The 122,684-nt window shown below is 39.1% G+C and overlaps 2 protein-coding genes and 2 pseudogenes across 5 annotated transcripts; 3 read left to right on the top strand and 1 right to left on the bottom strand.

Moving 5' to 3' along the window:
• Positions 1-5,781: 5,781 nt before the first annotated feature.
• On the bottom strand, positions 5,782-107,347 carry EYA3 (EYA transcriptional coactivator and phosphatase 3). Of its 4 annotated transcripts, XM_053575792.1 has the most exons (18): positions 107,017-107,347; positions 78,257-78,357; positions 73,706-73,749; positions 66,220-66,299; positions 59,742-59,808; positions 56,710-56,846; positions 49,799-49,936; positions 40,648-40,733; positions 37,214-37,397; positions 34,265-34,404; positions 28,677-28,760; positions 26,834-26,923; positions 24,680-24,738; positions 22,053-22,213; positions 19,868-19,982; positions 18,724-18,845; positions 9,614-9,714; positions 6,625-6,762 (listed from the first exon to the last, which is right to left on the bottom strand). In XM_053575792.1, the coding sequence occupies exons 2-18, from the start codon at positions 78,287-78,289 to the stop codon at positions 6,682-6,684; spliced, it is 1,722 nt and encodes a 573-aa protein (XP_053431767.1). In that variant the 5' UTR covers positions 78,290-78,357; positions 107,017-107,347; the 3' UTR covers positions 6,625-6,681. The 4 variants fall into 4 exon arrangements, with proteins under 4 accessions (XP_053431768.1, XP_053431767.1, XP_053431769.1 ...); XM_053575793.1 differs by lacking the exon at positions 49,799-49,936 and having other exon boundaries at positions 5,782-6,762; positions 107,017-107,345; XM_053575794.1 differs by lacking the exons at positions 73,706-73,749; positions 107,017-107,347.
• LOC128575432 (protein S100-A10-like) lies at positions 31,668-32,016 on the top strand (annotated as a pseudogene).
• LOC128574868 (small integral membrane protein 11) lies at positions 96,007-96,553 on the top strand. The gene has a single exon (XM_053575825.1). The coding sequence runs from the start codon at positions 96,175-96,177 to the stop codon at positions 96,349-96,351; it is 177 nt and encodes a 58-aa protein (XP_053431800.1). The 5' UTR covers positions 96,007-96,174; the 3' UTR covers positions 96,352-96,553.
• LOC128574674 (rhomboid domain-containing protein 2-like) lies at positions 107,196-110,652 on the top strand (annotated as a pseudogene).
• The last annotated feature ends 12,032 nt before the right edge of the window (positions 110,653-122,684 follow it).

Raw genomic sequence — 122,684 nt, forward strand, 5'->3', positions numbered from 1 at the left:
GGCTAAGAGGAGGCTCATTTGAGCCCAGGAGTTTGAGGGTGTTGTGAGCTATGATGAAGCCAATGTATTCTAGCCCAGACAACAGAGTGAGACCCTGTCTCAATCGATCAATAAAATCCCAAACAAACGAAAAACCAAAACTACCACCATCTTTATCTCATAAAAGAGAGGATGTGACAATCTCAGAACAAAGGACCAATTATTTAATGGAATACATTTAAATATATATATATATATATACACACACACTAGAAATCATTTCTTCTCAATTCACAGGGAATATCAAAGATTGAGACCCGGAGAGGGCAGGCCTGGCCTTATTGCTCAACCTTGCCTTGGACATTGGTCTTAAGGATGTCACTTCCCCTTCCCACCACAGTTCTTCTTGTCATACGTGTAGATGATTAGGCTCAGGGACTGTTGCCATATAGGCACAAACAGAAGACCCAGTGTTTCAGGCAATTTCCTGTTTTTCCTCTGATAAAATCTTTTTATTTTTTTAGAGACAGAGTCTCACTCTGTCACCCTGGGTAGAGTGCCGTGATGTCAAAGCTCATAGCAACCTCCAGGTCTTGGACTTAGGTGATTCTCTTGCCTCAGCCTCCCAAGTAGCACTGCCATAAAGCCCGGCTAAATAAAATCTTTTTTAAAAGATGTATTTTTTCTTTTGGATTAATATCAGGGTACATACGATTGGGTTACATTGTTTGCATTTGTAAGGTAAAGTCCAAGTGGCAGTTGAGCTCTTCACCCAGAGGTGTGTCATGTACACCTAAAAGGTACCCATTAGGTGGGAACTTACCCAACCCTTACCCTCCGCATTCCCCCCTTTTGAACTTGTTTTTTTTTTTTTTTTGTAGAGACAAGAGTCTCACTTTATGGCCCTCGGTAGAGTGCCGTGGTGTCACACAGCTCACAGCAACCTCCACCTCCTAGGCTTAGGCGATTCTCTTGCCTCAGCCTCCTAACTGGGACTACAGGTGCCCGCCACAATGCCCGGCTATTTTTTTTTTGTTGTTGCAGTTCGGCTGGGGCAGGGTTTGAACCCGCCACCCTTGGTATATGGGGCTGGCGCCCTACCCATTGAGCCATAGGCGCCGCCCTGGACTTGTCGTTCTCTCATGATGGCCTGTAGTTGCTCATCTGCAAGTCTCAACACAGTATTGAATACAAAAAGACATTTTTCTTATTTTATTTTTGGCTAAGATTTCATCTAATACTCTCTGGGTGAAATTGTCAAATGATGGTAACATGTATGCAGTTAAATCCAAACAATAGTGTTGTCACTTGAAAAGCTGCAGAATTTAGCAGTCAAGTAATTCATTGGCGTATGCAACTAGAAATTCCCAGTTAACATTCCTGCCAAAATTTTTTTTTTAATTGTAAGAAACTTGCTTTTGAAAAACAAAAACCTTCCGGGCGGCGCCTGTGGCTCAGTGAGTAGGGTGCCGACCCCATATACCGAGGGTGGCGGGTTCAAACCCAGCCCCCGCCAAACTGCAACAACAAAAAATAGCCAGGCGTTGTGGCGGGCGGCTGTAGTCCCAGCTGCTCAGGTTGAGGCAGGAGAATCGCGTAAGCTCAAGAGCTGGAGGTTGCTGTGAGTCCTGTGACATCATGGCACTCTACAGAGGGTAGTTAAGTGAGACTCTGTCTCTACAAAAAAATAAATAAATGAAAATAAAAATCTTCCTAAATGCTAATTTTTACCTACCACCAAAAGGTTTGTAGGAGAAATGTGCATGTTATATTAAGTGTAGAGGGAGATGGAGGTTTATTCCTTGGGCTTGGAAATCAATGCCTCTAGTAGCTTGCTTACAACTGAGGCTATAGCAACTAACAGGTTTGCTTTAATAGTGTCATTCAAAATCTGCACCTAATGAGGAACAGATTTAATAACTAAGATAGAAGGCACATGCTCCTGAGGAATTTGGGGAAAAATATATGATAGTCTGACATGTATCATACTTGAAGCTAGAACTGAATTCTAATTTTCTTCACTGGACTAAATGGCAGAAAAGGCTTCTTAACTGTTGTCCAGGCTAGTGTGGGACAGCCAGACCCAAACTAAAAGAAATGAAACGAGAAGCTTGATACAACATAGAATCAGGCCAAATCAAACAACATTTGATACTAGTTTGTCCGTTTTATTGCTTCTGCAGTGTAAGCTCAGCACAGCAAGGTATTGAGATTTTTCTCTTTGGTAATTAAATTCCAGCATATTTGACAACAAATGAGATCATTCCAGTTCTAATAAAAAGCAATATATATTTGAAACAATTAAGAAATGCTTCCTTGCAAAAATATTTATTTTCCCATGTGTATTTATACCAAATTGTTTTTTTATTTTTTTGGTGAAATAAATGACCTAGTTGTTAAAACAGTGACAAAGTCTTTCCAAAATCTTTATGAAGCCCTTATTAAGAGCCTACGTAGACAGCAACTGGGCTTATCCTATTCAGAAAACACACAGGATCAAACTGTATAGAAAATAAAAACTTTATTTTTTTCAAGTTTATAAGACAGTTCCCATTACATATAACATTATGGTCAAGGATTCTACAGCCATGAATGCCCGCAGTCACATAAATATATCTAATCCAATCAATGCCTTTTCTTGCTAAAAGAGGCATCTCAAGTCCATAGGGAGTTGTGTTTTGAGAAGTCGTCCATAAAGGGATGGCTCCCGTCAGTGCATCAGAACAGCCAAGGAGCCTTGCTTTCTGGAGCTGACTTAGTGAGGAAGGGGCAGACGGCCTGCTGACTGGGGCTGGAACAGACTAGATTTTCTCTTTTGTGGTTTAAGATATTTTAGAATCTCAGAATTCAGATTTGGCTTCTGTAGTATCTGGGGAGTTCTAACTTTTGGATGAAAAAGGAAACCAATATAGTGGTAAGAAACAGAAGCTTGCTTAAGATGGGACCTGACTGCCCCCTTGAGGAGCGAGCAGTGAGAAGACAGACTCACGCTCACCACTCCTTGGCTGGGACCATCACTCTCCCAAGAAAGAGGGAGATGTTGCTCTGCCCCTGTACCCTTCTCTCTGCTGGCTCAGTGGCACTGACACCCATTCAAGGTAGTGGACATCCAGAAGTTCCATATGCTACAGCTGGAGTTTGCCAATCAGGTCTATCAGAGCTTTAAAGCTGAGTTTATGTAAACTGCAACCAAGCTGTGGCATGAGTCTCTTGGGACACTAGTTTTGCACCCCTCGCCCCCCACACCTGCAAAGCAGAAGACAGGAACACTCCAATCAAACATAAGCCCAAATAGGCATCTAACTATGGACAGGTGTCCATCCTCCTGGATACCATCAGCTGCCCGGGGAGGTGGAAAGGGTGATGCTAAGGCACAGTCAGTTTTACATTCGAAAGTCAAGCCTCCTCTTGAACCCAGGGCATACCTGATACTCCAGATCCACTGGTGGGAATAGACCCCCCCACCTTGAAATGTGCAGACCCATCTTAGAGAACCTAGGTGCCCAGCTGGGGAAGGACTCATCACTGGCTAATTAAGAGCACAAGGACCACAGTATCCTTTGGCCCTTGACTTCCAACAGCTCTTGATGCTACTCACTTACTTCCTTTCCAGATTTTTGTAATGGAGAGGAGGAAAAACAGGGTAAGAAGAACACTGTGTCCTGGACAATTCCCTTTGGCAAAGATGAGCCAAGAAGCTCCTATTTTCTGTCTGCCCTCTAAATGAGGGCAGTAGCAACCGGAAAACAGCAGACCACTCTGCTCAGAGAGCCTCCTTACCTCTCTTGGCCAAGTTCCAAGTTCCTTTTTTTTTTTTTTTTTAGAGAAAGAGTCTCACTTTATGGCCCTCGGTAGAGTGCCGTGGCCTCACACAGCTCACAGCAACCTCCAACTCCTGGGCTTAAGCGATTCTCTTGCCTCAGCCTCCCGAGTAGCTGGGACTACAGGCGCCCACCACAACGCCTGGCTATTTTTTGGTTGCAGTTTGGCCGGGGCCGGGTTTGAACCCGCCACCCTCGGTATATGGGGCCGGTGCCCTACCGACTGAGCCACAGGCACCGCCCCCCAAGTTCCTTTTGAAATGAGCTAAACTGGGAAGTCAGGGAAAGAGGAAATAGCCCACTGGTAAGAGTCCAGGTCCTACTCTAAGAGGAAGGAGCTGCCCCAGGGTAGGGTGAGGGAAGTGTCTGTGTACTGACGTGTAGTTATCACTCCATAGCCTCATAAACCTGAAGCACAGCACCAACAGGGTGGCCTCTGCCCAGGACAAGAAACCAACAACTATATTGGCAATAAGGGGAAGGAGGATTTGAGGCCTGAAAGCAAAACCTAGAGATGTCTGAGATCAGCCATCAAGCGAAGCAAAGCAGCATCTGGACAACTATGCTGAATATAGACCAAGGGAAGGTCTGTCTCAGACTCTACCTACTCCCCTCACCCCACAGGAAGCAGGCCGAAGAGGCAGCCAAGTAATGGAGCACTGACTTCAGCTACTCTCCAAAACTGTACTCCCTAACATTGTGAGTCCTGAAGCAGTTTTCAATGAGTTCTGAAGGAATGTGTATACCAGCCTCTCTGTTGCCATCTGGGTAACCTGGTATTGGAAGTCCTGCTTCTTTGTGCTGCAACATCTCTGGAAATGGGCAGGCAGAATCTTTGAGCACAAATGATTATGGCTGGACTTGCTCAAGGATGCCTCCTTCTGAGGACCAAGCTGGCATCATTCTCTGTGCAGCCTAGGAGGTGGAACTTCCTCAGCTCTAGGGAAGTTTATCCTGCCCGAGCAGATGCCCAGCTTTGAGGGATAGGGCACCCCACAAACACTGGGCTGGAAGGCTGTGACTAGTGCTTGGGCACCCATCAATCTGCCCATAGGCCCAGTTGAGATGCTCTTGCACTTGGCCCAGGATTAGGTCTTCAGACATGAAGCAAGAGATCCAGCACTCTCATTTAAATTAGGAAAGTCTAGCCTTCTGGTTTCCCACTTTAGAATGGGATTCGAGAAGTGAGGTGTTCCATGGGAAATTGGGTTTTAATTACAGCAATCTTCTGTTTAGTTTCAGGTAGAGATCTGCGTGAATATATACCTAGGACACCCTTCATATGGCTTAAGGGCTCCCTTAAAGAAAGTCAAACACATTGGTAATTTTGGCCAAAATGTAGTTAGAAGCCTGTTTTCAGACTTGATTTGACTTCTTGGATACAATACCCAGGGACTGGCCAGAGGTGTCTGCAGGAGAATGAGAGCCTGACTAAGAAGCAAGAGGCTGTGGCGCCGAGCCATCTGGTGGGCAAAGGGTGCTGTAAGTGGAACCTTCTTGTCTCAAGAGCTATAAAGGTGGTGAAATTCTTTTTTTTTTTTTTTTGTAGAGACAGAGTCTCACTTTATGGCCCTCAGTAGAGTGCCGTGGACTCACACAGCTCACAGCAACCTCCAACTCCTAGGCTTAAGCGATTCTCTTGCCTCAGCCTCCCGAGTAGCTGGGACTACAGGCGCCCGCCACAACACCCGGCTATTTTTTGGTTGCAGTTCGGCCGGGGCCAGGTTTGAACCTGCCACCCTCGGTATATGGGGCCGGCGCCTCACCGACTGAGCCACAGGTGCTGCCCCCAAGGTGGTGAAATTCTTTTTTTTTTTTTTTAAATATTTTCTTCTATCCCGTGGGCTTTTTTTTTTTAACATTTATTTATTTTATTTATTTATTTTTATTTTTTTGGCCGGGGCTGGGTTTGAACCCGCCACCTCTGGCATATGGGACCGGCGCCCTACCCGCTGAGCCACAGGCGCCACCAAGGTGGTGAAATTCTTAAGAAGCCTTAGTCCCTTCTCTCCAGTTTGAAGGACATAGTCTTTTTAAATAAGAGTTAAGCTGAAGGCTTAGAATTTACTGTTTTAGAGAAGGAGTTTCTAGCATTGTACCATTTGGCTAAAGGGGAAGAAGGATCAGAAAGGAGACTAAGACTTCTAGGATGGGCAATGCCAAAGTTCAAGGTTACTCAGAATCTGGTGCCCCCATAGTTCGGCATACGAGGAGATGGAAGAACGGGAAAGGAGCCATCTTAGAGAGCAGACCACTGGAGCAGCTAAAGAGGTGCTACTGCCACAGCGAGGTATTTTAGATATTTCAATTACTATTTTCAAAAAAACTTTATACGTCCTCTTTTTTACTAGAAAAAGCAGGGGGAGTGGGAGTGGGACCTGCTTCGGAGGCCAGATCCTTAACCTATAAAAATAACACACACATTCACCTGGAAATACATTCTACAGCTATGGAGATTCTAGACTGCAAGAGATGTCATTATAAAATCTGCTGCATTTATCCTATCACCACAAGTCAATAGCAGTTCTCAATCTGGTCATGGACTAAGTAAGAGTACAACTCTGCCCCTCAAATTTCCTTTACTTTTTCTTCATTTTTTGAAATAAAACAAAACACATTAGAATTAAAAGCACTGTAGCTGCAGTGAGTCTACTGTTCTCTCTATCCAGCTGTCTCCTGCTCTGTATGAGGATAAACACGGGGGCTGCACTCACTCTTAGGAAAACTTGCAGCACTTGGTTCTGATTGTGTTCTCGCCGGCATTTGATGGAGACAGACAGACAGAGAGAGAGAGACAGAAAGAGAGGGATCCCAGTTGATTCCAGTATCTAGCTCCCTTTGGGAGTGAAAAGTTCACAGCGAAGGCTCCTTATTCCAGTTCTTAGAGAAAATCAAGCTCCAAAGCCTGGTGAAGGGACACTAGGTCTCCATGGTTTGTGATCCTCCAGAAAGGCATGTTGTGCTAGAAGAGAGAAGGAATAGCTGGTTAATCCAATTTCTTTTGGGAGCTTATATTTACCCCATACCCTTTGCTCCACAGACTTTTCCCCAAGGTATGTCGTAACCCTATCTACTCCAGCCACCTCATATGGATACTTTATAAATAGGAGAGATTTTTATTAGGTTTTGGTGGTAGCTTTGTGGTTTTATGAGAGATACACCTATTTAAGCTATTATCTAGGGTCTTCAGGATCAAATAAAATGGCCCAGGTGAAAAAATCAGTATTGTTATTATTATATTGTGTTATAGACAGTCAATTTATAAGTTTCATACCTACAAGGTCCAAATCTTTCCAATGTCCAAGATGTAGAACATATAGATCTGGGAAGTTATAATCCCATTATATTATTTGGTCAGAATCATATCTAGAATACTGTCTGCTGTTCTGAAAGCCACTTTTCATTTTTTTTTTTTTTTTTTTTGTAGAGACAGAGTCTCACTTTATGGCCCTCAGTAGAGTGCCGTGGCCTCACACAGCTCACAGCAACCTCCAACTCCTGGGCTTAAGCGATTCTCTTGCCTCAGCCTCCCGAGTAGCTGGGACTACAGGTGCCCGCCACAGCGCCCGGCTATTTTTTGGTTGCAGTTTGGCTGGGGCCGGGTTTGAACCCGCCACCCTCGGGTATATGGGGCCGGCGCCTTACCGACTGAGCCACAGGCGCCACCCAACTTTTCATTTTTTTAAAGAGACCGGGTCTCTGGGCCAGGTGCAGTGGTTCATGCCTGTAATCCCAGTGGCTCAAGTGATCCTTCTGCCTCAGCCTCCCAAGTAGCTGGGACTACATACAGGCCTGAGCCACCATACCTAGGCTAATTTAAAAAAGATTTTTAGACAGGTTTTGCTATATTGCCCACACTGATTTTTAGCTCCTGGCCTTAAGTCTTCTGCCCCAGCTTTTGGAATAGCTTGGTTTATAGGAATGAGCCATATTTTAAAAGAGGACTTTGATACACCAAAGTGTTAGAAACCATGTTCTATGTAGCTGAAGGAGAGTGGCTTTACTGACTGTCTTGTTTGAAGTGGTTCAAAGTTACTCAGAATATTGAGGTCTAACAACACAATATTTCTGGCTTGTAGCCTAAATTTTTTTCAGGCCAGCTGCTCACACATAATACTTAAAAGATCATTAACATACAGAAGAGGCAGCAGACTTGTAGGTTACGCCAGGAGGGCCAGGTGAGGACCAGTAAATCAAAGTTAAAGAGACATTTTTGTTCACTGGAAAGGGGAACACCCTAACAATTTGGTTGACCCCACAGGGGAAAGGGCTACTTTTTTGAGGATCAGCATCCTCATCCTTGAGTATTTTCTTTGCTTTTTTTTTTAAGAGATAGTCTTACTTTGTCGCCCTCGGTAGAGTGCCATGGTTTCACAGCTCACAGCAACCTCTAGCTCTTGGGCTTAGGTGATTCTCTTTCCTCAGCCTCCCAAGTAGCTAGGACCACAGGCGCCTGCCACAATGCCCGGCTATTTTTTTGTTACAATTTGGCCGGGGCTGGGTTTGAACCTGCCACCCTGGGTATATGGGGCCAGTGCCCTACTCACTGAGCCATAGGTGCTGCCCAGACTTGAGTATTTTCAAGCAAGGACTAGACAGTCTTCTGCAGAGAGGCAGAAGAAAAGATCCCTCACAGGGTGGAGGCTAAACTGGATTAAGTGCTAAGGCTTTTTCCTGTGGGTCTATTCTACTGTAGATGGTTACAGACATCAGCTTAGAGACACCAACTCTGCTAATGACTAAATTGTTCTTTCTCTTTCCTGTGGTGTCTACACCCACTAGTGTCTGTCCCCAAAGAGGGCAACAAGCACATGAATATCAAAGAAAGCTTCGGTGTTAACACATGTGAAAAAATAAAGTTCCTGAATTGCTACATAAAGCCACAAATGAAAACATAATGAGTAATAATACCAACTAATTACCAATCTCAATTTATTATAGTTACTGAGGTTTCTATGTTAAGTAGGTGAAGAAAACCAGGGCAGTTGGTCTTAGGTGGCAACCCAATGCCTTCAAATTTTAAGAAATTGAGTTGCTGAAAGAAAACAAAGTGAGGTAGGGAAAGAAAGAACTATAGATTTGTATAGTAGATAAGGAAACGCAAATAAAGATAAATTGTCCAAAGTCACACAGCTATTAAATGGATGGGATTTTAGGTTCTACAGCTAAGACTCTTTCACCTATTGTTTCCTTTCTTAAGAAGGAATGACTTGGACTGGGACCTGTATAAAGATGAGGTTAACATCATAATAATCTTCCCAAGGCTTAAAACCAGAAAGGACTTTCTCTATAGTAACAACTCAATTATGATGATTTTTGTTTGTTGTGAAAATCTGAAGCCCCCAAAAGTCGGGATGATTAGCCTTTTTGTAGTAAAGTCTGATGTTCTTGAGAAAGCACTGCTGTCTAAGATGAAGATGGTGCCCATCTCAGGTTTAATGCTTAGAGTCCCTGAGGTAGGACTCAAAGGTCTGAAGATCCTTGAGTGGCAGGGAGAAGGGGAAAGGGAAGGATTTAAATACTTACAGGGAAAACTCCATTTGGGTACAAAAATAACCCTCTCTTTCTTTAAAGAAAAACGAGAGAGAAGGCGGTGCCTGTGGCTCAAGGAGTAGGGTGCCGGTCCCATATGCCAGAGGTGGCGGGTTCAAACCCAGCCCTGGCCAAAAACCAAAAAAAAAAAAGAAAACGAGAGAGGAAGACAAGAAAGAGAAAATACTAAAAATACACAATAGATTGCTAAGGTTTGTAGTTTTTACCATTTTTCTAATTGCTTGATTGTATACGCACACAATTTTCTTTATAATGGTTACCTGTTTAGCTGCAATTTCTTCATCTCGTCCATCTCCAATCACTACATATGTGACTTTCTTTCCAAACCTTGACACAATTCTCTCAAAGCAGCTCTCCTTACCTGATGAGAAAAATGAAGTTCCTATTAGGATATCCTCTTTTATTTTTTTCAAAACCAAAGAAAAGGGCTGCTACTAGGGTTATCTGCCTGTGCTTAGGTGGACTAAGCGGCAGCCTATGTAGTGTGCTTGGTGATACAGAAGTCAGAGGCAGAGATCTAGCAGAACCTCTACCCAAAGAATATAAAATAGTATCATTGAAACAACTCATTGATGGTGAAGTCCCTAAGACCTTAGTGTAAGGGAATTTCTATAAATGGGGGACTAGGAGGCTTGTCTATGTTGAGAGCTGTAAATACCATCTTCCTCTTCTACCTCTCCTGAACTTAACCACTTACAAAGCGCTTACCAATTTGTTCCTTTATTTAATACTCAAAGTACTCTAGTGAGATAGATACTCTTCCTTATGTTACAAAGGACGATGGGACTCACAGCTTTAGTGACCTGTTCTGGATCACAAACAAAACTAGTAGCTAGAATTTGGATTTGGAGAACCAAATCCAAGCTCTTGCCGATGTCACAAAGAACAAATGATTTTTTGAGGGGAAATGTTTTAGGGTAGGAAGAGAAGTGGACATTGATTTTTTGTTAGAAATAACAAAAAGCCATTTCCATCCAATTCTCCATTTTCCAAAAACAGTCCTGGGCCTGGGCTTGTGTCTTTCAGAGGAGGAGCCCCAGAATAGAAGTGAGAAAAATGACCAATATGTCAACAATTTTTGTTATATCTAGAATTTCCTCACTTACTATACTTTGTAGTTATAACTGAGAAACTGTATCACTGAAATTGACTTTGGGAAAAGGCTGACTCTTAAATCCATTGCACACAGTACTGAGAAGCATACCAGCATATTGAAATTCACATTCCACATGCAACCAACACCTAAAGCCTGCACAGATGATACTGCTGTGGGACAGATGCTTTATTTGCATAAATAAAAGGAAATCATATCCCTTGCTCTTTCTTCACCATCTCTTATACTTTATCTCCCTGTTTCTGCCACCTTCTTCAGTTAAAAAAGGTCCTAACTCTGGCTTCCTTCTTCATCCTGCTCCATTATCCTGTTCCTTCTTTCTTCTTGCTAGATCCAGTCACTTAGTACCAGGGCTCCTGTATAAGATGAAGGTGTCTCTTCCTCAAGACACATGACTGCCATCTGCTGGAAAATTACAATAAATGTACAACTACACAAATCCAAAATGACTATAATGTAATTGAAGAGAACTTATACCTCCATACTCAGAAATCCTGCTTAGTACATTTGAGCAATTGCAAATCTTTGACATCCCTAGCCCAAGTGGCACCTCAAACACATGCACTAGAACCTGGACCTGGTGCTAGTGCACTCTGAGCTTCAGCTTCTCACTTACAATACAAGGCTAGGCTTAGGTGCCCTTAGGTCTCTTTAGTATTAAGTTTATAATAGCATTGTCATACTTTACATTCATATGAAACATTCAATCAATGTTTATTGAGTAAATGATTCTCTGGAGGACTACAGTCCATAGCTTAAGCCCCGGTTCAGTTCCAACATTAAATAATTCAACTAATAATGAATTCTTTTTTTTTTTTTGTAGAGACAGGGTCTCACTTTATGGCCCTCAGTAGAGTGCCATGGCCTCACACAGCTCACAGCAACCTCCAACTCCTGGGCTTAAGCGATTCTCTTGCCTCAGCCTCCCGAGTAGCTGGGACTACAGGCGCCCGCCACAACACTCGGCTATTTTTTGGTTGCAGTTTGGCCGGGGCCGGGCTTGAACCCGTCACCCTTGGTATATGGGGCCGGCGCCTTACCGACTGAGCCACAGGCGCCGCCCTAATAATGAATTCTTATGTTCAAGGTATTAAGGAGTTTTGAACAACTGAACAAATTGGTAAGTACTTTGTAATTCTAACCATTACAATCTTACAAACTAAGCCAACCTCCGCTAGACCCATAGTGGCTACTAGGATCTGTCTACAGAAAAAAACTCGTGAGTCAGATTTTAGACTTTCTTCTAAGACTAAGGGATCATCTCATATTTATCAGGAGGCTAGGACACAGAGGTATTTTTATTGTCCTGGCATGCAATGATCAAGGATGAAATATGATTTGGAATGTCTCTTCTAAAAGGATTAAGAGATGAAGAGAGGAGTTATTAACAGTTCAAAGTAAAGATTAGCTACATGAAAAAATGACTCCAATACAATTGATAAAATACTTCCATTTACATTCTCAGAACAATTCTGGACGTGCATATGCCCATTCAGGAGGATGAGACCAATGACTAGGCAGTTTACCAAATGTCAAGTAATTGAAAATGGTGAACTTTAAGACCAGCCAAGCCTTTAGAGAATACTGGTGACTGAGTTTCCTCTATCAAAAACACTTCTGATGTTTTCAGAAGTGCTTCTGAGAATTCTCTTTAATGTCCAAAATCAAAGTGTGGCCATTAAGAGAACCCCACTTTGAAATCATTTCAGAGGAACTGAAAAAATATTTCCTCTCCTTGCTCCCATTTCACAGTTCCTCACGCCCACTGTGGTTACCATGGCGCCAAATCCCACTGCAGATTCACAAATTAGCTTCGGATGAACTGAGACTGAGGAAAATCACCAAATAAGCACACTTACTGTCAGAGGGAATAAAATCACTTCCATGAGATTGACAAGCCTGTGGGTGCCAGAACTTGGTATAATGAGCACTACAGAAAATCTACCGCGCAGGTGTGGGAGACACAATGAGTTTTCTGGGTTTTTATGATGTGACACAGTAAAGCAGCAACAGCAGCAATATCTGAAGGGAAGGTTCATATATTGTCTACCCTGACTCAATCCCTTGTTAATGAAATAATCCAACCATATAAAAAAAAAACCCACAAATGCCTATATAACTATCTAAGAAAAAGATATTACAGATTTACTTGAAATTTCCTAAGTGCCCCTAAAAATGTGAATATTTTAAACCCTTACATAAATGTTACATACTGTACATAAATTGAACTATTATGTATTTTTGTGTTCAACATTGTTTTTCATGTTAATCCTTGAGTATATGTCATTTCAGTTCACTCACCTTTAACAGAAATACAGTAGTCTATTGTTCAAATATATTTATTCATTTTCTGTTTATGAACAGATTCATAGACCAGTTATTTCCCATTATTTTCTATTATGAACTAGGCTGCATCAAAAAATCCGTACACGTATTTCCTCCCTGTGCATGAGAATTACTGAAAGGCAAGGGGTCAGCAAACTTCCGGAAAGAGTCAGAGAGTAAATATTTCAGACTTTGCAGTTCATGTGGGTCTCTGTTGTAACTCTTCAGCTCTGCTACTGTAGTGTGAAAGCGGCTATATAAACGAATGGACACGACGTTTCAAATAGAAAACCTTACAGAAACAGGCAGGCGGCAGGACTTAGCCCATGAGCTATACTATGCAGACCCCTGCTCATATATATATGTAAATAAAATCCTAGCTCTTTTTATTTTTATTTTTAGAGACAGTCTCAAAGCTGTCACCCTGGGTAGAGTGCTGTGGCGTCACAGCTCACAGCAACCTCCAATTCTTGGGCTTAAGCAATTCTCTTGCCTTACACTCCCAAGTAGCTGGGATTATGGGTGCCCGCCACAATGCCTATTTTTAGTAGCTGGGATTACGGGCGCCCGCCACAATGCCTGGCTATTTTTTGGTTGTAGTTGTCATGTTTGGCAGGCCGGGGCTGGATTCAAACCTGCCAGCTCTGGTGTATGTGGCTGGTGCCTTAATCACCTGAGTTACAGGTGCCGAGCCAATCCTAGCTCCTTGAAAGGCTGAGGCCAGTGGATTGCTTGAACTCAGGAGTTTGACACCAGCCTGAGCAAGAGTAAGACCTTGTCTCTACTAAAAATAGAAAAAGTAGCTACTGGGGAGGCTGATACAAGAGGATTACTCAAGCCCAAGAGTTTGAGTTTGCTGTGAGCTATGATGACACCATGGCACTCCACCCAGGGTGACACAGTGAGACTCTGTGTCCACAAAAAAAAAAAAGTTAAAAGTGAATAACCTTCATGTCTATTTAAAAAATACCTTCAATTCCCAGGTCTCATTTGATCTATCAACAATGTCTGAGAGAGCAGATCACTCTTCTTTGTCTTTCAAGACACCATTCTCGTCACACCTCAAGGGCAATCCTTCTGACACTTTTGCTGAGTCTTCTGAGTGATCCAAACATTTAAATATTAGAGAACTCCAGGGATTAGTTCCTAGATCTCTATTTTTTCCTATCTGCATCCACTTCTGTAATTTCATCCATCTACTCATTCCATCCTTAAATAACTATGTGTACATGAGAACTTGCAAGTTTGTGTACCTAGTCAGCACCTCTCCCTTGACTTCCAGAATCAAATCTCTAACTGCCTATTTGACATCTCCATTTGGAAGTCTAATAATAATTGCAAATTCAACCTGTCCAAAACAAAACTCCTAATCATTCTTTCAGTCTTTTCCATCTCAGTTAATGACATCTTCATCCTTTCAGTTGCTTAGGCCCAACTCTTAGAATGCATCATCCTTAACTTCTTTTTCATTCAAAACCTACATACAAACTATCAGCAAATCCTATTAGTTCTGACTTCATACTGTGTAACCCAGTAACTAATAACTTCTCAACCTCCACTGCTATGACCTGGAAGCCACCTAACTTTTACATCCACTGTCCTCCTCAAGACTCCACATTATCAGTGAGACTAATCTATTTAAAGTGTTAAATCAAGCCTGTAATCTGAGCACTTTGAGAGGCTGAGGTGGGAAGATTGGTTGAGGCCAACAGGTTGAGACCAGCCCAAGCAACACAGTGAGACCCTTCTCTATCCCTCCACTTCCCCCACCCAAAAAGTGTAAATCGGATCATGTCACTCTTCTGCTCAAAATCTTAAGTGCCATTCATTCTTTAAGGCCCTATATATAGAATCTCCCCACACTCTCATACTCTTTCTAACCTCTCGGATCTTATTTCCTATTCTTTCTCCCTAGAACATAATAGGCCCAACTTTTTCCACTCTTTTCGTCTCCTTAGTTCCTCCGGAGATACATGCTAATGGCTCCCTCCCTTATCTCCTTTAGGTCTTTGCTCAAAAGATATGCTGTTCACTGAGGCCTTCTCTAACTCCTATTTAAAACACAACCCTACCTTTGCCCCTTGACTGATCTTTATCCGTAGTACTTTTTACCATCTAACATATTTTGTTTTACTTATTTATTGACTATCTTTTCCCACTAGGGGCAGTGATTTTTTCTTTTTTGTTAACTGTGACATCTCCAGTACCTAGAATAATGCCTGGAACATAAAGGGTGATCAATAAACATTTGTCAAATGAAGAAAAAAATCAAATGTTGATAGGACTTGGTGGGCTTATTTATGACCTCCACAGATCCTGAGATATAAAGAAAATTAGACCTTTTTTTTATAGAAAAAGCTGACCAACAGGCATGTAGAAGATTGGGAAATGAATGACCATGGCTCATTGTTAAACTCCAAGACCCTCCCCTTTGCAATGATAGGGAAGTAGAGACTATACACATAGACTAAAGGATATGGGACACAGGGATGGTTGTCATACACCTTCCCCAGAGCACATGCAAATCAGAGTGAGACATTCTGCTGTCTTCTCAGCTGCACACGTGGGGGGCTATATAAACCTGGTGCCAATTTATTAACTCAGCAAGTATTTATTGTATATCTATCACTTTATATACCTAGTATTAAGTATATTTTTAGAGGTTGAAACCTACCTTCACATTTGCAGTCTCATTTGATTTTCTTAACTCCCTTTAGAGATCCTCAATTATATGAGAAAACTGAGGCTCAGGAGATAAGATAATTTCCTAAGGTAAGAGCTAGTAAATGGGGTAGCCAGGACTTAAATCTCAGTCCATGATTTTTATTTTCTTTTTCCTTTTTAAAAAACTATGATAAAATAGGTGTAACATATACTTTGCTAATTTAAACTAGAAAAATTTTAAAGTTGTGATTAAAAAACACATTAACATAAAATTTGCCATCTTAACCATTTTTAAAGGTATTGTTCAGTAGTGTTAGGTTACTCTTATACTTGGTTACAATATTTGCATTTATTAGGTAGATTCCCTCTTGTAGTTGTGTCCCACACCCAAAAGGTGTGCCATATACTCTTACATTGTGCACCCCCTTTCCCTGTCTCCCCCTCCCCCCAACTTGAATTGAATTGAGTTTTTCTCTTATGTGGGAAGTATTCGATCATCTATTGACTTCATATTTGTATTGAAAACATTGGGTATTTGCTTTCCATTCTTGGGATAGTTTACTAAGAAGAATGTTAAACTCATTAAACACTAACTCTCTATTTCCTCCCTCCCTTGAGCCTCTGATAATCACCATTCTACTTTCTAATAATTTGACTACTCGGGGTACCTCTATAAACGGAATTATCTGATATGGTTGAACCTCCACAGTTAACTACCTCCCTACATTTACCACCTCCTTAAGTTGACCTAATTTTCACAGACCACACATGTGCCACATGTACTCAATGGAAGTTCCTTATGTTGACCACTTTGTTACAATCCTTTGGGTGGTGAACTTATAGAGGTTCTGCTATATTTGTCTTTTTTTTGAGATACAATCTATGTCACTGTCAGTAGAGTGCTGTGGCATCACAGCTCACAGCAACCTCAAACTCTTAGGCTTCAGCAATTCTCTTACCTCAGCCTCCCATGTAGTTGGGACTACAGGCACCTACCACAACGCCCTGCTATTTTTGTGTTGGAATTGCCATTGTTGTTTAGCAGGCCCGAGCTGGGCTTGAACCCACCAGCCTCCGTGTATGTGGCTGGCACCCTGCTAACTGAGTTATGGGGGCTAAGCCTGTATTTGTCTTTTTGTGACTGGCTTATTTCACTTAGCATAATGCCTTCAAGGTTCATACATGTTGTTTTAATAGCAGGTGTCAGAACTTTTTTTTTCCCCTTTTTTTTTTTTGCAGTTTTTGGCTGGGGCTGGGTTTGAACCCGCCACCTCTGGCATATGGCGCCGCCCCCCCCCACCCCTTTTTTAAGAGACAGTCTCACTTTGTTGCCCTCAGTAGAGTGCCATAGTGTCACAGCTCACAGCAACCTCCAGCTCTTGGGCTTAGGTGATTCTCTTGCCTCAGTCTCCTGAGTAGCTGGGACTACAGGCACCTGCCACAATGCCTGGCTATTTTTTTGTTGCAGTTTGGCTAGGGCCAGGTTTGAACCTGCCACCTAGGTATATGGGCCCGGCGCCCTACCCACTGAGCCGCAGGTGCTGCTCAGAAGTTTACTTTTTTATTTTACCTTTAGCTGGCCCAGGCTGGGTTCGAACCCACCACCTTCAGTATATGAGGCTGGCACACTAACCATTGTGCCGAGCCTTTTTTTCCAAGACTGGATAATATTCCATTATATGTCTATACCACATTTTGTTTATCCATTCACTCACTGATGGACATTGGGTTACATCTACTTTTTGGCTACTATGAATTATGCTCTTATAAATATGGGTATGCAAATACATGTATCTTTTTGAGAACCTGCTTTTGTATAGTTGGATATAACCCATGAATCTAAGGCTTAATTCTTTTAGATATTTACCCAGAAGTAGGATTGCTAGCTCATATGGCATTTCTTTTCTTTTCTTTTTTTGAGATAAGAGTCTCACTCTGTTTCCCATGCTAGAGTGCAGTGGCATCAGTTTAACTCACAGCAACCTCAAGCTCCTGGGCCCAAGTGATCTTCCTGCTTCAATCTTCCGAGTAGCTGGGCCCTGCAATGCCTGGCTATTTTTTCTGTTTTTAGCAGAGACGGGATCTTGTTCTTGCTCAGTCTGGTCTCCACCTCCTGAGCTCAAGGGATCCTCCTTACAGGTGTGAGTCACCGAGCCTGGCCTCATATGGTATTTCTACTTTAAATTTTTTTCTGAGGAACCACCATACAGTTTTTCGTAAGTTTTATCATTTTTTTTTTTTTTTTTAAAGAGATAGGATGTTATGTTTTTTTTTTTTTTAAAGAGATAGGATGTTACGTTATGTTATGTTGCCCAGGCTGAATTTGAATTCCCAGGCTCAAGCAATCCTCCTGCCTCAGCCACCCAAGTAGGTGGGACCACAGGTATGTGCCACTGTGCCTGATAACATCTGCATTATTTTAAAGTGCTGCCAACAGTGCACAAAGTTGCAATTTTTCCACAACCTCACCAACATGTCATTTTCTGTTTTTTGACAGTGGCCACCTTACTGGGTGAGAGGGATTTTAACCATTTCTAAGTATACAGTTTAGTTCTTTATTTTATTTTTTTGGCTGGACCTGGGTTTGAACCCACTACCTCTGGCATATGGGGCCAGCGCCCTACTCCTTTGAGCCACACGTACTAGGGCAGTGTGGCTGCCCTAGTTCTTGATTTTAAATCTAGTGCCTTTTCTTTCTTTCTTTTTTTTGAAGATAGAGTCTTGCTTTTTTACCCTTGGTAGAGTGCTGTGACATCATAGCTCACAGCAACCTCAAACTCTTGGGCTCAAGCAATTCTCTTGCATCAGCCTCCCAAGTAGCTGGGACTACAGGTGCCCACGACAACACCCAGCTATTTTTAGAGATGAGGTCTTGCTCTGGCTCAGGCTGGTCTTGAACCTGTGAGCCCAGGCAATCCACCTGCCTCGGCCTCCCAGAGTGCTACGATAACAGCGTGAGCCACCGTGCCCGGCCTCAAATCTAGTGCCTTTTCTATCATACTATATATTCTGTATGAAAAAGATTGAAAAACTTGAAATGAGCCAAACATAGATTTCTAAGTTAGATATGTTCTTTTAAATATTATTAAACAGTATGTTTATGTAACTAACTAGTTGTGAGGCATTCAGGAAGCAATATAGCTGCTAAACCTCAAATGCCTCATCCGAAATATTAGAAGACTACTATGAGGAAAACATTAATAGGTACATCATGAGTAGAAAGTTTCATTTTAAGGCTAGTGACAAGAAACAAAATAGAAACCATACCAATTTTGGTAGCACTGTAGATATTTTCAATAGGAAATATTTCTCCTAGTCCATATAGGAGAACCTTGGCCAGGGCTGGAACCAGCTGAGTGGTGGTGATCAGAACATTCACACAATTCTTTCTAGAAGGGAATAAGAAGAAAAAAATAAAATAAGCCAACCTGAAGCAAAAATTCAAATTGTCCAACTGTTTACGATCTAATTTTTAAAAACTCAACTCAAAGGGCCTGCTATGTTTAGTGTCCATATTCAGTTGTTGTTATTATTTTTATGCTCTTATTATTTTAGGTTATTTATTTTCTATATTAAAAGGCAAAGATTCTACTCTTTTTGTCTCTCAGTAGACACAGAGAAGCAACTTAATTCTTGCCTTATTTCCTTAAGGATCATTCTAGTTCACAAAGTTGCTAGCAAATAACTACCAACCCATATCACTGACACCGTATTTTACGGGAAAAAACAGCAAAAAACTTGCAGGTGCTGTACTATTTTACCAGAATGCAATTCAGTCCATAAATGAGATAAGATTTAAGTTCTGTTTATCACAACACAGATTCTAAAACACACATTAATTTTACGTGCCCTTTACCTTTATTAGCTCATCCACCCCTCAGTCTCAGTTTTACTGTTTACTCCACTAGGTTGTACACCTGGAATTCCTAGTGGTAGGAAGTGAGCAATAGGGTACTGGTGCAGACATGGCTGTATTTATTTTCTGGTCTAAGCTTCATGCTAAAATCTTAATCTACATAATGAACTCTTCTTCTGAATTTTGCCTTCTTAAGTGGGTCTAAGTATACTTCTTGGAGTTTCTTATACTTAGGATATTTGTAACATGCCTCCTGCATGTACTCTTTGATGTCATCAAGCTTTTCTGGACTATATATTATAGGTTACTGAGTTTTACTTTGGTGAACAAAAAGAGGAAAAAAAAAAAAGGATTTCACATATAAATATTCACTTAAAACTCTAAAGTATGCTGCTAATCTAAAATGACCTTGCCTCCCACCTAATTAAATTACTGCATCATTTCAACTTCTCTCACCTCTATTCCAAAACCTATTTTAGGGAATAGCCTAGCCTGGACTGGGGTAGTAAAGAGAGTATCTCTGCAAAGATGAGACTAAAAGAATCATTTGCATACCTGGACTGGATGAGAAGTAAGGACTTTAGTGCAGTTCCTAACCAGGAATCTGTTAAAACTTCAATTTCTGCTCTTAATCTTTGCAGTGCTTCCTTTCTTTGGGGACTGAGGAGGCCTTTGGGAATAAAAGCAGACATATTTATTATCTGACAACATATATTTGCTGATACTGAGGAAGCATCTCCTAAATTTAATTTAAACACAATGTAAATCATTGAAATATTTTCCTGAATTAATATATTTTTCTTCATAGAGAAATCTAAGCGTAACACGACTTAAAAAGCCATTTTGATTTTCTTCATCAGAAGCTTTAGTTATGGGCAATGACAACAATAAAATCAGATGACAGAAATATGATTGATTCTCGTGCAAACTCCCTCTTTCCTCACTAACCAGCAACATCACTTACAAAGCAGTGGACCACACTTTTTTGAGTAGCACTGCTTTAGAAGCAAAGTAAAAGTCCTTAGTAGTTCAAACCAAAGGCCAAGGGAGAAAGAGTACCAGCAAGTTTGTAATTTTTTATTTCAGGAATCTTTCCATTACCATACCCCACTCCCATGATAAGCACACTTAGCGTGTCTCAGAATATGTCAACCTGAGATTGCAAATTGAATGAGCAACTCTCTACTGTACTTACTTACTTTGTTATTTTTTTTTTTTTGAGACAGAGTCTCACTATGTTGTGCTTGGTAGAGTACTGTGGCGTCACAGCTCACAGCAACCTCAAACTCTTGGGTTTAAGCGATTCTCTTGCCTTAGCCTCCCAAGTAGCTAGGACTACAGGCACTCCACAACACCTGGCTATTTTTTTGTTGCAGTTGTCAATGTTGTTCAGCAGCCCTGGGCCAGGTTCAAACTTGCCTGCCTTGGTGTATGTGACCAGTGCCCTAACCACTGAGCTATGGGCGCTGAACCAGTACTTACTTTCAAAACACTACACCTGATAGACCAAAACATTGTGTAAGACTAGAAATTAAGCACAAAACAAAACAATTTGATGGGAGCTTGTCAGACACTTGAGTTAAAATATTCAAACAATAAATCTGGCTCTGTATTTTCCGTAAGTCTGGGAACACAGAGGGCCACCACTATGCCCAGCTAGTTTTCTATTTTTAGTAGAGATGAAGTCTTGCTCAGGCTGGTCTTTAATTCTTGAGCTCAAGGGATCCTCCCACCTCAGGCTCCAAGAGTGCTAGGATTATAGGTATGAGCTACCACACTCAGCCTTTTAACATTTTGGATAAAACAACAAAATCAGTACCTGTTACATACTTAACTAATATATGATGTGGTACTTTTCTTAATTCATATCATACAAAACATACATCTAGGCTCGGCTGAGGTGGGAGGATCCCTTGAGGTCAGGAGTTCAAGACCAGCCTGAGCAAGAGCATGACCTTATCTCTACTAAAAATAGAAAAATTGGCTGGGTGCCTGTAGCTCAGTCGTTAGGGCACTGGCCACATGCTCTGGGGCTGGTGAGTTCGAACCTAGCCTGGGCCTGCTAAAAAAAAAAAAAAAATAGCCGGGAGTTGTGGCCAGCGCCTATAGTCCCAGCTACTAGGGAGGCTGAGGCAAGAGAACAGATTGTGCCCAAGAGTTTGAGGTTGCTATGAGCTATGATGCCATAGTATTCTACCAAGGGTGACAAAGTGAAACTATGTCTCAATAAAAAAAATAAAATAAAATAAAAATAAAAATAGAAAAATTAGTTGGGCATTGTGGTAGGTGCCTATAGTCCCAGCTACAATGTGAGGCTGAGGCAGGAGAATCTTGAACCCAGGAATTTGAGGTTGCTGTGAGCTAGGCTGATGCCATAGCACTCTAGCCTGAGAGACAAAGTCATTTTCTGTCTCAAAAAAACAAAATCAAAAAATAAAACAGTAGTTGCCACTAAAGAATAAAACACATTATCAATCTATGGAACACATTTCCTTTAAAAAGGCATTTGTCTTAAGAGAACAAGAGAAGTTTGCAAAGTTATGCTAAGAGAAGTCCATCAGAAATGTATAGCCTCCTTCCCAACAGGTTTCAACCAAACCTCCATTTTTTTATACAGAGTTAACATGTTACTGTGGCATAATTCATGAACAGTTGCCAGGGGAATCTAAGGAATCCCTGGAAAGGAAAGCAGGAAGTCAGAAAGAAATAGAGAATTAGACGGGTTGTATGCCACACTTACCACCCACATTGCTTTTATGCTTATCATAGATTTCTCTCACTTTTCGGTAACGGAAAGCCAGTTTCCTCATCCAGTCCACACCTCCTTGGACACCCACAGAGGAACCATGGCTGCCACTGCCTCCTGAGCCACTGAAACCATCTGTTGAGAAACTGTAGTTGCTGCAAAGAGAGGATAATGAAAATTAAAATCTATATAGCATCAAGTTTTTGGGTGAGTGGCAATGGGAATTCTCTTGTCTTATTCCTGGTATCTCATAAACAAGGCTAATAGCTTTAAGAATCTTCTCCCTTAATCTTTGTATGTCAGAGTCTATCTTTCATTAGCCTTCCATCTTACCTCTATTAGTTCTATCAAAGAAAGGGTTGGGAAGGAGGGAAGGAGAGGTAGAAACAATTCAAGCACTAGCATTCTCCAGTGGCTGGCCTGGGATAAAGCATCTTTTTCATTAATAACAGAGAATATCATACAATGAAAAATGCAGAATATAAAATTTTGGGATATGGCTGGGTGCAGTGGCTCACACCTATAATCCCAGCACTTTGGAGGCTGAGGTGGGTGGATGGCCTGAGCTCATGAGTTCAAAACCAGTCTGAGCAAGAGCAAGACCCCCATCTCTAAAAACTAGCCAGGTGTTGTGGCAGGCACTTGTAGTTCCAGCTACTTGGAAGGTTGAGGCAAGAAAATGGCTTAAGCCCAGGAGTTTGAGGTTGCTGTGAGCGTGACACCACGGCACTACCAAGGGTGACAAAATGAGACTCTGTCTCAAAAAAAAAAAAAAAATTTTGTGATACATACACATACATAAAAAAAGATTGCAACTATGTAAAAAAGAGAAATGTAAAAAAAAAAAAAAAAAAAAAATGGAAGGAAATGACCCCAAAAGCCAATGAATGTGAGAAAATGGCAGATTTTCACACAAATTCTTTGATACTCTTCTCTAATTCTGTTCCCCTTAGGTATGGGCTATACTTAAAATATAAACAGAAAGTGGTGAAAATGACAGCAGCATTAGAATTTAGAGACTAAGTTCCTCTTGCTTGCTCTCTTGGTGTACTTGCTCTGGAATAAGCCAGCTGGCACATGAGAATATTCAAGCTTCCCCACGGAGCACATGTATGAGGAACTAAAGCCTCCTGTCATCACCCGCACGTGAGAGATTGGAAGCAGGTACTCCAGCACCAGTCAAGCCTTCAGATGATCACAGCTCCAGCCAAAACCTTGACTACCACCCCAGAGACCTTGATTAACAACTTCCTAGCCAAGCTCCTTTCAAGTTCCTCACCTACAGAAATTCTGAGATAATAAATGTTTGATTGTTTTAAGTGACTAAGCCTTGGGGTAACTGTTAGACAGCAACAGATAACTAATATAGTTATTCAAACAGGGAAGGATTAACATTTCATAAAGAAAGAGTTTAAAATGACTGACAGGATTAGAGACAACTTGGTTCAATAAAGTCAAAATAAATTTCAATATGCTAAGAGACCCTGTATTTAAGAAAATAAAGCTGCTAAGGCATAAGACAGCCCCATCTATAAGAGGAAAAACAACTGGGGTTCACAGTTCTCAATCATAAACTGCTTCAGATCAGGCTTTTTTTCCTAAAAAGAACAGTAACATCTTACAAGAATGGTGTCCTCCATGGCTGTGCACTCTCACAAAGTGCACAACTGGATGCTGCTCCTGCAATTGAAACTTTTCAATCTTTTCAGTTCTGACTAGGTTCTTCCTAAGGTGGTATGTCCAGTTCTACTCTGTATTAGCGAATTCGTGGATGGAATTCTGAATTTTAGGGTAGTCACATTTTAATTATGCAAAGTGATAAACATTAAAACAAAGTATTGATTGCATTAATGTACACATCTATGATTTAATACAAAAAAAATCTGGAAACAACAACAACAACTAAGTATTATGAAAAGGGAGACATCTTTCATAAAGACTTTTTACTAAAGGTCTTTAAATATAAGCTAGATAAATTTTGAATCATTCTTAACTAAGACTGCTGGGCCAGAAGACAACAGTCCTGAGAGGAATGAGGAGACTTGAGCAAGCATTTTGTCACCAAGACCTCCTTATTATAGCTTTCACTAAAATAAAATGTTCAAGACTGTCTTCCATAGGGTTATTCCTGACACCATCAGACTCCCACAGTTAGTTTCCTTGGTGAAATTCCAGATACTTATTTGCATCTAAAACTACCCAGTCTGGAAGCACATTTTCTCCTGACAGAAAATCTTGCCAAAAAGAAACTAGGTCATCCTTCACTTTGGAATGCTTCTCCTCATCCTGCTGTTGCTACCTATTCTTTAAGGTCCGGCTCAAATGCTACTCTACTGAGAAGGCCTCCGCATTGTTGGCACTACCTGCTCCCTATTCCCATCAGAATTTGTTTCTTCTCTGTGCTCTGTTGTATTCTCTATTGTCACCTCACACTGTACATCATGGTTTGCCCCTGACGTAATCATGTACCACAATTGAAACACAGTTTGTTTCTGTGTCCTTTAACAGATTGAGCATTTTTAGAATTGTATCTTATCCATCTTTATTTTCCTCTGCATCTGCACAGATCTTGCACATAATAAGTGTACTACGGATGTTCAAGACATCATTGTATTTATCACCTCAAGTCTTGTCCATTATCATCAGAAGCCACATCTTCCACATGCACCTGGTCACATTCCTGTTAAAAGACAAAACACACTATTTCAGTGCCAGGAGTAGAAGAGTTATTACCACCATGACATATTATAAAAAGATCATATACGATGGCAGGATGATGAAATGATTGATGGTCTCTCTTATGTGTGTGTGATCACTCTCACACCCCTTGCTAGCCAACTTCTTTTATGGCCTGATTCACATCCCACAGTCTTCATGACACCTTAACTATCCTATCCCTCAGTTGTGCATTCTCATCTCAGTAGTTCATTTCTCCAACAGCTCATGAAAATAAGCAAACGCTCCCTTACACTTGTGGTGTGTCTATGTCCTACACTAGACTGCAAGTCCTGTTACACTGTAGGCCTCTTGGGGCACAAACCACATCTTACATCTCCTCTGCATCCCGTTGGTCTAGTCCAATGCCCTTATGTAGTACATACCCAATAAATTTTTTTGTAAACAAAACAGATGCTAATAGAGTATGGTATCAAAAACTGAGACTGACTGAAATAGAAATTTGTAAATTCAAACTTAGGATTTAGAGAGGTCATCTGAGCCAACTGTATCATGTTCTAAAAGTGAGGTGAAATGATATTCTCAGGGTCATACAACTAGTGAGTGGTAAAAAAGAGAACAGAAAGAACCTAAGTTTTCTGCTTATAATCCAAGGTTCTTTCCACCAAGCCCATGTGATATAAAATGCCACCCACTGTCTAATTCTGATGGATGTGCTTCTCTAATTCCACCTAGGGTACCTGCATCAGAATCCTCTGGGGAAATTTTTTAAAAATGCATATTCTTGGGTCCATCCCAGAACTACTCGTATCAGATTTTCTGGGATTGAAATCCTAGAATCTCCATTTTTAAGAAGTTCCCCAGGTGATTCTTATGCCCCCTAAAGTTGAGAACCACTGACCTGGGGGCCAGGAACACATTCAGGTCAAATTCTTCACAGAAATTTCAGTCCTGAGTGAGGACTATGTCTAGAAAATCATTACAAATACAATTTGGCAATAATTATTGGCACATAGTAGGTTTTCAATAAATGTTTGCTGAATAAAAACTATGATGTCCTAATTTACCAATGATCTGAAGTTGAGGGAAGCTGAAAGTATTAAGGAGTACAGACAAAAGAACTTAAGTTTAGAACCCTGTTAATTTATTGGAGAATTATCTACCAAGAACTAAACTTCTTTAAAAAAAGATTACTTTGTGTTTCGAAAATGCTCTTATTTTACTTTAAAATTTTCAGTATTTTCAAAAACTAGGTAATACATGTAGTACACAGCTCAAAATTAAAAAGGACATGAAGTGTAGAGTCTGCTGCCTTCCACCTGTGTTCCAGCAATTCACTTCCCTCCCCAGATGCATAACTATTAGTAGTTTCCTGTGTAGGATAACAGTTTAACTAGGCCTAGAATAGTAACATAACCTTCCCAATCTGAGATTCACACTCTGGTATTACAACTCCCAATGCTGTGCTCTTCCTGCTGCACCACGTTTACCTCAAAAGTGAACTTCAGTGTCAAAGCCCAAAAATCTCACCATTAAGTTCAGTGTTTTTTAAATGCTTTCTGGCATCTGACTAAAAACTGATTCTGTACATCAAGGTTAACCTATATACGAATGATAAACATGTATAAAATACAATGGGTTAGAGTAACCATTCATAGACTTGACAAATCAAGAAACTATTTTAGAAGCTAAAATTGAAGTGTAGTCAAAATATGATTGACAGCAAAAATAATCGAACCCACTTCATATACATTATTTGGTATAGATTAACAAATTAGAATACTGGTTTATATGTCAGTGTTTTGCCTGTAGGTTAGCATTTCCCTTAGTGCTAGATTACTTCCAAATAAGCTAACAAAAATAAGATTTTTGAGCCAGTAAAATTGAGGGCTAGAACCAAACCTGTGGTGACATATCCAGTCACCACCACCATAAGAAATAGTCTTATTTCTCTAAGACTATTTATGCCTAAGTGTCCAGCTGGCCTCCATACCCACCCTGCCTAAACATGTAGCTTCTAAATATAATAAGCATAAGTTCTAAAATTGTTATTGAACAAAACTTCTCACTGAAGCACAAAGACAATTTTAAATGCTCACCTCTAAATCATTGAAAAATAGATGGGTATCAGCCACTTCAAAAATCATTTCTTCCATTGTTAAACCTGAGCCAATCACTACTGTTGGGTCCTAAAAGATAATTAAGAGAAAATTTTCCTTAATTTGGTAATTAAGGAAATGTTCAAATATTTCAAAATTATTAGGGTCAAAACCATAACCCACAATAGTGCTTCCAACTATCACTGATGCTATTTCATGCACAGTTACAAGAGTACAGGATTGTGCAATAGAGAAGATATGAACAGTTAAAAATGTTAAGACTTCAGTTTTTAGAAACTAGTGGTTTCATAAAAGTTAAATGGGTACAGAAGATACATTTTTAAAAATCAACTCATTGCTTTATAGTCAAAAATTATATCCATCATTCCCTTTTGTGCTCTTATCCCACTTAAAAAAAAATTCACTAAATTTCTGTGGAAATTCCCTGTTCCAGAGTAAATTCTTTTTTTTTTTTGTGGTTTTTGGCCGGGGCTGGGTTTGAACACGCCACCTCTGGCATATGGGACCGGCGCCTACTCACTGAGCCACAGGCGCCGCCCCCCAGAGTAAATTCTAACTATTGCTAAAATATTGCTATCATAATCCTCATTATCTTCCCTGCACGTACACATACATATATACACACACACAGAAAACATAATACTAGAAGCCAGTTATTATCTGATAGCAACCAGGAAGTAAAGAAAAGGTGAGCAGTGAAAATATCTGCAGGAAAACCAATGCAAGCTGCTTAAAAACGAACCATCAGTCTTTCAATTAAAGAATTTATGTTCTTAATTTATATATTTTTACAACCAGCTTAGTCAAATAGCTCATGAGCTTATGTCAGTGGGCCAGCCTAAATATTAAAAGCCTGTTAAAAATACTAACAGAATAGCAACAATGCAAAATAACTGGAAGAGTTAAGATGACAAAGGAGGTAGATACTTGATTTTTTTTTTTTTTTTTAGAGATGGTAGTCTCGCTATGTTGTCCAGGCTGGGCTCAAGTGATTGTCCTGCCTTAGAGTCCCAAACAGCCAGCTGGGACCATAGATCTATACCACTGAGCTTAACTGCTGGGAGATACTTTTTTAAAATTTATTCTTAGAAATATGAGCTTTGAGGTAGTGTAGACATACACAGCCTTAAAATTCATGTTTACAGTGAAGATAAAACAAGTTAAATTTGTTTAGTACGTTTAGTTTAAAAAGACATATAATCTATTTTACCTATGTATTTTACTTATACAATCTGGCATATACTTGTCTAAATAAAATGCTCAGTTTGGGCTATAAAAGTGTCTTAAGGTAAAAATAAATAAATAAATAAATAAATAAATCAGTCTTTAGAAATAATAATCCCAAGATTCTGCTCTGTTTTGAGCCTTGTTCCTGTTATTTGTTCCAGGATGGAGTACAGTGGTGCATTCATAGCTCACTGCAAACCTTGAACCTCTGGACTCAAGTGATCCTTCCACCTCAGTCTCCTGAGTAACTGGTAATAGAAGTGTATGTCACCACACCTGGGCAATTTTATTTTTGTAAAGACAGAGTCATGCTATGTTGCCTAGGCTTCTGGAAGTGGTAGGATTATACATGTGAGCCATGGTACTGTGACACATACTTTAATGTTTATGAAATGTTATTCTTAAGACTTCAGCATTAGTCCTAGCAATCTCTAGCTTTCCCATGTAGCCTGCTTGGTAAAAGTCATCTATTGAAGTTTTACATGGAAAGTGAAAAGGCAGTAGGGTAAGATGGAGAGAGCGGAGAAAATGATTATAGTTATGTGCCTATGTAGTCCAAAGAGGGACAATTATAAGAAAGGAAGACTTAAATTACCTTTCCATACTTCTGGGCATAGGATCCAGTAAGAAGAGAGTGGAAAATGATGATGGTTTCATCCAAGTCCCACAGAAATACCCGCTGAGAGAAGAAAATATAAAAAATAATGAGTATCTTCTCCAACCACAATGGAATAAAATAAGAAATAAATAACAAAAGGAAAGCTGGAAAATTGACAAAGATGTGGAAATTAAACAACAAAATCTCAAACAATCAACGTGTTAAGGAAAAAAGAAAGGTAAAATGAGAAAATACCTTGAAATAAATAAAAACACAACATATTAAACTTATGAGATATGGTGAAAGCAATGCTGACAGAAATTTATAGTTGTAATCACATACATTAAAAAAGACCTCAAATCTATAACTTAATCGTATACTTTAAGGAACTAAAAAAAAGAAGAGCAAAATAAACATACAACCAGCACAAGGAAGAAAATAATCAAGCTTAATGTGGATATAAATAATAAAATAGAGACTAGAAAAATAATAGAGAAAAATCAGTAAGACCAAAAAAGTTCGTTATTTGAAAATATCTATAAAATTGACATTTAGGTAGACAGATAAAGAAAATTTTAAATAAGACTCAAATTACTAAAATCAAAAGTGAAAGTGGGGATATTACTATAGGCTTCACAGAAATAAGGATTTTAAGAGAATATTATGAACAGTTACATGCCAGCAAATTGGGTAAATCAGACAAAATGATCAAATTCCTAGAAATATACAACACAAAGTACCAAACTGACCCAAGAAGAAATAGAAAAATCTCATAGCCCTATAACTAGTAAGATTGAAAAAAAATAATTAAAAACTTCCCACCCCCAAAAAAGAGACCCAGAATAGATGGTTTCACTGGTGAGTTCCACCAAATATTTAAAGAATTAACACTAATCTTTCTTAAACTCTTCGAAAAAATTGAAGAGGAGTGAACACTTCTTGGCTAACGCAATCAGGCCAGAATTATCCAGACTGGCACCAAAGTCAGACTAAGACAGTATAAGAAAACGATATACCAATATCCCTTATGAAAATTAATATAAAGTCCTCAATAAAATAGGAGCAAACCAAATTCAGTAGCACTGTTAAGAAAATGAAACAAGACCAAGTGAGATTAGTTCCCAGAATGCAAAGATGGTTCATTCAACATATAAAAATTAATCAAAGTAATATATCACATTAATAGAAGGAGGAAAACACATAATGATCTCAATTGATATAGAAAACACATTTGACAAACATGGTTTCATGACAGACAAAAACACTCAATATACTAAGAATAGAAGCAAATTTCCTCAATGTGATAAAAGCCACATATGAAAAATCTAAAGCTAATATCATACTCAGTGGTGAAAGACTGAAAGCTTTTTTTTTTTTTTTTTTTTTAAGAGACAGAATCTCACTTTATAGCCCTCGGTAGAGGGCCGTGGCATCACAGCTCACAGCAACCTCCAACTCCTTGGGCTTAGGCGATTCTCTTGCCTCAGCTTCCTTAGTAGCTGGGACTACAGGCACCCACCACAATGCCTGGCTATTTTTTGTTTGACTCGGGCCAGGTTCAAACCTGTCACCCTCGGTATATGGTGCCGGTGCCCTACCCACTGAGCCACAGGTGCCACCTGAAAAGACTGAAAGCTTTACCCCAAGATTCCAGGAGTAAGACAAGGATGCTATTTTTGCCACTTCTGTTCAACACAGTACTGGATGTTCTAGCCAGAGATATTCAGCAAGAAAGGGAAAAAAGATATCCAAATTAGAAAAGTTACATAAAAATCATCTCAGTTTGCAAAGGACATGATCTTATAGGTTGAAAACGCTAAAGAACCCACAAAAAATTGTTAGAGAAAATAAATGAATTAAAATATGAGCTATTTTTTTTCTACACGGGCCATGAATAATTTTAAAAGGAAAATTTAAAAAACAATTCCATTTACAATGGCATCAAAAATAAAAAACTTAGGAATAAATTTAACCAATGAGCCAAAAGACTTGTACATTGAAAACTATAAAACACTGCTGAATAAAACTAAAGACATACTTTAATAAATGGAAAGACATCTATTTTCATGGATTAGGCACCATATACATTTTTTTTTCCCAGTGGTAAGACAGGATTTATTAAATCTCATATACATTTTTTTTTTTAAGAAATAGAAAAACTCATCCTATAACCAAAACAATCTTGAAATAGAACAAAGTTGAAATTTTCACAATTCCTGACTTTTAAAATTAGAGCAAAGCTACAGTAATCAAAATAGTATAGTATTCAGATAAGGACAGACATATGGACCAGTGGAAAAGAGGTAGTAAGGGTCTAGAAATAAAGCCTCATAACTATAGAGTCAATTAATTTTTGACAGGAAACCAAAACCATTCAATGGGAAAGGAAAGTCTTTTCAACAAATGATACGGGAAAGAAGGATATCCATATGCAAAAAGAAAGAAGTTATACCCTTATACTATATACAAAATTAACTCATAATGGATCATAAACCTAAATTTAAGAGCTAACCAATGAAAATCCTAGGAAAAATAGAAGAAAAATTTCATAACTTTCAATTTTTAAGTATTACACACCAAAAGCACAAAAACAAAAGAAAAAATCAGAGTTAATAAAAATTGAAAAAAATCATCCTTCAAAGAACATTATCAAGTAAGTGAAAAGATAACCCACAAAACCTACAACCCAACAACAAAAATCAAACCACACAATTCAAAACTGGGCAAAAGATTTGAACAGACATTTCTTTTTTTTTTTTTTTGAATAGATATTTCTTCAAATAAAATATAAAAACAACCAATAAACACATGGGCAGACAGATACTCAACATCCTTAGGTGCTAGGGAGATGCAAATCAGTACCACTGATATGATACCACTTCACATCTGTTAGTATATCTATCATCAAAAATAGAAAATAGGCCCCACGCCCCAGGCAGCTAGTGTCTGCCGCGCCTCTCAGCCCAGACTTCAGTAGACCACACCAAAATGCCATCTCAGATGGAGCACGCCACGGAAACCATGATGTTCACATTTCACAAATTTGCCGGGGATAAAGGCTACTTAATAAAGGAGGACCTCAGAATGCTCATGGAGAAGGAGTTCCTGGGATTTTTGGAAAAATCAAAAAGACCCTCTGGCCTTAGACAAAATAATGAAGGACCTGGACCAGTGCCAAGAAGGCAAAGTGGGCTTCCAGAGCTTCTTTTCCCTAATTGCGGGCCTCACCATTGCGTGCAACGACTATTTTGTAGTACACATGAAGCAGAAGGGAAAGAAGCAGGCAGAACCAAGCAATTACTCTGCTCTGAAAAGTGTTCTCTCAAAGGATTGCTTCAAACATCTGCCCTATAGCTTCTCCCTATATAAGGATTTCATGAGCAGATCAGGATCCTTAGAAGATATACAAGTAAAACCCAACTCCCATTTGTCAAGCAGAGAAGAAAAAGTTAATTAAATGCCAGATGAGCTTTTATTTTTTACATTGTTTGCATCCTCTTGCCCTCAATAAACATAATCCTTTTTTTAGTTCCAAATTAAAAAAAAAAAAGAAAACTGGGGCGGTGCCTGTGGCTCAGTGGGTAGGGCGCAGGCCCCTTATACTGAGGGTGGAGGGTTTGAACCTGGCCCTGGCCAAACTGCAACAAAAAATAGCTGTGCGTTGTGGTGGGTGCCTGTAGTCCCAGCTACTTGGGAGGATGAGGCAAGAGAATCCCCTAAGCCCAAGAGCTGGAGGTTTCTGTGAGCTGTGTGTTGCCCTTGGTAGAGTGTTGTGATGCTACAGCACTCTACCAAGGGCAACAAAGGGAGACTCTGTCTCTAAAAAGAAAGAAAACAGAAAATAATAAGTGTTGGTGTGGATGTGGATAAATGGAAACCTTCGTACACTGCTGGTAAAAATATAAAATGGTGCAGCCACTATGGAAAACAGTTTGGTGGTTCCTCAAAAAAGTTAGACATAGAATTACCACACCATACAACAATTCCAACCTACTTATAGAAGCAAAAGAACTGATAAGAAGGTCTCAAACAGATAATTGTATACTGTGTTCAAAGTAGCACTATGTACAACAGGCCAACGGTGGAAAAGCCCAAGTGTTATAACAAAATGTGCTATATACACATAATGGAATATTCAAACATAAAAAGAAATGAAATTCTGATACATTATACAATATGGCTAAACCTTGAAAACAGTATGCTGCATGAAATAAGCCTACTACAAAAAGACAAATATTGCATAATTCCACTTGTATGAGATATCTACAATAGATAAATTCACAAAAAGAAAGCAGAACAGAGGTTACCAGAGATAAGGAAGAGGAGAGAACGGGGAATTGTTTCATGGGTACTTGTTTGGGATCATGAAAAAGTTCTGGCGATATATAGTGGTGATGATATGTATTCACGATATGTAGTGTGAATGTATTTAATGACAATTATACACTTAAAATGGCTAAAATGGTAAAATTTATTACGTACATTTTACTACAATTTTAAAATGTTAAGTTTTCAGTCTTTCTTAAACACATCAGAAATTTAGTTTTTCTTTATTTCTTTCTTCACTACCCACTTTCTAACAGAGGAAGAGAGGCCACCAAACATAGCTCCAATTTACCTAGGCCTTACGAACACCTACCAATGGACATTTTTTTTTTTTTTGTAAGCAACAAGGCCCCCCTCTATTGTCCAGGCTGGAGTTCAGTGGCAAACATATCTCACTGGAGACTTGAACTCTAGCTTGAGCTATCCTCCTACTTCAGCCTCCCAAGTACCTAGGACTATGTACAGGTGCCATGCCACCATACTCAGCTAAGTTTTAAAAAATTTTTTTGTAGAGATAGGGCCTTGCTACGTTGCCCAGGATGACCTTAAGTGATCTTCCTACCTCAGCTTCCCAAAGTGTTGGGATTACAACCATGAGCCATCATTGTTGGTTCTGTACTAATTTTAAAATATCTATTTCCCTCTTATTAAATATTCATATTACAGAAAACAAAAGGGTGATGTCAAAATTCCATTATTCTTAGCATTATGTGTGGCTTTCTGGTCTTTAATAATGGAGTTAAATGTATGTTGATAAGTTCCTTATAGTGCTTATACTACAGAATAAATCAGTGCCAATCTCACTAATAAATTACCAGATCTGTTTGTGTCTTATAGAAATTTGGCTTAAAGCACTTTAGTTCCCTTATTTTCCTTTTAGATTTCTAAATGGAGAACAGTATGATATCAGTGTGACTACCTCTGCTTTCTGAATATGATGCATTATTTGTTCTGTTCTCCTCTGGAATATAAAGAATAGTTTGTTCTTTCCATTAAAAAGTTACATGGCTACTTGATTTGGCAAAACTTTTTTAATGCTTTTGGTGAAAAGCATCTGACAGAGATAGGGAAAGTTATGGATATGGATAAATGTGTTTTTACATTTTTCTTTTCACTGGGCCAGTTCAGCTTCTTTTTCTTGGGAATTGAAGGGTACATAACATAATACCACATTATCTCCATGAGCTTCAACACATGCTTATAAACTCAAAAAATGAGAGAAAACAGTGTAGGGAACTCAAATGAGTTTCTTCCCATACTTCCAATTCACTGTCCTGGGAAGAACTGGCATCAGCTTTCCTCTTGCCCCGGTTCTTGCCAGTCATGTTTTTCCTGGACTGATCATCAGTATCTTTAATTGGTGTAGTCTGGGACACAGATGAGCCTGTAGAAGGGTCTCCTGGAAAGAAAAAAGGAGAACAGGAAGAGGGTTATCAGGTTCTCTGTACTTTTGAGTCATACTACAGGGATAAAGGTTGGAAAACTAAACTTTCTGAAAGTAATTAGGGAATATAGACCTAGACATTGAGCATCAACATTGGCTAACATCACAAGAAGAGTTGAAACTAGACTTTATATGCTCGCCTCCTGATGGAAAAACACATCTATAAAGTTGTATTGCCAAAAAAATTGAACCTGAATCTGGGTCAAGTTTCTAGATCAGAGTTTCTCAACTTGTCACAACATTTTGGGCCAGATTCCTTTTTGTTGTGGAGGGATGTCTTATGCATTGTAGGATGTTTTATTAAGCAGCATCCTTGGCCTCTACCCCCAAGGCCAGGAGTACCCACCACCTAGCATGACAACCAAAGATGTTCCCACGTATTGCCAACCTGGTGTACCAAACTGCCTCTGGTTGACAAACACTGCTCTAGATCCACTTACTAATTTACAATAAAATACAGAAGGCAGCAGGACTTGGTAGACGACCCTATGAGGGTATAATTGGCAAAATTCAGACTGGGAAACAGTTTGGGACAACCAATTCAGTTTCTTCAAGAAATAAATTAAAAAGGGGGTGGGAACGAGAGAGGGGAATTTGTAGGTTAAAAGAGACATAAAGCACAAAATACATAACCCCCCCAATCACAATATATGAATCTTATTTAGAACCTAATTTTTCCCCTTCAAATCTTCTATTTATTTGTAACAAATAAATATATATATACTTACCATGTGCAACATGTTATTTTGAAATAGGTATACACTATGTATTGACTTGGACCCTTATTTATTTATTTGGACCCTAATTTAAACAAAATGTGAAAAGAAAATCAACTCATCATATTCAATGAAAAAACTGAAAATGTGAATATCTTTTGATACTTAAGAAATTATTAGTACTAAATATGTAAGATGGGATGATGGCATTATTGTTATTTTTTTGTAGAGACAGAGTCTCACTTTATTGCCCTCGGTAGAGTGCCGTGGTGTCACACAGCTCACAGCAACCTCCAGCTCTTGGGCTCAGGCGATTCTCTGGCCTCAGCCTCCCGAGTAGCTGGGACTACAGGCACCCACCACAACGCCCGGCTATTTTTTTGTTGCAGTTTGGCTGGGGCCGGGTTTGAACCCTCCACCCTTGGTATATGGGGCCGGCGCCGTACCCACTGAGCCACAGGCACCGCCCCATTGTAGTTATTCTAATGAGTATTATACTTATCTTTTAGAGAACAATGCCTAGTATTTAGAAAAGGAACTGGATGAAATATAGTTGAAACAAAATTGACTATGAGTTATTAATTTGAAAGATCAATAATAGATATGTAAGGGTTTATTCGAGTACTCTCACAAGTTCTATGTTTGAAATTATTAATTATTAAAGTTAAAATTGTTATGAAGAATGAAGATAAGAGAAATTAATTAAAAACCTTACTTTTTAATCAACATTTATAATTATTTCTAATTTATGTAAATTTGAAGCACTGTCCACCTGTACGTCTGTCTAACTAGACTGGTATGGGTGAGATGTGTACAGCACTGGTTTTTGTTTTTTTTTGAGACAGAGTCTCACTTGGTCAACTTTGGTAGAGTGCTGTGGTGTCTTATCTCATAGCAACATCAAACTCTTTGGCTCAAGAGATCCTCTTGCCTCAGCCTCCCAAGTAGCTGGGACTATAGGTGCCTGCCATAATGCCTGGCTATTTTTTAGAGACATAAAGCACAAAATATATACCCACCCCCAAGCCCTGCCATGGCTCAGACTGGTGACAATCCACCTGCTTCGGCCTCCCAAGTGCTGGGATTATAGGCATTGAGCCACCATACCCGGCCCTACAGCACTGTTTTTAAACATGTTCCAGTGCCAATGATAAACAATGCTTTCCTCAAGCTATACATGATAGCCAACTGCCAAATTTTCATAAATACAGAGATAAAAAAGCATGCATATGTGATTCTTAAATGTGTTTTTATGAAAGTTTCTAAGTAACATGTTTTTAACCTGAACATCATAATTCATTGATATGTTTCAGAGCTGTGAACCTCCTGAAATTGCAGGTTCAACTTTATGTATTGCTTTGGGTAAAAAGGACAATTGCTTTCCTCAGAATCTTAAAAGGATTTAAGACACAAAATCAGGCTTTAAGACCTTAGTAGTAGTTCAAAATCTGCACAAACTAAAACTGGAGTCCTCCAATTTATAAAATATGCCAACATTCTGAGGTTCCCTGTGACAAGCATATTAAACCTACAGGGAGGGCAGAGCAGGAGTAAGAAATACAGTCTTCACATTTTTTTTTTTTTTGTAGAGACAGAGTCTCACTTTATGGCCCTCGGTAGAGTGCCGTGGCCTCACACAGCTCACAGCAACCTCCAACTCCTGGGCTCAAGCGATTCTCTTGCCTCAGCCTGCCGAGTAGCTGGGACTACAGGCGCCCGCCACAATGCCCGGCTATTTTTTGCTTGCAGTTTGGCCGGGGCCGGGTTTGAACCGGCCACCCTCGGTATATGGGGCCGGTGCCTTACCGACTGAGCCACAGGTGCCACCCTAGTCTTCACATTTTTGACACTCCTTTGTTCTCAGTATCAGGGTACATTCTGACTTATCATAGCCTGCTTCCAATATTTAAATGTTACTCACTTGAGAGGGAAAGCCAATAGCAAGGTAACAGTGCCTTAAACCAGAACAAAATCATCTTCATGATGGCCTAATAACACCTGGTGGATGAAGTGCCCTTATGCCAAGGTTTCAGAGCCACGGTGCTTACCAGAGGAAAGTCTCTGTGCTGCAGGTGCAGGTACCATGACATTAGGCTTCTCAGACTGATAGGTGGTTGCTGCTAATGTGGAGCTCTCGGCATCGCTGTTAGTCTGGCCTGTTACTCCAAAGCTGGAGCTGGGGTAGCAGGCCTGGTACTGATTCTGACCAAGAATAGTATAGGTGGGATAGTCCTGTAGGCCAAAGGAAAGAAGGGAGAAAAACAAGACTCTTATAATACACATTAATTTCAACACCAGAGGCTTTCTCCTCCCTCTAATAATTATTTTCCTAAAACATTAATTTGACTTTTCATTTATGTATCTAGTATTAATAGTATCCAAACTAAATTAATGATTTTCAGAATGCATTCTATAGAAACCTAAGAGTTAAGAGGAAATGCCTCAGAAGCTATCTTTGGGATAAGGGGAAGTCTGGGAAGGAAGGATCCCATGTACACTTACACAGGTACACAATGCCCCTTTTTCTACTCTAATAGCTCCATCTCCTAATTTTTTTTTTTGTTTGGCCGGGGCTGGGTTTGAACCCGCCGCCTCCGGCATGTGGGACCGGCGTCCTACTCCTTGAGCTACAGGCGCCACCCGCCATCTCCTAATTTTATGTACTGAATTTTAATATAAATTTCTGCATAGAACTTTTGAGGGAAAGACTCTACTCTTTAAGAAGTTTACAAACCACTATGCTAGATGGTAGTGATTCTAAGAACAGATGAACTTAAAGACATTTCCTAACGTTTCCTAATTTAAAAACTGATTACCTCTATATAAAACAAATAGGTTTTCTTTAAAATTAAAGTCTCCTTAGAATACTGGGAGAAACCTTTTGGTAGTTTCATGAACATATACAAGGCAAAACTTAGCAAACTGTACTATTAAAATTGTGTAGTTTACTATATGTCAATTACTCCTTAATAAAGCTGTAAAAAAAAAAGTTACACAGCCGGGCGTTACGACGGGCGCCTGTAATCCCAGCTACTCAGGAGGCTGAGACAAGAGAATCGCCTAAGCCCAAGAGCTGGAGGTTGCTGTGAGCTGTGATGCCACGACACTCTACCAAGGGCGACAAAGTGAGACTCTGTCTCTAAAAATAATAAATAAATAAAAAATAAAAATAAGTGACACAGATCAGACATGCACCTTTAAAAAACTCCATTGACACTGACACTGGTAACAAGAAGCAAACTGAACAGACCAATTACTTATAGTTACTGAGCATCTATAATAAACCAAATATAATTCAGAGTGTGAGTGTGAGTGTGTGTGTGTGTTGGCATGGGCAGGAAAAGGAAACACACACACACACACACACATATATATATATATATTTTGAGACAGAGTCTCACTGTGTCACCCTTGGTAGAGTGCCATGACATCACAGCTCATAGCAACCTTTAACTCTTGGGCTTAAGCGATTCTCTTGCCTCAGCCCCGCAAATAGCTGGGACTACAGGCGCTGCCACTATGCCCAACTATTTTTTGGTTTTAGTTGTCATTGTTGTTTGGCAGGCCTGGGATGATGCCCTAGCTGTTGAGCTGCAGGCACCAAGTCAGGAAAATGAAATATTAAAGAAAAGAGTAAGTCATACTAAAACAACTCAAGAGGGTTAAAAATCTAGGGCGGCGCCTGTGGCTCAGTGGGTAGGGCGCTGGCCCCATATACCGAGGGTGGCGGGTTCAAACCTGACCCCGGCCAAAGTGCAACAAAAAAATAGCCGGGCGTTGTGGCAGGTGCCTGTACTCCCAGCTACTTGGGAGGCTGAGGCAAGAGAATCACCTAAGCCCAAGAGATGGAGGTTGCTGTGAGCTTTGACACCACAGCACTCTACTGAAAGGCAACAAAGTGAGACTCTGTCTCTTAAAAAAAAAAAATCTTCATTTTGGTGGTAGCAAATGGACACTGTGAGTATGGTTAAACATTCCTGTGGATGAAGTAATTAACGTTGAAAAACTAAATAGAGACTGTCCATGTTAGAAGATAGGATCAAAAAGAAGGGCTATGAAAGGAAGAGCCCCTGGAAGAGTGTCAGGGACACAGATGAGAATTCAATAAATATTTTGCAGACTAACAGAATCAACAAATGCAAAAACAGTGAAATACAAAAACTGAATTACAACTAATGTAAACTGCAGCCTAAAAAAGATCCATGGAGGTAGTGGTGATACTATTAACTGTTACACAGAAAACAACAAATTTCAAAAAAACTCTAAAACACTGAGGATATTAAGCAGTGATCTTTTAACACGTTAACTGCCATGTGAGCTGTCTTTAACACATACTAGTTTTGAGCCCAGGGCCTTGTCACACCGTGAAACCTCTGCTCATTGTTTTCTCTGTCAATTGGCATATCTCCCCAATCTCTAGTAGTGCTGCTCCACCAGCCCAAATGTACCACACGCTGGACTCTGTTCTCTGTTACTGTAATTCTAATTGTATATTTCACCTTGAATGTTTGCCTGGAGGCTCTTTGAATGAAACTGACACAATACTATGTGGTGAAGTGACATTGTGGGGTGTGTGTATGATTCAGAAGCTGTCATCTAGGATCAACCTAGGTCCACTCCAGAATTGTGGAATGACAAAAGACCCAATTCTCAGAAACAAATTAAATATGCTGTGAGTCACATACAACTCATGCACAGAAAACAATAAAAAATAACAGGTCTCTTTGCCTCTTTGCCTACTTGCCCTGGTAATGGAGGCCTGTTCGCTGTCTATGGCAAACGTATCTTGCTCTGCAAGCCTGTATCTTGCTCTTGTTCTATAAACCTACCCTTCTCTTCCTCAATAAACTTTGTTCCATGCTTGCCTTAAGAAAAAAACAAAAAACAAAAAGTTTTCATTAAATCAGAAAGGATTGTTTTGTTTCAGAAGTTTTTATTCTGTTTTTGTAATAAAACAACATGGTCTCAAGGAAAAAAAAAATTTTCCAGTGTGGCAGTCAATGTGTTAAGCATAGTTAATGTAACAGACCAGAGTTCAAAAAATTCACAGAATAACAAATGGTTTAAAGTGGAGGTAATATTTATTAATTCCACAAATATTTATCAAGTGCCTTTAATGTGAGTGGCAGGCATTTTTCTATGCTCTGGGAATATATAAAGTGAACAAAATAGAAAAGTAGCTCTCTACCTTCATGGAGCTTCCTTCCCCCATTCTAGTGGGGGCAGAGCAGGAGGAAGAGACAAAGAGGACATAAAGCAGCAGGTACCAACATAGTTTAGAGAGGCGTAGCAGAGGAACAAGAGAAAGGGATGGTAGCTTGAGAAACCACTCAGGGTCCTACTTCTGAAGGCATCCAGAAAAAGGTATCCACTGTCCATACTACTCCTGGTTTTTTCTTACATGGGCAAACTGACCATGGAAATGAGAGGAAGAGCAAGCTAGATAAGCCACATAAACAGGATGAACAAAGTAGCACCATACCTGGTTTGAAATGCTGGCAACTGCTGCTGCTGGAATATTGGCAATTGTAGATGAAGTGGATATCAGGCTGGCATTTGTGCTTGAAGCTATAGGATTGAGAGTGTTAAAAGATACCAGTTAAAGATACTACGTAAAAGGCTAGAAAAAATTGAAAGTATATCTTAAGTGAACAGAACTACATTGGCAAACAAAATAAATACTTGTTTTTCTTTTTCACATGCCATACCTCAATTTAGACTTACTTAGAAACAACACACTTCAAATATGTTTCTGTTTCAACTTGAGTCTTCAACTCTTCCTACTGAAGTCCTGGAAGGATGCATATATTCACAGCTCATAATGATGATACCAGTGAAAAGAGACCTAACCCCAATCACTGTACTCCATCTTCTCCAGAGGCTGAAAAATACTCACCTGCAACGTGACTTACTATAAATCAGCAGAGCGCTGGTAAATCCTATACTGTGACATGTTTACTGTCAATTGCCCCAAATTATGCCTTTTCTGATACAACATCATTTCTTTGAGAAATAGAGCCGGTATCCCAAATTCCAAAATACTTGGAATTGCTTCTTGGGCTCTACTCAAATAATGGAATATTAACATGGATCAACAAACACCATGGTCTGGCATTTAGAGACTTTATCTACCAGGAAAAACTCAGAAAATATTTACTATTATTCTAGTCAGTTAAAAATGTACTTTCAAAGCTACTTGGGCTGCCTGTTTTAAGACAAGAAATGTGGATTAAGTTTTATGTCCTTCTATCACAGATTGCACCAGGATTTTAATTTAAAACACAGTGACCAGGCTTGGCACCAGTAGCACAGTGGTTATGGTGCCAGCCACATGCACCGAGGCTGGCGGGTTTGAACCCGGCCCAGGCCAGCTAAACAACAATGACAACTGCAACAAGAAAATATTTGGGTATTGTGGCGGGTGCCTATAGTCCCAGCTACTTGGGAGGCTGAGGCAAGAGAATCGCTTAAGCCCAAGAGTTTGAGGTTGCTGTGAACTGTGATGCCACAGCACTCTACCAAGGGTGACACAGTGAGACTCTGTCTCAAAAAAAACTCCAAAAAACCAAACACAGTGACTGCTATTTACCACAGTGATTTTTTTCAGGTGGACAATGTAATGGCCTATGATGAGGTACTGGTCTTGAGCTCCTCTCCTCACTTCCCATAAATACACTGATACATAGTTCCTACTGCAGTCACACCTCCCATAAGGGATCACCATCAGGTAGACCTAACTGATTGCCTGCCCCATTAAGCAATAGATTCCTCCAAAGAGAAAGTTAATAAGAAAACCTCCTTAAGAACAAGGTAGGAGAACAAATGCTACAGAAACTTAAGTGCACCAATCAAAATCAAAGAGAGAATTTTCATCTCTTTCTCCAAGGATACTCTCCTTAGAAGAATCTAGAAGAGATTAAAGGCCAGTTGCAGCAATTGCAGCAATCCAAGCTGTCAGATTAAGAACCTGGAACAAAGAATAGTTAAAGTAACTTTCCAGAAACATGGAGCTAGTAGTAGATAACTAGGATGACAACCTGGATTTTCCAACTCCTCATCCTGTGCTCTTTCAGCTGCTGAGCTAGGGTTCAAATTTTCTGACTATCCAGAGTAACTTACTTCTAACTCCTTGCCTCAGGAGAACTAGGGAACTCTTAAGGGCTTACTTTCTTAAACAACTAAATGAAATATATTTTCTAACTCTCAGATGGCATTTTCTTCTCATCAATATTTGCATTCTCTTCTACTGTGGCTTAACCCATTCTTTTTCCTAAGAGGAAGAACTAAAAAATGACAATTCACAAGGTAGATGACTCTGTAAGTAGTTTTAATCAATCCTGTGGGAAAAGAATTTTGACCAGTTTCCAGATTTTATTACCAGGAAATTATCCTAGGAAGGCCTGCAATAAAACAGACTAAACATAAGTGATTTAAGGTAGGAAAGAAAATAAAGAATTTATTTAACTTGTTGAGCTTATCTTCCCCCAGCAAAGTCCCTTTCTAGTTCAATTTTCCATTGGCCCTGATTCTGGCATATATTCTTCTTTCTCTCCTATTGATCTATAGCTCTGTTTTACTTTCTCAATAACTTATTAACGGTTGAAGGGACAACTCACTCATCTGTGATTTCTATATATACAAGGGACAATAAACTTTGACAATGTGGTTTCAGGAAAAAAAAAAAAAATCAGACAGTCTCTCTCTGTTTTGCCCCAGGTAGAATGCAGTGGTGTCATCACAGCTCACTGCAACCTCAAACTCCTGGGCTCAAGTGGTCCTCCTATCTCAGTCTCCCAAGTAGCTGGACGTGTAGGCACGTGCCACCATGCCAAGCTAATTTTTTCTTTCTTTCTTTTTTTATTTTATAGTTATTTTATTTTTTTTTGTAGAGACAGAGTCTCACTTTATGGCCCTTGGTAGAGTGCCATGGCATCACACAGCTCACAGCAACCTCCAACTCCTGGGCTTAAGCGATTCTCTTGCCTCAGCCTCCCGAGTAGCTGGGACTACAGGCGCCCGCCACAACACCCAGCTATTTTTTGGTTGCAGTTCAGCCGGGGCCAGGTTTGAACCCGCCGCCCTCGGTATATGGGGCCAGCGCCTTACCGACTGAGCCACAGGCGCCGCCCGCTAAGCTAATTTTTTCTATTTTTGGTAGAGATGGAGTCTAACTCTTGCCCAGGCTGTCTCAAACTCCTGGGGCTCAATCAATCCTCCAGCCTCAACCTTCCAGAGTGCTAGGACAAACGCGAGCTACCATGCCTGGCTGGTTTTAGAAATTAACCATTTTCAGACTCCTTTGGGCTGGAGGTAAAAAAGGTAGATGTTATAAATAATTGGCTATATATTCTATTATATCCCTGCTAGGAAGTTTAATGACTTCATTAACTAGCTGATAATTATCTGAGTTTTAAACAAGTACCATACTAAAAATCATGAATTTCTCTCAGCAATAGTAGCTTTTTTCTAGAAGAGCTTAGCCTGCTGACCTGGAAAGTTCATAGAGCTCAATAATACTTCTTTCTCTAACTCAACCAAATCATTTTTACCACATGTCAATCATTTATTCAGCAAACTAATAAGTATAGCAGGGTCTACCATGTGCCTAGAAACTACTTCAGCCCCTGCTCTTATGGAGTTTAAAGTTTAGTGAGGGAAATTAACCAATAATGAAATAAATAATACTTTTTAGGCTATTATAATCATTACCAAACACACGCTAAATTCACCTAAAAATGCACACAACCACTCATTGTATGCCTTACTCCTACACAGCTATGACTAAAAAGCCTGGTACTTCAAAAAAATTGTAGTGATCATTCTGCGTGTATGTGTGTGTGTGGTCTATATGTTTCAACAAAAACAATATTCAATTTCAGGTTTAAAAACAAAAGTAGGTTCAGCACCTGTAGCTCAGCAGCTAGAGCACCAGCCACATACACCAGAGCCGGCAGGTTGGAATCCAGCCTGGGTCTGCCAAACAACAATGACAACTACAACCAAAAAATAGCCGGGGGTTGTGGTGGGTGCCTGTAGTTCCAGCTACTTGGGAGGCTGAGGCAAGAGAATTGCTTAAGCCTAAGAATTTGAGGTTGCTGTGAGCTGTGACTGCATAGCACTCTACCAGGGTGACACTAAAGTAAGACTCTGTCTCAAAAAAACAAAATAAAAACAAACAAAAGTAGTAGCAATGAACAGTACAAATTTAAAGAATCAAATAAAATTCATTGTTATGTATATAAGCTAACAGTCTTAGTTCTCTAAATGCCAATGCCATAGTCAATTGTTTTAAGATATTCCTCACCCCCTTTTTGACAAGGGCGCTGCAAAGTCAATGAAAGACAAAGCTTCTGAGAACCATGCCCCATTTGTTGCTGACTCAATATAATCAACATACAGATAAAGCTTTGATCAGAATGGTTACAGAATGTGAGTCACACAGTTGAATTAAGTGACATTGCCCCAAAGTATTAATGGCACGTAAAATTTGTGCAAGATTTTCTACCCACCTAATTTTATGTTGTGTCACTTTACCTCTACTCTACCTCATGCCTTGAGTAACTCAAAGCCAGACAAGCTCTTTATCACCTGAGGACATCTACAATATTGTTCTCTCTGCCCCCTCACCCACCCAGTATAACTCCTCCTCAGCACAACCCATTTTCTCAGAAAGGCTTGCTCTGACCTCTTAATTAAACTAAGTCCTTTCTTGTTTTTCCAGTCATGGCAATCTATTTTTTTCCTTCAGGACACTTTTCAAACTCTGTTATTTATTTGATTACTTGCTTATTTTCTGTTTCTCCCACTAGTTGGTAAGCTCCATGAAGGCAGAATCTTAACTATCTTCTCATCTCTAGCATCTAGCTAAGTGCTTGGCATACAGTAGGTAGTGCTCAAGAAATACTTGCGGGATTCATACATAGCAGTTTTGTATGCATTAGGTGTAAAGGATAAAATCATTATTTTCTGCTTGAGGCTGACAGTTGGGCGAGTTCCTAAAACTTAACTTACAGTATATGACCAACACATAACTGACAAAAACTCATCCAATTCCTGATCATTTGGGATCTAGTAGAAACTGCATATTTTAGTGAAAACTGCTTAACTGGGCCTTCATTAATTAACTCATTTACTTATCAAATATTTATTGAGTGCCTACTATGTTCAAGTACTATTCCATGTATTGGGGTTGCATCAATATACAAAACAAACAAATAGAAAAAACTCCCCTCAAGGAGCTTATTAAGTCAAAGTAATAAAAGTCTCCTAATCACTGTTTCTCACGCTTGGCATGAAAATTTACAGACCAGCAAAGGACAGAGTTTAGAATGATCTATGTGGTAAAGGAATAAATCTGGACAAATCAGTAACAACTCATGTTTAACTTAACATAAAGTTTACTGCATATAGAAATAACCGTAGATATGTATTTTTAAGTGTTGTATGCATACAAGTATTTCTTTGCTCTGTCAGATGAGCCTAGAAGAAATGTCACCTGATATCCCAGTAGCAATGCGCATCCTGATCTTGGTTTCTAATACAGTCTCTCCAATAAAAGAAACTAGGATTTCTTGAAAATATGGCTGATAATAGGACTTTGACAGGTAATATACAACATAAGCCTGGAGCATCTTATAGTACCAGGAAGTAAGAAAGTGCTGGAAAAAAATCTAACAACACCCAAACAAACAAAAAAGGGGAGTATGTTCAAAGGCATAGGAGTCAATTAAAAGCTCCCAGTGGCCAAACTGGAATAACTGGAACAAGAAAATAAAGTAGTATGGGATTATGACCCGAAGAATAAATTAAAATACCTACAGGCACATAAACAAATGACTAAATGAATTAATAAATGGAGGAGAAGAGACAAATCTCTTGTGCAGAATTTCAAATAACTTACATAATTATTTCACCCTAAAAGAAGGGCAGCATAAATCCTTAAGTGTGGGCTACTTGTAGTGACTTCTATCCAAAGTGTACAGTATGAAAAAGGAGGAAAAAGAGTAATTTTACAGTGTAAGAAAGCTTTAACCAGGTGACTGAGGTCAGCATCAATAATCATAAATCACGTTGGTAGTAAGTACACCTGACATGATACAATGGGAAAGATATTTTACCTTCATAACCTTCCTCCTAAAAATCCATAACCCCAGTCTAATCATGAGGAAAAACATCAAATTCCAGTGAGGAGCATCTTAAAATACACCTTGACCAGTACTCCTCAAAACTGTTAGACCATCAAAAACAAGGAAAAGTCTAACAATTGCAAAGCCTAGAAAAAAACAAGGAAAAGTCTAACAATTGCAAAGCCTAGAAAAGCCTAAGGAGACATGACCACTAAATGTAATGTGGTATCCTGGATAGACTCCTGAAACTGAAAAAGGACATCAGATAAAAACAAAGGAAACCAGAGTAAACTATGGGCTTAGTTAATAATAATGTACTGTTCATTAATCGTAACAAGTGTGACATACTAATGTAAGATGTTAATAAAGGGAAAGTGTGTGCAGGTTCAGGGAACCTGAAGAGTACTATGAACTCCGTACTCTCTCTCCAAGTTTTCTACAAGTCTAAAACTATTCTAAAAAATAAAATCTATTAATAAAAACAAAACAAATCTCCTGGTCAAATATAAAGACTACTGTGCATTAACAATATTAGAACCCAAAGATGTTCATTAAAAGTTAACACTGCATTAAAATTACTAAGAACTTACTTTTTTTTTTTTTATTGTTGGGGATTCATTGAGGGTACAATAAGCCAGGTTACACTGATAGAACTTACTCTTTATTAGAAGACTGAGTTGAAATTAATTTTGAAACTTTTGAAATTAATTTTGCCACTTGAATTTTTTTTTGATAGGGTCTCACTCTATTGCCCTGGCTAGAGTATAGTGGCCTCATCATAGCTTATTGTAGCTTAGGACTGCTGAGCTCAAGTGATCCTCTTGCCTCAACCTCCCAAGTAGCTAGAACTGTAGGCACATGCCACCATGTCCAGATAATTTTTATTTTTGTAGAGATGAAGTCTTGCTCTTGCTCAGGTAGGTCTAGAACACCTGGTCTCAAGTAATCTCCCACCTCACCCTCCCAAAGTGGTAAGATTACCTGTGTGAGTCACCATACCAGGTCTTAAGTATTATTTAATCAATTAAGCCACCCCAACTGAAGAAAGTGACCAAAGATAGGGCCACACAGTCCCCTAACAATCTAGAAAATGACTAATACTATCAAGTCAGATCTACTCATTCAAAGGATTTTTATGAGCACACAAGGGCAGTCCTTTCTCATTATGGTATCACTGACATGTAAACTGAAGAAAGGGTTTTGATTAGCATTAATCAAGCCAGAAGTGGAAATTCTTTTTTTTTTTTGTGAGATAATTTCCCTAATTTCCCCAGGGAAGATGGGCTACTGCCCACTGCAGAATGCTTGAGTGAAATGAGTAGATATTGCTATTTTGGCCACTTAAAAAAAGATCAGTTAATTTTACAGGGTGAAAGGAGGAGCCCTGGATAGCTGCTTCATTATCCATGCTAAAGGAAAGTGTAAGTGAGGGGAGTGGGTCTGATAGTACTGAGCCCAGGTAATTAAAATCTTCCAATTATACCTGTATTTCACTTTAGCCAATTGTTTTTCTACAAACTTTTTCTTCAGAATAAATGGCAAAAATTGGCAACTTCATAGTTAACTTCCGATTTAATTTCTATCCTGTACCAAATCAACTTCTGATTTAATTTCTATCCTGAGGAAAGAAAATTAGGGGTACAACAAAAATTATTAAAATATCAGAATGATATTCTGGTCCACTTTACCCTAGGTCAGCTCCAGTCCTGCGTGTGGAGTCTGCAAGATGCCACATCTAATGAAGTTCTAATGAACAATAAAATGAGCCAAGAGAAAAAGGAAAATGAATTTAGATATTTGTTAATATCGACTCTCAAATATGAGAGAGGTGACACTGATACCATGATCTCAATACTGAAAATCATAAATACTGCACTCATGCTCTGGGGTCAGAATGCCTAGCTTAAATCCTACCTTAGTTATTTATTAACTTTGTGAGTTTGGTTAATTTACTTGCTTTTCTGTGCCTCAGGTTCCCACTCTGAAAATGGGGTTACTTCCCTCGTACGGTTGTTGTGAAGATTATGTAACATCTCCCTGTTACTTACAACAATGCTGAGAACACAGTAAGAATTTCATAAATACCAGCAACTATCATTGCAGCAAAACAGGGGAAACGAGTTGAAGCTATCCAAAGAAAAAAGTGTGCTAACAGATAACAAGGATAGTGGCTAGTGAAGTTTAAGGGATAAAAGAGGTGGTTCCTCTCTTTTTATAAGCATGAAGAAGTAAACAGCTATCAAGTTCTAAATGTAACTACAGAGGAGTGGTGGTTCTGTACCTTGGTAGACAATTATTCATACATATAAAAGAACCCTTGCTGTTCTTCACAATGTAGGTGATATATCTGTTTAGGAAGGACTTAGCTACTAAACTTGCCTGTGGTTGGACTCAACAGGCATGTCGACCTTGAGAAATACTTTATGAAAATGAAAGGGAGTGGTGGAGAAGGCAAAGTTTTTTCCCTCCTGGCTTGTTCTTGTTTTAGAAAGGAGGGAAAATAAGTAAAAACAGGGGAGACTCAGTAAACAGTAGGAGGTAAAGGTAGCTTAGGAACATAGTAACCAGTTCTTGTTCCTACTGGACTAAGCAGAATAATCATTTTTGAAAACAGTTAAAATTGAAGATTAAAATCTTTTTTTCAGTCTGATCTATGTAAAACATTTTTTTGATCACCAAAGTTCATACCTTAAGTGTACCTCAGATAGGTTTTTGCTGTCCCATTCTCATTTTTCTACCACCCATTTTATAAGGAATAAAATTTTAAACTGGGAGGTATCAGAAGGGAGGCAGATGAGAAGCCAGGTTCATGGATACAAACACCAGTCCAGAGCAGTGACAAAATTGCCTGCGCTGGATTTAGAGGCATAGGCAATTAATTCCACACTGTCTTTTGAGTTTTTTGTCTTCTTTCTTAATAGTCTTGCAACAAATCTAAACTTTTACAGAGGAAGAACTCTGAAGGCAAAGTTATGTAGTTTAAGCTCTAATGCTGTGACTTTTATATTGAAAATCTCTAATGCTATGCCTTTCATACTGAAATAGAATAAGAATGAACATTTTGAGCAACAGAAATGCTCTCACCAAGTAGTAAATGGGTGTAGGTGTGATAAAGCCACAGCAGAAAAGCATACATCTCACCTACCACTACAACAATTCACATAAAAAGAAATCAGCAAAACTCTAATGCATGGTGGCTTCTCCTCACTTATAGGATAAAATGCCACTAAAAAGAAAAGTACAACAAAGTCAAAGAGGTTTTTTCCGGATGCCAACATGCAAAGGGAAGGCTTCAATTCCATTAAGCAGCTCCCATTCAAAGGCTAAACTACTTATAAACCACACTCCTCAGTTCTGGTCTGCCTAACAAACAAAGCATGCATCACCCCTCTCTCTTTTAGAAGGCGGAACTCTTGTATTACCCAATGTGTTTGGAGATACAGATAGATTAAAAACAAGAAACAATAATAATAATTAAAACACACACACACAACCATGCCTATTTACCTTGAATGGGATAAGAATAATGTGCTGGGCTTGGCTGGCTTGTGGTTAACCCTGTTGTGCAGGTAAGAACACTGTGTTGACTTGGAGATGGAGTCTGAATTAAACCACTTTCAGGTTTCATACCTGGCCACAATGCACCTGAATCAGATAAATTGGACCAATTACAAACAATACACTGGGACTGAGGAGCATGGTTATGCTTTCAAGTATCAGCCAGTAGGTTTAAAATTTAAATCTTAAAAATAAATTTGCTTGTTAAGAGAAAATTACACAAGCAAATACACTTTCAATGTATTAGGGGATGGGACCAAAGAAATAAAAATTTGTCACAGACCCCAATAGAGATATGTATGTAAGTTCATTTTAATGGTTTCAGAAAACTGACCAGGATGCAGAAAAAAGTTATTGACACCCAACTGAAGTATTTGTCTCCAGTGCTTAAAAAGTGCCTGATGTTCATGTAGTTATTTGTACCGTCAAGGCAGGAGACATTCCACATAAGTTTAAAATTCACTTACCTATTTTTTTGTAGAGACAGAGTCTCACTGTACCGCCCTTGGGTAGAGTGCCATGGCGTCACACGGCTCACAGCAACCTCTAACTCTTGGGCTTACGCGATTCTCTTGCCTCAGCCTCCCGAGCAGCTGGGACTACAGGCGCACGCCACAACGCCGGGCTATTTTTTTTGTTGCCGTTTGGCCGGGGCTGGGTTTGAACCCGCCACCCTCGGCATATGGGGCCGGCGCCCTACTCACTGAGCTACAGGCGCCGCCCTCACTTACCCATTTTTAACGAGCCTGAAATTTTTCTAAAATACAGTAAATACCTCTCTGCCTTCTTAAGCTGGTTAGTTTGTTATTTTTGTTTCTTCTGTTTAGCAAACACATACCTTCTTATTTTTATAAATTAAAAACACTACAGAAATATGTAGAAAATATAATAAAGTCATATCTAATCCCATCCTCCAGACTTAACCAATATTAACAGAAAAGTTATCCAGATTTCTTCTAGGCATTCACTAATCTTCTTTCAAACAAAATGGGATCATGTTATATATACTATTCATTATTTTGTCATTTTTTGACTTCCTTATCTGTACTGGTTTTTTAGTTTGCAATAAACTAGGAAACCACAAACAAAGCTTTGCTTCTGTATAACAGTCTATGTATATCCTTTATGAGCAAAATACTCGAGTGTATAGTCGTGGTGATAATTCTGGTTATACAAAAGCCTATTTAAAAAAAAAATTGGGTGGCACCTATGGCTCAGTGAGCAGGGCGCTGACCCCATATACCGAGGGTGGTGGGTTCGAACCCAGCCCCAGCCAAATTGCAATAACAAAAAAATTAATTCCTAGCACTTCACTATGTCCTTAATAGCTACAGTTGCTGGGTCAGTGTTGTTGAAGCTGATAATTAGTTCTAATAAGGTTTATCAATCAAACACATTCCATGTATGACATCAATACTAAGATCAGCCCTGTCTTCAAATTCAATATGGACTCACTTCATGATCGGACAAAGAATTTATAGTCAATCAATAAGTATGTGCAATAAAAAATGCAATACTTTAAGAACAAGGAACTCTACCAGGGCACTGAGGTACCTCAAGTGCAACTCAGATTTGCCAAATTTGTTAATAAGTATATTTAAGAATAGTAAAGGAAGATACAGAAATCTTAAGATTGACATGGTTAAAATGGGACATGGTAACTGCTTTGCCCCAAACTCTTAATGCATAAAAATAGAAAATATCATACTTTTTTCTAAACGATTGACCATATAAAATAACTTACTTGAAATACTTATTTGAATACTGACTTCTAATTCTTCTAGCATGAATTAGAAGAGTTGCTCCTGTCCCCCTTAGTTCCTGATCATTTAAATATCTTACTGAGGTTAGCCACAGCTAAGGTCTCTTGTGCTGTTTAATTTTCAATAATAAAAATGTTTGAGAATGTTAATTTTTAAACATTTATGATATAAAATGTAAATAACAATGTCATCACTCTTGGTGGTTGTGTATCATGTTTTATGGTAAATTAATATTTCAATGTCACAATGACTTCTAGATCTATTATAATCAATGTGTTTTCTTTTTCCAAATAAGTTTTGACTCTAACGATTTGTGAACATGTTTATTATTACACTGTACTAAAATAAAGCCTTACAAATGACAACAGTATCAACTGAGAAATGTTTTGCTACTCTTACTATTTAGTGTGTGTGTGTATATATATATATATATAAAATATATATTTCAAACTATAAAATGTCTGTAAGTGGTCTCTCTTATAAGGTCAAAACTTGAGACATAAGGGTCTAAAATAAGTAGGAAATAGCTGGTTTTGAAAGTCTTTGCCCAGAAACACAAAGTAGACATTTAATATATAATTATTCCATGAAGAATGGAGGATAAAAGACAATATAAACACTGCCTCCAGCATCACTACAAGACCTGCTCTTTCTCTAGAAGCACCCCTCCCATTTCAGTTAATAGGCAGCAAAACCAAATGGCTTGAAGCTATAGCACTATTGCCCTCAGCCAACAAAGAAACTAAACCCTGTTTACCGGACTCCTAGCGCACTGCTCTATGCCTACACTATAAAGCTTCTCACATACTTTTAAGCACCAAGAACCTGCTGTGGGGAAACTGTTGGTCTCGATGGGCAAGAAAATCTGTTCTGGAGTGCTATCCTCCTGTCACCCCATAGTGGGATCTTATCACAAATTCTATCCAAGTTTCTCGGCACAAATACTCCATAATTGGTTAGTCACTAACCAAACTAATCTGATCAGTTCAGTTTACAGCAACAGAGATCAGAGTAGTGGGTCTTCAGAGATTAGCATGCCAATGCTAGAAAAAAACATGAAAGAATATTTTGATTTGTTGATTCAATTGTTCATGGGATGAGATATTATAAATACTAAGTAATTTAAAATTTTAGTACTTTTTCCAGATTATAAATGAAGCAGATGTATATTATACAGAATGAGGAAAATACAAGTGAAAGAAAAAAAATCACATAGCCTCATCACACAGTAAAAAAAATAAAGACAGTTTTCACTTTTCCAAAGGATGTTGTTAACTGAATCCTGCACATATTCAAACTGTGTCCCTCTCTGCACAGTTCTGTGTAAATGAGATAAAATCTGCTATGCATGTACTGTTAAAATCTCTATTTTTCTTCCAAATTATTCTCTATGCACATATATTTAAAAAAACTAAATTAGTATTACATTGTGTTTGTAGTCTTAAATACTGCTTTTTCCTTTTTTTTTTTTTTTTTTTTGAGACAGAGTCTCAGGCTGTCGCCCTGGGTAAAGTGCCGTGACATCATAGCTCACAGCAACCTTGAACTCCTGGGCTCAAGCGATTCTCTTGCCTCAGCTGCCCAAGTAGCTGGGACTACAGGCGCCCGCCACAACACCCAGCTGTTTTTTTGTTTTGTTTTGTTTTGGTTGCAGTTGTCATTGTTGTTTTAGATGGCCCAGGCTGGATTCGAATCCAGCAGCCTTGGTGTATGTGGCCGGTGCCCTACCCACTGAGCTACAGGCACCACCCACATACTATTTTTTTCAATTAATAATATACTGTTTTCTCAAGACCTTAAGTATTTTTTAAAAATATTATTTATAATAGCTAGCTTTCTATCCCACGGATACACTGGAATTTAATATATACCTTACTATTCAATATGTAAGTTGTTTTCAATTTTTTCCTATTACAAATAATGCTGCAATGAATATATTGGTCACCATATTTTTGTGTCTGTAATTAGTTTCACAGAATAAATTCCAAGAAGTGAAATGAGGAAATTTCACTAAGGAAAAGGGAATGAACTCCTTAAGGGTCTTAATAAATATCACCAACTCCTCCATCTCACATTAAAGTTCTTTTAAAATAAATTAGAACGGTGATAGCTAATAGCCTATTTTATGAATCCCACTAAAAATAAATGAGTACCCTTTTTCTCACATATACTCCTTTAGATCACTAAGAATTAAATCTCTTTTTGCCATCCTCACCCTATTTGTATATTACTCTAAAAGAATATGATCAGTAACCCTTTACTTTTAAGATTACTCATAACATGGTTTGCCTATATTTCTTCTAGTCTTTTCTTCTTTCTTCAAGAGGAGAAAGCTTTTTATTTTTTTATTTTTTTTTTGTAGAGACAGAGTCTCACTTTATGGCCCTCGGTAGAGTGCCGTGGCCTCACACAGCTCACAGCAACCTCCAACTCCTGGGCTTAAGCGATTCTCTTGCCTCAGCCTCCCGAGTAGCTGGGACTACAGGCGCCCCCACAACGCCCAGCTATTTTTTGGTTGCAGTTCAGCCGGGGCCGGGTTTGAACCCGCCACCCTTGGTATATGGGGCCGGTGCCTTACCGACTGAGCCACAGGTGCCACCGGGAGGAAGCTTTTTAATTTCAAACTCAACTCTGAAACCATCTTTTTTTTTTTTTTTTTTTGAAGTGACAATTTTTTTAAATTATTATTTTATTTATTTATTTATTTATTTTCAGTTTTTGACCGGGGCTGGGTTTGAACCCACCACCTCCAGTATATGGTGCTGGTGCCCTACTCCTTGAGCCACAGGCACCACCCTGAAACCATTTTTGATGTAGACCTAAAGTTATGAGCACTGCTGGAATTAGACAGACATGGGTTCAAATCTAACCCCAGTCTCTTCATTTCATGGCCCTGGGCTAGTGATTTAATTAAGTCTCAGTTTTTATCTGTAAGAAGGGATAATGCTACTACTTCCCTCTTAGGACTGTTCTGAGGATTATATGAGACAATAATATAAAGTGTGAAGTACTTATTCTTAGCATATTGCTTGGTATAGTAAGCACTTAATAAATATATTATTATTATGAGATTTTCTGAAGCCCTATTTACATGTGAAACCACAGACAAGCTAATCTGAAAATAGGTAGTGCTAAGATAATAAAATGTGCCCAAAAGATCTTGACTCCAAAATAAAGAAATAAAGTGTTTTCTCATATAAATGAACGATTACCCAAAAAGCCACATGCTAAAACACTAGAAAATATCTTTTAAAAATATAGTCACTTCAAAAAGTATTACAAACATCTCTTACACTATGTAATTTCCCTCCCTTGTAAATTCTGAGAATATGCCATAACTAACATTCACATTACCCCCAACATAAAATCTCTCTAGTAAGTTTCAAACATTATTTACAAGTCAATTTAAGCTAATGATTACCTCTCTCTGAAGTACTGATAATAGAAATTGTGAAATACAAGTCTCCCTTGTCCACAAATATTAAACAAAACCAGAATATTATGGGAGCCAGTAGTTCTTCATAATCTAAAACTGTACCCTTCAAGTTTTTAATAGAAATTTATTTACTTTACATAATTTTCTTTCTTTTTTTCTTCTTTAATACAAGGAAATGCAGTGATCATAAAAAATACCCATAACTTCTAGGGTATATATGCACATGGCATTATGTTAGGTACTTCTATAACTGAGCCCAGAGATATAATAGAAGTGCTATTTAATATTGATCAGCAGGAATGATTAACTGTTTAACAATGTTATAAAGGGAATTGGCTTGCTAAAATAAATTCAAGTCAAAAGAGAGGGTAAAAAAATATGTGAAAATAAGTATAATTGCTAACTCTTGTAAAATTTGCTTTAAATAATCAAAAAGAAATAAAGACAAATTCACCAAGGATTTTCCTTACAAAAGGCCAATTCACTATTCAGTCTTGGTTGGTTAAATATATCACAAATATAAGATTTGAGTATACTGGCTGATACTGACAGGCATGGAGGTATGGATATACAAATGGGGAAATAAGAAATTTCTGTTTCCCTTTTTTCATGAATTTATCAATTACCTCTATCATTAAACAAAAACCTTAATTTTTGTTTCTAGTTGTTACCAGGAGCCAAAAAATGCTAACAAATCTAAAAGTAAGAAAGCTGTCATTATAAAAAACTAGCTAAATGTACCAAAAGAAGTAGGAATGTAGAAAGCGAAAGTAGGTAACATTGATACATCCAAAATCTGGGTGGTGATCTGTCTAGAAAATGAGCTTGTTGAAACCAAGTCTACAGCAATACAATTTTATTAATATATTGAATATTTTTAAATAACACAGTATTCTCTCAATTTTCTGACACCAATTCTAGGATAGCAGGGAAGGATCAATGAAGCACAACATATATTATCTATCAACTCATACATACAGAAAAATCAGCACAAATATTAAGTGTCCCAAAAACCTCAAAGTGACTTCTGGTAAATCAACAAATTTACAGTTCATGTCCAAGATACTTAAAACCAATAAAAATAACTCTTATGCACATGATACGGTTAAAGAAAATTGGGATTTCTGAAATTCTAGGATGACTTTTTGGTGCAACAGAACAATATATATCAGTTAAGAAAGGGAGAAAGTGTCAAAAAACAAACAGAACACTACCACAAAGTAAACTATGAAGCATATTCTATCCGGATATATAGACTACCTGGTTTTAGCAAGAAATTAGCCACCTTAAAATATATTTATTATGCTTACCAAATTATTATATACTGTAATACTGTTACAAAGTAAGTCAAATCAATAGTAATTCCTCAAAGAGTTTCCAAACACTTAAAGATTCCAAGTTTCACAGTCAAGACTTAGTACTCTGACAATAGCTAAATTTTGTTCGATAAGAAATGAGTATTGAAAACTGTAATTTTTACATCACATGCATCAAACATACTGTTAGAACACTGCACATCCAATTTCCACCACACACATAAGTACCATGTAAAGAAAGATACCATCTTTCAACTTCCTGATCAGCCAAGCAAGTGTGGCTGACTGAAGATTCTGGGTAATAAAATCAGAAACTTAGAAACTATCTACAACAGCATGCCTTACCAAAAGGAGGTAGTCCATATGTTTGGGTTGCCTGAGGGTACACAGCATAGGGTTGAGACTGTTGCAATGTCTGGTATTGAGTCTGCCCAGGGTACGCAGTTTCAGAAACAGGAACCGAAAGGATATGTGCATAAGGTCTAGAAAAATTCAAGAAACACCAACAACAAAGAATTAGCAACAAAGAGACTAACCTTCCGCATAAAATGGCTCTTATGGATCAGAAAGAAAAACTCTTTTCCCTTTTTCAGGTCCCACTATTACTCACCCAAGGAACAATTTTATGAAAAATGTAGAAATTTCATACATCCTCCCAAGTTCCAATTATGATCCTATAAACATTCATGATGTTACATGCATGGCCTTATGTGAGATATAAGGATGAATTAAACTTGTCCACAAATAAACATAAGGATGTATTAAACTTATCTACATATAGACATAAGGATGGATTAAACTTGTCTATATATACATATAAGGATGATTAAACTTGTCCACACATGTGCATAGATATAAGGATGAATTAAACTTGGCTACATAAAGAATAAAATCCTAAAATAACACAAAACTGGATAGAACAGGATTGGCAAGTGTCTCCAGCCCCCTGGGTCAAATTAAAGGTCTGAGAGGGAAAGGGTGACCCTCTTGAAAAAGAGGGTGAGACTATGGTGAAAAGGTAAGTAATCAAATCAGGAAAAGGGGTAGGGATAGGCCCCAATATCCTCAAAATAAGCCTAAAAAACAGAAGCTAGGCAAATAATAAAATTTGGGAAGTCTTAGACAAGACTCAATCTCTTCTCTGATATTTAAGTTAGAACATAAAGGCCACTAGCTGGTGCCAACCACATCAGGATATATGGGGATTTGAGTTTAGCAGTGAAACCTCTGAGACTTTACACTGTCTGGGTAATAGTCATTTCATGCATGTTATTGCACTGAATTTTTAGATAGCAATTATTTTATTTGGTGAATTATGTTGTACTTATAATCAAGAAAGAAAGAGGGAATTGCACTTTTTGAGGAAGAGAATGAAGAAAAGCTACAAAGAAGTGGTATGTGAATTGAGCAGATAGGAAGTACAGAAATAGAGAGAGAAAGGATGTTCTGGGACCAAAAAAAAAAACCCACACAAAACAAACAAACAAACAAAACACCCTGCCAAGATACAGAGGAAGGAAAGCAAGGGTTATAGACTGCAAGGACCATAGATTTCATTAAGAGAAAGGTAGTAGCAAGCCAAAGATAGAAAAACAAATAGCAAAGACCTTGAACACCAGGCTAAAATTGTTCAGACAAATCTGAAATTGGGAGCCACTAAAATTGTTGAGCAAAGTATGGTAAGAATAGAGCTGTTCTTTAACAAAGATTAATTTGACATTGTTTTGTAAAATGGTTTAAAAGGGGGAAGATAAACTAGAAATGGAGGTCCAGATAAAAAATTATAATGTAATGATTCAGGTTAGTGGTAAGGGAGTCTAATCAAGATTTAAGGCATTAAAACTAATATCATGGGCGGCGCCTGTGGCTCAAAGGAGTAGGGCACCGGCCCCATTTACCCGAGGTGGCGGGTTCAAACCCAGCTTCAGCCAAAAAAAAAAAAAACCTAATATTAGGTGTCCTGAATGTAGCAGATATATATATTTTGAATAAATTAATGAATCTGAAATGTGTAACATATTCATATCACAGTAGATTCTAAGAAATTGAATTTTAAGGGGCGGCGCCTGTGGCTCAGTCGGTAAGGCGCCGGCCCCATATGCCAAGGGTGGCGGGTTCAAGCCTGGCCCTGGCTGAACTGCAACGAAAAAACAGCCGGTTGTTGTGGCGGGCGCCTGTAGTCCCAGCTACTCGGGAGGCTGAGGCAAGAGAATCGCTTAAGCCCAGGAGTTGGAGGTTGCTGTGAGCTGTGTGAGGCCACGGCACTCTACTGAGGGCCATAAAGTGAGACTCTGTCTCTACAAAAAAAAAAAAAAAAAGAAATTGAATTTTAAAATGTCTCCTTTTCTTAGCCAGATTTGCATCTAAGAAACAGCTCAGGTCATATAGTTGTTACTCAAGTCACACGGGAATATTTAAAATCTTAGTGACCTCAAATAGATCTCCAGATATGTTAAAGACTATAATTCCTTTTTCATGTAGTTTCTTTATAGGCCAAGGCTCAAATGTGTTTTTACATTTAGTATCTAATTCTTCATAATAATCCCAGAGAATAGGTTAAGTCATTTCACAGAAGAAAATCACAGGAAAATGACTAGCTCAAGGACACTGTTAATGTTAGCACAAGATTAGAACTTGGAAATCTCACTGAGTTAACTTTTTTTTTTAAGTAAGACAAAATTCAAAAGTTACAAATAACGAGGGTAGGGGAGCTAGGTTCCTTTTCATAATAGCCCCATAGACATCCGTTACTAATTTCCTTATGTATGTATCCTGCATTTGTAAGCACATAAGCATATATCCTGGCTTAATTAGGGCACTTTTACATGTCCACGCTTCACTGACACACAATTGTATATACAGTGTTCTGTACCTAGTCATCACCTAGTTGATGTTTTTAATTTTTTTTTCATCTAGTTGATCTTAAATGCTGATCTTATCCCATAAAAGACTAAAGCATTATCTCTTTGTAACTTCAACCCACCAAACCTATCTAACTTCAAACACATTTCTACTCTGAGGATATTTCTTCATCAAGAAACTGAACACATATTAGACCGAGAAATCCTAGTCTGGGGCCATCTTGAGCTGTTTTTATTGATATGTATATCAAGATAGAGAAAAAAGAGAATGATCAGAGGTCAATTATATGCTTTGATCACTGATACTACTTTGCATTTTCAGTGCCTACTCAAGTAGAGTGAGCTATCCATTCCAGGCAACCATTTCCTTTTAAAAGAATGCAACATACACCATATTTAGAAGAAACAGAAAACTGGAATAAGGACAGAGTGACCAAGAAAAGGAAAAACAAGCAAAATTTTGCAACGAACCTAGAGAAAAAGCATATAAATTTTGGGAATAATTATTCAACTTACTTTGCAGAATACATCTGTGAGGTATAATCATTAGATGAGCGAGGGACGTAATCGGTACATGTCATAACTGAAAGACAATATCACCAGGTAAAAAAGTTAGAATATTTCAGAAATAGAACAGGAAAATTGCATATCTCACTATACAGTCTTTCAAATTAATTAACAGAATAGAACTAGGATATCAAAGAGTTTGAAAGACAATATAGTAGAAAATACCATACTTAAAACAAACAAAAAAAAGAAAATACAATACTTTTTAGCCGGGAGTTGTGGCGGGCACCTATAGTCCCAGCTACTTGGGAGGCTGAGCAAGAGAATTGCCTAAGCCCAGGAGTTGGAGGTTGCTGTGAGCTGTGTGATGCCACAGCACTCTACCCAGGGCAACAGCTTGTGATCTGTCTCAAAAAAAAAAAAAAGAAAGAAAATACCATGTTTTTGTCTTTATAGACCTGTTTAGAGACTTTCAGAGACAGTAAAAAAGGCAAGAACATGGTGGGGCATGGCAAAGAGCTGAAGGTTGGTACTGAGTGATTTCTACCTTCGCCCATCAGTGATCTAAAAACCATAGATGACAGATGAAGAAACCCCCTAAGCTCTCAGCTGTACTCACAGGCAAACTTAAAAAGTAAGATCCATATCTAGGAAATCACATTATGCTTCTTCAGCTTATTCGTTCTTTGGGTACTTACTCTATTCTGAGTAAAAGTCCCTAAGAATGACTCGCAGAAAAACAGATTTAGAGGAAGTACCCAATCTTACTAGAACACCATTGCTACTGCTATATAAAATCAACAGATCCAAGTATGCTTTAATACTACTATTTTTTCTGCTTTGTAGTGAAGGCCCTGTTTTAGTTTGGCAATGCAGAGACAGAGCTGAGGAACTGATGTGATGCTCTGAAGAACTATCAAGATACTAGTTTTCTAGCTCATTTCTTCTTGAGTCCTATGACTTCATCTGGAATAGCTGCTGTGAAGGCTTGCTCTTACAATTACATGTGGGATAAATGTAAATATGTGACTCAAGTTTGACAGGTAGCAGAACCCTACTTGTTAGGCATTATTTCAATCCATATTGTAGAGAGAATTAAACATAAAGAGCTTTCACCAGACTTTTGAACTGATTAACACTATCCTTCAACATCTATAAAGACGTTGCTCTACTGTGAATAGGGACTGAAAATGAACCAATTAACTGTATGTCTAAATAGGTGCCCTGAAAGGGACCCCTGGTCAAGAGCAGATGAGGGCTAGAGGAGGAGCCAATTCATGTCAATCCATACCCAAGAGTAAGACACATCAACACCTGTGACTTTATCATAGAGGATCCTATTTGAGTTCTTTAAAAATTATCATTAGAAACTTAAAGATCACAGTCAACTATAATCATCTGACAAAAATGAAGGAGATCTCAGGTGGTGCCCATAGCTCAGTGGGTAGGGCACCAGCCACATGCACTGAGGGTGGCGGGTTCGAATCCAGCCTGGGCCAGCTAAAAACAACAATGACAATTGCAACAACAACATACTAGCCAGCATTGTGGCAGGCGCCTGTAGTCCCAGCTACTTGGGAGGCTCAGGCTAGAGAATCGCTTAAGCCTAAGAGTTTGAGGTTGTTGTGAGCTATGATGCCACAGCATTCTACCCAGGGCAACAGCTTGAGATTCTGTCTCAGAAAAAAAAGGAGATCACAAGTAGATCACAAGTACCATACATCACCTAGAACATAAGTTCAAATTCGGCATGACACAGTTCTTTCTCTGCTGATAAGTACTTTAAAAAATCCAAAACCAGCCCAGTGAGAATGGCCCACATCACAAAATCTCAAAACTGCAGATGCTGGCATGGATATGGAGAGAAGAGAACACTTTTACATTGCTGGTGGGACTGCAAACTAGTACAACCTTTCTGGGAGGAAGTATGGAGAAACCTCAAAGAACTCAAGCTAGACCTCCCATTTGATCCTGCAATCCCATTACTAGGCATCTACCCAGAAGGAAAAAAATCCTTTTATCATAAGGACACATGTACTAGACTGTTTACTGCAGCTCAATTTACAATCGCCAAAATGTGGAAACAGCCTAAATGCCCACCAACCCAGGAATGGATTAACAAGCTGTAGTATATGTATACCATAGAATACTATTCAGCTATTAAAAAAAAAATGGAGACTTTACATCCTTCGTATTAACCTGGATGGAAGTGGAAGACATTATTCTTACTAAAGCATCACAAGAACGGAGAAGCATGAATCTTATGTACTCAATTTTGATATGAGGACAATTAATGACAATTAAGGTCATGGGGGGGAAGGAAAAGCAGAGAGAGGGAAGGAGGGAAAGGGGTGGGGCCTTGGTGCGTGCCACACCTTCTGGGGGCAAGACATGATTGAAGAGGGACTTTACTTAACAAATGCAATCAGTGTAACTTCGCTTATTGTACCCTCAATGAATCCCCAACAATAAAAAAAAAAATCCAAAACCAGGCTCGATGCCTGGGGCTCAAGCAGCTAAGGCACCAGCCACAGACACCTGAGGTGGCAGGTTCGACTCCAGCCTGGGCCCACCAAACAACAATGACGGCTGCAACCAAAAAATATCCAGGGTGATAGCTTTAGGCTCTGTCTAAAAAAAAAAAGAAAAAAAAAATCCAAACCCAGTGATTCAGGAGGATGAGGCAAGAGGATCATTTGAGGCCAGGAGTTTGAGACTGCCCTGGGCAACATAGTAAAATCCTCCCTAGAAAAATATGGAGAAAAAATTAGCCAGCCATGGCAGTGTACACCTGTAGTCCCAGCTACTTGAGAGGCTGAGATAAGAGGATCACTTAAGCCCAGTAATTTAAAGCTACAGTTACATACAATCACATCACTGCACTTCAGCTTGGGCAACAGAGAGAGACCCCCAATCTCTTAAAAAACAACAACAAAAACAAAAGCCTAAACTCTTATCCTTCTTCAATTAAATTTAATCTTAGAAGACATCAACAAAATATCCTAGGAGGCAAGGGGAATTTTCCCTTAATGAATGAACCTTGATCTTGGCAGTACTTGGGAAGCATGAAAAAATATGAAGAGTCAAGGCATAATTTGCTATTATACAATAGAAGGATCAACTAAGTAATATGCTTCCTTAAACTAAAGTAGAAACTATGGGGATGAGGCAAAGATCCTGAAATATATACTGAAGGTAAAACTAATAAGACATTCTGAAGGATTTGAATATAGACAATGAGTAAACAGGATATTTCTAGGTTTTTAGTTTGAGCAACTGCAGAGATGATACCACTTTCTAATGGGCAAGTTTGAGAGAAGAATAGACTTGATGGGGGCTAAAGGAATCAAAAGGTCTTTTTCAGAAATTTTAAGTATGACTTTCCTTTTAGACAGCTAAGTAGAAACGTCAAACAGGCAGTTTGATAGACAAGTAAAATTAGGGGAAAAAATCAGACTGGAAATATAAATTGGGGTTCACTAGAATGTGTAAGATATTTAAAGTAGGTTGGGTGCAACAGCTCATGCCTGTCATCTCAGCACTTTGGAAGGCCAAGGCAGGGAGGCTTGAGGCTAGGAGTTAGAGACCAGCCTGAGCAAGAGCAAAAGCAAGACCCCGTCTCTACTAAAAATAGAAAATCTAGCCAGGTTTTATGGCAGGTACCTGTAGTCCCAGCTGTTTGGGCAGCTGAGCCAAGACTTTGACGTGGCTGTCAGCTATGACGCCACAGCACTCTACCAATAGCAACACAGTAAGACTCTATGTCTCAAAAAGAAAAAAAAAAAAGGCGGTGGTGCCCATAGTTCAGTGGGTAGGACGCCAGCCACATACACCAAGGTTGGTGGGTTGGAACCTGGCCCTGGCCAGCTAAAACAATGACAACTGCAACAACAACCAAAATATAGCCGGGCATTGTGGCAGGCGCCTATAGCCCCAGCTACTTGGGAGGCTGAGGCAAGAAAATCGCTTAAACCCAAGAGTTTGAGGTTGCTGTGAGCTGTGCTGCCACAGCACTCTACCCAGGGCAACAGCTTGTGATCTGTCTGAAAAAAAAAGGCAAAACTCATTAAGGAAATGTAGTAGGACATCTGAGCACGTTGAGTGCCTGTTGAAGTCCTGTGATTATGAGAAAAGTGTGACTATTGAGGTAGATATATAATTTTATCCCACCACATGAGCTATATGCAAGCATTTATGGATGATGGAGAATTAGGTTAAATTAGGGCTGGGATTCAGCGAGGAGAATACAAGGGGCAAAGTTATTGAAGGTATTTATAAGGAAGTACTTATAACAAGAACCAGAGGATCTATGCTGAGTAAGAAGGAAAATAAAGACGGGAGGGAAATGATAGGTATCGAATAAGTCATCTACACAAATGTTAATAAAAATTACCAACAATGACAAGATTTTAGAAGAAAATAGAGGATCTAGTCTTCAAAGAATAAAATGATTGGGAGTACAGTCTACAATCAAAAAGGTAAGGTGAGGAAGTTATACATTAGACTTCAAAGGGACTAAAGTTTTTAAAGGAAAAAAAGGAAGAGAAATGATTTGGAAGGAATGAGAAGACTCAATGTATGTCCTGACCCTAAAGAATGTAAAGTATAAGATTCTTAAGAAGAACAGGCCTTCTTCTTGGGGATCAGTGGGACATTCAAGAAATTAAAGGAGATACTTCATTGATTAGAGCAGTTTCCCATAGTATGGTCAGTTCCCCATAGGTATAAGAATCACCTACTTAACTTCTTGAACATACAAATTTCCCATCCTTATCAGATCTACTGAATGATAATCTCTGAAGGTGAGGCTAGAATTCTTTTTTTTTTTTTTGTAGAGACAGAGTCTCACTATACCGCCCTCGGGTAGAGTGCCATAACATCACACCGGTCACAGCAACCTCTAACTCTTGGGCTTACGCGATTCTCTTGCCTCAGCCTCCCAAGCAGCTGGGACTACAGGCGCCTGCCACAACGCCTGGCTATTTTTTGGTTGCACAGTTTGGCCAGGCTGCGTTTGAACCCATCACCCTCGGCATATGGGGCTGGCGCCCTACTCACTGAGCCACAGGCGCTGCCCATAGAATTCTACATTACAAATAAGCATTACAGGTGATTCTTTTATGTGTTAAACATATGAGAACCAATGGAGTAGAATCACCTTAGAGGAAATAATATATAGAACTCAAAACCTACCTTTCTTTTTAATACATAGGAAATATATTTAAGATTAAGAATAATCATCTCAAGAGTAGAAATATTTCCAAAACAAGTGACTTTTTAAAGTGTCTTACACACATTTATTCTTTCAAAATGTGTGGTAAAATATGGAAAGGTATAGCTATTTAATTTTAGGGAAGACTATTTGACCGATGGAGGCAATTTAGGACAGTAAGAGGGTATGCGAGACAAAGCCTACCATCTTCTCTACAACAAAAAACAGGACACTCCACAAAGCTTTGTGTCTATAACTATTCTACAGGAGAGTGCTGGGTGGTTTATTTTACTAAGCTGGATTTCCTTCAGGGACCAGTATTAATCTTTGGCTCTCAGGGAGTTGCTTTTCTTTTATGGTCTAGAATGATAGATGGGATCATTTGGCTTTATTAGGAAAGTAGAAAAATATCAAGTCCTCTGGAGGAGCAGTCAAGGGTTGGCCTACAAACTTTTCCAATTTTGATAAGATACTATTACCTTTAGCACATCCAACTCGAAACAAAAATAAAACCACCAAGTGTGGGCGGCGCCTGTGGCTCAGTCAGTAAGGCGCAGGCCCCATATACAGAGGGTGGCGGGTTCAAACCTGGCCCCGGCCAAACTGCAACCAAAAAATAGCCGGGCGTTGTGGCGGGTGCCTGTAGTCCCAGCTACTCGGGAGGCTGAGGCAAGAGAATTGCTTAAGCCCAGGAGTTGGAGGTTGCTGTGAGCTGTGTGAGGCCACAACACTCTACTGAGGGCCATAAAGTGAGACTCTGTCTCTACAAAAAAAAAAACAAACCACCAAGTGTGACTCCTCGGGTGAGTGGATCCCATGTGATTTTTCCTCAGCTTGTCTATCAATAAAACTTACAGGAGAGAACAAGGATGAACACACACAAGGATGGGAAGGCCTTCTGGATATTCTGGAACAAACAAGGCAATCAGTGAAAACCAAATGCATGGCTTGGTGCCTATAGCTCAAGTGGCTAAGGCGCCGGCCATATACACCAGAGCTGGCGGGTTCAAATCCAGCCCAGGCCTGCCAAACAACAATGACAACTCCAACCAAAAAATAGCCAGGCATTGTGGTGGGCGCTTGTAGTCCCAGCTACTCGGGAGGCTGAGGCAAGAGAATCACTTAAGCCCAGGAGATGGAAGCTGCTGTGAGCTATGATGTCATGACACTCTACCCAGGGGACAGCTTGAGGCTCTGTCTCAAGGAAAAAAAAAAAAAAAGAAAAGAAAACCAATGCATAAGAACATACCACCTGGTACAGAATATGGCACTTACTTTCCTCCGACATGGTAAGATTTGAAGCAAGGCTTGACGGTTCAGGTTTCTGCTCACTGACATCCGCGTTGCTTACTTGACTAGGAGAATCAAAATAAATACGTTAGCTCTGGACTGATTTGCTGCATTGCTAAAAGAGATGAGATCAGACCCATTTCCTTCTAGACTATATAATAAGAGGCAAGGTAAATCTTCATGATAGCCTTGTTGGTTTTTAGCAACTAAGTGAAAAGAGCTAGAGCCAGGGTTAGTACCCTCGGCATTCTATTGTTCTTTCTCGGATCCCTATATCCCTTTCATTTTTATATCATTTAGAAACTCCAGCTTAAACACAGGCAAGTGAGGTGTTCTCTAAGACCATATGGTAAAAGAGAAATTCTACAACATCTAAAACACTGCTAACACTTAAAACATAAATATAAAAATATATATATATATAGTATGTAGTATCATGTATTTATGGGGTAAAATGTGATGCTTTGATAGATGTTTATATTGTGGAATGATTAGATCAAGCTAATTAAATCCATCACCTCATGTACTTATTCTTTTGGGTTAAAAACATTTGAAACTGAATGTTACAGAGAAGAGAGTGAGGAGGGTGCTTCTGGTTCCCACTCTCACAGCCATTGCAGTACACTGAGCTCCACAGAGCTCAAAAAATAGAGCTGGGGCAACTGAGAGTCAGATGGGCACTGGGCGACTCTGTGCCCCGTTTAGGAAAAATAACTAAACACGGGCAAAGAAGATCCTAAGAAGCTGAGAGGCAAAATGTCATCCTATGCATTCTTTGTGCAAACTTGTCGGGAGGAGCACAAGAAGCATCCAGATGCTTCAGTCAACTTCTCAAGAGTTTTCCCAAGAATGCTCAGAGAGGTGAAAGACCACATCTGCTAAAAAGAAAGGAAAATCTGAAGACTTGGCAAAGGCAGACAAGGCCCATTATGAAAGAGAAATGAAAACCTATATCCCTCTTAAAAGGGGAAACAAAAAAGAAGTCAAGGATCCCAATGCACCCAAGAGGCCTTCAGCTTTTTTCTTGTTCTGTTGAGTATCACCCAAAAATCAAAGAACATCCCAGCCTATCCATTGGTGATGTTGCAAAGAAGCTGGGGGAGATGTGGAATAACACTGCTGCGGATGGCAAGCAGCCTTATGAAAAGAAGGCTGCAAAGCTGGAGGAAAAATACAAAAAGGATATTGCCGCAGACTGAGCTAAAAGAAAGCCTGATGCAGCAAAAAAGGGAGTCGTCAAGGCTGAAAAAAATCAAGAAAAAGAAGAGGAGGAAGATGAAGAGGATGAAGATGAAGAAGATAATGATGTATAAGTTGGTTCTAGCACTTTTTTTTCTTGTCTATAAAGCATTTAACCCTTCTGAACACAACTCAGTCTTTTTAATGAAAAATACTGAAATGTAAGATTTATTTTCAAACTGCAGTGTTGTTTTTTTTTGTATAGTTAACACACTACCGAATGTGTCTTTAGATAGAGCCCTGTCTTGGAGGTATTTTCAATGGCCACCAAACTTGCCTGGTACAGTACAGGGGTTGTAAATTAGCAAGGAAATTTAAAGTAGGTTCTTGTTGGTGCACAGGACAAATTAGTTATATACGGGGATAGTAGTTTTTTCATCTTCAGTTGTTTCTGATCCAGCTTATACAGAATAATAGTTGTTCTGTTAACTGAATACCATTCTGTAATTGCAAAAAAAAAAAAGTTGCAGCTGTTTTGTTGACATTCTGAATACTTCTAAGTAAATACAATTTTTTTTATTAGTTCTGTTGTCCTTTTCATAGAAATTTTTCTTCTTGAGAGGAAGTTAAGTCTTTTGCTTTTTGCCCATTGTGGACCACATGAACTATTACATTGTTTATCTTTTCATATAATTATCTGACAAAACAGATAATTTGCCTACACACCCTGCATATCATGATGGGGATAATAAAAGTTAAACTGAGATAGTTTTCATCTATAACTGAAACTCCAAAGTGGATAACAAATTTCACATAGCCCACTTATGTTTATACAGTGAAGAGTAAACAATCTACTCACAGAATGGGTTTATTAAAATCAAACATTTTGAAATCTGTCCTTGAAGGACTAATAGAAAAGTACGTTCTTTTTTTTTTTTTGTAGAGACAGAGTCTCACTTTACCACCCTTGGTAGTGTCATGATGTCATAGGACTCAAAGCAACCGCCAGCTCCTAGGCCAATGTGATTCTCCTGCCTCAGCCTCCTGAGCAGCTGGGACCACAGGCGCCTGGCTATTTTTTTGTTGCAGTTTGGCTGGGGCTGGGTTTGAACCTGCCACCCTCGGTGTATGGGGCCACACCCTACTCACTGAGCCACAGGTGCCGCCCGAAAAGTATGTTCTAATCTTTACATGAGGACCCTATTCTTTAACTCCCATTACCATGTAACGGCAGTTATATTTTGCAGTTCTCACATTAAAAAAGACCAGAGAATATATCCCCAAAAGTGTGAGCTTAAAATACAAGACTGCCATATTACATTTTTTTATTGATGTTAGTCCCGGCAAGGATTAGGAAAGTGCTGGCCATAAATGTCTTTTCCCATTCACCTAAATATGGGAACTGCTCAGAAAACTTTAGATTCTCCATTAAAAGTATCTTTAATTAATTGGGCCACCCTTCAAAATGATACCACATTTAAAATAGGTGTATTTTCATGTATTGTGGTTTGCCCCTTTTTGAATCAAATTGATAACAGGAAAGAAAATGCTTAAACTTCACATAATACAAATTATTCAATTTATTTGAATTTAATTTTTCCTTACAAAACCCACACTCGTTCATTAGAGTCATGTTTATCTGTTTAGCAGTTTAGGGAACTATTTGGCAATTTTGTGATCTTTGAGATTATCGTTCTCTTCAAGTGCCAGCATTTTTAAAATAGTGTTCTTATAATTTTACACACTTTTGGGATGGAATGCTGTTCTGTTATATAATTTTGACTTGGATTTTTTCCAATTGCATTTGTTAATGTAATATCAGGAGGAATTCTGAACACCTGTGCCCTGGATGATACTAATAAACTAATAATTGCAGAGGTTTAAAAAAAATTCAAAATCTACACTTTTAACAATTTTGAAATATACAATTTTATTATTTATTATTTTATCTATTTATTTTTTATTATGGTCACTATTCTGTGTAATAGTGCTCTGTTACTTAGTTTCCAAAGTACCACAGGAAAGTGGGGAAATGCCTAATTTTAGACAGTGGTTCTTAACTGGCTATAAATCATACTCACATGAGAAGTTTTTTCAAATTACATATGCTTGTTTACTTAAAATGGTTCCCTTCAAGGCATTTCTCTAAAACACCTCATTTTTAGTGTTATTATATCCAGGACTAAAGAACCTCTTTTCTTTCTTTCTTTTTTTTTTTTGAGACAGAGCCTCAAGCTGTTGCCCTGGGTAGAGTGCCATGACATCACAGCTCACAGCAACCTCCAACTCCTGGTCTCAAGAGATTCTCCTGCCTCCGTCTCCCAAGTAGCTGGGATTACAGGCGCCCGCCACAGTGCCCGCCAGCTCAGGTGTATGTGGCTGGCACCTTAGCTGCTTGAACCACAGGCGCCGAGCCAAGAACCTCTTTTCTTTTTTTTTTTTTTAACACAAGGAAAATTTAGAGAAACTGCAAGTCATTTAAACTAGGAAGACAAATCATTATGTTAGATACATTTTAATGCTGGGAAGACTACACTGAAATTTTGGAATAAAGTTTATTACAACTTTTGTCCCTCATAATGTTCTCCCTCCTCCTTCTTTACTTTCTGCTCTCTAGTTATTTCCTCCAGTATAGCACAGGGATTAAGAGTGCAGGTTCTAGAAGCAGACTGCTCAAGAATTCTTGGCAGTACCCATAGCTCCATGGGTAGGGTGTCGGCCACATACACAGAGGCTGGCAGGTTCAAACCTGGCAGGCCTGAACCTGACAGGCCAGCTAAAACAACAATGAAAACTACAACAAAACAAATAGCCAAGCATTGTGACAGGCACCTATAGTCCCAGCTACTTGGGAGGCTGAAGCAAGTGAATCACTTAAGCCCAAGAGTTTGAGGTTGCTGTGAGCTGTGATGCCACAGCACTCTACCCATGGCAACAGCTTGAGACACTGTCTCAAAAAAAAAAGTATGACTTCTACTCCACCATGGTCTCTGTGACTTTGGGTAAGTCACCAAAATTCTCTGTGCCCCAATTTCTTTATCTGTAAATGAGAATAAAATTAGAACCTAGTTCATAGGATTGTTATGAGGATTGAGTTAATAAAGAAAAAGTACTTAGAACAAAGCTAGGAATATAGTAAGCACAGTGTAACTCTGTTATGATATCACAACTTCTTCCCCATCCAGGCATCTTTCCCATGTTCACGCTCCCTGGAAAGAAATCTGCTTTGTTCTTCCACACTCTAGGGCAGTGATTTGCAACCAGTGTGCCATAAAACAATCTTAGGTGTGCCATGAAAATTTTAAAAGATAGGTATAAGGTAAGTATAATAAAGGGTTTTTTTTCTGGTAATTCTGAATGTTAATATAACTTTTCTTCAAATGCAATTAATTTTTAAAGCTATATCCCCAGATAAAGTTTATTTTTATCTCTTTACTCAAATGCTTATATTTTTGGAATCACACTTAATTCATTAACCAAGATGTGACTATGGGAATTGAAGGGTAAGGGTAAGACATTACATGGAGCGTTTCCCAAACTAGCTACTTTATTATAACTACCTGAATGACTGATTAAATTAAAGACTTCTAGGGCCCATGTCATGTCTACTTATGTGGGGGAAGGACATGAAACTGGGGCAGAATTTCACATTTCTGACTGTGATAATTAGTTTTATAGGTAAAGGTGTCCCTATAAAACAGGCTGAGGTTCACTGCTACACCCACCATTGAAGACTATTTCTAGATCCTGTATCTTAGACGTTGGTGATGTTTGTATGAGCTGGTATACACTGGATCAGTTCCTAAAATCTGGTGGCCCTAGAATCCTATGTTATTGCAAAATCCTCTACATATTCAACTGATCATATAGTGCTAGTGAATTAACTAGTACTTTTGTTATTTAAATTTTTAAAAAATGACACACTGTCTCAAAATATAAATTTTTTTTTTGCAGTTTTTGGCTGGGGCTGGCCACCACCTCCGGCATATGGAGCCAGCGCCCTACCCCTTTGAGCCACAGGTACCGCCTATCACAATATAATTATTTTCAGAGTTACATAAATATACATTTTGTTTAACAATGTATACAGCATGGAGAGAAAAAAATTGCTCTAAAATAAAAGTGTTCCCCCCACCAAAAGAGCAAAAACATCCAAATACTCCCTTCCCATCCAACAGAATTTTGTCCATTATTAACACAAATGACAGATGAATAGATAAACAAAATGTGGAATGGACAGGTGATAGAATATTATTCAGCCTTAAAAAGGAAGGAAATTTTGACATATGCTACAAATAGATGAAGCTTAAAGATATTACATTAAGTCACAACACGACAAATACTGCATAATTCCACTTCTATGAGGAACTTAGAATAGTCAAAATTACAGCGACAGAAAGTAGAACGGTGGTTGCCAAGAGCTGGGAGGGGGGGAATAGGGAATTCTTTTTTTTTTTTTTTAAGACAAAGTCACATTGTGTCACCCTCAGTAGTGTCATGGCGTCACAACTCACAGCAACCTCAAACTCTTGAACTTAAGCAATTCTCTTGCCTCAGCCTCCCAAGTAACTGGGACTACAGGTGCCTGCCACAACGCCTGTTTTTTTTTTGTTGTTGCAGTTGCCATTGTTGTTTTAGCTGGCCCAGGCTGGATTCGAACCCACCAACTTCAGTGTATGTGGCTGGTGCTGTAACAACTGTGCTACGGGCACTGAGCCAGGATTGGGAAATTCTTATTGAATGTGTATAGAGTTTCAGTTTGGAAAGATGAAAAAGTTCTACAGATGGATGGTGTAATGGTTACAAAGTGAATGTACTTAATGTGACTAAGTTGTATACTTAAAATGATTAAAATGGTAAATTGTATGTCATATATATGTTATCACAATAAAAACACTGCTAAGGGTAAGAAAGGAGATAACTGCAGGAAGAGATGAAGGTGACAGGTTCTTTAGTACAACTGGAGGGGTTAGCCTTAGAAAAGAGCAAGGGAATTAACTTCAGAGGAAAAGGAAGCAAAAAGTATCCACAGAGAATCAGATCAAGTGGGTAGATACGGGGATAAGACAGTGAGGTGTTCCTATCTAATTGTTTTTAACCTCTATTAGGGAGCAAGGTCCACGGCTGAGTGAATGGAAGCAACGGACAGAGAGTGAAAAGGGAGAAGACAGGAGGAAAGGAAGGATGGAATTAATAATGAATTTAGTACAGGGAAATCAGACACAACCGGAAGGGTGCTTAAGTGCCTATATGAGATATAATCATGAATGGAAACTAAGACTAGTCAGCATAGTTCTGTGTTTTTCTCTTATAATATATGAGTGATTGGGAATAGGCATACGACAAGTGAATAGCTTGGTTTAATCAAGGTTGTGGTCTTGCTAGGCAAGTATGACACAGGAAAAGCAGAAGAAATTAAAGAATGTTTATAAGGGACTGATTACAGTAGATACATCGTTGAAGAGCATTAAGAAAGAAATTGAACTTGGTTTTGAGGGAAGGATCAATGGATGATAGTGAGAGTAAGATATCATTTAATTGGATCTATGAAACATCACATGGCTAGCAGTTTCAGAATAAATGAGCTGAAATGATAGTGATAAAAGAATTAAGATGCTTGAGTGTGGTGGTACAAGAGGAAGATTCTTGAAATTAATGTGTTAGAGATGATACAGTTGCTGGCTCATATTGTTAGTGTAAAAAGGACAGAAGGTAAGAACTATGGAAAACTGAAGCAGCCTGAACATCAGAATAAACAGTGGCTTTAGAGTAGGTAGGCTTAATATCAAACACTAGTACTTCCCAATCCTTTCAACCTCAGGACTAGTATCTGTAAAAAAAAAAAAGGAAAACTGAAAACTATGGTATGTGGAAGCCAGACTGTTAAGTGCAAATAAATCGCCTCTTTTCTATAAGAGGAGTAGAGTTAATGACTAAGGCATCCTATACTCCCTTAGTCTTCCTTTATTTTGGCTTTTGTTTCTTATTTTATATACTGTACATTTGAATAAAGAATATGATATTTTTTATCTTTACCATCAGGTCTCCTCTGTATAGTATAGTGCCTGATACATGAGCTCAGTACATGTTATTGAATGCATAAGAAAAAATAAGCACCTGTGTTTCACTGAAAAACTATTTTGAAGGAAAATTTTAATCTTAAACCAAATAATTCAAAATGTAAAGGCTGATGTTAAAAACAAAAAAGAAGGAAGTCAACCCAAAGCATGCTCAGGTACTAGTCAGCATGTGAAAAAAAATTATCATTAAAAACAAATTCAACTTTATATACCTTAAAGTTTGCTCTCCTGATTCCTGCATCTTGGCTTTTTTCACCTGCAAAAATAAATACACAAAGGTATCAATGCAGCCATCTGTTTTTGAAATCATGTAGCTACTCAAATAGCAGGCTAATATTAACTAATATATTACAGGGTAACTGTTTCATTTTGTTTTCTTCAGTTTACTTAATTAACCCATGCTATATTTTAGAGTTACAGATAGACTTTGTTTTTTATGTGGAGCTCTTCTTGTTAAGAAGAAGTTGCTGCCGGGCGGCGCCTGTGGCTCAGTCGGTAAGGCGCCGGCCCCATATACCAAGGGTGGCGGGTTCAAACCCGGCCCCGGCCAAACTGCAACCAAAAAATAGCCGGGCGTTGTGGCGGGCGCCTGTAGTCCCAGCTACTCGGGAGGCTGAGGCAAGAGAATCGCTTAAGCCCAGGAGTTGGAGGTTGCTGTGAGCTGTGTGAGGCCACGGCACTCTACCAAGGGCCATAAAGTAAGACTCTGTCTCTACGAAAAAAAAAAAAAAAAAAAGTGGTATTCTTTAATTACAACATAACACAAGGACAGAAAATAAAATGTAGGTACCTACACCCCTTTTTGGAAGAAGAGGTACTTCTTTCTAGTGAGTAATATTAACAGGCCTGCACTTAGCTTATAAAAAAAAAAATCACTAAATTGTAAATAACTGTTATGTTACCATAAACAATCTTCCAAAAACTCAAGAATCCTATGTAAAGATGGGGAGATCCTCTCTTTGACTAAAGATTGTGTAGCCTCTACTTTAAAATTATCTGAGTATAAAGAGTACACATATAAAGAACAGGAGTAAGAAACATCTTATAGAGCAACTTACATACTAAGAGTCCCTAAAGAAGTAACATTATCACTCTTTGATACTTTAACTTAAAATTTTAGTTATTCTTTCCAGCTTTCTGTCATATAGATGCTTTTGTATCCTAAATCTTTAAGCTATTAATTAGAACACTGAGTGCTCTTAGAGAAAATACATAATAGGTCCTGGTGACTGTCACATACTTTTCTAAGTATCCAAAAGGGTCTTTTCAATATTATGTTTTAGAATGCTGTCATTAAGCAGCATTACACGAGGACCCAGTCTATAATTTCCAGCACCTAATTTCTCCCTGACACCACCTTTAAATAAAAAATTAAACAAAACAAAACAAAACAAAACACAGTGTATCATTTCTTTACATCCTGTTTCAAATAACTCTTTTATTTTCTGTGATGTTTTAAGTGAAGATAAACACTGGCTTGGCAATCATGTGTGCATATTTCAGGTGTATGGGATAAAAATTTCTGTAAGTCTGGAGGACTGGAACTCATTTAAAGCAATTTAGGTGATTGCTATAAATGTGAGAACAAAAATTTTTTTAAAAAACTTCAGTGGATCACTCTTTTGGGAGGCAGGTGAATGGTTTGAGGCCTAAAGTTCAAGACCAGCCTGAGCAACTAAGTGAGACCCAGTCTCTACTAAAAATTGTAAAAAATTAGCAGGGCAAAGCACATGCTTATAGTTCTAGCTACTTAGAAGGCTGAGGAAGAAGGATCACTTGAGCCCAGGAGCTCAAGGTTGTAGTGAGCTGTGATAGCACCACTGCACTCCAGCGTGAGTAAGTGCAAAAGCTTGTCTCACAAAAAACTTGAATACAGAGAGCACTTCTGGTAGCCATAGAGTGTTTTTAATACTTCCAGTTTGTCAAGAACAGCCTTGGTTTATGCCTCTTATACTAAAACCAAGTCAGGTTAGCACATCCTTTCACTCTTTAAATGAGTTCCGGTTTGGCCAACAGTTGAGAAAGATGAAGACTGGAGGAAAAAGATTGAGTGATTTTAAGACTGGAGGAAAAAGATTGAGTGATTTTAAATGATAACTACAGAGAGAACCATTTCTGAATGCAGGGAAGGAGGAGGACTGATTAGCAATAAAGGGAAAGTGAAAGAACCAGAGGTCAGAATTTATGTTGCATTGTCAATGATAACCTGAACAAAATCTCTAGATAGAGCAAGCAAGTAGTAGAGAAAACAAGAGAAGGGATAATTCCATAAGGAAGAGTCAAGAAGAGGCAATAGGATTATCATAATCTCCATCAGTAATATCTCTCCCTATATACAGGTAGACAATACAGTTAAAAACTTTAGCTTTATTTATCATCACAGGATAGGACCATTATTTCGCCTAAAAATATGACATTCATTCTTCCTATTCAATTTTTAATAGTTAACCATTCTGTGTTTTCTTAGATTATATATTTATCTATGTGGCATACATAAGTCATAAGCCTAACTAAACTTAAAAATTACTTATCTTTCCCCTGCAATCCAGTGCCTATACTCAGAACCACTCTCAACTATCACACACTAAGTCCCTATTTCTCTTGCCTAAATCAACCTAGGGCCAGGAACTGGATAATGGGAGATAGCCCCTAGGCCACAAAGCCTGCTGGAATTACTCAAACTAGCCAAAATTGTTTACCCTACTCTGCCTTGTCCTTCCTGTAGGAACCTCAATAAAGGCTGTGGCTCATGCCTTTCCCTCAGTCTTTTCTACCTTCTGACCAAGCTTCCCCTTATGGCCCCGAATGGCATGCTGTTTGTGCCTTTTGTTTTCAGGGAAACTATGAGTAACATTAAACTTTTCTTTTAATGGCACTGACTTGGCCACCTTTATAAATTAAGACCTGAGTCACAAATCAATAAGGAAATGATGCCCCGTGACCATAACCACTTACAGTCAGCAGAAATTTGGTTTTAAAGAGCTTCAATTTCTTACCTTTCTCTGAAGTAACAATCAGGTTTTGCACATCATGTTACAGAAGTTGAATAGAATGACAAGGAAATGAAGCAGAGCAAAGAGATGACAGCCTCACAACTCTCATTACCTTAAATAGGTAAGGAGTAACTAACAATATCCATATTTCAACAGCATGTCAACACTTAATTAAGTCTTCTGAAAATGTGAAAAATATAACCTCTGTCTTACCACATTAAAAATTTAATGACATAATTTTCCTGAGTACATTTAGAATCTATATAATTCAGCTATTTGTTCCAGTAGTATATATCCTATACAAACTACCGAAAATAATTTTTAACCTCACCATTTCCCTATTATTAATGGCGCACCAGGGATTGGGCTCACAATTCAAATATTTCTAAAGGTTTTTTTACAAGTTGCTTTTATTGTCCTAATTTTACACTTAAACATCTCCACTGAGAGGGCTAAAAAAATATGGCAAAGTAATCCTCAATATGCATTTCTCAATGAAGAAAGATATTAAAAATTTACTGGAGGACTTTGTTGTTTAAATGGAAGCTATTATATGTTCTTTTGTGATGTAAACAAATAGATTTACAACATAAAAACATATTCTATTATTTGCTTTCAAAATTAAAATTTTTCTAGGTTGGATTTTCTTACAGAAAATAAGTATGTACCATTCAGCATTCTCTCTTAATATGAATGCAAGGGGCCCCTCAGGATAGCAAAATGAATCAGTTTTATTTAATTTTAGAAAAAGAAACTAAAGCCAAAAATAAGTCCCTTTAACATAAAAGTTATCTTGAAAGAATAACACTATTGCTTTCCTTTTCTAAATGTTCAGAGCCAAAAAACAAAAAGAAGGTAAATCCATGTCACTTGGGGACATTTAAAATAATTTTATTATATAAAATATTTAAAAGAATTTAAGAAATCAATCTCATTTCTTATGTCTTATCTGTTTTTAAGAATTGGCTAAAGGTCCTCAATTTACAATCGCCAAAATGTGGAAACAGCCTAAATGCCCACCAACCCAGGAATGGATTAACAAGCTGTGGTATATGTATACCATGGAATACTATTTAGCCATTAAAAAAAATGGAGACTTTACATCCTTCGTATTAACCTGGATGGAAGTGGAAGACATTATTCTTAGTAAAGCATCACAAGAATGGAGAAGCATGAATCCTATGTACTCAATTGTGATATAAGGACAGTTAATGACAATTAAGGTTATGGGGGGGAAAGCAGAAAGAGGGACGGAGGGAGGGGGGTGGGGCCTTGGTGTGTGTCACACTTTATGGGGGCAAGACATGATTGCAAGAGGGACTTTACCTAACAATTGCAATCAGTGTAACCTGGCTTATTGTACCCTCAATGAATCCCCAACAATAAAAAAAAAAAAAAGAAGAAAAAATAATAATAATAAAATGTAAAAAAAAAAAAAAGAATTAGCTAAAGATCAAATTATACTTTCCTCACTTTTTAAAAAATTAAGTAAATTAGGGAAATGGCAGTAATGGTGATATACACTGCCTGGTGAGTGAGTAAGCATCCTCCTTTATTTTCTAAAAACTGTAACACTAGCCCATTGATTTTTTTAAATGAATTTCCAAATACAATATTCACTTTGTAATGCTGAATTTTCTAAATAGACTCTTTAGCATTAAGTTAGCAAAATATAACATTTGGATCTACAGGTACAACTGTACAATACTGAAAATCTCTTAAGATTAACGTTTCTACAATCAACTTTAAATTGATAAAGGAAATACTTACCGGTTGCTCTGGTAAATCTTGTTCTTCTTCCATGAGGCCCAATATATCTTTATTATGCTTATGTGACTGAATTGCAAATCTCTCTCAGAAGTCTTCACAGTCTGTTTTTTTTAAAAAGAGGGGGATTCAAACCTTTATATACTTGTAAAGTATTATCATTGAGGCCATCAGAAAATAACTATTTTGCTGCCCCAACCTTTCTACGTGACTTCCAATCTCAAAATCTCAAACTTGCACGTGGCTGTTCAAAACTGACATGCAGCACCAAGTCAAGAGATATGTGTACAGAATGACTTTCATAATACCTTGCAAAAGTCAACACGTGAAACCACTTCTGCTGGTTACTATAGTGCCTAATGCATTAAACAGTTTATGACAGCCATGTGCAGATAATAATTTTTTTAAGGATTAGAGTTACATTAAAAATGATAGAGTCTAGCCTAGCTAATAAGTTATGATAACATCTAACCTGCTTTAATATGGAACATTTACATAACTATTAACACAGACACACAGACTCACTTTAAATAGGACAAACTGGAATGTCAATTAAATACATTCAGAATCAACTATCGGTCTGTGTAATGAATTTATAGGAAAACTCAATTCTTCTGCATTTTAATAATGAAAATAAATATAACGAAACCTTGAATTTTAGAATTAAGGAAAAATAATCATGTAAAACTAGGACCCAATTTAATTCTGAAATATAGTAAAAACCCCCATAGTTGACCACCTTCCTATAGTGACCATCTTCTTAAGGTGACCAAATTTTCATAGACCAGACACACACCACATATACTCTACAGAAGTTCCTTATGTTGACACCCTCTGTATGTTGACCAGTTTGTTCTGATCCCTTGGGTGGTCAACTTACAGAGGTTCTGCTGTAATGAGCTTCCACTAACTACACTGCCTAGTAAATAAATAAAGCAAATACAGCAAAATCTTTTTTTTTTTCATTCATTTTTTTTTTTTTTTATTGTTGGGGATTCATTGAGGGACAGCAAAATCTTTATTCAGACCTGCTCTTCCTGTCCTGATTTTCTTTTCTTTCTTTCTTTTTTTTTTTTTAAGAGACAGAGTCTCACTTTATCGCCCTCAGTAGAATCCTATAGCATCACAGGTCACAGCAACCTCCAACTCCTGGGTTTAAGTGATTCTCTTGCCTCACCCTCCCGACTAGCTGGGACTACAGGCGCCCGCCAGAACACCTGGCTATTTTTCTGTTGCAGTTCGGCCAGGGCCGGGTTTGAACCTGCCACCCTTGGTATATGGGGCTGGCATCCTACCCACTGAGTCACAGGTGCCACCCCCTGTCCTGATTTTCAAACAAAAGAAAGAAAAAAAAAAAAGGATTCTAAGCCCCACAGTTACTGGTAAGACCACATTATTGTGTCTCAGTAAAAGAAGACAGACAGAAATTAGAAAGCTAAGTACAGGGTGGACATAAAGTTCATGTGCAATTTAAAATAGTTTAACATAGTAAATAGCACATGAACTTTATGGACATCCTGTAGATTGTAAAAATTAAATACTCCATTTCTATATAACAAAAATGAGACTAGCACATCTACCAAACAGATATGACTGCTTGTCCTTTAAAGTCACAGCTGTTTTCACTTCTAGCAACCACTTTACCCAATTCAACATATAAAGTTAAGAATCACACTGCAAAATTTAAAAAGATAAATAATGTAAAAAGGACAACAAAAAGCTTCATGTATGCCAGTATAACACCAATCTACTTCTATTACTCTGCTTTGGTGCAACATAATACACTTTTTTTAGAGCCATACTCCAGAATGGTTAAAGGAGAGAAAAGGGATGCAATTAAATGCAAAACTCTGACATAGCTTTATTCTCTGTTCTGATCTAGAGTAAAGAGAAAAAAGTTTAAAGGTCAAAAACACTTGATACTCATTGCACTCATGTGTAGCTCATACACAGAGTCTTAAAAGCTAAGTTCTCCTACTACATGACGCAGACAAACGGTGCTGCAGAATTACAGAGTGCAGTAACTAAACCTCACAAGAGCTATCTTCCCTGTACTTGTTTTGCTCAACTAAGAAAAGCATAATCATGTGACGTGAAGCTGATTCACAACTGTGAAAGATGAAACATTTTTTGTTTTACCAGTTTATATCCACGTAAATATTAAGTTGAAAGTCTTTTCTTTACCTTATGGGATTTTAGTACCGTCTAAATGTACATACACAATTTCAACCCATAAGAGAGAGAAAAATAGGACTAAATCATTCGGGAAATGCAACACCTTTAATACCTCATTTGTTGAACCTTTGTGTAACCAGCTCTCATCTACACAAAAGGTGAAAATATTCAATATTTTCCATTACTGTCAAAATTATGATCTCCAGCATATTCTCATATTCTCAGCAAAGGAGAGTGAGAGGATAGCCACATTTCCATTCCCCTGGGAGAATGGTTATAAATTCCACCTCTGGATAAGAGAACAGTAAGAAGTTCACAAAAAGATGAAGAAGGCAAAGAAGGGGTGGAGCCTGTGGCTCAGTGAGTAGGGTGCCAGCCCCCTATACCGGAGGTGGTGGGTTCAAACCCAGCCCCGTCAAAAACTGCAAAAAAAAAATGAAGACAAAGAAGAATTAAATGCATGCTTTAATTTTGTTTTAGGACATGAAAACTATTTTAAAAATCTGAACAACAACAAAGGAGAACATAAGATTGTTTATTGGTCAAAATGGGTAATGGGTTTTAAAAAGTAAGAAACACCACTTTGAACAGTAGGGAAATAAATTCTCAAACCACACAAAACCAAACATTAAAATTTTGAATTCTGTTTTGTAGAAATATAGTAATATTAAATTGAACTTATAACAGAAAAGACAAATCTGCTATTTTTCTTCATTAAATTCTTGATAAATTACAAGAAAATCTTCTTGATGGGGAAAATTCAAAGACACTCCTTTCCACCTCTCCTATTTCTTCAAAAATAAGTATACTTCGTTGTTTCCATGTTAAAAATTACCATTATTTTCTTTTCTTTCTTTCTTTTTTTTTACTGCCATAATCTTTTTTTAAATTTACCATTATTTTCTTAGCTTTTCAATTTAGGGGAATAAAAAAGGCATAAATAATTTCTCTATGTAGAAGAAAAGAACTTTAAAACTCAGGCTCAGTATCTCAAAGTAATTGGCCAATGACCACTAATAATTATGATCATCTAAAAACAAAAAATCAGCCTACAAGGAAAGAACATGCAGTTACAGATCTTCTGGGATTCTACTGACAACATGTGCTATGTGGGAAGTTTGCAAACACACATTCTGGTACATTTGTGTATAAAATGTATTAACGGTAATAAATTATGTAATTCCATCACAACATGTATCTAAGTACTACTTTCCATTAATTCTCCTCCTTCCAATAATTTCTAATGCGAAAGACCTGAAATACAACATACTATGAATAAATATAAGAATGCGAGTATTCAGCACACTCTCAACATGTATCAATGTGCTAAAACTTTTTTTTTTTTAATTATTAAATCATAGCTGTGTACATTAATGCAATCATGGGGCACCATACACTGGTTTTATAGATTGTTTGACACATTTTCATCACACTGGTTAACATAGCCTTCCTGGCATTTTCTTAGTTATTCTAAAACTTTTAATATTAAGATCTTACACCATTTTTTTGCAAGTGGCACATGCTATATAATCAAATCACATTTACCAGCAATGAGATAAAAGTGTTGTATAACATACACACAATGGTACAGTACTTTGTAACAAAAGATGTACAGAATTACTATAAAAATCTTAGTATTAATTCCTATGTATTAATTCTAGAGTTTAATTTGTAGTAGGTGTTTCCTCCATTAATGTAATCTGACATTATTCTACATTCAATGATATTCACCTCTTAAAATATCAAATAATACATTAGCTATGACACAGAAGTGGAAAGTGGATTCTTGATGTAATTAAAATAATATAATTAAAGCTTAGTTAAACAGCTGATGAAATCACAAAACATGCTCTGAACTCTGATCTTTGAAGTACCTCTAGGGCATTTAAAATAGTAAAGTCTTTTCACAATTTTCTAATTTCCATTCTTACTATTGATACACCCTTTTTTATCACCTTTTTTGGAAGTAGAGCTCCTCACTATCCATCTGACTTCAGGCAGAATTCTAGGAAAATTTAAATTGACAACAGAAACAGATTTCCTAAGATTCCACATTTCCCTACCTGCAAATGCTGACAATAAAAAATAGAAACTTCGGTTTAATTCAAGAAAGTCATATAATTTTAAATACTATTGTGATTTCACATGTTCACAAATAAAGCAGAATCCTTTTGTAATATGACAGCCATAAATTTTATTTTTACTCCTTAGAAGTTAGAAGGAAAATAATTAGTAATGAATATTTTATTCCAAAATTCTCATTAGATTCCTACCTCATACCTTCTGCCTCATACCAAGTTCAACACACCATGTATATTTTTTTAGGCACAGAATATTCTGGTTCAAGTTAGTAAAAAGAAAAAAAATTAAATTAAACAGAAAATAAAGGTCAAATTGTTTTCAATGAAAACGAAGTACCTGTCACTCTTAATTACAACTTCAAAATAAGTGTTTAAACAGAGCAAAAACAGTCTAAATATAGTTTCTAGAAGGGGAAGGTGCATGCAGCTAAGCATGCACAGAGCTAGGTGAGGATTAACTGAATATCTTTGATATAATCCTACATAAAACAGAGGTAGTCCATAAATTTGATCACTGAGTACATACACTGCATTTTAGAATTTTATTTATTAGCCCTTCCAAAGCCTTAGATATGTATTTTAGGGCATATCAAAGAACAGGCTACAGAAGTTTCCCTGAGTAAAATTAACAGCATCCTTACCAAAATTAAAAATAACAGCAATAATATCAAAAAAGTAATGTATTGTCACTTAAGATTTTTAGTAATGTATAGATTATTTCAGGATCTAGAAGTAGGTAATTAGCAAATGTTTACCATAGCATCCTCAAATACATTCTTGTGTATACTTTGAAGAATGAAAACAAAAAGCAAATAAATTTTAATGGCTTTAAGACAACTGCTTCAAGTAATGACATTGAACAGTTACTGGCTGGTGCAGTACTTTGGGAGGCCTAAATGGGTGATTGCTTGGGGCTAGGAATTTGAGACCAGTATGAGCAACAAAGGAAGACCCTATCTCTACCAGAAAAAAAAATTAGCTGGGCACGGGTGGTGCATGCCTATAAGTCCCAGCTTTTTGGGAGGCAGGAGGACTGCTTGAGCCAAGGAATTTGAGGTTCCAGTGAGCTATGATGATGCCACTGTACCCTAGCCTAGACAGGAGAGCAGGTCCCTGTTTCAAAATAAATAAATAAATAAATGAATAATCACTGCCCTATTCTAAGGAAGATATACTAAGGAATTCAGAAACAAGTGTCCTGATACCCTGAAGTCTAAAGATAAGAAATTAAAAAACTCCCAGTAAATGCCTTAAAGTGTGAACAGTACCAACCCTATGTAAGTATACTACGCTTTTTTCCTATTTTACTGTGTCCATAACTTTTGTAATTTGAGGTGCAACAGCAAAACTGGCATGAATTTCTTTTTCTTTCTTCCTTATCTCATGGATAGAAGATTCACTCTTACTGTAGATCTTAGCAATCTCAGCATAAGGTTGTTTTTTTTTTTTTACTTTCCTTATTAAGTCATAAACATTCACTGTTTCACTTAAAGAAAGCACTTTATGGCTTCCCCTTGGAATATCTGAATTGCAAGCATCATTACTCTTACACTTTCAGGCAATCCTTAACTAAAAAAACCATTACTTGAACACAAGCACTGTGATACCTCAGCAGAACACCTGATAACCAAGAGGGCTCCTAAGTGACTAACAGGCAGATAGTGTCTGTGGTATGGATAGGCTAGACAAAGGAATCATCATTCACATCCCAGGCAAGAAAGAAAGGGATGGCAAGAGGATTTCATCATACTACTACTCAGTTTGGTATGTAATTTTAAACAATGATTAAATCTAAAAAGCATTTAAAATACAAAATAAATGGGGAAAAAAATCAGTATTTAAGAAATATTGTGGCTCAGCGCCTGTGGCTCAAGCAGCTAAGGTGCCAGCCACATACACCTGAGCTGGCGGGTTCGAATCCAGCCTGGGCCCGCCAAACAACAATGACGGCTGCAACCAAAAAAAAAAAAAAAAAAAATGCTGGGCGTTGTGGCAAGTGCCTGTAGTCCCAGCTACTTGGGAAGCAGAGGCAGGAGATTCGCTTGAACCCAGGAGTTGGAGGTTGCTGTGAGCTGTGATGCCATAGCACTCTATCCAGGGCGACAGCTTGAGGCTCTGTCTCAAAAAAAAGAAATATTGTCAGGAAAATGGGTTATAAGTGTGGAAAAACATCCACATCATACAATATGATTGATTATAAATATATAAAAAGCTAAGCATTCAAAATATTTCAGAGAAAACAGCATAGCACAATTATCTTATTTGTAGGAAGGAGATAAATTTATGGGCAATAGAAGAAAACATAAGCAACAAATCAACAAAACCAATTATGTAAAATAAATCTAACACTGAAATGATATAACAAATGAAGGCAATATCTCAATAATTATTATGGATAAAGCTCAATGTCTACAATATAAACCAAACCAATTCAACATCTACCTAACATCTATTCTGTGTCAAATAATGACTAACAAGTAAACCTATCAAAGAATTATAAAAACAGGCACTTTGTCACCACAGAGATCAAATCTGTGCTTGAGAAAAAGACTCTCATGACTAACTGAAGAAATATAAGTTGCAATATTCTTAATATACTACTTCATATATATTAAACTACTAAGAAAAAATCTAAACCAAAAAAAGAAATCTAAAGAACAAAACCAAAAGTTATCCGGGCTGTAAGAAGATAAGATATATTCAACCACAGTTATAAAATCGTATGTACCTTCAGACTATTCCTCAAATAAAGCATAAAAGAGATCATAAAATTGGCCCCGATCTAACCTGTATACTTTTTCTTATTTTCCCCCAAGAATTACATATAGGGGGAAAAAAAGCTAACTCTATTTTTAAAAAGTGTTTAAGTTTGTTGTTCACAGAAAGGAAAAGTTATAAACCAACATTAAAAAATGTTAAAAACGCCATCCTAATTCTAGAATTGAACATTCCATATTAAAATGAAAACTGCAACCTATTTTATAGAAGCTTATTCAAAAGGTAAAACAAATCTAAGTTTTTTCATTATAGTTTAATAGCTTACATATAATTTGATGTGAACCAAAAGAAGATACAGTTAGAGTTGTATACAAAAATGTTTAAGTACATACTTTAAAATGCTTCTCCAAAAATGTTCAAGACAGTAAGCTAAAACTAGACACATAATCCTGTATTCTTATTCTACTTGAAAAGCAATTAAATTGCAGAGATCCTTCCCTCACAACCAAAATCTTGAAGAAGTATATGACAACAGCATAGTCAGAAAGATTTCATTTTCTTGCATGTTATCTCCTCCATAGAAAGTCATTCAGACACTATGCACAAACCCCGGATTGGCTAATTTTGTGATTCTGAGCAAAAGCATCCAATAGTTTAAAAATCTGCCTTTACAAGAAACTTCATATTTAGTTTCACTCTTCTGGACAGAAATTATTCACTCCTGCTAACGCAAGAAAATATTATAATGTAAGATACTACAAAGGATATAAAGAATTACAGATTGTTAGAGGTAATCCTTATTTCAGAGTTGGGGAAATTAACCAAAAAGGTAAAAGCATCACCTCATGAACCTGTAAATGGCAAAACTAGTGATGGAACCCAAGATTCTGAACATCCTTGAACTTGAAGCTTTTTTCCTCCCTTCATGTAAATTCAGCACATAACCCTTTTTTAAAAAACTTATATTCCTAATATTATTGGGCCATTTATTTCTTTTCCTTCATTAAATCTCTCAACCATATTACTTTGATCTTGCAGAATAACGTGTTCTTAAAATTTTAAAGTATTTTAACTTTATAAATCCATTCAATGCACAGATCGATTGGCACTTTAGGGACCTCATAAAAATCCAAACAGAAGGGCGGCGCCTGTGGCTCAGTCGGTAAGGCGCCAGCCCCATATTCCGAGGGTGGCGGGTTCAAACCCGGCCCCGGCTGAACTGCAACCAAAAAATAAAAAATAGCTGGGCCTTGTGGCAGGCGCCTGTAGTCCCAGCTACTTGGGAGGCTGAGGCAAGAGAATCGCTTAAGCCCAGGAGTTGGAGGTTGCTGTGAGCTGTGTGATGCCATGGCACTCTACTGAGGGCCATAAAGTGAGACTCTGTCTCTACAAAAAAAAAAAAAAAAATCCAAACAGAAGATTCTTTTTTTTTCTTTAGATGAATTAAACGTAACAATTTAACTGAGCAAAGAACTATTCATGAATCCCTTAGCCCTTACAACCAGAAGTTCAGAAGGCTACCTTTGATTCTTTTTTATGCTACTTATTAATTCCCTAGTCTAGGAAAAAAAAAAAATTTTTTGATTTCTTTTTACAACTTAAGCCTTTAATTTATAATATATAAACTTTGAAGAACTGTTAATAAAACAAGTAATTTTAACTATAAAGTATATAAAAATAAGTTATTTTACCATTTCTAGATAGAAGTAAACATCATGATTTCTGAAAAATATAGATCTCTCAACCAAGTTCCCTGCTTCATTTTTAATTAATAGTTTAGAGTTCTTCAAAATTAGTCCTCTGACCTGCTTTTGGTTTGTATATCTGTCAGTTAAAGTTCTGTTAAAACTATTCATTTTTCCTTGGTCCTAAGGTTTTTGTGAAATCCTAATCCTAAATTTCATAATGGCAGTGATCACTTTATTTGTAGTATCTAATAGTGAATAGCAGGCATTGAATAAGAATTTATTTAATCAAGCACAATTTTAGGGTCTTGATTCCTCTAAATATTTACTTAAAACTTGTTCATTAAGAACTTTCAGGCCAGGTGCACTCCTAGCACTCTGGGAGGCCAAAGCAGGTGGACTGATTGAGCTCAGGAGTTGGAGACCAGCCTGAGCAAGAGCAAGATCCTGTTGCTACTGAAAAACAAAAAGAAAAATGGCCATTGTAGCAGGTGCCTATAGCCCCAGCTACGTAGGAGACTGAAGGTTTGAGGTTGCTGTGAGTTATGACACTATTGCACTCTACCCAGGTACTCAGGTTGACAGAGTGAGACTGTCTCAAAAAAAAAAAAAAAAAAAAAAAAAAACTTTCAGTAACTCAAATCTTCACCTCTCCCATTTTCACCAGGGATGCCTAAATTACAACTCTAATTCTTTACAACATTGTTATTTTAACTGATTTGAGGAATATCATTTTAAAGTCTATGTTAATTGAAAAGTTCCCTTCAAATATGCAAAGAATGAAATACTTCAAATGAAATTTTAATATCACATCCATAACAAGGGATCTTCTGAGCTACTTATAGGTTAGGAACTCCTATGGTTTTCTCTCTTACTAATAGGCTAAAGTTTTTGTTTTTTGTTTGTTTTTTGTAGAGACAGAGTCTCACTTTATGGCCCTCCGTAGAGTGCCGTGGCCTCACACAGCTCACAGCAACCTCCAACTCCTGGGCTTAGGCGATTCTCTTGCCTCAGCCTCCCGAGTAGCTGGGACTACAGGCGCCGGCCACAACGCCTGGCTATTTTTTTTTTTTGGTTGCAGTTTGGCTGGGGCCGGGTTTGAACCCACCACCCTCGGTATATGGGGCTGGCGCCCTACCAATTGAGCCACAGGCGCTGCCCTAGGCTAAAGCTTTAAGTTAAAAAAGAAAAAAGAAAAAGAGGATAATGGGGGAAGAGAAGGGAAGGGGAGAGGGAGAAGAGGAAGGGAGGGAAGAAAAAGAGGGGAGAGAGAAAAGGAAAGAAAAAGAGAGAGGGAGAAGGGGAAAAAAAGGAATCCCCTTCCCCAAATACACATATACACACAGCTGTCATGAAACAGATTTCTAACCAAAGATAGGTCCACCTCCTAATGCCCAGAATCTGTGAATGTCATATTTGAAAAGGAAGTCTGTGCAGATGCACTTTAATAAGAGTTTTAAAATGAGATAATCCTGGATTATCTGGGTAGGCCCTTAAATGCCAACACAAATGTCCTTATATGAGAAAAACAGACAGAAATTTCAGAGAGAGAGAAAGCACTGAAAATGGAGGAACAGATTGAAGTGAAATGACCAAGGAATGCCAGTAGCCACTAGTAGCTGGGAGAGGCTCTGATGGAAGTTTGGTCCTGCCAACACTTTGATTTCAGAATTCTGATCTCCAGAGCTACGACAGAACAAATTTCTGTTGTTTTAAGCCTCAAAGGCTGCTTGGAGTAACTTGTTATGGCAGCCACACAAAACTAATACAAATACAGCAAAGAAATTCATGTCCTTTTTTGTTTATTGGTTTTTGCTATAACCTTACTTAGGTTTTTTGGCCATCTCCTGGCCACTAAAGGAAATGCACAAATTGAAAACAAAGGTGAGCAATCAAGAGAAATAAATAACAGAACATGACTTGTATGCACAGTTGGAAAATATGCATCCTAACTTTAAGAGGAATAGGGTTAACATAAAACACTCAAAACTTGCCAATAATTAGAAAATTTCCCTCTCTAATGCAACTACCCTGTTTCCCCGAAAATAAGACAGTGTCTTATTTTAAGGTATGCTCCCAAAGATGCGCTAGGTCTTATTTTCAGGGGACGTCTTATCTTTCCTGTGAATAGGTCTTATTTTCGGGAAAACGGGGTATTACACATAATTACAAAGTTAGCACTCTGCTTTCACTCTAGGTCAAACTCTAAATTAATATAGTGGAAGAAATACCCAGGTAACATAGCTAACACTGACACTTCTGGGCGCTTAATGGCTCTTGAGAAGACTTACAGATCTTTCCAATGCCCTGAGAACAAACTCAGGTACTAGTGTGTGTAAGACAGGACTTGAAATCAGCATATAAGCACTGTACTATTTGCTGGGTTTTGCTTGGGAAAAAATTTATTGCTACAGTTAAACCTGAAAGATATAATGCCTCCCTTCCAGTTGATGTTAACTAACAATCTAGGCAAACTATTCCTCAAGATTGACTGAAAAATGATTTAACTCATTTTTCTACTTTGAAGTTCATATTGTGCATTTCTGTCATGTGCTCATTTTGTGGGGTTTTTTTGTTTTTTTTTTTTGAGACAGAGCCTCAAGCTGTCACCCTGGGTAGAGTGCCGTGGCATCACAGCTCAGCTCACAGCAACCTCCAACTCCTGGCTCAAGTGAATCTCTTGCCTCAGCCTCCCAAGTAGCTGGGACTACAGGCGCCTGCCACAACGCCCAAGTATTTTTTGGTTGCAGCCGTCATTGTTGTTTGGCGGGCCTGGGCTGGATTCAAACCCGCCAGCTCTGGTGTATGTGGCTGGCACCTTAGCCGCTTGAGCTATTGGCGCGGAGCCTTATTTTGTGTTTTCTATAGAGTAGTATGCTTTTCCATAAAGCACTTACTAAACTTTTAATTTTGTAATATTGTGTTTAGCACTGTACTAAAGAACATTGGTAAACATCATAAGATGGTACTGGATTATCAGAAATTTCTGTCATTAGAAAAATGTGACTTTTCTAACTCAACAGAAGACTTTTTTCTTTTTCTGCATAATATTTCTTTCTTTGGGACTGTCTTTATTTATGGGTTACGAATAGAACCCTAAAAGTCTTTCTATATACACAGAATATTTTGAGGTGGAAGAAAAACACTGAAGTAGAATTCAAGTTAGAATATGCCAGGTATGTCTGTATGTAAATGTTTACAGTGCCTTTTTTATTTTTTCCTTTGGAGACAGAGTCTCACTCGGTTGCCCTGGGGTTGAGAGCTCTGGCATCCTAGCTCACAGCAATCTCAAACTCTTGGGCTCAAGTGATTCTCTTGCCTCCCTCCCAAGTAATTGGGACTACAGGTGCCTGTCACAACACCTGACTATTTTTTAGAGATGGGGTCTCACTCTTGCTCAGGCTGGTCTCGAACTACTAAAATCCACCTGTTTTGGCCTCCCAGAGTGCTGGGATTATAGATGTGAGCCACCACGCCTAGCCCTAGCTTATTCATATAGAGTAGAAAGAACCTCTGGAAGTTGATCACCCAAGGGACTGTAACAAACTGGTCAACATATGAAGGAAGTCAACATAAGAAACTAGGCCTGAGGGGGAAGGTTAGGGTGGAGAGAAGGTAAAGGGTGGGGCCACACCTATGGTACATCTTAGAATGGGTACAGGCGAAACTTACTAAATGCAGAATACAAATGTACATACAATAACTAAGAAAATGCCATAAAGGCTACATTGAACAGTTTGATGAGATTATTTCAGATTGTACATGAAACCAGAACATTGTAACCCTTGATTGCACTAATGTACATAGCTATGATTTAACAATAAAAATAAATTAATTAATTAATTAATTAAAAAAAAAAAAAAAGAAAAGAAACTAGGCCTGGCTTGGCACCTGTAGCTCAGTGAGGCAAGAGAATGGCTTAAGCCCAAGAGTTTGAGGTTGTCGTGAGGTGTGACATCACAGCACTCTACAGAGGGCAACATAGTGAGACTCTGTCTCAAAAAAAAAAAAAAAAGAAAGAAAGAAAGAAACTAGGCCTAATGTACCGATAGGCAAGGGTGATAGGCTTCTGATCTACAAAAATTAGATCAACTTAAGGAGGTGGTCAACTATGGAGGTTCTACTGTATATGCCAAAGACTGGAAACAACTCAAATGCCCTTCAAACTAGTGAATGGATAAAGAAGCCACAGTCTATCTATATACAGCAAATAGAAGAAAAATGTTGATGATCCTCAAATGTATTATGCTAAGTGGAAGGCAAGTTCAAAAGCCTACATATTGTATAATTATGTTTACATAACATTCTTTTCCATTTTTCTTTTTTTAAAAGAGACAGGGTCTTAATCTGTCACCCATGCAGGAATGCAGTAGCCTGATCACAGCTCATAATTCTTGGACTCAAGCAATTCTCTGGCCTCAGCCTCCTGAGACGCTGGAACCACAGGTGCATGACACCACATCTAGCTAATTTTTTTTTTTTTTTAAGAGAAAGGGGTCTCTATTAAAAGTCCTAAAACAACAGATACTGCCATGGATGCAGAGAGGAAGAAACTCCTAAAACACTTTTGGTGGGAATGCAAACTAGTACCACTTCTGTGGAAAATCGTATGAAGATACCGCAAAGAGCTTACAGTAGACCTACCATTTGATCCATCAAAGGTCATTTTATAAAAAGGACACCTGTGGGCGGCGCCTGTGGCTCAGTGAGCAGGGCGCCAGCCCCATATACCAAGGGTGGAGGGTTCAAACCCAGCCCCAGCCAAACTGCAACAAAAAAATAGCCGGGAGTTGTGGCGGGCGCCTGTAGTCCCAGCTACTTGGGAGGCTGAGGCAGGAGAATCGCCTAAGCCCAGGAGTTGGAGATTGCTGTGAGCTGTGTGACACCACGGCACTCTACCGAGGGCAATAAAGTGAAACTCTGTCTCTACAAAAAAAAAAAAAGGACACCTGCACCCAGACGTTTATAGCAGCACAATTCACAATCACAAAGACATGGAAACAACTCAAGTGCCCAATTTATTGGGCAATACATGAATGAATAAAATGTGGTATTTGCATACTACGAAGTACTACTCAGCCATTAAAAAAATGGTGATCTAATACCTTTTGTGACAAACTGGACAGAACGGGAAACTATTCTTCTAAGTGAACATCACAAGAATGGAGGAAAAAACACATGTACTCAGTACCAAATTGGAACTAATCAATCAACACTTATGTACATGTATGGAAGTAAATCTCAAAGAAAATCAAGCTGGGGGAGGGGGGTGATGGGGACGAGTAAACTCACACCTATTGGGTACAATGCACACTCTACCTGGGTGAAGGGCACACTTTTAACTTTGACTCAATCTGTACAAAAACAAAGAATGTAAACAAAACGTGTACTCTCTAAAATTCTGAAATTAAAACAGACATGGGTCTCTCTATGTTGTCCAGGCTGGTCTCAAATTCCTGGCCTTAAGAAGTCCTCCCTCCTCAGTCTCCCAAAGTGCTGGGATTACACTGTCCCCAGTCTATATGACATCCTTTATATGACATAACTACAGGGACAGAAAACAGATAAGAGGTTGCCAGGTGTTGGGGAGAGAAGAAGGGGTTTGGTACAAAGAGGCAAAAGGGAACTTTCTAGGGATGAGAAAGAGAAACTATTCTGTATCTTGATTGTGGTGAGTTACACAATTGTATACATTCATAAGACTCACAGAACTATATACTTAAAAGGAAGAGTTTATTATATTGTAAATTATGCCTCAAAAATTATAATGGGATCTATTATATTTTTTAAAAGAAAATCACAAATGAAGCTGAATAAAATTCTATGACTATAAAACAAACACATAAATAAAATTGTAAACACAGTCGGCCCACAGCTGGACCTCTGTATTTATGAGTACAGAAGTTTAAAATGTTGAATAACAAAATTGTAAACATAGTTATAAGAACAGTTTATTTATGAGTGCATAAATTTGAAATGCTGGCTTTCCTACCTGATATTGTAACAGAAGAGTTTTCCATTAGATAGATGACTTAAATAAGGTCAAATAGTATAAATTCTTATTTTCACTTACAATGTCTGCCTTCAGATACCCTTTCCCTACTTAAATAGAAATGGTGGAAGAATTCTACCCATATCTTAGATCACCGACGGTAAACCTGTACAACATGCAGTCATTCAGAAGCAATGAGCAATGAGAAGCTGATACTCATTTCAAAAAGAAAAAAGAAAAAAAGATCTTAGACTTTCAACCTCAAGAACTTCCAGAAAATGACTTACTGTTATTGAAAGACATACAGTCTATGTTATTCTATTATGGCAAACCAAGGAGATGAAAAGTTTGTCCTATTTTCCTTTCGTTCTCTGAACATATTTAAAATGGCTGATTTAGAGTCGCTACTTAATAAGTCCAATGTTTGCTCTATATTTTACTTTCTTTTCTGTATGGACCATTCTTAATTGGGATGTGTGTAGTTTTTTGGGGGGGGCATGTCTTTTAATATTCTGTTGAAAACTAGACATTTTAAATATGCATTGTAATGAGTCTGAAAATCAGAGTATCCAGTGTTTGTTGTTGTTACTATTTACTGTTGTTCATTGTTTCTTTGAGTGACTTTTCTGAACTAATTATGTAAAGTCATGTGGCCACTGAAATCTCTGCTCTGTTAATGCTCAGGGAATGACTGGACAGAGACTTCCTTAGATGCCTGAAACCAGTAAGTCCCAGTCTATACCGACAGGCTTGTATACCTGTTAGGTTACACTTTCATACTTAGCCACAAAGTTTTTAACTCTGCCTTAGCCTCCACTTCCTGCTTGCACAGAGCCTCAAGATCAACCAGAACTGAGAGCTTAGGACCTTAAGTTCTTTCCTAAGCATATACATAGCTCTACACACGCACATAACCTTTCAGATTCCCAAAAACATACCAGAACTTTATAAATTCCTTTATAAACATCTCATTTACCAGCTTTTCCTTTTAAACATTTTGGTTAGCCTATTATTTACCCCAACGATTATTCACTGTCACAGGCACTTAAGATGTTCAATGACTGCCTCTGTTTTCAAAGAACATTCCAGTGGGAAAATGGTAGTTTGTACTGGGTGAGCTCCAAGTCAGGTCAAGTACAAATGGTTTTGTGAATGAGGCCTTTCAAGGAACAGTTAAGTAAAATAATGACAACTGTCTGGGAATGGGGCTTTGAAGACACTCCACACTGGTTCTCAACCTTCCTAATGCCTCCTAATGCCATGACCTCTTAATACAGTTCCTCATGTTGTGGTGACCTCCAACCATAAAATTATTTTCATTGCTACTTCATAACTTTAATTTTGCTACTGTTATGAATCGTAATGTAAACATCTGATATGCAGGATGTATTTTCATTGTTACAAAGGGGTCACGACCCAGGATGAGAACTGCTGCCACAGATGCTATTAGTTTTCAAGGCTACTGTGGCGTTAGAAAGGAGGTATGGGAAAAGAGCAAGTTAAAATGCCACAAAGTTTGCTGTCTTTCCTAAGATTAAGCTGTTTTTCTTCAATAAATGCTCCCAGATTGCTGTAACCTTGTGCTTAATTTCTAGAATTCTGAAAAAGCTGACAATTTTTTTTTTTTTTTTGAGACAGAGCCTCAAGTTGTCGCCCTCAGTAGAGTGCCATGGCATCATAGCTCACTAACTCCTGGGTTTAAGCGATTCTCTTGCCTCAGCCTCCCAAGTAGCTGGGACTACAGACACCCACCACAACACCCAGCCATTTTTTTGTTTGTTTGTAGTTGTCATCGTTGTTTGGCAGGCCAGGGCTGGATTCAAACTTGCCAGCTCTAGTATATGTGGCTGGTGCCTTAGCCACTTGAGCTACAGGCACCGAGCCAAAAGCTGATAATTTTTGTTAGTTTTGTTGAACAGAGAATTTTTAGGCATTCTTACTCTGCCATTTGCTGACATCCTCTGCGCTGAATTTTTAGAAATTCCTTCAGCTCAATCTTTATACTTAATTTGTTATTCTGCTATTTTTATTTAATTTTATTTCAATATTTCCAGTTCTTGTTTACCTTTTTATTTCCTCTAAAGTTAGTAATAATGTTTATCTCTAAAATCTCCTTCAGTTTATACTATTTCCTTTAGTGCTGACTAACTACATCTCGTACCTCTCTTTCATAGTATAATTTCCTGAAATGACTGACAAATCTAGGTTATTAGTTCACATTGGTAGTTGGGAGTTTCAACTAAACAGCTTTTCCTCAAAGTGGATGAAATTCTCTTTTCATCTGTTAGTTCTAATTATATACACCCACCGCTAGAGACTGTGAAAGAGGAGTGAAATATGCAGTTAGGCAGTGTCTGCAGGGAGTTTGCTTTCTGTATATGAATCCCTATTTCTTCTGAGCATCACGTAAATTACTTGGGATACAGCTAGTCTCTCACTTTGAGGGGGCTATTTCAGATGGGGTGATAATTTCTCTAAGATGGTAATTTATCAACAGATATGAATAATGAGAAGAGAGCTATAAGAAGATGTAAAGGAGGGCTTTCCAGAGGGCATAAGAGTAAAGAAACGGAAAGGGTAATATCTTGGCATGTTTGAGAAATAGTAAAAAGGCCAGTGTTAACAAATGAACTAGTGGCGGAATGAGACATGAAAAGCAGATAAGGGCAAGACTGTGCACAGCCTGTAACATGCGATCAGGAGTTCTAGAAAGCAATGAGTGCTTTCGAGCAAGAGAATGACATATTTTGAGAACAGAGTATAAAGGTCTTGGGGGGGGGGTTTAAAAAAGAGAGAGAACAGAGTGTAAGAAAATACACACCCTCCCCAAGCAAATTGTTCAAGCGTTTGACACAGTTTCTCTGAGCTTTATCCAGGGGCTCAAAATCAAGGGAAAGGGCCAGGAAACTGATGAATGTTCCAGGCACTGTTGAGTTCTTTGTATTTGTTTACATGGAGTTTAATACATTTCTGAAACTTTTACATATACTTTTGGGTGTGATCTCTTATTTTCTCCATAAATACAATCTCACTATTTCCTATCTTTCAGAAAACCATTTACGTCTCATCAGCTAAAACCTACCTCTCTTGATTTTACTATCTTTTAAAAAACATCTAACAGGATTGTTTGCTGGAGCGGCTCTGGCGGGCAGCCGCCGGGAGGAGTCAGATCTTCCACCTCCCTGAACCTGAGTTTCTCACTCTCTCTCCTCATGTGCTTGTCAGGAGGGGGCCTACACTGATCAGAGGTGAATTCACACTTGGTTCGCCATGAATTGGAAGGTTCTTGAACACGTGCCCCTGCTGCTATATATCTTGGCAGCAAAAACATTAATTCTCTGCCTGGCATTTGCTGGAGTGAAAATGTACCAAAGGAAAAAGTTGGAAGCAAAGCAGCAAAAGCTGGAGGCTGAAAAGAAGCAGCAGTCAGAGAAGAAAGATAACTGATGGAGAATCCAGATTTTGCAGTGTAGACGTCAGCTCGAGTGGACTCTGGCTGAGAAGAATCATTGAGTGATGTGTCAGAGGATAAACTCCCAACGTGTACCTTTACCTTAAAACAATGTGAATTTGTATATGCTTTTAAAATAACTAGTATTTTATTTACGAAAATAAAATATCTTTGTAAAAAAAAAAAAATCTAACATACTAAATATCCACTCAGAATCCTTTGTACTTATAGAGCCCAGACACATATATCCAGCAGACCTACACTACTTTAAGATCCTCAGGGCGGCACCTGTGGCTCAAGGAGTAGGGCACTGGCCCCGTATACCGGAGGTGGCAGGTTCAAACCTGGCCCCAGCCAAAAACTGCAAAAAAAAATCCTCACAGAGCCTTTTAGCTCTCACAACTAAGGTAACAGCACAAATCACATTTCTGTGAAAAAGCCACAACCATCTACACCTTCTCTGATGGACTTTCCACAGACAGATAAAAGCCATCACCATACTTGTCAACTCCCTCCATAATAAATAACAACTGACTGGTAAAGTTGGTGAATTCTTCTCGCTACTTTATTTAGGAGGCATAACTGATTAACACATGGTATTGTCAGCTGTAGGAATATTTATACTAACTTTACACTTAACAGACTACTATGAGAACATACTGAAAATTTTTAAAAAATATTATGTATGTATATATATTTATAGCCTATTCCAAATCCTTTTAGAAAAAAATGTTTTCTCTGGAATAGATTTTCTAAGAAGAATTGTTTCTACAATATCTAACATTTCTTAAAAAATAGTTCTTTGAAGTTGTCTATAAAACAATCTTCAATAAAAATTAGCATAAGCTTTTCCCTACAAGCTTCTAATAAAACAGGAAGATGTGTTCCACAGGAAAAGTTCCAAAACCAGAGTACAAAGTATTAAGAAGGAACAGGTAATCTGAATTAGCTATCACAGTAAGCTTAATAATAGTCCAACAATTCTTCTCCTATATCATTGCCAACATTCTTTAGAACCTCTCTTCAATTTTTAGTACCTTGTCACTCACAAAACATAAAAATTTGTTTGGAGATCCAGACTCCACAGAACTCAAAGATTCCACAACTTTATTTTCATCCTTCTTTAATCAGTGAACATTTCTAACAGAATCACATTTTTCCCCCCATACGTGGCCTGACACATGATATTATACTCCAACAGGAATATTCTGTAAATGTGTTGCTTCTAGTTACACAGGAAAAGTTGTACCCTATTTCACCCATTTTCTAACATCCTACATCATTCTATATATCTTTATGTATCTTTATATATCACAATGCTCCAGTATTTGGATAACATTTACTACACACTAACAGAACTCAATTTTTTGAAATGTATGTCTTTAGATGTCAGAAGAAATGTAGGTTCTAGGTTCAAGAAATGTAGCTCTAGGTTCAATTCTTTTTTTTTGGTTTATTTTATTTTATTATTTTTTTTTACTTTTTTTTTATTAAATCATAGCTATGTACATTGATATGATCATGGGGCATCATTCACTAGCTTCACAGACCGTTTAACAAGTTTCACATATACCCTTGTAAGATGCACCGCTGGTGTAATCCCACCAATCCTCTTCCCTCTACCCACCTTCCCTCCCCTCCCTTTCCCCCTTCCCCCTATTCTTAGGTCGTAACTGGGTTATAGCTTTCATGTGAAAACCCTAAATCAATTCTTTATTATTGTTTTATTTCCACAAATTTATCTACTCCTTCAAAAATACATTGAACAAGGAAGAAGAGAGGTTAATGGCGATAAAAATATAGTTAACTAGAGCGGCGCCTGTGGCTCAACGGAGTAAGGCACCGGTCCCATATGCCGGAGGTGGTGGGTTCAAACCCAGCCCCGGCCAAAAAAAAAGTTAAATAGAAGGAATAAGATGTGGTGTTCAGAAGTATAGTAACGTGATTATAGTTAACAATAATGTACTGTATAGTTCTAAATAGCTAGAAGAAAAGAACTGAAATGTTTTTTTTTTTTTGTAGAGACAGAGTCTCACTGTACCGCCCTCGGGTAGAGTGCCGTGGCGTCACACGGCTCACAGCAACCTCTTAACCCTTGGGCTTACGCGATTCTCTTGCCTCAGCCTCCCAAGCAGCTGGGACTACAGGCGCCCGCCACAACGCCCTGCTATTTTTTGGTTGCAGTTTGGCCGGGGCTGGGTTTGAACCCGCCACCCTCGGCACATGGGGCTGGCGCCCCACTCACTGAGCCACAGGCGCCGCCCTGAAATGTTTTTAACATAAAAGAAAAGACAAATGTTTGAGGTGATGGATATCCCAGTTACCTGATTTGATCATTACACACTGTATGCACATACCGCATGCACCTTCACGACACATGTAACTGTTACGTATCAATAAAAAAAAAAAAAAGTCTAGCCCGGCGCTCATAGCACAGGGGTTATGGTGCCAGCCACATACACCCAGGCTGGCAGATTCGAACCAACCCAGCTAAACAACAATAACAACAGCAACAAAAAATAGCTGGGCGTGGCTTGGCACTCCTAGCACATTGGTTATGGTGCCAGTCACACACACCGAGGCTGGCAGGTTTGAACTCTGCCCAGGCCAGCTAAACAACAATGACAACCACAACAAAAAATAGCTGGTACTGTGGTGGGTGCCTGTAGTCTCATCTACTTGGGAGGCTGAGGCAAGAGAATTGATTAAGCCCAAGAATTTGAGGTTGCTATGAGCTGTGATGCTACAGCACTCTACCAAGGGCAACGTAGTGAAACTCTGTCTCCAAAAAAAAAAAAAAAAAATCCATCAGACAAAAAAAGCCATCATCCATAATTCAACGCTGTCATTTCAGTCCAAAAAGAGTAAAGAATTGTGAAGTAAGATTTAACATCCATTATTTTAACCCTTTTCGAACTAATACACCTCTGTAAGAAGCAAGTTTGGTAAGTGTTATTTTGGGAGCCCAAATTCTGAAGCTAGACTACTTGGGTTCAAATACCAGCTCTGACACTAATGAGTAGCGTGGGATCTTGGATAAGTTAATTAACTTTCCCAGGCCTCAGTAAATTCATCTGTAAAATGTGAACAGTGTTTTTCTCCTAAAATTGTCAGAAGGACTAAATGAGTTAATATCTGTAAATCTCTTAAAACAGTGACTAGCACATAGTAAGTGTAAGTCTCAAAAATAAAATAAATACCTTAAACATAGATACACAGTAAAGAAATTTTGTTGAAAGATGCTTTCAAGCTCCTGGGCAATATAACATTAACGTCAAGTATGTCCTGTTACTCAGCAAATACATAGAACTCATCATAGCCATAAATACTCTCAGGAGATCCAGCTGTGAGTTGATACTATTAATAGCTAACATTTATGGAATGCTCTTTATGGCTGAGGCACCAGTCTAAGTACTTTTAATATATCAACTACCTTAATACTTTCAATAAGTCTGTAAGACAGGTACTATTTTGTTGTTATTACCATTCTACAGATGAGAAAACTAAGGCATAGAAAATAACTTGCTCGAGGTAAGTCACCAACCCGAATTTAAGCCCAGGCAGGCTATTTTCAAAGCCTGAGCTCTCTGTCTACAACTTCGTGCCTTATAATGGAATGATTTTTAAAAGCTGACCCCGCTTAAAATATATGTTTTACATTTTACATACTAGTCACCAACAGCCAGAATTCATAAGCCAGGTAATAAGACACTATTGATAAGAAGAAGGCAAGTTTTCTTCTTTATCCTTTCTCATTCTTATTCACCTCCTAGGTCTCCCAAAAAGTATGAGTTAATACAAGTGAAGTGCTTTAAATAGTGCCTGGCACATAGTAAGTGCTCATTAAGTGGTAAGAAGAGGTCGTGGTAAAAATAGAGTATGCCTGTTAACCTTGTTTCACTCAAATAGCTAGGATAGGATAGGTCCTTGCAATCTCTACCATGAGAGGAAATGAAGTAGGACAATAAAGAAATGTAGTCCAGGGCAGCGCTTGTGGCTCAGTCGGTAGGGCACCGGCCCCATATACCGAGGTTGGAGGGTTCAAACCCGGCCCCGGCCCCAGCCAAACAGCAACCAAAAAAATAGCCAGGCGTTGTGGCGGGCGCCTGTAGTCCCAGCTACTCGGGAGGCTGAGGCAAGAGAATCGCTTAAGCCCAGGAGTTGGAGGTTTGCTGTGAGCTGTGTGAGGCCACGGCACTCTACTGAGGGCCATAGAGTGAGGCTCTGTCTCTACAAAAAAAAATAAAGAAAGAAAAAAAAAAAAAAGAAATGTAGTCCATTGTCATCTACCCTAATGACTCTTCCACCATATACACCATGAAGCAGCAAACTGCTTCAGTCCTCAGTTCTCATTTTCTGGTTTGCAAAGACTGGACCAGGGCCAGAAGAAAAGAGAATAAAGCAGCTTTGTAACCTTTTGACTAGTTGCCAAGAACAGAAACAAAGTTTGTGAGAAGCAACTGAATGTACCTAAACTTCTGACTGTTAGATACAAACTAGCAAAGGATTCTAACCATAAAATCTCTGCTTTTTCAGGTTAAAAGTTTTACACAATCACTGCACACTTCAGAGAAAAAAAAAAAAACTAGCAAAGCCAAACATTTTTAATTCCAAAAAGATAATATCAGAAAAAATCCAGGAGTCACTAGATTTTTTTTCAAACTGCAGGTACACAGCATTAATAGGTTATCATATCAACTATGATTGGAGAGCAGTAGTAAATGAAATATGACAAAACAAGATAGATTATATATTATAATGCATCACTAGTAAAGACAAATACTGTTTCATGAAATTTGTTTCAACTTAAAATATTAATATGTGTATATATAATAACTACTGAGTAACAAAGGAAAATGCATTTTATAGAGAGCCATGATCAAAAAGCCACTTTAATAGAAATTAAAGTGGACCAGTCAAAAAGGGATGAAAATATCTACTAGCCCAGTCAAAAAGGAACAAAAATACCCACTTCAAACTACATATGAAACAACATTCAGAATTTGGTGGTACTCAAAGTTCTAATTTTATAAAAGCAAGCCTCTGAAAAAGAACAAAAAAAGAAAAGGAAATCATCTGTAAGAATCAAGACAGTTATTCAAAAACAAAACAAAAACCCCAACAGTTTCACAAAATGTGAGATACCAACACTAAATAAGTATACACTAAAAGAAAAATACATAGAAATGAGGCAAAGCAGAGGTTTTCAGTCCATCTAGCTAATGTACATATTAAATGCCCTACCAAATATGAGAATGCCTATTCTCCACTCTCAAGAACACTATTCATCAGTGTTGTCTAATAACTGCTTCCTAACCTGGTGAAAAATAGCAGATTTGCAGTTTTCTGCTTTAAATTATCACAGATGTTTCCTAAATTTGACAACTTTAAATTTAAAAGACAATAATTCAGTGAAGTAATAATGCCCTGATTCCTGGTGTTGTTTTTTTGTTTGTTTTTGTTTCTTTGAGATAATTTCCCTCTAGAGTGCTGTGCGGTCATGATAGCTCAATGCAGCCTCAAACTCCTAGGCTCAAGTGATCTTTTTGCCTCAGACTCATGGTAGGGGATAAAGGCACACATGACCATAACGGGCTAATTTTTCCTATTTTTAGTAAAGACAAGGTCTCACTCTTGCTTAGGCTGGTCTCAAACTTCTGAGTTCAAGCACTACTTCTGCCTTAGTCTCCCAGAGTGTCAGGCTGGGTGACAGCCCCGTAAGGGCTGGGTGAGGTGTCACCCAGCCCTTACGGTATTTTTTATAAGACATTTATGTACTGTTTTTATCCTAAAATGTCCTCTGAAATATTCCAAGAAAAAAATTCATACACATATTTTGGATTATGCTGTTGGTAAAGAGAATGAGATTATCATATTACTATCATTAATCTAGTATGAAAATATCAACATCATTATGCTAAATTAAATGTTCCTTCTTTATATATGTAGTTTAGCAAGAGTTTATCCAAACATAAAGGTTGAGGACATTGCTCCAGGAACACAGATTCAGTTTTCCAGAATATACACTCTTAAATGTTCCTCTCATTTTCCAAGGGAAAAGGGGCACAACAGGTGAACCTAAATCTTTTTCAAGTACTATGGAAACTAAAGAATAAAGTTCAATTCCACCTGAGAGCTAATCACTCTAATATATTCCCATAGTAACAGTGCTGATAGCAACTAACCACCTAAATGTGTAATTGCTACATTACTAAATTTCAGGTGAAAGAAAACTACTGAAATTTTAAAAGACAAAGTAATTACCAAACCCACATATAAAAGAGAATTGTCTTGAACTAAAAATTAAATGTCTTAAGTAAAAGGAAAGAACATTCTAAATATCAACAAATAAATCATCATAGTAAAGCTTACTCTTCAGCATATTATACCTATACATTTCCCACCAGGAAAGAGAAAACATCAAGACAAAAGGACTATAAAAAGAGTGTACTTAATTAAAAGGTCCGAATTAATAAGAGGAGTTAACATATAAGAACTAAAATAAGTAGTACTAATCAAGTGTCCCATCTTATCAGAAACAATATACTTTTCCATGAGTCTCATATTTCCAAAATATTCAGAAAAATAACTTGAGTACAATATTTTTGCATTGAGGTGCCTCTCAGCTAATATAAAATTATCTTTCCCCTAGATATGCCATTAAAAATTTTAATTTGGGAGTAATAAGGTGCAAAATAATATTAATATGATTAATATGCCAATTTTATAATTTAAATTGTATGTACTTAATTTTGCACAAATTTCTGAAAATGAGAGGCAAATAGAAATTTCAACTATATTCTGACATTTCAAAGCTCTTAAATTCATACAGGGGTGTGTGTTAAGATTTCAGCATTTTGGGGCGGCGCCTGTGGCTCAGTTGGTAAGGCGCTGGCCCCATATACCGAGGGTGGTGGGTTCAAACCCAGCCCTGGCTGAACTGCAACCAAAAAAAAAAAAAAAATAGCCGGGCATTGTGATAGGCGCCTGTAGTCCCAGCTACGCAGGAGACTGAGGCAAGAGAATCACTTAAGCCCAAGAGTTGGAGGTTGCTGTGAGCTGTGTGATGCCATGGCACTCTACCCAGGGCCATAAAGTGAGACTCTGTCTCTACAAAAAAAAAAAAGATTTCAGCATTTTAAGACTATCATATAAGCTTAATTTACACTGTCCAGATCAAAGGAAAGAAAAAAAATTAACTTTAAGGGGACATTTTATTAAAAACACTGCCTTTTCTCCAAATAACTCAGAAGTAATTAACTTCCACAAGATAATTTTTCTAAAAGGGAGAGAGAGTTAATCCTGTTTTGCTTTCTTAATACAGTAGAACCTCCATAGTTGACCACCTCCCTACACCATTTCCTTAAATTGACCTAATTTTCAAAGACCAGACAAGCACCACACTGTACATATCAGTATGGGGCTAAGTCTTTATGTTGACCAGTTTCCTACAGTCCCTCTAGTGGTCAACTTACAGAAGCTCTATGGTACATGGTTTTTGTCACCTGTGAAACATAGGTAGCAAAGGGTCTGCAATTTGCCTCAAGCCACCATCAATAAAAAGACCAGTAAAACCTCTAGGTTCCCAGCCAAAAGCAGTATTCTTCTGTGGTTTAGAAAAATTGGGTTTTTGGGCGGCACCTGTGCCTCAAGGAGTAGGGCGCCGGTCCCATATGCCAGAGGTAACGGGTTCAAACCTAGCCCCGGCCAAAAACCAAAAGAAAGAAAAAGAAAAATTGGGTTTTTAACCTTAACCGTATCCAAAACAGGTCATGAACGTTGGAGCCAGAAAAGACTAAGTTCAAATACAGCTCTCTCAATAACTAGTTGTGTTACATTGGGCAAGCTTCCATGCTTTGATTTCCTCATATGTAAAATGGAGATAATAAGAATAGCACTTACTTCACAGAGTTGTATGGATTAACGAGTTAATACACGTAAACCACGTAGCACACATTAAGTGCTATGTAAGTTCACTTTATTTTTACTGTTTTGCCACTACAGATTTTTACAGTTCAGTTGTCAAAAGTTTCCCAAGTGAAAATTATTTAATTTTACCTATAACAAAAAATAATTTTATATTAATCAAGTCTGATTATATTAAGTCTTTTAGTTTGGAAGCGTACAAAATCAAATCAAATTCAGAATTTAAGGATAAATGTCAGCCCTATGCATGTCACTTAATCACATGAACAGTCTAAATATGTATTATTATAACTGTACACGGCAGGTGCCCAAACAATATTTGCTGAAAGAAATGTGTTACAAAGATTATTGCTAAGGATTTTCTAGGGAGAAAAAAAAACAAACCTAACTGGTACAAACATTAACCAAGCTAATAAGTTAAAGTGCATCCAACACAATCTGTACTTAAGATATTAAGTAGTGACTGCCTAGGGCTGCTCTATTAACTTATTTACAATAAGTGTACTATTTAAACTATGTATTTCCTTTCTGATTCAAAATTCTATTGCACGTGTATAAAGGGAAAACAGTGAAGACAAATTTTATGAAAAAGCCTAACTTTTTAAATGTTTGTTTTTTAAGTTACTATAATTAACAGAGAAAATGCCTTAATTACTTCAACATTTAATAATTAGCTACCCTAGGACTTAGGTTGATGAGACCAAACAAAAGTACAAAGATGATGATGTGTTCCACTATTTGCTATGTTCTCTGACAATAAAGAGTAACACTACCAATAGGGTAGTTTACAGCTTAAGCCATAGATTCTGTATAAGAAGGTGCACTTGTATTTTTAAGTTAATCAGAAGACAGAAAGTCCACCGAGCTTCTACTTTACTGTAACAATTCAATCCTTTGGTATAAACCAAGTAGATGAATATGAGAATTAACTATTCCTAATATTTTTTCATATACATTTCTATTTTGAACTATTTTTCCTCTGCTTAAATCATGCATTAGCTAAAACATCCTGTTACAAGCAGAACACAAAAATCTTTCAGACAGACTACCAAAAAAGAAGTTCTATTCTATGAGCCTTTTATTTGTAATCAAAACAAAGAGAATGAAATCATTAAACAGCTTAGGCAAATCATGGAAATCATGATGCTGCAAGGTACAAATAGTAAGGGCATGTTGGGAGTATATTTTGCTTCTTAAATTTTTAAAACTCGGGTGGTGCCTGTGGCTCAAAGGATTAGGACGCCAGCCCCATATACCAGAGGTGGTGGGTTTAAACCCGGCCCTGGCCAAAAAAAAAACTGCAAAAAATAAAAAATTTTAAAACTGCATCTTCCTCAAAACATACCATAGGGTTGAAGGACAAAAATTAAAACATGCAAGACATGTACAAAAGCAAGTAAAATGACCCCAAAAACCTTCCAAAATAATCAAACCAAAATAGAAAACTAATATGCAGAAGCGTATTTTAAATTGAGCCCCCAAGATTACAAAGACTGCCAAGCTAAAGTAGAAATTTCTATAGAAAACTAACAGTGTTCCTCTCCTGAGCTTTAAAAACAAACATGCACTAAACTGTCTCCAGTTGTTTTGTTTTGGGGTTCTTTTTCCCCCTTTGGTTTAGTGGCCAGGTAGAGGGTCAGAGTTTTCAGTAATCTGTAATCAGAAAGTTTATCTTTGTTCTGTATGAAGACCAGCAACATAAATGTAACTGACTTTAGCCTTGAATTAAAAATCTGTGTCACAGATTTCTTATCCTAATGGAAAGTACTATACACTCTAGGCAGAAAACATTTCGGTTACAACACACTAAGATTTTTGACAATAAATTTATAAGTCTGGAGCTAACAATCTCCAAAAAACTTTGTCCTTTCTTAGAATCCGTCCTATCAGTTAAAACCCGTGCAGAAAACAGAGCTGTCTCAAAACATTCGCATTTTTGCCTCAGTTGTGCATATTCATTCTCATGAGAACACAGAACTGACACAACGTATTCATGATCTGTCAATTAACGAGATCATACGAGCCCAACCGCTACCAGTACTATGTGCCAGCCACCTGTTAGCTGCTCTTGAGAAAGCCCCAAAACTGAGCTTCAGAGAAAAACTGGAAACGCCTTTGTTGTTCCCTAACTACGGAAGCCATCAGAGTTCAGTCTAACCCAGCGCCCTTAAGGCAAAACTTCCGCTAAGCCGAGGAACTCTTCCCAGGTTGGGGCTTATGGCAACCTTCCTCTAAGTAAGAACAGGCAGGAGAACCCCAGAAGCAGGACTGGCACCTATTAGTCCCAGGAGAAATTGTCAAAGGTGAAGAAACTGGACCTTCTCCCAGTGGAGAAGAGTGAAGCTAAGAAGGAGGTGGGCCGTCTCGCTGGTAAAAGAACGGCAAGACCCCAGATTAAGGGATGGAGAAAAAAAGAGAGGAGGAGGAAAACTGAGAGACAGTGGCTGAAGGAAGCGCTGAGGCTGAAGGCAGGAAACCGGGGTTAGAAAAGGGCTGATGATGAGACTGAGGAAAAACAGCGAGGCGAAAGGTGCACAGAGGCGAGATTGCTAAGCTGAAGTGAAAGAGGCGAGGCCAGCGTGCAGGAAAGGGTTGGAGTGAGGGGAGCATTGCAGGGACAAGGGACAGGCGAAGAGACCCCCACCCACAAGGACTGGGACAGAACTCTTGACCCGTCCCCTTTCAGGCTCTACTCATTCGGGTGCGCTCCGGCCCTGTTGAAAGCGAAGACTCACCCAAAGGGTACAGAAGCCCCACAGCAGGACATGGGGACCGGTCGAGACCCACAGCAGAATCCACCGAGCGGAGGAAACCGCGGCGCTAATGTAACCCGGATACGCATCCCTAGGAACCGGAAGTAAGAGGCCAGGGTCACCTCAATCCACACCTCGTTCTACTAGAAGCCTCAGGGCGCATGCGTCGGGCCTCAGGAGGCGGGGAAAGTCTAAGCCCTTCCCATTCCACCGCCCGGCGAGCCCCGCCTCGGGTCTCGGTGGCCTCGGCCGCTCTCCGTCGTGCGGCGCGTAGCTGCAATCTACTACGCTGCAGATCTTGGAGCATCCCAGCAAAGGATACTACCGTTTCTCCACGTCTTTTTAAACGCGTGTAATCCCTGCCTACATAAAGGGAGCGTGAGATGCTGAATGCATTTAGTAGATCTAGAAAAACTGGGAGGAAGAACGGGTGGGAAGTTTTGGAAGACATTTGGGAGGCTAACAAAGAGTGATCCTTTTTTGTCCCCTAATTTACTTTATTCCTAATAGTATATTGAGCTTACAGTTGACATCATTTCGTGCACATTCCTTTCAGAAACAAAAGGTTTTGGGTTTTTTTGTTTTTTTTTTTTTAGAGACAGAGTCTCATTTTGTCGCCCTCGGTAGAGTGCTGTGGCGTCGCACCTCACAGCAACCTCCAGCTCTTGGGCTCAGGCGATTCTCTCGCCTCAGCCTCCTGAATAGAAGGGACTACAGGCGCCCTCCACAACGCCCGGCTATTTTTTTGTTGTAGTTTGGCCAGTGCCGGATTCGGACTCGCCACTCTTGGTATATGGGGTCAGCGCCCTACTCACTGAGCCACAGGCGCTGCCCGAAACAAAAGTTTTAAATGCTTCATTAATTTTAAATTACTACTCAAGTATGAGCAAGGAGCAATGTTGAATTCAGGTTTTATAGAGACTTTGAAGTTAATTCAGTTTGGGGGCCCTCTTTAAGAAAAAAAATCCAGAGTGGCACCTGTGGCTCAGTGAGTAGGGCGCGGGCCCCATATACCGAGGGTGGCGGATTCAAACCCAGCCCCGGCTGAACTACAACCAAAAAATAGCCTGGCGTTGTGGCGGGCGCCTGTAGTCCCAGCTGCTCCGGAGGCTGAGGCATGAGAATCGCGAGAGCCCAAGAGCTGGAGGTTGCTATGAGTCCGGTGACATCATGGCACTCTACCGAGGGTGGTAAAGTGAGACTGTCTATACAAAAAAAAAGAAAGAAAGAAAGAAAAAGAATCCAAATTACAAATACAATATTAGATAGAAAAGTGAATCTTTTATAATGAGGAAAGAACAGTCCAAGAATGGTAGCTCATGTTTGTAATCATGGCACTTCAGGAAGCCTAGGCCTAGGATCTCTTGAGGTCAGGAGTTCAAGAAAAGAAATCAGAAGTTAGCTCACAAATACCACAAAACACGATTTTTATTAACTGCTTGATACACCTCTAACATACTTTATTTCCTGTATTTTGGCTGCATATTCTTTGATCACAATTTTCTATTAAATGATATACTAAGTATTATAACTTCCTTTACTTATATCCTTAACTCTGCTCTCTCACATGCCACGTCTAATTCACTGACAAATTTTGCAGTGAATTAGAATCTGCTGCCTTTAGATCTGTCCAGAATCTGACCATTTACTACCTGTTAATATAAGCCACAGTCAATCCATGACTGTGAATGCCCATGCTTTCCCATAATCCATTAATAAAGTAGCAGTGAGCTGCTGTTAAAACCTTAATCAGATTCTATCCCTCTTCCAATGGATTTCTATCTCAGACTGAAAGCCAAAACTTTTACATTGGCCTACAAGACCCTCAAGATTTGACAGCCCCCAGTACAACTCTAACCTAATTGACTTTCTCTGTCATCCTTCCACTTAAGTCACACTGGCCCCTTTGCCTTTCTACAGACCTGCTCATGCGCTTGGGGCCTTTGTGCTTGCTGATCCCTCTTCTTGGAATACTCTTCCCCCAGATACTTGCATCATTCACCCTTTCACTCCCTCTACATCTTTATTCAAATGACACTTTCTCAATGAGAACTCTCTGGCCATATATTTAAAATTGGAACACTACCATTGTCCTTGTACTTTCTACCCCAGTGCCTTCCTTAATTTTTCTCTTTTTATCACATCCAACAAGTTGCTTGTATATTTATTTTCTCCCTCCCCCTGACCAGAATGTAAACTCCATGAGGACATGGATGTTTGATCGGCTTATGGATGTATTTCAGCCACTGTGCCTGGTATATGGATGTATTTCAGTACTAAAACAGAGCCTGGAACATTGTAGGTGCCTAATAAATATTTGTTGAATGAAAGAATAAATTGTCGAAGAGGCGTGCAGTAACGATTGTGGCAGTGGTGGCCTCGGAGCTGGTGCTTGTGTCCCGAGGTGCCATCTGCCACCTACTTCATTGCGCTGCTCTCCTTGCTGGTGTCCGGCCCTGCCTGTTCCTGCTGCAGCTACCGCTGGCGCCCTCTGGCTGGCCTCTCGCTGAAGTCCAAAGTCCAAGGCCCTGCGCAACTGGCAAGAGCGAGTAGCATTGAAGCTTGATCCGAAGTTCCCCTTCAGCCCATGAGGAGGATATCCATGTTCAAGTACATCTCAGGATCTTCAGTGGAAAGAACAGTCCAGAGCCGGAAGCTGAACCCTGTGCCCGGCTCCTATCCCACACAGAGCTGTCACCCTCATCTGTCCCCAAGCTACCCTGTCACCCAGATGCAGCATGCCAGTGGTCAGAAACTAGCCACCTGGACCACCTGCGCTCCTGGGCACATGCCTGGCCTGCCTCCCTACCAGCCTGCCTTTGGCCTATGTTATGTGCAGAACCGTTTTGGTCCCAACCCCAATTCCTCCAGCGTCTACCCAGCTTCTGTGGGAACCTCCTCAGGGGTCCAGCCTCCCACCCCCATCAGCTGCCCAGGGCCAGTATATTCTGGGTCCCTGGGCACTCTGGAGGCTGTAGGCTCCAAGGAGTCCTCAAGGGTCCCAAAGCCCTGAGAGAATTTCTAGGGAAGTTATCTCATATCTTGGCCTTCTGAAGAAGATCCTCTGAGCTGAGATTTTTCTGGACAAAAAATTATTTATTGAACACCTCTGTGTGCCAGGCTCTGTGTTGACTACTTTGAGAAATGACTACTTTGACTACTATTTCAGTTTCATTTGTGCTCCTGGCAGCTTTGTGAAGTACCCTTTACTGTTGCCAGTTTACAGATGCATAAAGGCGAGGCAGTCTGTGCTTGCACCAAGCTACGTGGTTCTGGAGTGACACAGCTGGGCTTCTCAGCCCCAGATCCCCAACTCCTCCTAGAGAACACGTGGGAGAAGAGGGCAGTAGCTGGCCCAACATCCTTCCTGTCATTGTGTGCCATGGTCTTGGTTATAGTGTCCCTGTGTCTGTGCTTCTGCCCTTCAGGAGCTCCCAGCTGGTGTGCTTGGCAGTCCCCAGGCCTGTAGTGTGTATCCCCCTCCACAGTACCCCCTACCCAGACTCCTCTACCTTAGAAGCAATGAGATGAGCCCACGTGAGCTGCAGCAGTGGGCTGGTGGACCCACAGTGTTGATTACCTTTGTATAAAGAAATAATGTCCAGTTTGTTTTTTGTTTTTTTTTTGTAGAGACAGAGTCTCACTGTACCGCCCTCGGGTAGAGTGCCGTGACATCACAGCTCACAGCAACCTCTAACTCTTGGGCTTACACGATTCTCTTGCCTCAGCCTCCCGAGCAGCTGGGACTACAGGCGCCCGCCACAATACCTGGCTATTTTTTTGTTGCAGTTTGGCTGGGGCTGGGTTTGAACTTGAACCCGCCACCCTTGGCATATGGGGCCGGGGCCCTTCTCACTGAGCCACAGGTGTCGCCCTATAATGTCCAATTTGAATTAAAAAAGAAAGAAGAATAATAAAAGAAAAAAAGAATAAAATTATTGGCTCAGTGCCAGTAGCACAGTGGTTACAGCACCAGCCACATACACTGAGGCTGGCAGGTTTGAACCCGGCCAGAGCCAGCTACACGGCAATGACAACCACAACAACAACAAAAAAAATAGCTGGGCCTTGTGGCGGGCATCTATAATCCCAGCTACTTGGGAGGCTGAGGCAAGAGAATTGCTTGAGCCCAAGAGTTGAAGGTTGCTGTGAGCTGTGACACTACATCACTCTACAGAGGGTGACATAGTGAGACTCTGTCTCAAAAAAAAAAGGAATAAATTGTTCATTTACTTTGAGATAAATTGCTCATTTTATTCTGTTTTGCCTGATCTGAAACGGTGCACATGAGCCACCAATTCCACCAGGGGGACCCCATGAGTAATGAGCCACCAGTTCCACCAGGGGGACCCCATGAGTAACCAACGGGATCTCCCCAGAAAAGTTACTCCCCAAGCATGTACATACACAGATAGCCAACCAGCCACAGGACTGTTAACATACAGAGATCTATTCTGAGAAATGCCTTCTTAGGTGATTTCGCTGATATGCTTATAAACACCTGGGCTATATGGTATATATATATGTGTGTGGTATACATATATATATAATGTAGCCCATTGCTCCTTGGCTACAAACCTGTACTGCATGCTACTGTACCAAATATTGCAAGCAATTTTAACACAATGGTGAACAAATCTAAAGCAAATCTAAGCATAGAAAAGGTACGGTTGAAATATGGCATTATAATCTTATGGGCCAACACAGTACATCATTGATAAAATGTTGTTATGAAGCACAGAACTGTATTTCTAAAACAGAACTGCAGGAAAACACAAAAATTCCTCCATGGGAAGAGAGTGCTGCTGTACCTCACTAGCAGTAAGAAACCTCTGGTGTCTTTATAGTCCATTAAGAGTAAATCCAAGTTCCTTCCTCTGGTCTACAAGGTCCTTTTTGCTCAGCCCTTCTCAAATCGCAGATGTCATGCCCCGCCTTCTTCCTTTCACATACTGAGCTCCCGTCACCTGCCATGCTCTCCTCTCTGTTTCTTGTACAAACCAAGTTTTCTTGCCTCAGGGCCTAAGCACAAACTGTTCCCCCTATCTCTTCCCCAAATCTTCCTGATGAATGGCCCCTTCACCCAGCTTCAGTTTTATGTCACCTTGTGAAGGCCTCCCATGCCTTCCTGTCTCCTGTTGAAAGCTGCTCCCTGACCCCCTTCCCGTACCTTATCTTTTCTTCATGTTCCTACCACTATTTGAAATGATCTTGTTTACTTGTTTGTCACTAGTAAGTGAACTCCATAGGGCTCTTTATCTCTCTTGTTCATTGCTGAATTCTCAGAACTAGAAGAGCGATTATCACTTGGTGGGTGCTCAGTAAACACAAGTAATTACTAATATTTATTGAAGCTTTACTATGTGTCATTGCCCATGTATAGTAAATCCATCAGGGTTCACTTTCTCTTTTAATCCTCCCAACAAACTTAAGAAGAATTAGGATTATCTCCATTTTATGGATGAGGAAACTGAGGCAGAACGAAGTTAAGAAACTTTCTTAAGGCCTCACAACTGGCAAGAAGCAAACCCAGGACTTGAATACAGTTCTGTATGACTTCACAGCTTATGATGGTAACTACTGGGCCATCTTCCTCTCATATAATAGGAAGAGCAACAGGTACCCAAATATGAATTCGTTTACTTAAAGTTTCTCTTCTCTGATTTTATGCATTTTTGTTTGCTACCATGGTCATCAAGGAGTGCAAATGTTTGTTGGGAGTTTATTCTTACTCTACTGCACTACTTTATGGGACAAGTTTATGGCAAAAACACGATTAGATTTGTTCAAGCTGAGTTGTAAGTATTCGGGTATTAGTTACATTGTTTTCTATTTTCTGTAGATTTAAAATATTTCTTTTTTTTTTTTTTTTTGAGACAGAGTCTCACTATGTCACCCTTGGTAGAGTGCTGTAGCATCACAGCTCACAGCAACCTCAAATTCTTGGGCTTAAGCGATTCTCTTGCCTCAGCCTCCCAAGTAGCGGGACTATAAGCACTTGCTACAATGCCTGGCTGCTTTTTTGTTGTTGTCATTGGTGTATTTTTAGCTGGCTCAGGTCAGATTCGAACGCGCCACCCTTGGTTTATGTGGCCAGTGCTCTACCCACTGAGCTACAGGCACTGCCAATTTAAAATATTTCAATCAAATTTAATACAAAAGAGCCAGGTGCAGTGGCTCACCCCTGTAGTCCCAGGTACGTTTGAGTCTGAGGCAGGAAGATCACTTGAGCCAGAAGTTTGAGGTGGCATTGAGCTATGATTGCTCCACTGCCCTCCAGCCTGGGTGACAGAGCAAGACCCCATTTGTAAAACAACAACAACAAAATTCAACACTAAAGAAAATGTATCAATATAGTTCATCAATATTTTAGCCAAATCTTTCTAAACAAAAGCCAAAATGTAAATCAGAGCACAAAATTAACTACACTAAAAAGGCCTAATAAGTACCTGATGGGCCAGGTGCAGTGTGCCTGAAGTACAGCACCTGGATTTTATTTCTGTTGATGTTCTTTATTGTACTTAAGGCAATTTCTTATTACATACATGACAGTTGAGCCTCTAAAAGCAATCTTTATTTAGTGGGATTATAAAATGGTATACCTTCTAAGGTAGTTCCTCCAAAATATTAAAAATAGGTCAGGCACAGTGGCTCACACCTGTAATTCCACTCTGGGAGGTTGAGGAGGGTGGAGTGCCTGAACTCATCAAGACCAGCTTGAGCAAGAGTGAGATCCCTGTCTCTACTAAAAATAGAAAAACTAGCCAGGCGTAGTGGTGGGTGCCTGTGGTCCCAGTTACTAGGGAGGCTGAGGCAAGAGAATTGCTCAAGCCCAAGAGTTTGAGGTTGCTATGAGCAATCATGATCGCATGGCACTCTACCCAGGGTGACAGAGTGAGACTCTGTCTCAAAAAAAAATATATTAAAAATATGGCTCGGCGCCTGTGGCTCAAGCAGCTAAGGTGCCAGCCACATACACCTGAGCTGGCAGGTTCAAATCCAGCCCAGGCTCGCCAAACAACAATGATGGCTGCGACAAAAAAAAATAGCCAGGCGATGTGGCGGGCACCTGTAGTCCCAGCTACTTGGGAGGCAGAGGCAAGAGAATTGCTTGAGCCCAGGAGTTGGAGGTTGCTGTGAGCTGTAATGCCACAGCACTCTACCCAGGGCAACAGCTTCAGTCTCAAACAAAACAAAAATAAAAATAGAACTAGCAGGCTGGGCACCTGTACTCAGTGGTTAGGGCTCCAGCACCTGGTCCAGGGCTGGTGGGTTCAAACCTATCCCAGGCCTGTTAAATGAACAAACAAAAAATAGCCGGGTGTTGTGGAGGGCGCCTGTAGTCCCAGCTACTTGGGAGACAAGAGAATTGCTTAAGCCCAAGAGTTTGAGGTTGCTGTGAGCTATGACATCATAGCACTCTAACAAGTGTGACAAACTCAGACTCTGTCTCAATGAAAAAAAAAAAATAGAACTAGCATATGATTCAGTAATCTCCTTCTAGGTATACATCCACAAAAATCGAAAGTAAGTTCTCAAAGAGATATTTGCACACCCTTTTCATAGCAGCACTAGTCACAATAGTGAAGAGATAAAAGCAACCCAAATGTCCACTGATGAATAAATGGACAAAGAAAATGTGGTATAGGCATGCAACCAATGTGTGTGTATAGGCATACAGCCTTAAAAAGGAAGTGCCTATACAAAAATGTGTGTATAGGCATACAGCCTTAAAAAGGAAGGATATTCTGACATATGCTACAACATGGATGAACTGTAAAATAAGCCATTCATGAAAGAACAAATACTATATGATTCCACTTATGTAAGATCTAGGGTGGCGCCTGTGGCTCAAAGGAGTAGGGCGCCAGCCCCATATACCAGAGGTGGCAGATTCAAACCTGGCCCTGGCCAAAAACTGCAAAAAAAAATCTAAATTAGTCAAATTCATAGATATAGAAAGAAGAATAATGGTTACAAGGGGCTGGGGGGAGGGGGCAAACGGGAGTTCTTCAGTGAGTATAGAGTTTCAATTCCAAAAGCTAGAAAGGTTCGGAAGATCTGTTTCACAACAATGTAAATATGCTTAACACTACTAAAGTGCACTCTTAAAAATGGTGACGATGTCAAATCTTATAATATATATTTTATTACAATTAAATAAAATTTTTAAGCCAAGCATGGTGGCTCATGCTTGTAATCCTAGCACTCTGGGAGGCTGAGGCAGGTGGATTGCTTGAGCTCAGGAGTTCCAGACCAGCCTGAGCAAGAGCAGGAGCAGACCCTGTCCCTAAAAAAAAATAGCCAGGTATTGTGGTGGGCACTGTAGTCCCAGCTCCTCAGAAAGCTGAGGCAAGAGGAGGGCTTGAGTCCAAGAGTTTGAGGTTGCTGTGAGTTATGATGCCATGGCACTCTATTTTTTTTTTTTTTTTGTAGAGACAGAGTCTCACTTTATGGCCCTCAGTAGGGTGCCGTGGCCTCACACAGCTTACAGCAACCTCCAACTCCTGGGCTTAAGCGATTCTCTTGCCTCAGCCTCCCGAGTAGCTGGGACTACAGGCGCCCGCCACAACGTCCGGCTATTTTTTGGTTGCAGTTTGGCCGGGGCCGGGTTTGAACCCGCCACCCTCGGTATATGGGGCCGGCGCCTTACTGACTGAGCCACAGGAGCTGCCCAAGCCATGGTTGGGTGCTGGCCACACACATCAGGGCTTGCAAGTTCAAACCCAGCCCGGACCTGCTAAACAACAATGACAACTACAACAAAAAAATAGCTGGGCATTGTGTTGGGCACCTGTAGTCCCAACTACTTGGGAGGCTGAGGCAAGAGAATCACTTAAGCTCAAGAGTTGGAGGTTGCTGTGAGCTGTGATGCCACAACACTCTATCAAGGGTGACAGTGAGACTCTGTCTCAAAAAAGAAAAAGATATGCAATAACCATTGCTATCTTTAGAGCAAAGCATTTTCAGTTTCCTGAGTATATTATCTACAGTTTATCCCCAGGCATCGTTTTCATATAGGCACTACTGTTGTTTATATCTCTTCCCAATGTGCCATTTGGCAACATCCAAGATCTCTTGCTTGTTTTACAGAGAATGCATCTAAAATGTGCCTCTCGAGCCCAAGAGTTTGAGGTTGCTGTGAGTTATGATGCCATGGCACTCTACTGAGGGCAAAAAAATGAGACTCTGTTTCAAAATATTAATTAATTAATTAATTTTTAAAAGTCTGTAAACAGGGCGGCGCCTGTGGCTCAGTGAGCAGGGCGCTGGCCCCATATGCCGAGGGTGGCAGGTTCAAACCCAGCCCCGGCCAAACTGCAACCAAAAAATAGCCGGGCGTTGTGGCGGGCGCCTGTAGTCCCAGCTACTTGGGAGGCTGAGGCAGGAGAATCGCCTAAGCCCAGAAGTTGGAGGTTGCTGTGAGCTGTGTGACGCCACAGCACTCTACCCAGGGCAATAAAGTGAAACTCTGTCTCTACAAAAAAAAAAAAAAAAAAAAAAAAAGTCTGTAAACACCTTATGGAAATGCATTCTATAAAATTATAATCATTAATTAAAACTGTAGCCATGAGAATCTACATGACATAGACATGCAATATTTTCTCCATCATACCAGTCAACTCCATATTTACTAAGACCACAGTGGAGGCTCAGCACCCGAAGCACAGTGGTTACGGTGCCAGCCACGTACACCAAGGGTGGTGGGTTCAAACCCAGCTCAGGCCAGCTAAACAACAATGACAACTGCAACCAAAAATAGCCAGGAGTTGTGACGGGCGCCTGTAGTCCCAACTACCTGGGAGGCGGAGGCAAGAGAATTGCTTAAAGCCCAAGAATTTGAGGTTGCTGTGAGCTGTGATGCCACAGTACTCTACCAAAAACGATGTAGTGTCTCACAAAAAACAAAACAAAACAAAAAAAAACCCACTGGAATATACTTTGGTTATCTATTGCTACACAACCAACTATCCCAAAACTGAATGGCTTAAAACAACAACTACTGGGCGGCGCCTATGGCTCAAAGGGGTAGAGCGCCGGTCCCGTATGCCGAAGATTGTGGGTTCAAACCCAGCCCCGGCCAAAAAAAAAAAAAAAAAAAACAACTACTAAATTGGCCTGGGAAAAGATTTTATGAGAAAGACCCCCCCCCCCCAGCAATTGCAGCAACATCAAAAAATAAATAAATGAGATTTGATCAAACTAAAAAGTATCCGCATAGCTAAGAGTACCACAACCAAAGCAATCAGATAGCCTTCAGAATGGGAGAAGAGTTTTGCATGTTATGAATCTGACAAAGGCCTAATAACTAGAATCTACAGAGAACTCAAATTAATCAACAAGAAAAAACAACCCCATTTATAAGTGTGCAAGGGACTCGAACAGAAACTTATCTGAAGATGACAGACAAATGGCCCCCAGACAGAAACTTATCTGAAGATGACAGATAAATGGCCCCCAAGTATCTGAAAATATGTTCATCATCTTTAATCATCAGAGAAATACAAATCAAAACCACTCTGAGATATCACCTAACTCCAGTAAGATTAGCCCACATCACAAAGTCCCAAATCTGCAGATGCTGGTGTGGATGTGGAAAGAAGGGAACACTTCTAGTGGGAACACTGCTGGTGGGATTGCAAACTAATGCAACCTTTATGGAAAGAAGTACGGAGAATCCTTAAAGACTAAAAGTCAACCTTCCATTTTATCCCGCAATTCCATTACTAGGTATCTACCCAGAAGAACAAAAATCATTTTACCTTAAAGACATTTGCACCAGAATGTTTATTGCAGCTCAATTCATAATTGCCAAGTCATGGAAGCAACCCAAATGCCCATGAACCCATGATTGGATTAACAAACTGTGGCATATATATACCAAGAAGTACTATTCCGCCATAAAAATAGATGGAGTTTTACATCTTCTATGTTTACCTGGATGGAGTTGAAACCCATTCTTCTTAGTAAAGTATCTCAAGAATGGGGGGAAAAAAATCCAATGAATTCAATACTAATATGAAACCAATATATAAACAATTACATGCCCATGCAAACAATAAAACACAAATATAGCTTAGCAAGGGGGAGGGGAGAGGAGGGACCAGAGAGGGGAAAGATGGGAGGGAGAGGGCAATTGGCGGGATCTCCCCTAGATCTCAATGTGAGAGTGTTTAGCACGGCCCCTGGGTGAAGGGCTCAACTACAACTTGAGCTTTACCTTGGAAGTGGGAACAATGTAACCTAAAAGTTTATACCCTCCTACTAGTTTGAAACAAAAATAAAATAAAATAGGTCAGTGCCTATGGCTCAGTCAGTAGGGCGCCAGCCTCACTGAGGGTGGCGGGTTCGAACCCAGCCCCAGCCAGCTAAAACAGCAGTGACAACTGCAACAAAAAAAAAAAAAGCTGGGCATTGTGGTGGGCGCCTGTAGTCCCAGCTACTTGGGAGGCTGAGGCAAGAGAATCACTTAAGCCCAAGAGTTGGAGGTTGCTGTGAGCTGTGACGCTACAGCACTCCACCAAGGGTGACTAAAGGGAGACTCTGTCTCAAAAATAAAATAAAATAAAATAAAATAAAACTATCACACACTCTATTAAAAAAAAAAAACTATATCATGCCTCACACATTTTGAGTCAGGAATTGGGCAGGGCTCAGCTGGGTGATTTCTCTGTTCCATAAGGCATCAACGTGAGTTAGTTGTATTACAGCTTGCAGCTATGCCAGTCTGGAGGATCCAGCACAGCCTTACACATGTGCCTGGCATTGAAAGGCTTGACTTAGCTGACTCTCTCTATGTAGCCTCAGAGCCTTTCCATGTGGTCTATTAGGGTAGTTGAACTTAAGTGGCACCTCGGGGCTCCATAGCAACAGGTTGTAGAAGCTGCTGTTCTTTTATAGCTGGCCTGGAAACTGGCACAGCATCACTTTCCCTCTTAGTCTATCAGTCAAAGTAGTCATGGAACTCACCGAGATTCAAGGAAGGCAACACAAGCCTCACCTTGTAATGGGAGGAATGTCAAAGCATTTGTGAACATCTTTAATTTACTACAGAGTATTTTCTTTACACTCTATATCTGACTCCCCCTCCCCAGGATTATTATCAGAGTAACTTAGTCTATTACCACTATTATAATCTGTCTGATGGTCACAAAAAGAGATCTCAAGGGCACATTCATTTTGATGTGTTCTACCTATTTATTTAGCAACTACTTTGTAAAATTCTAGGCTCTGAATGCACACTAAAAAACCCAATCAAGGCCAGACACAGGGCTCACACGTTTAATCCTAGCACTCTCCTAGCGGAGACAGGGAGATCCCTTAAGCTCACGAATTCAAGACCAGCCTGAGCAAAACTAAGATCCTGTCTCTAAAAATAGCTGGGTGCTGGGCGGAGCCTGTGGCTCAGCGAGTAGGGCGCTGGCCCCATATGCCGAGGGTGCGGGTTCAAACCCAGCCCCGGCCAAACTGCAACAACAACAAAAAAATAGCCGGGCGTTGTGGTGGGCGCCTGTAGTCCCAGCTACTCGGGAGGCTGAGGCAAGAGAATGGCGGAAGCCCAGGAGTTAGAGGTTGCTGTGAGCTGTGTGATGCCACGGCACTCTACCCGAGGGCGGTACAGTGAGACTCTGTCTCTACCAAAAAAAAAAAAAAAAAAATAGGTGGGTACTGGGCGGCACCTATGGCTCAGTGGGTAGGGCGCTGGCCCCATATTCCAAGGGTGACGGGTTCAAACCCGGCCCCGGCTGAACTGCAACCAAAAAGTAGCCGGGTGTTGTGGCGGGCGCCTGTAGTCCCAGCTACTCGGGAGGCTGAGGCAAGAGAATCGCCTAAGCCCAGGAATTGAAGGTTGCTGTGAGCCGTGTGACGCCACAGCACTCTATTGAGGGTGATAAAGTGAGACTCTGTCTCTACAAAAAAAAAAATATATATAGCTGGGTGCTGTGGCAGGCAACTGTAGTCCCAGGTACTCGAAAGGCTGAAGCAAGATCACCCAAGGGTTTGAGGTTGCTGTGAGCTATGACACCATAGTACTCTACCAAGGGTGACAAAGTGAGACTCTGTCTCAAAAAAAAAAACAAATTAGACAAAACCCCTGCCTCGTAGAGCTCACATTCTAATCAATCTATCAACAGAATGTTATGTTTTGAATGTATTGAGATGGGGCTCAGCATTCTTTCCCATTTTACTCTAGTAAGCCTTCTTTTACTGCAGACGTAGAAGGTTAAAAGTGGCATTTCTCAGGCTTCCTTTCAGTCAGGATTCTGGATGAGAACTCGGTATTGTCCACTAGATTCACTTGGGTAAGATTTGCAAGGTAGAAACGAGGAAGAGGCCATTTCCCTACACTTTGACTACTTCTATTGGCCAGGATGACCATTGTTGGAGATACAGGGTTTTCCTGCAGGAAAACTTCAGTTTTCTAGTCTCCCTTCATGAGTTTTGAAAGACAGTTGCAGCAATAGCAGCTATAAAGGCAGTACTTACTCATTCCTAACTTTTTGGTCCCTGAATCTTAGTTGTAGAAGTGATGCTCTTAAAATCAGCAATTCCAGGGTGGTGCCTGTGGCTCAAGGAGTAGGGCACCGGTCCCATATGCCAGAGGTGGCGGGTTCAAACCTAGGCCCGGCCAAAAACCACAAAAAAAAAAAAAAAAAAAGCAATTCCAAAGTTGGCCTCTTGATTTCACTCCTCCAGTCTTTCCAATGATTTTGTAAGCATCCAATCTTCTAAAATTAATTGCTTTCTGCTTAACACAATTTTTCTGTTTCTGTTTTCCTGGGCTGAAACCTGACCAAGGTTGCTATCTCTGCCTTCTTAGTAGATAATTCCATAGCTTGCCAGGGACGGAGAGGACATGATCAGCACCCGGGCAGAGAGAAAGGCAAGAGCAGAATGCCAAGTGTTGTAGCAGAGAGCAAGTCCTAGAAATCATGGGAAGCTTGGGAAGCAGCAATCCCAATGCAGTAGTTGCAGTGATGGGTCCCAGGGGACCATCTCAGTGACACCTCTTCCCTGCTCCACAGAAATGTGCTTTTCAGTTATAAAATGGGGTGAAAAATACTTTTCCTGATCAAGAAGCTTTGAAGACTATACGGTACTATACAAATATAAAGAGCGACATGTAATCTAGAGCTGTCAAAGGATGGTCTAGGGACCTGGGGATCTCTAAGACACTAGCAGGGAGGAAGCAAAGTCAAACCCACTTTAAAAGTAATACTCATTATTTGCCTTTTTCACTCTTATTCTTTCAAAAGTGTGGTGGTATTTTTCAGATACTTTATGATAATGTCATTACTGATAACTAATGCAATATGTACAAGAGTGTTCTTGTACTTTAAAAATTCCTCAGCTTTGGTTTGGAGCCTGTGGCTCAAGCGGCTAAGGTGCCAGCCACATACATACACCTGAGCTGGAGGGTTCAAATCCAGCCCTGGCCCACCAAACAACAAGGACAGCTGCAACCAAAAAATAGCTGGCATTGTGGTAGGCACCTGTGGTCCCAGCTACTTGGGAGGCGGAGGCAGGAGAATTGCTTGAGCCCAGGAGTTGGAGGTTCTGTGAGCTGTGACACCACGGCACTCTACCCAGGGCAACAGCTTGAGGCTCTGTCTCAAAAAAAAAAAAATTCTTCAGCTTTAATTTCTTTTTCTTTTCTTTTTTTTGGGACAGAGTCTCACTATGTTGCCCTCAGTAGAGTGCTGTGGCGTCACAGCTCACAACAACCTCAAACCCTTGGACTTAAGCAATTCCCTTGCCTCAGCCTCCCAAGTAGCTGGGACTATAGGTGCCTGACACAATGCCTGGCTATTTTTTATTGCAGTTGTCTTTGTTGTTTAGCTGGCCCAGGCAGGTTTCAAACCCAGCAGCCTTGGTGTATATGGCTGGTGCCATAACCACTGTGCTATGGGCGCCGAGCCTCAGCTTTAATTTCTAAAAGAGAAAATATAAATAGCTATGACCCATATAAACAACAGCTCTTTAGTCATCAATAATCTTTTTTTTTTTTTTTTTTTTGTAGAGACAGAGTTTCACTTTATTGCCCTCGGTAGAGTGCCGTGACATCACACAGCTCACAGCAACCTCCAACTCCTGGGCTTAGGCGATTCTCCTGCCTCAGCCTCCCGAGTAGCTGGGACTACAGGCGCCCGCCACAACACCCGGCTATTTTTTTTGTTGCAGTTTGGCCGGGGCTGGATTTGAACCCACCACCCTCGGTATATGGGGCCCGTGCCCTGCTCACTGAGCCACAGGCGCCGCCCTAGTCATCAATAATTTTTAAGAGTGGAAAAGGATCCTGAGATGAAAACATTTGTGAACTGCTAACCTAGATACACCAGAATGTATATTATATTGTGATACTATCTGCAGGGGCCCTCCCTCAATCATTTCTGGATGCCTGATGCCCACACATGTCATGCCCATGCTATGTCCAACACTCTTCTACTAGGATGCCTTTCTATTTTAATTAACACACTTGAGACAGTATCTTATGCACAGATAAACAGTAACAGCTGTTTTGGCGCAGCCTTGAGGCTCCATATAATTGTAAACTGTTCTCATAGACAACACTAGACCCACAGCCCCTCACTTCGCTGATACTGGATCATCCTTTCTGATTGAAGCCATCTGGGATACCTGGTCTCTGC

The sequence above is a fragment of the Nycticebus coucang genome, chromosome 22 (assembly GCF_027406575.1).
Source record: "Nycticebus coucang isolate mNycCou1 chromosome 22, mNycCou1.pri, whole genome shotgun sequence".
NCBI classification, from domain to species: Eukaryota; Metazoa; Chordata; class Mammalia; order Primates; family Lorisidae; genus Nycticebus; species Nycticebus coucang.

What these genes read in the sequence shown, in the direction of transcription:
- EYA3 (XM_053575792.1), bottom strand. Translation starts at nt 78,289, where the DNA reads ATGGAAGAAGAACAAGATTTACCAGAGCAACCG. An exon ending in TCACAGATGTATTCTGCAAA is followed by an intron (nt 56,847 to 59,741) that starts GTAAGTTGAATA and finishes GAATTTTTCTAG; the next exon opens with ACCTTATGCACATATCCTTT. An exon ending in TTACTTCTCATCCAGTCCAG is followed by an intron (nt 18,846 to 19,867) that starts GTATGCAAATGA and finishes ATTCCCTTCTAG; the next exon opens with AAAGAATTGTGTGAATGTTC.
- LOC128574868 (XM_053575825.1), top strand. Translation starts at nt 96,175, where the DNA reads ATGAATTGGAAGGTTCTTGAACACGTGCCCCTGCTGCTATATATCTTG.